Below are 144,179 nucleotides of genomic sequence, written 5' to 3'. Positions count from 1 at the left end.
GACTGATTTGCATGCTCAGCATTTATAACTAACTTGTTGAAGCCAAATGTTTTTTTTTCTTGGTTTTGTATATCTTCCCTGCTGGATTAAAGTTAATACTCTATGGTGGCCTGAACTTGAAAATGTCTGGCCTTGCCTAGCTCGTGCACCTGCATCCGCTGCTGACGTCTTCAAAATGGGCGGAGTTACTAAGCAAAACATAACTTTATTTTCTCCCAACATGACTGAAATTCATAGATTTGACATTCCTCAAAAATCAATCAGTTCTACATGATTTATATATATTCAGAGAGGTAACATAAAGAAATCATATCACGTATATTAATTTCATTTTTGTAAATTCCACAACCCCCATTTTCCTCTTTTTGCAGTGTAGATACATTACATTATTTACACATTACCATGATATCTAAGGTGTAATTAACAAAATTTACAACAATAAAAAAATAGAATTTAAGTTCATTATGTATAAATGATAATGCAAATATAACATACACACATCTATCTATCTATCTATCTATCTATCTATCTATCTATCTATCTATCTATCTATCTATCTAGTGTGTGTGTAAAAAACTATATTTACACACACACACACGTTTTATAAATAAATAAATAAATATATATATATATATATATATATATACACACACATGCATACACACACACATACATACATACATATATCTCATCTCATCATCTCTAGCCGCTTTATCCTGTTCTACAGGGTCGCAGGCAAGCTAGAGCCTATCTCAGCTGACTACGGGCGAAAGGTGGGGTACACCCTGGACAAGTCGCCAGGTCATCACAGGGCTGACACATAGACACAGACAACCATTCACACTCACATTCACACCTACGGTCAATTTAGAGTCACCAGTTAACCTAATCTGCATGTCTTTGGACTGTGGGGGAAACCGGAGCACCTGGAGGAAACCCACGCGGACACGGGGAGAACATGCAAACTCCACACAGAAAGGCCCTCACCGGCCCCGGGGCTCGAACCCAGGACCTTCTTGCTGTGAGGCGACAGCGCTAACCACTACACCACTGTACTGCCCATATATATATTTTTTTTTACACATACATAAAATACATGTTCTTTTAGGAAACAAATATTGAATTTTTTTTTTACATATATCTATAATTTCTAATATTAATCAATGAATCGGTAATTTTAATTAAAATAAAATGTAATTCAAATGCAATGCATCTCTAATGGTGAGACAGTCTTCAAAAAGAAGCCCCAGGCTTATACTTTTGTACTGTCTCAAATTAGACTCAAGACATAAGATTAGCTGCAACTCGAGAAAAATATAAGCAAAGATGCCGAAAATAAGTAATCCTCAGATAACAGTCACAAATGTTAATGAAACTAAACTGAATAGTTGTGATGATGAAGCCAGTGGTGGTTATATGAAGCATCAGCAGCGCACAGGCGCAGACTTTGGCCCCAGTGGTGTGTGTCAGGGTGCTGGGCGTGGGCTCCTGCGCCTCTCTCTCTCTCTCTCTATTCGGGCGGAGCGCATTGTGTTCAATGCTCACACACACTCCCCGTGGCAGCATTTTCGAGTAACGGAGTGGCTCTGATCTGTTGCTGAGCCGCGTTTGAAGCTCCACTACACTGGAGCAGAGCAGCAGGTTTGCCTTCTTCTTCTTCTTCATCATCATCCCTTCCAAACCCATCAGGCTGAATCTGCTGTCCAGGATCCGAGCCCTGCTTGTCGTGTGAGTAGGACAGACAAATTCATTTCCAAGCACAATTTGCACACTTGTATCACTCTGTTAGTGAAGTGCACACTGTGTTCATGTGGATGATCTAATGGGGGACTCGACCCTGCTCATGATCCGCTCAGAAGAGCGTAGAGGGAATTTCTGTCATTTATAGAGCGTTAATTGTTTTACTGTGTGTGCCACTTGTTTAATTAAAGCAACAGGCACTATACATACATACATACATATATATATATATATATATATATATATATATATATATATATATACAGAACACTATTATATACACACGAGCGCGCTATTCACTACTACTACTATTACGTCACTACTACAGCTCACGGTGCGAGTGTGCAGTATTTTTTGACTGATTTGTTTTGAAATCCCACTCTGTTCTCGACAACTTCCGACTCCGTGTGTATGTGTATATGTTCAATGCCCCCGCGGTTCTCACTCTCCATGAAAGCAACAATGTTTCGACTTTCATTTAAACGGTTCCACTCACAGACTAGCAATTAGTGACTAACACAAAAGCAGGTTGAAATGAAGTTTGTTGTCCATGTGACAGTGTTGAGTCGGCAGGGTTCAGGGTGACGCCCCAACACCGACAAAAAAAAAAAAACACACTGGGTGCGTCCCAAATCGATTACAACATCTCTAGAAGTAGTGCAGTAGCTGAGGCAGTCGGCTGTGTTTGCAGGTTATTCGGTATGGTAGTGACGTGGTGTTTGGGACACAGCCCATGAGTGCAGTGCGGAAGTCGCCTAGCAAGGGCTACACTACTGATACTACTGTTACCAGTTTCCTTCTTCTGTTGCCTAGTATAGGCTCCTCTAGTGTACACTCAGAAAATAACCTACATTACTCTACCTTTATGCAAGGATTGGAGGTGGAACATAGAATATCAACTTTATTGTCTAGAAGAATGACCCAAAAAGCAAATTCAATCTTCCTGGTGTCTAATTTGCACCCTAAACATTGAACAGTTAAAATATACTGGGGGTGTCATGGTTAGCGCTGTCGCCTCACAGCAAGGAGGTCCGGGTTCGAGCCCCATGGCCGGCAAGGTTAACTGGTGACTCTAAATTGAGCATAGGTGTGAATGTGAGTGTGAATGGTTGTCTGTGTCTATGTGTCAGCCCTGTGATGACCTGGTGACTTGTCCAGGGTGTACCCCGCCTTTCGCCCGTAGTCAGCTGGGATAGGCTCCAGCTTGCCTGCGACCCTGTAGAACAGGATAAAGTGGCTAGAGATAATGAGATGAGATGAGACATTGAATAAACCAGTTAAAATATACTGGGGCAGCACGGTGGTGTAGTGGTTAGCGCTGTCACCTCACAGCAAGAAGGTCCGGGTTCGAGCCCCGTGGCCGGCGAGGGCCTTTCTGTGTGGAGTTTGCATGTTCTCCCCGTGTCCGCGTGGGTTTCCTCCGGGTGCTCCGGTTTCCCCCACAGTCCAAAGACATGCAGGTTAGGTTAACTGGTGACTCTAAATTGACCGTAGGTGTGAATGTGAGTGTGAATGGTTGTCTGTGTCTATGTGTCAGCCCTGTGATGACTTGGCGACTTGTCCAGGGTGTACCCCGCCTTTCGCCCGTAGTCAGCTGGGATAGGCTCCAGCTTGCCTGTGACCCTGTAGGACAGGATAAAGCGGCTAGAGATAATGAGATGAGATGAAAATATACTGGTTTGTGCAAGTTCTGAAGGTTTGTTTCCATCTCACTTATGCACCCAGGGGACAGTCGTTGTGACGTCATTCAAGCCAAACAGGCTGGGAGCAGTTCTGTGTTTACTTGCGAACCGAGCACATGTGTACGGGCTTTGGTCATGAGAGGTTGTGTAAAATGTCTGAAAGCGATAGCGATTTTGAAATAGGAACTCTCCAAATTGAATATCGAGAGGTGAAACCATATATGTATGAACCTAGGGCTGTTGCGAAGCAATCGGTGAACGTCAAGTTTATTTGTATAGCGCTTTTAATAATAAACATTATCGCAAAGCAGCTTTACAGAATTTGAACGACTTAAAACATGAGCTAATTTTATCCCTAATCTATCCCCAATGAGCAAGCCTGCAGCAATGGTGGCAAGGAAAAACTCCCTCAGACGACATGAGGAAGAAACCTCGAGAGGAACCAGACTCTAAAGGGAACCCATCCTCATATGGGCAACAACAGACAGCCTGACTATAATATTAACAGTTTTAACATGAAGTCAGTTTCGTTGACGTTATAAACTCTCTTCATTGATGGAAACTTGAGTGCAAAACTGTTCATGACAACTGCAGTCCTAAAGTTAGCAAGTCAACTGTAGTCCTCAGCCATAAAAGCATGACTGTAAGTGTCCAGAGCGTCCTCCAAGTGTGACTTTCAACTGCCCATATGGGGCCGTCCTCTACAGGAGCAATGCGATGAGACTCCAACCAGACACAGGGCACCAGGATGGATCAGGCAGGTCCGAGGAGCAGAAGAACGTGGCTCACTGGTTTGAGCGTGCGGCCTTGGAATCGGACAGTGACTCGGCTGACTCTGATCGCGGTGACTCCGGGCCTCAACAAGACTCGCGCCCAAACAATTTATTCTGGTAGTTATGATAAATTCCTACTTTCATCGTAATACTAAATAAGAGTCCTTTTGAAGAATAATTAAACCGCCCTCCCTAGTGGATATAGGGAACGATTACTTGACAGTGCGCCGGTAGGCCACATTAGCCTGCCATCCGCGGCATTATACTATTTATAGCCGACTCTAAGCGAGGAAATATCCCTTTGTCTCATTTCCACAATGATTGTACAGGATCCCTCAGGATTCTTGACTTGTCAATTGCAAGCAAAGGTAAATATGTTTACCTCTAATCTTTTCCTTTTTGCTTGAGCGTTGCTGGTCCGTTTCCTCTTTGGCTGCTTGATTTTGTGTTCGAATTTTGTTGGAACAGCGTCAGGTTTGAGCCTTTTCTGTCCGACACAGACACCTAAACTCTCCAACAGATGGGGATTCTTCAAAAAGTGATTGGAGCACAGAGCGGCGTATTTACCCGGCTGCCAACCCTCTTGCTTCACGCGCACAATCCACTCTGTCCGCCCCTTCTCCTCTCTCGGAAAAAGGTAAAAAACTTCTTCCTGAACTGGTCCCGTTCTTACAGTTCACTGCACAACAATAAGGCATGGTTTTTTTTTTGGAAATTACTGAACGCACGTCTGCACTCAAGCCGAACGGCAATGCAAATAAACGGAAGTGGACTCAACTCAAGTGATTTGTTTGTCTTGAGTGATGTCACACGCCGAGTGGTCACGAAAATCGCCGAGCAGAAATTCGCCACGATCCACGTTAACTTATTCTAACTTATTTTAATTATTACTTATTAACAATACTTCTTGGAACCAGAAGAAAATTACAGAGGGCTTTTTAACATGTAAAGTTTCAAATGTGCATAAATTTAAAACCTTTGCCTATGACCTTTAAAGGTGCAATGGCTTGTCACTGGGGCAGTAGTCCTCTAAGGTACTTATTTGTACCCTTAGGAACATTTATATGTACCTTTTTGGCCCTAAAAAGGTACACATGGTTACCTTGAAGTCCAATAATGATCCCTAGGGGGTACATTAGTGTAGACTGTACCTTTGGGGACAGAAATGGACTCCTACTGTACTCCTGTTTCTGACAGTGTAGTGTCGGTTGGAGGTTATCATGTGCACATCAGGACAACCATTTTTTTTTTTTTTAAATTAGCTGTTCATTGCTTTTCATGACCACTGAGGAGAGTTGTAACTAACCCACGTTGCATTTTGCATTCATTGTCACACAAAAACTGCAGATGAAAAACGTACACTTTTTAAAAAAAAGTATTTTTTATTTTTATAGTTCATATTTTGGGGAAGCCATGACCTAATGGTTAGAGAAACAGCTTTAGGATCAAAAGGTTGCAGGTTTGATTCCCTAGACCAGCAGGAATGGTGTAAGTGCCCTTGAGCAAGGCACCTAACAAGGCCCCAACTGCTCCCCAGGCTGCTCTGGATGTGTTGTATGTCGCTCTGGATAAGAGCTTCTGCTAAATGCTTGTAATATAATGTACTATAATATTTTCAACTATAATTTTGTAAAGGGGTGGTGCAGTGGTTAGCACTGTTGCGTCACAGCAAGGAGGTTCTGGGTTTGAACCTGCTAGTTGAGTGGGGTCTTTCCTTGTGGAGTTTGCATGTGGTCTTTGTTCCTTCATGGGTTTCCTTCCACAGTCCAAAGATGTACAGATTAAGTGAACTAGCTACTCTAAACTGCCCATATGTGTATGTGTGAATGGTTGTTCATCTAAGTGATGTGATAGACTGGCAACTTGTGCAGGGTGTACCCCACCTTTCGCCTGTTGTCAGCTGGGATTGGCTCCAACTCATTCATAACCAACAATAGATAAGTGGTGGAGATGATGGATGGATGGATGGAATTGCATAAAGAGAAGTCATCTGAAATTGTCCCGTACTGACCCTACAAATGGCAAAAAGTCCATTATGGGAATTTAGCATTGCCCAAAGCTTCTACTGCAATACATTAATCTCACTAAATATTCTCCAGTATACTTCTGGACATTGTCCAAGATGTCAAAACCCCAAAATAGCACACTATATAATACAATAGTGAATATGCAGTTTCAGGAAAGTCTAGGAGAAGGTTCTGTACAATTGTCCTCATTGGTAAGGATCAGATGTAGAACTGATGTGTGTGATAATCAGACCATATGTGTAATGTGTGATGACATCATGGAAATGATGATATTTTGTTATGGATTCATTTTGAAAATCGATACCTAAGGTAACATTTTCAAGGAAATATAATTTTTTTTTTTCTCTCCCTATAATACTAAATGTGTAGCTGAGATCAATTTCTTTCCTATGTGTATTACATATAGTATATGTAAAGGAATGAATAAAAATAACATTTTTCCTGAAACATCTGTATTTATTCGAATGAACAATTCAATGACTGGAGACCGAAATAAAATAGTCTCCTGACATGTTATAAAATATGGTATGTCCATTTCAGAAGATCAATATTCATAATGCGCTTTTCATTTCAAGATCAAGTAGACAGCACATGGAGCTCATGAAAATGAAAGCAGGTTATGAAAGTGAAACCGTTAAACACGCTTTTGCAAAAGGGACGTGTGATTGTAGCAATTTTGAACGTTCTGAACATCTTAACATTCTGGCTTGAAAAGAAAAAAGAGAGGATACGGCAAAACATATGACACACACACAATATGTACAGTATATGCATCTCTGCATTTCATTTTGCTAAATTTTAAGGATGGTGCAGCAAAATTATTGAAAAAATTATATTTTTTGTATGTAATGAGGAAAAGGAGGGACAGTGAAACAATTTGTGTAAAACAAAAGGCCCAGATAGTAATCAGCTACAGTGAATAATATTACAATTATAAAAAGCATTGACGCCTGAGGATACTCGCAATACTAAGCAAAGTGCATTGCAATGTTTTTATATCATATTGGGTAGCTCTAAGAGATGGATAACTAACTCGGAGCATGTCTGCTGATGCTGAATAGCATCTCATAACTAGGCATTTACACAGCCGGTATCACATCAATGGCTGTTTTTATACAAGAGATTTATATGGGTTAGATTCCTTACTGCATTATTAATTAGTCTTTCTCTATAGTGCATTCTAATGATCCGACTAATTCCCTGTCAAGTGGCCTAGTGCGGTGTAAGACAGCATCTGACAGTAATGCACTTCAGTGTTATTTTGAGGAAACAGAAGCCCAACCCTGCCTCTCTGATGCGTCCAGCCTTTTCCCTCGAGTGATTCCTTGTCATCTTCTCTGAAATGAAAATCAATTAGCACTGAAGGAGGCTAGCAATGGCTCTATTAACCCATTCCAATTTTTATAATGTAATTTCAGAAAAGGAAAGAAAATTTGACTAATCACAAAAAAGTTCACTGTTTTTCATTTGTTAGTGCTAAACAGATCGATCAGTATTGATCGCTAATGCAAGTTGGATCACAAGTCGAGTAACTGAGATCGTCTTGTCATATTTTCATATAGAAATATGAAACTAATACCTACATATTGTTACTTGCCCAGCCATGGTTATAGACATTCTACCTCTTGTGTCTCTCTCTCTCACACACACACACACACACACACACACACACACACACACACACACACACACACACACACACACACGTTTGTAAAGTGCAGCTCTTGTGTTTATACAGTATGTGTGTTTTTCCTTTTTACAGTCCAGTTGTACTGTCATGTAAGATTACCCTCAGGGTCCCCGGGGGGGTTATAGAGTTTCAGAATGAGCTGCTCAACTACCCAGATCACTACACCAGGCTATATGCAACCCCTGGCTACAGTACAGTGTTGTAGCAGAGCTAGAGGATGAGCTAATTGTTAGGTTGTTGTTGTTATAGTCATTTATTTTCCAGTAGTCCTTTTAGCTTTCGAAGGGGGAATCATTTTATATTATTTGCTGAAGCTCTCAAACTCAAAACACAAAAATGGCAGTAGCTTGAGCACTTGCTGTCATTAGATCTGTTATGAAACAAGGTGCGGTCCCAATATATTTGCATAGAAATATTTTCCGAGTTTCTATCACACTTCCAGATATAGTACCATAGGAGTTCAAGTGAACACATTTTGTGTCAAATCTGTTATCCATTGCAGTGGAGTCCGTGAAGTACAATAGTTGATTGACTAGTGTGTATGTTTTTTTTTTCTTCTTCTCACTGCTTAGTTACAGTGATGTGAATCATAACTTACTTTAATTAAAGTTATTATATTTGTTATAGAGTTCTTAGTTATTACTTAAGTATGCCGATCTGTCCGTTTGTCTGTTGGTGCTCTAGTGTCGTCATTTCTCGACCAATCTTCGCCAAAATGCACAGGACAAGTCACTAGGATCACACAAAGACCTCGTTAGTTTTTGGTGGGTCAAGGCCACCAAGGTTAAATCTTGTAAAAACACCTAATCGGCCATAACTTCCGTTTCTTTGTGCTTTTTGCAAGTATCGTACTCTGCACAACTTTTCATTTGTTTGTTTGACTGTTCCATTGAAATGATCGGGCTTAATCTCGAGCTCAACAAGTCGGACTATAAATAACGCAAGCTTGAACCGAATGCGTTCTGTCTGTGGAAAGTTCAGGAACTAAAATGGGTGATTTTTTTTTTTTTAATAAATAATTTGCTTCTATAACTGTGTCCTATATAGTCACAAAGTACAACTGTGTAACCAGGAAATTCATTATAGTTTTAACATGAGGTCTGTTTTGTTGAAGTTATAAACTGTTCATTGATGGAAACTTGAATGCAAAACCGTTCATGACAACCAACTGCAGTCCTAAAGTTAGCAAGTCAACTGTAGTCCTCAGCCAGAGATGGCTGAGGACACTGTAAGTGTCCAGAGCGTCTTCCAAGTGCGGATTTCGACTGTCCATATGGGGCCGTCCTGCACAGGAACGATGTGATGAGACTCCAGCCAGAAGTAGGGCATCAGGATGGATCAGGCAGGTCTGGAAAGGAGGAGAAGAAGTCAGCACTACTGGTGTCTCGGGATCGACGTGTAACTCGACAGAGGGAAGAGACCGGTGGGGAGATGGAGACACAGGTTGTTGGGTATGTCCAATGTCACCTGAAGAGTATGGGGATAAATTAGGGATAAAATCAGCTCATGTATAAAGTCTTTTAATTTTCTGTAAAGCTGCTTTGCGACAATCTGTTGTTAAAAGCGCTATACAAATGAACTTGATTAAAAAGTCTGTGAATCCAAACAAAATGTAAATATCCAGACAAAACATTATCATCCACTATAAATACATTTGTACTCAAGACATCAGTGGATTATTTTACACTTTTTGGGGTCACTGGCTTGGAGAACCTTAAGCACTAGAAAAAAAAAAGTCTGGATTTCAGTTGAATATTCTGTGTTGTGATTACCAGAGTACAAAGCAACCAATCCCAGGCTGAGATCCGAGGCGCTTTGAGGGCTCATTATCTTTTTGAAGGCATACCGTCTTCAGTAACTAATTATAAGCGAGAGAGACAAACACTAGGGAGTATCCGTGTGGCTCTCTTGTCCTCATTTAGCACCGTTATCAACAGACAGAACACCCCAACAAACTGTAGTGCTGGTGATTGAGTTCAACAAATTCACTTCCATCTGTTGCCTTTTATTATTAATCCACACTGCATGCTCTGTGACCTACTTCACTTGATAGGCATGGCGTATTCGGGTGCTTTGTTTTATAGTTGCCTGCCCGCAGCAACATTCAAATCAGGAACAAACTGAAAGGTAGCAGTTCTCTGTTGACTCTTGAGAGAAAGATTTGGTTATAGATTTAGTCTGTAGGTGAAAATCGACTACAGGATTGAAAGTATTAATATAAGTATTAATTACCACTTTGAGCATCTTTGAACATGGGGAAAGATGTTGTTTGTGTCTTATGAGAGTCTATTTGAAGGTAAATAATTTGAAAATATGTAGCATAAAAATAAGAGGAAATATCCTTGAATATACGCAGGCTGATGAATTTGTCATTGTTCTGATTATGAAATTATGCAAAAACATATCTTTGAGCCCATTTCTGTTTTTTTTTTTATTTCAATCTTCAGTGACCTTGTTTGACTTTTTAATTTCTTTTTATCTCTGAAAAGAACATTGTATCTGTCCACAGAACAATTCGATTTTAAACTTGAAATTTTGTAAAATATTTAGAAATGGGCTTAATCATCTATTTTAATGTTTTTTGTCCTAATCTCAGGCTGACTATATTTAGGGGTTATATTGCTGCTTGATTTTTTTTGTTTTGCAATATCTTAATTCTTGGTATTTTTCTTTATTAACTGATGGCAAATAATGGATAGTGAAACTGACCCAATGAGGAAGTGCAGTTATTTTTAAAGGAAAGGCCATTACATGGAACACTGGGGGATTTCAGATGTTTTTCAGATGCCATGTATCTGTTATATGCTCTCTAATCTATTGGATAGGTTCTTCCTTGTTCCTGTAAAATACATCACCTGTCCAGGATGTGTGCTTAGTTCATCTTTTTCACTGTCAGTATTACTCATTGAAACCTGATGAGAGGAATGGCATAGACCTGGATGAAGAGAGTGAGAGAGACAGAAGGACGTTTGTTGAAACAAAATCCAAACCTAAAATCATACTCCATACAAGCTATGAACAAATCCACAGGGTGTGTCATCAGTTCTTTTCTCACACAGCGTTGGGTATCTCTGCCAGCTGCTGGCAGGTCTTTTATAGATCTGTTCTAGAGGATCAAGTTTAGTGAAGCCCAGCTGTACCTTGTTTAGTAGGCTGAGGTTATGTACAGGCCGACATGTTAGTGCTACAGCTAGCTCATCAGCTGTGATCGTGAGTGGCTTTGATTCTGCCAGCACAGCTAATTACACATGGTTTTCAGTTGGACTCTGAAGATTTCACGTTTTATTTTCCATCACCCTGCCTTTCTGGCTCTAGGTTGTGCATAAATCAAAGGTCTTGGAAAATTGTTGTAATGTAATCGGCTTTATTATATTCACATTCACTGAATATGAGCAATCGCGCGCTCTGATTGGCTACTCTACTGCTAGGATATCAGCTCATATACCGTGAGCAGAAAAAAAAATAGTGGAGCACATCAAGCCAGTTATATCACTTTATCAAGTATTTAAAAGAAACAGAAATGGGTGTGTTTTTATATATATATATATATATATATATATATATATATATATATATATATATATATATATATATATACAGTGGAAACCATATATTTACATACACTTTAAGAAAAGACACAATCTTTTTTTTTTTTCTCATAGTCAGACATGAAATCAGACATTCACTTTAACTTTTTCATGTCTGTCTGAATATTTAAAATTATTTCAATGTACTTAATGCCAAATTAATCAGAGAAGGAGTTTTTTATTCAATATTTTAATTGCTTTTATCAAATCAGAAGTTTACATACACTTTATCAGTACTTGGTACAATTGCCCTTAAACTGTCTGACTTGAGTCAAACATTTTGGATAACCTTCAACAAGCTTTGCACAATACTTGACAGGAATTTTGGCCCATTCCTCTTGACAGAACTGGTATAACTGGGCCATATTTTTTGGCTGCTTTGCATGCACATGTCGTTTCAGCTCTGCCCACAAATGCTCAATAGGGTTGAGGTCGGGGCTTTGTGATGGCCACTCCAAAACATTGACTTTGTTGTCAAGCCATTTTTTGACCAGTTTGGCGGTGTGCTTCGGGTCATTGTCCATTTGGAAGACCCATTTGCAGCCAAGCTTTACTGTAACTTCCTGGCAGATGCTTTCAGGTGTTGGTTCAGTATCTCCACATACTGTTCCTTCTTCATTACTCCATTGATTTTGTGAAGTGCACCAGTACCTCCTGCAGCAAAACAACCCCACAACATGATGCTGCCTCCGCCATGTTTCACTGTTGGTATGGTGTTGTTAGGATTGTAAGCGTCTCCTTTTTTTCTCCAAACATATCGTTGTTGATTATGGCCAAACAGCTCAATTTTAGTTTCATCCGACCACAAGACATGTCTCCAAAAATTGAGATCCTTTCCCCTGTGTTCATTTGCAAACTGTAATCTGGCCTGTTTATGTTTGTGTTGGAGTAATGGCTTTCTCCTGGCAGAGTGGCCTTTCAGCCCATGTTGGTGCAGAACTCGTTTCACCGTGGACAGTGACACACTCTTACCAGCTTCAGCCATCATCTTCATGAGGTCCTTTGCATTCATTCTTGGGTTCTTACGCACAGCACTGACCAGAACCCGCTCATCTCTGGGACTCAGAATCCGTCTCCTTCCTGTGCGGTATGATGGCTCGACATTCCCACATTGTTTATACTTTCGTATAATGGTTTGAACTGAAGACCGTGGCACCTTCAGGCTTCTTGAAATTTCCCCCAAAGATGAGCCAGACTTGTGCAAGTTAACCATTCTTAGTCTGAGATCTTGATCAATTTCTTTAGATTTACCCATGTTGTGTACAAGGAAGCACTGTGTTTGAGGTGTTCCTTAAAATACAATCACAGGTGTGTGTCTCAGGTGTGTCTCCAATTAATTCAAATGTTGCCAATTAACCTATCAGAAGCTTCCAAAGACATGACATCATTGTCTGGGCGTTCCTACATTGTTTAAAGGCACACAAACTGCAGTGTATGTAAACTTCTGATTTGATAAAAGCAATTAAAATATTGAATAAAAAACTCCTTCTCTGATCAATTTGGCATTAAGTACATTGAAATAATTTTAAATATTCAGACAGACATGAAAAAGTTAAAGTGAATGTCTGATTTCATGTCTGACTATGAGAAAAAAAAAGATTGTGTCTTTTCCTAAAGTGTATGTAAATATACGGTTTCAACTGTATATATATAAAACACCCATTTCTGTTTCTTTTAAATACTTGATAAAGTGATATATCTGATAAAGTTTTTTTTTATATATATATATATATATATATATATATATATATATATATATATATCTAGCCGCTTTATCCTTCTACAGGGTCGCAGGCAAGCTGGAGCCTATCCCAGCTGACTACGGGCGAAAGGCGGGGTACACCCTGGACAAGTCGCCAGGTCATCACAGGGATATATATATATATATATATATATATATATATATATATATATATATATATATATATATATATAAAATATACACACACACACTAGTGCATCTCAAAAAATTAGAATAAAGTGAAAATCTTATAGACTCATTACACAAACTAAAATGTTTCAAGCATTTTTCTATTTTAATTTTAATCAGTATGCCATACAGTACAAAAACATTAAAAAAAAACCATCTCAAAATATTAGAATATTTCATTTCAAGTTTGAGTAAAACAGTATGAACACAGTGTATCTCTCGGTCTAGTTCAGTACACACAACCACAATCATGGGGAAGACTGCTGACTTGACTGTTGTCCAGAAGATGATCACTGATACCCTCCACAAGGAGGGTAAGCCACAAAAGGTCATTGCTGAAAAGGGTGGCTGGAAAAGGTGCACAAGCAACAGGGATGGCCGCAGTCTTGAGAGGATTGTCAAGAAAAGTTGATTCAAGAACTTGGGAGAGCTTCACAAGGAGTGGACTGAAGCTGGTGTCAGTGTATCAAGACCCATCACGAACAGACATCTTCAAGAAAGGGGATACAACTTTCGCGTTCCTAATATCAAGCTACTCCTGAGCCAGAGACAATGTCAGAAGTGTCTTATCTGGGTTAAGGAGAGAAAGAAATGGACTGTTGCTCAGTGGTCCAAAGTCCTCTTTTCAGATGAAAGTACATTTTGCATTTAATTTGGAAATCACGGTTCTAGAGTCTGGAGGAAGAGTGGAGAGGCACAGAATCCAAGGTGTTTGAAGCCCAGTGTGAAATTTCCACAGTCTGTGATGATTTGGGGTGCCATGTCATCTGCTGGTGTTGGTCCACTGTATTTTATCAAGTCCAAAGTCAACACAGCCATCTACCAGGAGATTTTAGAGCACTTCATGCTTCCATCTGCTGACGAGCTTTTTGGAGATGCTGATTTCCTTTTCCAGCAGGATTTAGCATCTACCCACAGTGCCAAAATTACTACCAACTGGTTTGCTGACCATGATATTACTGTGATATTACAGCCAACTTGCCTGACCTGAACCCCATAGAGAATCTATGGGGTATTGTCAAGAGGAAGACGAGAAACACCCGACCCAAAAATACAGATATGCTGAAGGCCACTATCAAAGCAACCTGGGCTTCAATAACACCTCAGCAGTGCCACAGACTGATCACCTCCATGCCACACCGCATTGATACAGTAATTCATGGTAAAGGAGCCCCAACCAAGTATTGAGTGTATAAATGAATATAGTTTTCAGAAGTTGGACATTTCTGTACTGTAAATCCTTTTTTTGATTGATCTTGGGGAATATTCTAATAATTTGAGATACTGCATTTCTGATTTTCATGAGCTATAAGCCATAATCATCCAAATTAAAACAAAAAAAGGCTTTAAATATTTCACTTTACATGTAATGAATATAGAATATATTAAAGTTTACCTTTTTGAATTAAATTATGAAAAAAAGGAAATTTTTCATGGTATTCTAATTTTTTGAGATGCACGTGTGTGTGTGTGTGATATATAATATATCTCCTGCTCCACACTCCAGCTCAGTCAGTGGCAGTAATGCACCTTTAAGTTGGTTTGCCAACCACCAAAAAACCGTAAAGAAGAAAATGGTGGAGCGTGTTGCTGAGCCAGTCGAGGATGAAATAAAAACTCTACTTGAAAACAACTCCCCCCCCCCCCCCCCCACACACACACACACACACAAAATAAATAAATAATCAGCACAATATGGAATGAATGTATTTGATGGTAAGAACTTTTTTTTTAAATACATTTCCCAAGAATTATTATTCTAGCTTTTTTGTTTTGTTTTGTTTTTAACAAATTACTAATGTCATTTTGCCAGTTTGTTTACATTGTAAGCGGAAATGTTTTTGTCCCACGTTTTTATCAAATTTGCAAAAAATAAAAATACTGTTTCTCAAAATCCATTGAATATGGATAGAATAAAACAGTTATTCCACTCAATCTGGTCATACATGGCTTGTAGCCAACTATGCACCTCACTGGCTATCAGCTCATATATGACTCAATTTCGTGGAATAATTGTAAAATAGATTCTCTGTATGATTAACTGCAGTTAGCAGGTTTACATTTTGGAATGTATATTGTCAAGAAAACGACATGAAAAAGAGACATGAAGCCAGCTACAGCACCTTTTAAAACTGAAGAAAGTGCTGTCTGCCCTCTTCTGCATACATGTGCTCATAGATGCCTGCGATTGTTGCTCTGATTGACAGGGGAGACAGAATATATCATCCATCCCCCTGAGAAAGCACAGCTAGTTATGCTCTCTTGGCTCCCAGCCACAGATAACTGTGGTATTGTCGAGACTTGACCTTGCGATCTTCAGACAGTTGGGCGAAAGTTTTCCTATTGCACCACTCAGGATTCAAAGTGTTTTTAATTATTGCAGTATCGTATTTTTGTCTTGTACCACAGTGCTGTTGAATTGTTGATTCTAACTAAATTCCAATAACGGCATCTCTGGCTGTAAATCAGATTTCAAGTTTATATGTTTAATGTGCTTGTTAATGCATTATGGCAGACTTTTATGGCACCATGGACTAAAACCATGTTAACAACCTGTTACTATTTCACACCATCCTGTCATTTAATAATTTTTTTTCATAACAACATGCCCTGTCAGGTTTTGTTCCCTCATTATCACCCACCGCTGTCGCTCTGTCTTGCATAATCTTGTTTGTTTATGTTATCATAGTTTTGATCATATTGTGGTACTGCTGTTTTGCTTGTGTTAAAATTTCAACCTTAGCAAATCAGAATATTTTGATACGTATAAAAACCTCAGGAATTGTCGTATGACCGTTTTACTATATTGTTTACCACTAAATGTGTTCCAGTTCTATGTTAAGAGTTGACTTTTCCTAATCTTTGATTCCTATATCTTGTACCCAATGCTGCATGTGCTTGGGACAGCTGTTCATTTAATTATAACCAATTATGACGCCACACTTTGAGACCATGCTCAAGGATCAGTGATTTTACCACACGAGGTTAGATTTTTTTTTTTTCCCCTTTACAAACTACATTTAATTGAGGCTTGGATACGTCTCCTGTAGAGTGTGAAGTCATGAATAAGAAACACTAAACACTGGTGTAATTGCCATTTCAACAACTCTCCCAGTTACCATTGAACTGATTAACGACCTATTTTGATGATTTGGGTCCGGTTCCTGTATGCTCAGGAAAACTTTCATCATGATTGTGTTCCTTTTGTGCTGTTATCAGCATTACCAGTAGATTAAGTCCATTACTTTATTGCTAAACACCAGTATATAATCAGGATAGCATACGCCTATTGCTGTTTGCCTTAACAATGTCATCAAATTTCCTGTCGAGATGCTGCCTTGCTGAATTCAGTTGCTGAAGTAAAGCTTTAGACGGGCAGATATAATGTCATCGTTCAAAGTGTGACCGTTTGTAAAATGTGTGACCAAACACTATAAATGAGTCACAGCTTTTCTGCCCTGGTCAGTTTCTTCTTCTTTTTTTTTTTTTTTTCCTGTGGAACTTTACCGCATGATGTTGTAGATGAAATTAAACCGACTCCACAAACCACACCTCAGTCTGTCACAATGTTTAGAAGGTTTTTTTTTGTGTGTGGGGGGGATTATGAAATATGTTTAAAAAAAAAATTATGCTGCCTAATGGTTACTTGTATTAAAACCCTATACACACACACACACACACACACACACACACACACACACACACAGTGCTCAGTGTAAATGAGTCCACCCCCTTTGAAAAGTAACATTTTAAACAATATCTCAATGAACACAAACAATTTCCAAAATGTTAACGGGTCAAAGTTTAATATAACATCTGTTTAACTTATAACGTGAAAGTAAGGTTAATAATGTAACTTAGGTTACACATTTTTCAGTTTTACTCAAATTAGGGTGGTGCAAAAATGAGTACACCCCACAACAAAAACTACTACGTCTAGTACTTTGTATGGCCTCCATGATTTTTAATAACGGCACCAAGTCTTCTAGGCATGGAATGAACAAGTTGGCGACATTTTGCAACATCAATCTTTTTCCATTCTTCAACAATGACCTCTTTTAGTGACTGGATGCTGGATGGAGAGTGATGCTCAACTTGTCTCTTCAGAATTCCCCATAGGTGTTCGATTGGGTTCAGATCAGGAGACCTACTGTACTTGGCCACTGAATTACTTTCACCCTGTTCTTCTTCAGAAATCCAACAGTGGCCTTAGATGTGTGTTTAGGATCATTGTCATGTTGGAAAAGTGCACGACGACCAAGGGCACGGAGTGATGGTAGCATTGTCTCTTTCAGTATAGAGCAATACATCCGTGAATTCATGATGCCATCAATGAAATGCAGCTCCCCGACACCAGCAGCACTCATGCAGTTCCACATACAGTGCCTTGAAAAAGTATTCATACCCCTTGAACTTTTTCACATTTTTCCACCTTACAACAACAAACTTAAAAGTTTTTTTATTGAGATTTTATGTGATAGATCAACACAGAGTAGCACATAATTGTGAAGTGAAACGAAAATGATAAATGGTCTTCAAAATTTTAAACAAATAAAAATCTGAAAAGTGTGGTGTGCATTAGTATTCAGCCCCCTGTACTCTGATACCTCTAAATACAATCCAGTGCAATCAATTGCCTTCAGAAGTCATCTAATTAGTTAATAGAGTCCTACTGTGTGTAATTTACTCTCAGCATAAATACACTTGTTCTGTGAAGGCCTCAGTGGTTTGTTAGAGAACACTGAAGAACAAACAGCATCATGAAGACCAAAGAACTCACCAGACAGGTCAGGGATAAAGTTCTGGAGAAGTTTAAAGCAGGGTTAGGTTATAAAAAAATATCCCAAGCTCTGAACATCTCAAGAAGCACTGTTCAATCCATCATTCAAAAATGGAAAAAGTATGGCACAACTGCAAACCTACCAAGACATGGCCGTCCACCTAAACTGACAGAGCGAGCAAGGAGAGCACTGGTCAGAGAAGCAGCCAAGAGGCCCATGATCACTCTGGAGGAGCTGCAGAAATCCACAGCTCAGGTGGGAGAATCTGTGCACAGGACAACTATAAGTCGTACACTCCACAAATCTGGCCTTTTTGGAAGAGTGGCAAGAAGAAAGCCATTGTTGAAAGACAGGCATAAGAAGTCCCGTTTGCAGTTTGCCACAAGCCATGTAGGGGACACAGCAAACATGTGGAAGAAGGTGCTTTGGTCAGATGAGACCAAAGTTGAACTTTTTGGCTTGAATGCAAAGCGCTATGTGTGGCGGAAAACTAACACTGCTCATCACCCTGCACACACCATCCCCACTGTGAAACATGGTGGTGGCAGCATCATGCTATGGGGATGCTTTTCTTCAGCAGGGAAAGGGAAGCTGGTCAGAATTGATGGGAAGATGGATGGAGCTAAATACAGGGCAATCCTGGAAGAAAATCTGTTGGAGGTTGCAAGAGACTTGAGACTGGGAAGGAGATTCACCTTCCAGCAAGACAATGACCCTAAACATACAGCCAGAGCTGCAATGGAATGGTTTAGATCAAAGAATATTCATGTGCTAGAATGGCCCAGTCAAAGTCCAGACCTAAATCCCATTGAGCATCTGTGGCAAGACTTGAAAATTGCTGTTCACAGACGCTCTCCATCCAATCTGGCTGAGCTTGAGCTATTTTGCAAAGAAGAATGGGCAAAAATTTCAGTGTCTAGATGTGCAAAGCTGGTAGAGACAAACCACAAAAGATTTGCAGCTGTAATTGCAGCAAAAGGTGGCTCTACAAAGTATTGACGCAGGGGGGCTGAATACTAATGCACATCACATTTTTCAGATTTTTATTTGTTTAAAATTTTGAAGACCATTTATCATTTTCATTTCACTTCACAATTATGTGCTACTCTGTGTTGGTCTATCACATAAAATCTCAATAAACAACTTTTAAGTTCGTGGTTGTAAGGTGGAAAAATGTGAAAAAGTTCGAGGGGTATGAATACCTTTTTTTTTTTTTTTTTTCAAGGCACTGTAAGGACACTGCCACCACCATGTTTCACTGTAGGCACCATGCATTTTTCTTTGTATTCCTCACCTTTGCGACGCCATACAGTTTTGAAGCCATCAGTTCCAAAAACATGCATCTTGGTCTCATCACTCCAGAGTATAGAGTCCCAGTAGTCTTCATCTTTGTCAGCATGGGCCCTGGCAAACTCTAGGCAGGCTTTTTTTGTGCCTGGGCTTTAGGAGAGGCTTCTTTCGTGGACGGCATCCATGCATGCCATTCCTCTGCAGTGTACCCCGTATTGTGTCACGGGAAAGTCACCCCAGTTTGGCTTTCTACTTCTTTAGATAACTGCAGTGAACTTGCATGCCGATTTTCTTCAACCCTTCTCATCAGAAGACGGTCCTGTCGAGGTGTTAACTTCCGTGGACGACCTGGACGTCTCTGTGAGATGGTTGCAGTTCCATCTTTCTTAAACTTTTGTACCACTTTTGCTACAGTATTCTGACTGATAAGTAAAGCTTTGCTGATCTTCTTGTAGCCTTCACTTTTGTGGTGTAAATAAATTATTTCCTTTGGGGAATTCTGAAGAGACAAGTTGAGCATCACTCTCCATCCAGCATCCAGTCACTAAAAGAGGTCATTGTTGAAGAATGGAAAAAGATTGTTGCAAAATGTCACCAACTTGTTTATTCCATGCCTAGAAGACTTGGTGCTGTCATTAAAAATCATGGAGGCCATACAAAGTACTAGATGGTAGTAGGTTTTGTTGTGGGGTGTACTCATTTTTACATACATACATATATTATACAACCCCGATTCCAAAAAAGTTGGGGCAAAGTACAAATTGTAAATAAAAACGGAATGCAATAATTTACAAATCTCAAAAACTGATTGTATTTACAATAGAACATAGACAACATATCAAATGTCGAAAGTGAGACATTTTGAAATTTCATGACAGCAACACATCTCAAAAAAGTTGGGACAGGGGCAATAAGAGGCTGGAAAAGTTAAAGGCACAAAAAAGGAACAGCTGGAGGACCAAATTGCAACTCATTAGGTCAATTGGCAATAGGTCATTAACATGACTGGGTATAAAAAGAGCATCTTGGAGTGGCAGCGGCTCTCAGAAGTAAAGATGGGAAGAGGATCACCAATCCCCCTAATTCTGCACCGACAAATAGTGGAGCAATATCAGAAAGGAGTTCAACAGTGTAAAATTGCAAAGAGTTTGAACATATCATCATCTACAGTGCATAATATCATCAAAAGATTCAGAGAATCTGGAAGAATCTCTGTGCGTAAGGGTCAAGGCCGGAAAACCATACTGGGTGCCCGTGATCTTCGGGCCCTTAGACGGCACTGTATCACATACAGGCATGCTTCTGTATTGGAAATCACAAAATGGGCTCAGGAATATTTCCAGAGAACATTATCTGTGAACACAATTCACCGTGCCATCCGCCGTTGCCAGCTAAAACTCTATAGTTCAAAGAAGAATCCGTATCTAAACACGATCCAGAAGCGCAGACGTCTTCTCTGGGCCAAGGCTCATTTAAAATGGACTGTGGCAAAGTGGAAAACTGTTCTGTGGTCAGACGAATCAAAAATTGAAGTTCTTTATGGAAATCAGGGACGCCGTGTCATTTGGACTAAAGAGGAGAAGGATGACCCAAGTTGTTACTAGCGCTCAGTTCAGAAGCCTGCATCTCTGATGGTATGGGGTTGCATTAGTGCGTGTGGCATGGGCAGCTTACACATCTGGAAAGACACCATCAATGCTGAAAGGTATATCCAGGTTCTAGAGCAGGGGTGTCAAACCTGATCCATAAAGGGCCGTGTGACTGCAGGTTTTCATTCCAGCCATGCAGCAGCACCCTGATTTGGCTTATTCAATCAACTGACACACCCACCCTTTAATCAAGGGTGGGTGTGGCTGCAAGTATTTGACTGTGTGAAGACAGTTCAGTTGATTGAATGAGCCAAGTCAGGTGTGCTGCTGCATGGCTGGAATGAAAACCTGCAGCCACAAGGCCCTTTATGGATCAGGTTTGACACCCCTGTTCTAGAGCAACATATGCTCCCATCCAGACAACGTCTCTTTCAGGGAAGACCTTGCATTTTCCAACATGACAATGCCAAACCACATACTGCATCAATTACAGCATCATGGCTGCGTAGAAGAAGGGTCCGGGTACTGAACTGGCCAGCCTGCAGTCCAGATCTTTCACCCATAGAAAACATTTGGCGCATCATAAAACGGAAGATACGACAAAAAAGACCTAAGACAGTTGAGCAACTAGAATCCTACATTAGACAAGAATGGGTTAACATTCCTATCCCTAAACTTGAGCAACTTGTCTCCTCAGTCCCCAGACGATTACAGACTGTTGTAAAGAGAAAAGGGGATGTCTCATAGTGGGAAACATGGCCTTGTCTCAACTTTTTTGAGATGTGTTGTTGTCATGAAATTTAAAAATCACCTAATTTTTCTCTTTAAATGATACATTTTCTCAGTTTAAACATTTGATATGTCATCTATGTTCTATTCTGAATAAAATATGGAATTTTGAAACTTCATCATTGCATTCCGTTTTTATTTACAATTTGTACTTTGTCCCTACTTTTTTGGAATTGTGTGTGTGTGTGTGTGTGTGTGTGTGTGTGTGTGTATGTATTAGGGTGCATCAGTTGCCCCCTAAAAATGAAAAGTTCCTCCGATCATGATGCATTTTTGTTTTTATGTTCCTTTTGGTAAGAAAACACACTGGATGAAATATTTTGACAAAATTCAAAAGTTTAATGGTGGCACCAGGAGCTCAAAGTTATGGAAAAAGCTGCTATTTTATGACAAAATTTCGATCACTTTTCATGAAACATTATGGCACCTTATAGAGCAGGGGTCACCAAACTTTTTTCTCTGGGGGCCACATTGTCGTTCCTGACTGTGATGGGGGCCGGGGTCGGGTCAGCTATATCACATAGAATTGTATAACCCAGACAAATATGACCACCAGCAGGCCTCATTGTGTAGTAGAGATTACTAGCCTGGCACAGCCATCCACACTACTATATCCACACTACTATATCAACACTTGATTCCTGGTACATATTTGTTTATCTTTACTAGTGGTTTGCAAAAGTAGTAATCGAGTCTTCACACTTTGTTTTAATTTGAAATACCACTGATATTCCATTTATTTATTTTCTAATAAAAATAATATCAAAGCTGTCAAGGTAAGAAACATCTGCCTAGTTGAGGTGATTGACACTGGCAAAGGTGAGTGGAAAATTATAAATTGTGGGTAAGCCTGTTGATATCATTAATAATATTAATAATAATTGTATGCAGCACTTAATAAAGGTCAAATAAATAGGCCTATAAAATAAATACATTTTAAAAAACAATGAAATTATAATAATATGAGCAATAGATCAATAGATCACAGCAGTTGTGCTGTGTCCTGCACGTCATTGCTCTCATCCATGGCCAAAGCAAAAAACTCGAATTCTGACGCTTTCTCATTCAGCTGGTCATACACGTTGTCCCCCAAATCTTCGGTTCGCCTGGTCACAGTAGGTGCGGAGAGACTCACCACGTTGAGCGCATCCTTCTTGTCGGGACACGCCTCCTCGGCCACAGCAAGCATGCATACTTTAACAAAGTCCCCATCAGTAAACGGCTTTCCATGGGTAGCTAGTAGGTGAGCTGCCTTATAGCTAGCTCGGACAGCAGCCTGGTTGATCTGGGTTTGGCGAAGGAATACATTCTGTTGTGCAGCCAGTCCGCATTTCATCCTCCGAATCCTGTCTTCTCTTGTTTGCCCTCGCAAACTAGCATACTCTTTGTGGCATAGTTCGAATTACGTGGGAGCCAATGGGAGCTGAGCTCCCATTCCCTCAGGCTCCCATGAAAGAAGCAAACTTAATTTTCTGTGGAAGTCTCTCAAATACGTCATATATCACCATAATAAGCTTGAATAGCCTATATCACCATATAAATATAAATAAAACTCATTTCATTTCCGATCACCATGCAGCCATAACTTTGTACTGAACGTGTTATTAAACCGCAACATGTACGGCTGTACTTCACCACCACTATGCGCGCAAACCGAAATTTGCAGCCTGCGAAATCGAATGTGAAGTTAAGTCTGAAGAAGACTTGTCCTCTATCTCACAACGATCTTCCTTTGTTTAACAATATATATAATTTGTTTAAATATATATATATATATATATATATATATATATATATATATATATATATATATATATATATATATATATATATATATGCAACACCGTGTGTGTGTGTGCGTGCATGCGCGCGCCTGTGTGTGAAAGCTGTGCACTGCAGTGCGCAAAAGTGCGCTGGTCCAGGAGAGCGAGTATGCATTGCTTTTTTTTTTTTAAATAGAGACCCCCATAGGGTCAAATTTATAATTCGAACCCTGCTTTGTGGCGGGTTTCATAGTGACGACGCAGATTATATTCTTTGAAAACCGGCACACTTTCTTTACATACAAGACAAACTGCACGGTCCTTACACTGAACGAAAAAATAATCGGTGGGCCACTGTTCTTTAAAAACTCTGCACTCTCTGTCAGCTTTTCGCTGACCGCTAGCCATTTTGCTGTCCTGAACACGGACAGTTCTCTGCGCGTGCGCTGCCTGTCACCGCTTGATCGCGAGCATATGACGAAAATTCGGAAAATATGAATAGTTCATTTTATAACTAAATATCAATTTTAATTGATAAAATCAACAAAATACAAGATGCAGACATATTATTTGCCAAAAAGCAATTAAAAAAAATAGGCCATGACCACTTTTGGGGATTGCCTCATATAGGGCCGGTTCAAGTGATGGGGGGCAGAGGGGCTGGGGGGCCGGTCAAAGGGGGGTGGCGGGCCGGATCTGGCCCGCGGGCCGTAGTTTGGTGACCCCTGTTATAGAGTATACCAAATATCTTAGATCCACATTTTTAGTACATATTCTAAATATATTATCAAGCACAGTTTGAGTTTTAGCTGTTCATTGTTCAACTACTTTTAAACAATACAAATGTATTATGAATCACATTAATGCTTCTCAATCCCTTGCAAAGGTTCTTAACATGATCTCTGGGTCACAAGAAATCAATAAATGGAGTCCAACATTGTGATTCAAACCTTACGCGAAAACATAAAATAAGCGTTTTTTGGCAAAAAATGAACCTCATGATGCCACCATTAGGCTTTTGAATATGGTCAAAAAATTTTACAGGATGTCTTTATTGATGAAAAGGAACACCCAAACAAAAATGCTTCAGATTTTATGAAAGTGAGGGCAACTGATGCACCCTAGTGTGTGTGTGTGTGTGTGTGTGTTCTAAGCCACATGCTGCAGCCAAAAATGTCCTGCTGCCCTGTTTTATTTGACCAGTGTGAATTTGCAAACAATATTAACTGTTCAACACTTTCACACTAGACCACTAATATCTAGAATTCTTAGCAGACCCATAGCATAGCGACTGCCCACGTTCTACACACACAACTGTACAGCGTGGGAGGGCTCACAGGGCTGAAATGTTGGTTCAAATCAATGCCTTTTCAGTCAGCATATAGTATCATGCATGTTATGTATATGTTACAAATAAATCGCCTTTGGTTATGACATTTGAAAGGCTCAAAAATACTGGAGTGGGCTCAGGAGAATTTGAGTTTGACTTTCCTGTTGTAAACAATGACTGCATGGCTTAGAACAAAATTGGTCAGAAAGTGTTGATTATTTTTCTATAACCGCAGCACTGATCATAATGGTTGCAAGGCAAGTCACAAGTTTTATATAAAATCGCTTGTTCTAATCTGATATTGTTTCTATAGTAATAGGTAAAACATAGACTATCGATAATGCCGATAATGGACAGGAGCCAGTTCACATTTTTAGTGAACTATATTTTCAATATACATACAGTAACAGGAATTTTCTAGCAGCTATAGGTTATATTTGGTTGTGTAATAAATCCCCCCCGTGCTTAGGACTGGTACATCTAGATTTATTCTATCCACATTTACTGGATATGAACAATCATGCGCTCTGATTGGCTATGCTACTACTAGGCTATCAGCTTGTATATCGTGAGGAGAGAAAAACAAAATGGTGGCGCATGTTGCTGAACCAACTGAGGACAAAATAACACTACTTGAAAACAAAACCACGAAAAAGCAACAAAATATGGAATAAAAGTATTTGATGGGAAGAATTTATTATTATTATTATTATTATTATTATTATTATTATTATTATTAAAGTATTATTATTAAAGTATTATTATTCAAGTATTATTATTATTATTATTATGGGCGGCATGGTGGTGTAGTGGTTAGCGCTGTCGCCTCACAGCAAGAAGGTCCGGGTTCGAGCCCCGTGGCCAGCGAGGGCCTTTCTGTGCGGAGTTTGCATGTTGTCCGCGTGTCCGCATGGGTTTTCTCCGGGTGCTCCGGTTTCCCCCACAGTCCAAAGACATGCAGGTTAGGTTAACTGGTGACTCTAAATTGAGCGTAGGTGTGAATGTGAGTGTGAATGGTTGTCTGTGTCTATGAGATTATTATTATTATTATTATTATTATTATTATTATTATAGCATTTTTCACAAATTGCTACTGTCATTTCGCTGGTTCATTTACATTCCAAGTGGAAATAATTTTGTTGGACATTTTGGACGTATTCCATGTACGAGCTCATCGTACATGGCTTATATCAGCTCATGTATGACTCGATTTCGTGGAATAACTGTTAAATGGATGCATTAATAGATTTCTGGCACAAAGAGAGATCAGGGTGCAGTCTGGGGCTATTGGCCACCAATGAATCTCTTACTGAAAAGCTCCTGATTTGTGCTCATGACTGACTGCTTTAATGGCTTACACCTTAACACAGAAGCATAAAGTGGGTGGGAGAGGACCCGTAAAGGTGTGTCTGGTTGTCATAAAATGCCACTCACTGGACTTTTGACCCACACAGACAGCTGAACATTCCATTATATAAGAGCAATTGATTCGTGTGCCAAAAGTATAAAGCCCAAACTGCCGACCATATAAAAGCTCATACAACAGGGGCAGGTGAATACAGTGGTATTATCATGAGAGATTATGGCATGATACGTTTCTCTGACGGTAGATGTACACCACTGATTGATTGATTTCTTTTTTTATGAAAACTAATTAAACCTTTACACCAGGTACAGTAGGTGTTTTAGTCATAAATTAATTTCACACAATTTCCATGAACTGCAAACGTCAAACAGCCAAAACATGGTGACAAAGAAGATTAGATCTTCCAGTTTAGCAATGTGCAAATTATCACGCGTCTAATCTTGGTCTCATAGAAGTCACTTGCATTTGTATTTTCTGACCACTGTATGACACATTGAGCAAAGTGGACAAAAAAAGGCAGAGGTTTAAAAAAAAAAAAAGCTACCTTGAAGTAGTACCATTATTTTGAACAGCTTTATTGGCCTTCAAACAACAAAACTACAAACTTGCAAGACATGCAAATGAAACAAAACCACGAGGAACAAAAAAAAGCAAAAAAGGAAGGTCCAAAAGGATGGGCGTGAACGGGACCTAGAGTCCGATGCAAGGCACCTCCCTGCTAAAATGTGAAAAACCTCAAAGGACTTGAGCATATCTGATTCAGTGTCAGATTCAGGTAGGAGGCTTGGCCCAACATTTGAAGGCACAGTTCTACTTTCTAAGTGATTCAAATGATAATATATATTTCCAATTAAGCTGTTTCGGTAAACCTGGTATTACTTGAGCCAGATGGTGTCTTTTTTTTTTTTTAACGTGCGTGATGATTTGGGTTGTGCCAATTTGACTTTGTTCACCATGAGTATTGGCTGATTTGGCGTAAAAGTGTACTGTATATTTAACAACCAGCGACGTCTTTATTGTAATCATTGTTCTAAATGATGTATTGTTTGTATTTAGGTTACTCCAGGAAGAAAAAAAAATCAAGAAATGTTATGTGTAATGACTATCTTCCACTGGCCTGATTTTCTTTTCTTTCCAGCAGGCATAGGGGCTGCTTTAGTCATTACGTAATTTACATGATTCGGTAATACATCATTTCATCACTATCTTGTTTCATGTGCTGTTACTTTAAAACTGTATAATTCCACAGGGCTGAGCAGGTGAAGAGGAGTCGAGAGGATGACTGAGTATAAGCTGGTGGTGGTGGGAGCTGGAGGCGTGGGCAAGAGCGCTCTCACCATCCAACTCATCCAGAACCATTTTGTGGACGAATATGACCCTACTATAGAGGTAGTGTGTGTGTTTCTCATCTGTGGTTGTGAACTTTCTAATGCAGATTGAACATTGCTGTATTGTGTGCTACATTTAAATTTCAAAGCCTCTCTTTATGCTTAAAATGCAGCAATAACAAAGACCTAATTGAGATGGTAATATTGGCATGAATTCAACTGAATATCTTTCAGATACATTTGAACATAGGTTTTGATGTAAGCTGTGATAAGAATAACAAAAACAACGATGCATTACTGTTCCATATTTTGTGTTCGTGTTGCATAATTGTGGTCGTTTGTTCTGACACATTGCCGTACGCTGTCCACATCTTTAGGCTTAAGAAATTTCCAGATTTCTTAATACCTGTGACATTTCAAACAGTGGTGTTTTCAGTGGTTTTTCGAAATTCTCACTTGTAAGAATGCACTTCTACTTACAAGATGATTGCCCTAAAATGTAACCAGTAAAACCATGTTAATGTGATCTCCAAGAGCTACCACAGTTCCCATAAGACTCGATACTAAGGTCATAATAGTATTAGGTTTTAACATGTCATAACCTTCGTTACCATGACTGACTGCAGTAAAACCATGGAAGTGTCCTGGGTAAATAAGTAATGCTGTTATAAAGCAACATAATAAAATCATTGTAGTGTCATCTGTCATAGTGTTTCAATGTAAAGAAATGGTAAACTATAGTTTATAGTTTAAAGCCATAGTAAAATGTATTATATCTTAGTAAAACCATAGTAAATTTATCGTCTATCATATCATAGTAAAGGCATAGCAATTGATGCACTGTGACTTTACTGTGATTGATACACCATCAGTCAAGCCATACTAAATATTGGAGCTTTATAGTAACATGAGAGTAACTATAGCCATATAGTTGGGAGCAGCCATGGCCTGAAGGTTAGAGAAGCAGCTTTGGGCCCAAATGGTCACCGGTTCAATTCCTGGGACTGGCAGGAAAAATGCGAGGGGGCTCCCTGGGCACTGTAGCATAGCTGCCCACTGCTCTGCGTGCGTGCGTGCGTACGTATGTATGTATGTCATGCGTTCACTGCTTCAGATGGGTTAAATGCAGAGGAGGAATTACACTGTGCTTGAGTGTCCATGTGATAGATAAAGGCTTCTTCACTAGAATGTAAATTATAGTGTATCAGAACAAAGCCATATTAAACTACAGTCTATCATAGTAAAACCATAGTAGTGAGAGTGTCCCTGTGTCCGAAATCGCTCCCTTCCCACTGTGGAAACACATCTACTGATGCAACTGGACACATCGTCAGTGATGTTCCTGGAATCATTGGGTGTTTCGGGTCTTTCAACATCATACACCCTCATCCAGGTGACCCAGCCGGGGCTGATCAGACCCCAGCTTGTGTCCAGATGGCATGCTAGCTACCACGACTCCATGGTTCTCCTCTCTTGAGCCACAGCCATCTTGAGGCCCTCTCTGCCGCTTCGGTGGTATTGCGGATGGCTCTCCTCTTCTGCTGTCCGACGATGCCTAAACACTCCAGTGCGTTGGCCAAGGACCGGGCCACAAAGCCTCTGCAGCCTACCTCAATTGGAAGGCACTTTGCCCTCCATCCTGACTGCTGGCAGTCATTGACCAGCCCCGTGTACTTGGAGAGCTTCCTTTCAAAAGCTTCTTCCAGGTGGTCTTCCCACGGGACTGTCAGCTCCAGCATTACGACCTGCTTGGTGGCCTCGGATACAAGGACGATATCAGGACGGAGGGTGGTGACTGCAATGTGGCTGGGGAACTTCAGTTGTTTTTCAAGGTCCACTAGCAGCTGCCAGTCTCTTGCAGAGGTCAGGATGCCTGCTGGTGCTTTCTATATAGGGCACTATATAGTAAGGACGCCATTTTGTAGTGCTGTCCGAAATGATAGTGAGGATGATTACACCCTATATAGTGCACTCAAAGTATCCCACAATGCATCACAAAAAGTAGTGTACAACTGATGGTCACTAACCAAAGCAATATATCCCATCATACATTGCGGTCGTGCTGAAAGAAATCAAATTAAAAGTCTCAAATTTGATTGAATAAAAGGCAGCGGCAAAGAAGAAAGCATTCAGCCTTGAATTAAAAGAACTGAAAGATGCAGCTACTTTGTATTGATTAATGTGGGAAATACACTCAGTATAATCTGTATTTATCACAAAAATACATACATGTATTTATTATTTTGAAAACCCACCAGCTGACTGATCTGGCACGTTTTAATTGTGCGACAGTAGTGATGTAAATACCAGTGTGATGGACTAGTGTCCATTTTTCATTTTACCAATGAGCTCACTATATAGTAATTTCCTATGTATGGAGTAGTGAACGAGTGAGTGATTTCGGACACAGGGTATAGCTCAGTAAAGCCATAATGGAGTGTATCACAGTAAAGGCTAAAGCCATAGTAAACTATAGCGTGTAAATAAAGTAGTGTATAAATAAAGATATGGTAAATTATAGTGTATGACAGTAAAGCCATAGAAAACTAAAGTCCATTAGAAATTATTCTATCCATATTCACTGGATATGAGCAATTGCACGCTCTGATAGCCTAGTAGTAGAGTGGCTAATCAGCTCATATGCCATGAGTAGAGAGAAACAAAATGGCGGAACGTTTTGCTGAACCAACCAAAGACGAAATAAAAACTCTACTCAAAAACAAAGCCCCAAAAATACAAAAAAAAAGCAACAAAATATGGAATGAAAATATTTGAAGGTAAGAACACTTTTTTTTTTCTCTTTCCCCAAGAATTATTGCATTTTTAACAAATTGCTCCGGTCATTTCGCCGGTTTGTTTAAATCTTTAAGCATTAAAGATTTAATCTTTCTAGGTGAATGTGGATATAATAGAACAATTATTCCACTCAATCTCGTCGTGCATGGCTTATCGCCAACTTGGTGCTCCGCGCCTCGTTGGTTATCGGCTCGTGTACGACTCGGTTTCCTGGAATAACTGTTAATTGTAGTGTATCATAGTAAAGCCTAAATCTATAGTACAGAATAGTTTATCATAGTAAAGCCATAATAGATTAAAGTGTATCATAATAAACTGCAGTGTATCTTAGCAACGCCATGGTGAATTTTTAAGGGGTACAGCCCATAATTTTCTCCACACACACACACACACACACACACACACACACACACACACACACACACACACACAGAGAGAGAGAGAGTGCGCATTCATGCATCCATGGCATTCTGCATTCTGTTTTCTCCTTTCCCACCACGCCTGTCTCTGGACAAACAATGTCCTTTTCATAGCTGGTCTCGCTGCATAAACACTCGGGACCACTGACCACTGTCCAAACCCACACCACTACAGCAATTACACTTCATTTATCCTTAGTTTTTCTGTCCTTCCATATATCTGTATATTTTCCTTTTACAAATTCTATTGACTTGAACTGTTCAATCTTAAATAACCACTGCTAGCCACAAGAATACACGCTTCTGTGAAACGTTCATGTAGTTAGTCCTGATGTTTTGTCGAATTTGCCTGGTTACTATCGAGGTTTCTAGTGCAAAAGTTGTAGTTTCAGTAGTGAGCATGTAACAATGTGATGGGTTTGGGTTTCAAACACTCCTCCATCCTTTTCAGGACTCGTACAGGAAGCAGGTGGTGATTGACGGGGAGACATGCCTGTTGGACATCCTGGATACAGCAGGCCAAGAGGAGTACAGTGCCATGAGGGACCAGTACATGAGGACAGGAGAGGGCTTCCTTTGTGTCTTTGCCATCAATAACACCAAGTCGTTTGAAGACATTCATCAGTACAGGTTCGGGAATAGTGCTTTTAACTGATGCATTAGTTATTAGTTACATAAGCTGCTGTACCGTAGGTCCATGTTGTGTTTCAGTGCCCGCAATTCAGACTGCTAAGCAAAGAATACAGATGATGATTATAAAATCTGCCTTCTATTATTCTTGTCAAACCAGAGTTTTCCCCAGCATCTGTGGGGTTCACTGTACCTAACTAAAGAATAGAGAGAAGGGGGATTACAGTTCACTACCAGTGACATCAATCTGAACTCCAGAGCAAGTGGGAGCTTGGAGAGGAGATAGAAAACACTCGAGGACATGCAAGGCGAAACTGGGAAGGAGCAGAAATGAATTATACACTGTTATTTATGGCCAGTGCACACTATATGGTGCTTTTTTTCATTTTGATTGTGTATAGTAATTTGTTACTGAAAAGACGAGGCTTCAGAGTGACCTTATAAAAGCATATCTAGTAATGTGATTTAAACCTTAATAATAAATTAGAACCATTCAGTTCCACCCTCTAAAATTGGAAAATACACAGGCAGATTTTTTTCCCAGTTCAGACGGTAATCATTTTCGATGAGTGTCTCACACTTGGTGTAGTCAAGCCACTTACCTTCAAGCTGAGTCAAAGTGATCTGTCGCCTTGAACCTTAGTCAAGTTCAAAGTCCTTAAAGCTGCTATGAGTCACGTCCAAGTCAACTTTCATTTAAGGAAAATATTACTGAAAGTAGTTTTATTTACTTGTCAGAACAAGTAAAATTCAAATACAGGTCAAAGCCTGCATCAAAATATGTTGTATAAGAGGAAATATATATTTATATTTAGGCACTGCTTAAAAACAGAGCTCCCAATGAGTGTATGAGTACAATATTTGCAAGGGCATAAACTCAACCTAATAATAACAATAATAATATTATTGCATATGAGCCATTGAACTGTGTAGATCAGGGGTTTTCAAAGTCAGCCCCCCCTCGGAGAGCAAATAAACAACAGCGCCCCCCCTTACAATTTTTGTTGTTGCTATACTTAATGTTCCATTCGTATTTTTAAAAAATGGTTGTTGTACACATTTTTATTGTTTTCTTTTTCACATTTTAAACATCTGTGTTTTTTAAAACATCTTGTTTTACACATTTTAAACATCTCATAGCATCGTTAGCTAGCACCTCTTGGCAGACAACACACTGTGGAAGTGGAGCATCTTCAGATCCAGTCCATGAAAATCCAAACTTTAAATAATCGTGGTCATACTTCCTTCTTTTTTCAGTCCCCCCAGGATTCTGCGGGCCTTTTTTGTGATTGTTGCGGGCTAAAATGTCTGATGTTGCAGGGGTTTTTCCAAAAAATTGCGATGAAAGTTGCGGTGTTTTTTAGGTTTTTGTTGCGATTACATTGCGGGAGGAAGTGAAAGTTGCGAGAAATTGTTGCGATTTTCTCTTTTTGTGATTAAAATTGAGTGATATGTTAAATATTAAGTTATTACTGAAAAACTATTGATTAAAAAAACAAAGACACTGAGAAATGGTCCTATAAACAAATTTACCAATATAAAAGATGACCAGGACTACAAAAATGCAGAAAAATAGGCTTTACTTATCCAAATGCACCTGTTGGTTCAAAAGTTAAAGTGCATAGAACCTCACAGCACAACATGAAGTTACCTTAAAATATAATATAAATGCCTCAGCTTTCATGTAAGGAAAAAAAAACTATTAATACTAGTACTGTGTGCAGGCAGTCTCTCCTGAAGACTAAATTAAACAATAATTATAAACTAATAAAATAAATGGCTCAGGCTTCATAGAAGAAAAAAAAACAATTTGAACAGAATCTCACAGTATGATGCTGAAGCTGCCTAACCAATGGAAAATAAAATACCATTTTGGCAAAAATGTTGGCATCCATTAATTTCTTGTATTAAGTAAAAAAAATAATGTAAAGTGCGCACAGTCCTTCACTGTAAACATAACACACTTTTTCATTAACAGGATTTAAGCCTATATAAACACTGACTCGCACATCATGCAATGTTGCCAGATACTGCTGACGTTTTCCAGTCCAAAATATGTTCAAACCCCGCCAAAATGCACTTAAAACCACCCAATCTGGCAACACTGCGCGCATGCTGCTTCTCTTGAACGTATACATGGAAGTAAGGCGGAAGGTAGTTTGTCGACGTCACCTCAAGACGACGCCAACGATTGGTCAAATTTGCAGGAAGGTTGCAGTGATTGGATATAATTGCAGCACCGCCCTGAATTCGCGGGGATTGGTTGAATTTGCGTTGAAGTTGCAAATCGCGAAATCCTGGAGGCTCTGTTTTTTTGCTTGGCCCAGATTCTGTCTCCTCACTCACTGTAAAAATCGATCCATTTTGTCTCTGGTAAAGGCTAGCTGAAGTTCGCTAAATGTCCGCAATAGTAACTTATTCTGGTTTATTTTTCCTCACGTTGCGCCCCCCCTGAAGAACTCTGGCGCCCCCCGGGGGGGGCGCGCCCCACACTTTGAAAAGCCCTGGTGTAGTGTATTTCACGTCAATAAATTGCTGAATTGTCTTGTGACTGTGATACCAATAATGAGATGCGCATTGCAGTTATGAATATATATATTTATTCCTTTCTATGACTCCACGTGCCATGTACCAGAAACACCACCACGACATTTTATTACGGTGTGACTCTGCTGGGTGCCTGATGGACAGCAGTGAACCAACGCTTTCACTTTACATCATCACTATATAGTTACCATCAAATATTATCGGACATAAAAACTAATCGATATCGAGCCGTAGTAGTTTTAGATTATCTAAAACGAAGGAAAGATGCTCATTATTGCCATTGAACTATACAATAATTATATTTACATGAGTACAGAGTAAGAAATTGCAGAGGTGGACAGTAACAAAGTACATTTACTTGAGTACACTTTGAGTATCTGTACTTTTACTTGAGTATTTTTTTTTATAAACTTATGACTTTAACTTCACTACATTTGAAAGGCAAATATCGTACTTTTCACTCCACTACATTTCTGTCAAGGTCCTCGTTACTCATTACTATGAAACAGCTTTGAAAGTAGATTTTTTTTTTTTCTAAAACGTGATTGTTTTTTTCCCAGGTGACACTGAGACAGTCTATCAGTAATCACTCGGGTCACGTGACGTCCACAGACTGTATAAAATCAAGTTCAGTGATTTCTCAGCAGCATTATTTAACACGATCAGTTGATGGCAGAATGGAAGGAGGCGGTTCTTCTGGGGAACGCACGCACCCATGGCCCATGAACCCATGTTTCAGTTTTCTGAAAGGATTAAAGATTCGTTTCGTTTTAAATGTTTGCTGAAAACGAACCACATCACAGCCTACAAAAACTCGCCGTCCAACCTGCGGAAGCGCATATAATATTTATTTTATTTTAGAGCTAGCAATAACGTTGCAATAGCTATGCAGTCTGGTTAGTCACATGACTTTCTATGGATTTTCCTACCAAGTTGCTGTAGCCTTGTCCACGGCTAACGTTGACACATAGCTAGTTAATGTGGACACTGTTAGTTAGCATGTAAACACGGAGTTATTCATGTTAGCGTAACGTTAATTTATCTGAAGTCCTTTCAGAAATGTGTTTCAGCATAATCTTGCCAAATAAACAATGTAGAAATCTTTATTTTCTAGTAGCGTTAGCTACCCAATATGATTTGGAGTTTGAGAAGCGTTTGCTAGCATGTCAGGTGGAGCTTCACTGACTAGCTAGCTTAACGTTAAACCACCATGATGGCACAGCATGTGTTCATTTTGTGAATTCACATTTCTGTCTTTGGTAACGGCGTTAGGTTTTGTAAGCGTTGTGGTAATAATACAACAATGTGTTGACAGGAAATGTATTTTTAAAAGCAAGTACTTCAGTACTTTTAACTTGAGTAAAAATTTGACTGGACAACTTTCACTTGTATCGGAGTAACATTTGACCAGCGGGATCTGTACTTTGACTTAAGTAATGAAGTTGGGTACTTTGTCCACCTCTCTGAGAAATTGTCAGGTAAAAAAGCATACAATGCAGAGATACGTTACTCGTTATGAAAAAAAAAAATTCATCATATTTTCCATAAAATGTGTTAGTAAATAATCCCATGTTTTTTTTTTTTTTAAGCAAATTAAAAATAAGCGCTGGATTAAAAAAAGTGGTCGTGTTTGAGATACATTGCCTTGCATTTACGATCCCTGTGGTGGTACACGTACATCATTCATATGTATGGATGTCATACAGTCGCAAAAGCCATCAAAAATCGTGTCGATGCATTACCATATTCTCTTAAGTATGGAGCTCCGCTATAAGCTCAATTCGACATTACATTTCAAGTCGAATATATGCGTGTCTAAGTCAAATCATCACTTAAGTCAGACTTAAGCCCAAAGCCAGGACAGTGTACACAAGGTAGACTTGAAATAAACAGTCAGTGGATTATAGGTGTTTATATGTGCACGTTACATTCATAAGAATTTAACCCTAGAGGCGTGACTGTACTAGCAGGTGCTATTCTATAATAAGGAAATCTCAAGTAATTAATGAATAAATGGGCAAATAGTTGATAAATAAACAAACAAATGGTAATAACTTACTTTCAGTAAAAGTCTACTTAAAATATTCTAGAACTTTCTAATAAAATACCTAAACATTTTAAATTAAGTATTAAATACCTAATTTAATCTCATCTGATTTAAATTGGGTGTGTTTTTGGAGGTCATGCTACATGTCTCCTGAATTGGTGACGTGTGGAATTAATGGTAACGAAAGCCTTACTGATTTTAAGTGGCCACAAACATAACATCCATGGTCATGTTTGAGTGGTAACTTTCCCTCACTTGTTTTCCTGACTGCACAGGGAACAGATCAAACGGGTAAAGGACTCCGATGACGTGCCAATGGTGCTTGTGGGTAATAAGTGTGACCTCCCAGCTCGCACAGTGGACACACGGCAAGCGCACGAGCTCGCTCGCAGCTACGGCATCCCCTACATTGAGACCTCAGCCAAGACTAGACAAGTGAGCAGCAAGTCCTCACTACATGCTTTTTATACTCACACCTACAATGAAACACAGACTCGTACATTTACACGCTAACACACAGGGGCTGTTATGTGATGTGAATATCTCATCTCATTATCTCTAGCCGCTTTATCCTTCTACAGGGTCGCAGGCAAACTAGAGCCTATCCCAGCTGACTACGGGCGAAAGGCGGGGTACACCCTGGACAAGTCGCCAGGTCATCACAGGGCTGACACATAGACACAGACAACCATTCACACTCACATTCACACCTACGGTCAATTTAGAGTCACCAGTTAACCTAACCTGCATGTCTTTGGACTGTGGGGGAAACCGGAGCACCCGGAGGAAACCCACGCGGACACGGGGAGAACATGTAAACTCCGCACAGAAAGGCTCTCGCCGGCCATGGGGCTCGAACCCGGACCTTCTTGCTGTGAGGCGACAGTGCTAACCACTACACCACTGTGCTGCCCTGAACAGTATCATCAATCAGTCTAATCACACAGTTTTTCCAAGATGCCTGATCTGAACTTACTTAATGTCTGCAGATCTACAACAATAAAAAGGTTTCCTTGTTTTCATGCATTGCTGAATCTCAGCAGCTCCATAAATCAGAGCAGATGTTCAGACAGCTATATCATTCTAAGACAAACACCAGATAAAGCTAAATGGTTTAATATGTTCTTAATTTGTTCAATATACACTCACTGGCCACTTGAAGAGGAACTTGTTCTTGATTCTAAGATTCCTGTTCTTGGCTGGTAGGAGTGGAACCCCATGTGGTCTTCTGATGTTTCATGCTGAGATGCTTTTCTGCTCATCATGGTTGTAAAGAGTGATTATATGAGTTGCTTTATCCTTCCTGGCAGCTCAAACCAATCTGGCCATTTTCCTCTGACCTCTCTTATAGCAAGACGTTTCCACCCACAGAACTGTCGCTCACTCAATGGTTTTAATTTATTTTTTAATTTATATCCCCGCTCCGAAGGAGGGGCAGTATACTGGTTTACAACCCCGATTCCAAAAAAGTTGGGACAAAGTACAAATTGTAAATAAAAACAGAATGCAATGATGTGGAAGTTTCAAAATTCCATATTTTATTCAGAATAGAACATAGATGACACATCAAATGTTTAAACTGAGAAAATGTATCATTTAAAGAGAAAAATGAGGTGATTTTAAATCAACAAGACAACAACACATCTCAAAAAAGTTGGGACAAGGCCATGTTTACCACTGTGAGACATCCCCTTTTCTCTTTACAACAGTCTGTAAACGTCTGGTGACTGAGGAGACAAGTTGCTCAAGTTTAGGGATAGGAATGTTAACCCATTCTTGCCTAATGTAGGATTCTAGTTGCTCAACTGTCTTAGGTCTTTTTTGTCATATCTTCCGTTTTATGATGCGCCAAATGTTTTCTATGGGTGAAAGCTCTGGACTGCAGGCTGGCCAGTTCAGTACCCGGACCCTTCTTCTACGCAGCCATGATGCTGTAATTGATGCAGTATGTGGTTTGGCATTGTCATGTTGGAAAATGCAAGGTCTTCCCTGAAAGAGACGTCGTCTGTATGGGAGCATATGTTGCTCTAGAACCTGGATATACCTTTCAGCATTGATGGTGTCTTTCCAGATGTGTAAGCTGCCCATGCCACACGCACTAATGCAACCCCATACCATCAGAGATGCAGGCTTCTGAACTGAGCGCTGATAACAACTTGGGTTATCCTTCTCCTCTTTAGTCCGAATGACACGGCGTCCCTGATTTCCATAAAGAACTCCAAATTTTGATTCGTCTGACCACAGAACAGTTTTCCACTTTGCCACAGTCCATTTTAAATGAGCCTTGGCCCAGAGAAGACGTCTGCGCTTCTGGATCATGTTTAGATACGGCTTCTTTGAACTATAAAGTTTTAGCTGGCAACGGCGGATGGCACGGTGACTTGTGTTCACAGATAATGTTCTCTGGAAATATTCCTGAGCCCATTTTGTGATTTCCAATACAGAAGCATGCCTGTATGTGATGCAGTGCCGTCTAAGGGCCCGAAGATCACGGGCACCCAGTATGGTTTTCCGGCCTTGACCCTTACGCACAGAGATTCTTCCAGATTCTCTGAATCTTTTGATGATATTATGCACTGTAGATGATGATATGTTTAAACTCTTTGCAATTTTACACTGTTGAACTCCTTTCTGATATTGCTCCACTATTTGTCGGCGCAGAATTAGGGGGATTGGTGATCCTCTTCCCATCTTTACTTCTGAGAGCTGCTGCCACTTCAAGATGCTCTTTTTATACCCAGTCATGTTAATGACCTATTGCCAATTGACCTAATGAGTTGCAGTTTGGTCCTCCAGCTGTTCCTTTTTTGTACCTTTAACTTTTCCAGCCTCTTATTGCCCCTGTCCCAACTTTTTTGAGATGTGTTGCTGTCATGAAATTTCAAATGAGCCAATATTTGGCATGAAATTTCAAAATGTCTCACTTTCGACATTTGATATGTTGTCTATGTTCTATTGTGAATAAAATATCAGTTTTTGAGATTTGTAAATTATTGCATTCTGTTTTTATTTACAATTTGTACTTTGTCCCAACTTTTTTGGAATCAGGGTTGTACCTCTGTCCATCCGTCCGTCCGAAACATCCTTTTTCTCAGCAACTACAAATCATAGCCACTTGGTACCAAACTTCAGCCTGGGGTTCTATACTGTGTATACCATTTTCAGGCCTGTCGCACATCAACTTCCTGTTTACTGACTGAACATATTTATGAAACACACAGCATGGATTTACAAAATGTTTGTAACATTTTTCTCAGCAACTACAAATCACAACTGCTTGATATTTGGTACTGAGCTTCAGCTTGGGGTTCTATACCATGTATACCGTTTTCAGGTCTGTTGCACATCAACTTCCTGTTTACCGACTGAATGTATTTACAAAACATGTAGGGTGGATTTTGATGCTATTTCAAGAAGCAAAATGCTATTTCAAAATGACAGTTTACCAGGATGTTATTTGAAATCCCTGGGGAGAGACACTGCTCTTTACTTACTTGTTTCGGGGTTAATTATTTGTTGACATCACCATTTCATAATAAGTGTCCTATTCCTTCGGTTGCTTGCATTCTGATATAAGCGAGAGCGGGAGTATACATAAGTGGGCAGTAGCTCACAGTTGATCGTGTGTGTGGGTTTTTTTTTTTCTTTTTTCACACCATTCTGTGTAAACTCTAGAGACTGCTGTGTGTGAAAACCCCAGGAGATCAGCAGTTTCTGAAACACTCAAACCAGCCCATCTGGCACCAACACCCATGCCACAGTGAAAGTCACATTTTGAGATCACAAATTTTCCCATTCTGATGTTTGAAGTGAACATTAAAGGACATGGGACATGGATTTTTTTCTGGGTATAATTATGTATAAAGGACATAAGAAATGCCATCTAAATCACTGCAGGGCGTCAAAAATGTGAAAATCATCACATTATTCAACTTTTTTATACATCAGCGTAAAACAATGATTCGTTAATTAGCTACAGTAGGTGGTCACGTGACCCGTGACGTCACAAAAACTTTCCAAGGAGCCAGCGCTTGGGTATTTAATGTAAACAGGTTACCGAAATGGACACCATCGACAGTGACATTCCCGATGTTTCACAGAGATGTGAAGTTAGACCCTATCAATTCGAACCGATAGCTGGAAATTCACATGAACATGGATCTTGTCTTTACTCTGACGGGTCAGATGATTCTGAGAGTGAGGGTTCATTCAGTCCCCATGAAACTGAAAGCGGTTGGCTCGATAACACTTCCTGGTAAGTTAAAAACAATTCTGCTCAAAGGCTAATGATCTGTTGAAAGAAGTATTATTTTTGTATCATACATTGAAAGTTCATCATAGATCTAGCTAAAGTCCGTTGCAAGCTAGTTTTTTTTTTTTTTTGCTGATATTTTTCGAGATTGATTGAGATACAATGCTTCCAGAGTCTGAGATGAAAACATTAAAAATGGCGAAACGAGTCAGAATTATGATAATAATTGATACACCCAAAATTATAATACTAATCCTTACCTCGGCTTTCAGTCGCTTAGCGAATGCACCTCGGCATTTTTCCGCATGAGGTCCATGGTAAAACCACACTTCCAGGAGGGGCTGCCGTCTGCCTCCCAAGCCGGCCGAGAGCGCTCCTCGTCGGGCACGGCCAGGCGGGCGAATGCCCTGGTCCGTCCGCCCTGTCTAAAAAATAATGGTACAACTCCGAGTGCAGGTATCAATGCGCTGTCGAAGCGCGCAGAAGGTGTTAGTACGCCTGTCATTATAGTGCGGACTTTCCATAGCATAGAAAATCGCCACGTTTCAATTTGTGTAACTGAACTTGTTTCATGTCACTGGTCATATAAACCTATGTAAACAGGAAAAACGCGGAAGAGTTTGGTCGCATCTAACTACAGCCCCAAAAAATACCACTGGCCATGCTGAGCCTAGCTACATTGCTAACAGGAGTGACAGCGCGTCTGACTGACTGGGAGGTCGCAATACACCATGATGTTCAATGTACGTTAAACACTCTAAAAACGAAACAATTTTCTTGTCATCCAAGACACAAAAACTATTTTGTCGCATTCGTCATCATCACGATTCACACTTCTCCATATTCATCTACCCGCTTGTGCTGTGCCCGAAAGTTTTTGTGACGTATGATCACGTGACAGCGGCTCTTCCGGTTGTAAAATATGCGTATCGGAGCTCGAGCAGAAATGCCATATAATCATCACGAATACAACGATTTTGCTGAATTTAATAGATAATTTTGTATTTGTTGATGCAATTATTTCATATTTTTAATGGAAAGAAACTGATATAGCGTGCATTTATGTTTCATGTCCCATGTCCTTTAACTGACGCTCTTGATTTGTATCTGCATGATTTTGATGCATTGTGCTGCTGTCAAGGGATCGGCTGATTAGAGAGCTGCATCAAACAGCGGGTGTATGGGTGTACCTAATAAAGTGGCCGGTGAGTGTATGACTGAGGTGACAATATATACAGATTAGCCTGTTGACAAGTTTTGAAAAACTAAGGGTTTTTTCAGCTAAATCGGCAGTTAGATCAAATGCAAATAAAATTCACTCGGTGGAAAAACCGATTCACTGAAGGGGGAAAGACATAGGATGTGAAAGAGGATTTGCTTTTGGTAGCAATTACTTTTGCTCCACACCAACTTTATCAAGGTGACCTTAAAACCTTAGATTGACACTAAATGTTCTCTTTTGTTGAGTCTTCAGAGCCTGATAATGCCAGTGTTTCTGCAATATCACATGCTTGTGTTTTTTTTTTTTCTTTTCAAACTTTCCTCCAAAATTCTGATATTTGGAATCATTTGAGGTTTAATTCTAGCCTGTAAGTGAGCGCAGTGAAGTCTGTCATCTCTCAGGCTTTCCTTACTGGATCTGCTGGTGTGTGTCTGTAGATGACTCTTGCCAATATGTAAGTTAATGGGTGACTGTGTTCCCCAGGGAGTGGAGGATGCCTTCTACACACTAGTACGGGAGATCCGACAGCACAAGATGAGGAAGCTCAATCCTCCAGACGAAAGCGGGCAGGACTGTATGAGCTGCCGCTGCGTGGTGTCATGATTTAAGGTGCTTATCACATGCACAAACACTGCTTAATTTCCATATATGGATTGAGGAGGAAATAGTACATTTAAAAAAAAAAAAAGGCTATCACAATCTTTACAAACATTTATTTATGCAAACAAGGTTTCATCTAATTAAATATGCATATATTTGCATACTCCATAAAACCAAAAATGTAGTCTTTTGATGACGTTTGAATTAAAATATTTATTTCACGATGAAGACACTCTTCAGAGCAAGACGTTTACAGAGCAGTTTGTTGGATGTCGAGGGATTTCTTTATTTTCTAAATCAAGAAAATCAAGTAAACGGTTTTAGAAATTCTCTATTATATTTTAATTAAGGATAAAAATTAACATGTAAAAAAGATTTTAAACATGTAATGTGTTTCCACTTTAGTTAAAGCTATACTGCCTTTCAGATTTTTCAAGTGTACACTACCGTTCAAAAGTTTGGGGTCACTTTGAAATGTCCTTATTTTTGAAAGAAAAGCACTGTTCTTTTCAATGAAGATCACTTTAAACTAATCAGAAATGCACTCTATACATTGCTAATGTGGTAAATGACTATTCTAGCTGCAAATGTCTGGTTTTTGGTGCAATATCTCCATAGGTGTATAGAGGCCCATTTCCAGCAACTCTCACTCCAGTGTTCTAATGGTACAATGTGTTTGGTCATTGCCTCAGAAGGCTAATGGATGATTAGAAAACCCTTGTACAATCATGTTAGCACAGCTGAAAACAGTTTAGCTCTTTAGAGAAGCTATAAAACTGACCTTCCTTTGAGCAGATTGAGTTTCTGGAGCATCACATTTGTGGGGTCGATTAAATGCTCAAAATGGCCAGAAAAATGTCTTGACTATATTTTCTATTCATTTTACAACTTATGGTGGGAAATAAAAGTGTGGCTTTTCATGGAAAACACAAAATTGTCTGGGTGACCCCAAACTTTTGAACGGTAGTGTAGGTCATAAAAAGAATTTTCCCCGACACCCAGTTATTTTTTGTTTAGTGGACCAAAAGCTACTGAATTCAAATCACAGACTTCCAGTTTTATTAGGTTTTTTAATAGAACAATTGAGAGTCACATGGCCCTAAATTCTCCGCTATTTTTTTTCTGCTTCCCCATGACCCAATTCAAGACACTACATCATGCATCACGTGGTGGGCTTTCCTCATTTGCACTAGGCATTATGGGATACAAATTTGAAACAGAAGAGAAAATGGAGGACGTGAGTGCGTGAATGAAACGTGAAAGACCAGCGGCATGGGAAGACATTGTTGGCAGGGGGTGCTGTGACGTGACCTGGGACATTTTTTTGAAGGGGGGTCTGGGGGTCCTCCCCCAGAAAATTTTGTATTTCTTAGATGCAATTTCCTGCATTTTAACCAATCAGGCGTCCGAAATCCTTTTAAGCTTGCAATTGCAATATTTTGTTAAACTGCCTACTACTTATAGGCCTAATCCGTAAAAACGACGTTTTTTTTTTTTTTTGAGTGATGACGGAAGAATCTGAAGCCTGTCTGTCAATGACAATTCTCAGTTAACACAATTACGAAGGACAGGTTATTTTAGAAGCAGAAGTGCACAGCTGTGGTTTAACAGTCGCAGGTTTTACATCGGCTCTAGATAAACTGAAGGAGACGCGGATTCCACCCGATTACAGCCTTACATACCCAGATCCAGTCAAGCGAGTGTGCATTTCAAATACAGTAGTTAGTCGCACACACACACACACACACGAAACAGAACAACACTCTCGCTGGAACAACACAAACGCCATGGTTCAATCAACAGACCGAAATCCATGAACCCACTCATCCTACTACTATGGGTTAGTGACACTAACTTAGTGTTCTATTGCAAAAATCACTCATAAAAGTGATGCAGCGGTATTTCACACTCTCCATTAAGAAAAGTAAAAGTAAAACATGATGAGCATGGACACACCGTTTTAAACGAACATTTTTTAAAACTGTAGTTACATCTGAGTCAACTTCAAAGCACGATGCTAGCAACACCTGCACTTGTTCAAGGCATACCAAATAGGCTCAAGTGAACACGACACAGCGGGCAAAATTAATAACCAAATGGCCTTACCTTAAAACGCTGTCTTGATCATATGACTTCTCACAATTATTCCACTTAAATCCACACGGTTCTCTTCTGAGACATAGTAACTATTAAGTATCAACTAACTAACTAACTAACTAACTAACTAACTCTTACTCTTCTCTACAGACGGTCGACTCGTACTCGCTTCCTGTTGTAATTTCGCGCGCTGAAAAGCTGAACGTCAACGTCACGACAAAAAAAAATTCTGATGGTCCACTAGGCTACATATTAAGTTATAAGTTTTAATTAAATCCTTTTTTAAATAACTAAAATGTAGCCCTCATCATCCTACATCTAAAACATGACATATAAAATCAGCAGAGCCAAATGAAAACAAATAAATAAACAAATATATTTTCACGCAAGTTTTGTTTTATGTTCATGTCAGTTTTGAGGGTCCACCACCAGGGGGTGCTGCCGCACCCCCCGCACCCCCGGTTCCCGCGCCGGTGTGAAAGACCGACTACAATAATGGAAAGTGAGAAGAAAAGACATTAAGGAAAGGAAACGCAGGACCAAACTAATAAATATCGGCGGTCAGCGAGCACCTCGGTGTGATCAGCTGTTCGTTTAGCGACAGAATGATGGAACTGTCAGTGCACGGTCAAGGTAAACCTGCGCATGCGCACACGGACTTCCTCTGTCTGCTTGACTGTGCGAAGCGAGCGATTTCATGGACATTATTTGCTCAGGAATCCCCTCAAATTAAATAACTTCCCAACCACAGAATGGCCTGATATTTTGTGAGATGTTACAGAAATAAACTTGTATCACAATGACCAAATTTTAGAGGGAACTAAATTTCACTGATTTTATGAAATCGAAAGGCCGTCTAGCTTTAATGAGGTTTTTAAGGTTTATAAAAGAAATTGACATGCATATTATAATAACATACATGGAGGATATTACACAGTTGCATGAAGATATGAAGTTTATCTTCGAGTGGTGAACATATTCATGAGTGAGCAAAGCAAACGAATGAAAATATTTTCAACACGAGAAGATAAACTTCATATCTTCAGGCAGCTGTGTAATGTTTTTTATATTATATGACCATATCCACACAAAATAAATATGCAAGTTAATCAAAAGAATTTTAATTTTGACCCTGTTCGCCATTTTGACAACGCACGTCTAGTCGGCGGGAAAACACTGGGAGTGACGTCATCGGAGTGAAATATGTCACTCAGATCTGCGATGTATTTTGGATGCAAAATGCGGGTTTTTCAACATGAGAAGATAAACTTCATATCTCAAGCCAATGTGTGATTTTTCTTTTTATTATATCGACACATTCACAAACAAAAAGTACCCAAATTTATCAAAACAATTCATCAATTTCCTCACAAGTGACAGATTTATGTCATGGTTTTGGATCTCCATGTCCCAGATGTAGCTCGTATGAAAAATACAAGTGGTGTATTTCCCAGTAAAACACTCATGTCCGTATAATATATAGAAATAAATATCAGGAAACAAGCTTTTCTGGGATATATGACATGACATAACTGTGCCACTGGGCAAAGCTAAAACAGACAAACTGGTTTTTTTTCTTTTTTTTTTTTTCCTGCACAACAGTTTGAGAAGATATTTTATAGATGACAATGATCATCTCAGGACTTTTCAAAGTGTGGGGCACCAGAGTTCTTCAGGGGGGGCGCAACGTGAGGAAAAATAAACCAGAATAAATTACTATTGCGGACATTTAGCGAACTTCAGCTAGCCTTTACTAGAGACAAAATGGATCGATTTTTACAGTGAGTGAGGAGACGGAGTCTGGGCCAAGCAAAAAAACAGAGCCTCCAGGATTTCGCGATTTGCAAATTCAACCAATCCCCGCGAATTCAGGGCGGTGCTGCAATTATATCCAATCACCGCAACCTTCCCGCAAATTTGACTAATCGTTGGCGTCGTCTTGAGGTGACGTCGACAAACTACCTTCCACCTTACTTCCGTGTATACGTTCAAGAGAAGCAGCATGCGTGCAGTGTTGCCAGATTGGGCGGTTTTAAGTGCATTTTGGCGGGTTTTGAACATATTTTGGGCTGGAAAACGTCAGCAGTATCTGGCAACATTGCATGATGTGCGAGTCAGTGTTTATGTAGGCTTAAATTCTGTTACTGAAAGTGTGTTATGTTTACAGTGAAGGACTGTGTGCACTTTACATTATTTTTTTACTTAATACAAGAAATTAATGGATGCCAACATTTTTGCCAAAATGGTATTTTATTTTCCATTGTTTAGGCAGCTTCAGCATCATACTGTGAGATTCTGTTCAAATGTTTTTTCTTCTATGAAGCCTGAGCCATTTATTTTATTAGTTTATAATTATTGTTTAATTTGGTCTTCAGGAGAGACTGCCTGCACACAGTACTAGTATTAATAGTTTTTTTTCTTGCATGAAAACTGAGGCATTTATATTATATTTTAAGGTAACTTCATGTTGTGCTGTGAGGTTCTCTGCACTTTAACTTTTGAACCAATAGGTGCATTTGGAAAAGTAAAGCCTATTTTTCTGCATTTTTGTAGTCCTGGTAATCTTTTATATTGGTAAAGTTGTTTATAGGACCATTTCTCAGTGTCTGTTTTTTTAATCAATAGTTTTTCAGTAATAACTTAATATTTAACATATCACTCAATTTTAATCACAAAAAGAGAAAATTGCAACAATTTCTCGCAACTTTTACTTCCTCCCGCAATGTAATCGCAACAAAAACCTAAACACCGCAACTTTCATCGCAATTTTTTGGAAAAACCCCTGCAACATCAGACATTTTAGCCCGCAGCAATCACAAAAAAGGCCCGCAGAATCCTGGGGAGACTGAAAAACGAAGGAAGTATGACCACGATTATTTAAAGTTTGGATTTTCATGGACTGGATCTGAAGATGCTCCACTGCCACAGTGTGTTGTCTGCCAAGAGGTGCTCACTAACGATGCTATGAGAGGTTTAAAATGTGTAAAACAAGATGTTTTAAAAAGCACAGATGTTTAAAATGTGAAAAATAAAAATGTGTACAACAACCATTTTTTAAAAATAGGAATGGAACATTAAGTATAGCAACAACAAAAACTGTAAGGGGGCGCTGTTGTTTATTTGCTCTCCGAGGGGGGGCTGACTCTCCCACACTTTGAAAACCCCTGATCTATATAATAAGTGGCAAAGTTTGTTTGTTTGTCTTGAGCTAACATCACCATTTCTTGACGGATTTTCACCAAATTTGGCAAGTAGGTCGGGGGATGACCCGGAATTTTGCAGATATAAACAATTCATGTGCAGGCCCCAGGGAGGTCCCCGGGGGGGCACAATATCCATCCACCCCCTCCCTCAACGCCGTTCACATTACATTTATCAACACAAACTCTTGACAGAGCTTCACTAAACTTGGCACGTAGGTACAGGGGAGAGCCACAATTTGGCAGAACTCAGAAATTCCATATTTGGGCTCCAGGGGGTCCCTGGTGGGCCCCTGGGTGGTGGATGTTTAGATTTTTGTTTGTCTTGGGTTAACATCACCATTTTTTGACGGCTCTTCAACAAATTTGACATGAAAGTCTGGGGGCAACCCAGAATTTTGCAAAACCTGGGCAACGCCGGGTAACCTGCTAGTAAAATATAAAAGGGGGAAAAAAACCTGACATGACCAAAATAGTTGTTTCAGCTAGGAGTGGTAGGAACTACTCGTAAACACAAGGTTAATTCAGATGTCCTTTATGACTCCTCTAATGAGATCTTGGTGCAAAAGTATGTAGAAACAAGACTGAACTCAAAAAGCTTTGTATATAAACATACAGAGTATATTCTATGTTCATTTTTGTGTCTGCATTAAAGATCTGTTTTACTTGTTTCAATCTTCAGGTCTTGACCTCTCCAAGTTAATAGGTTAATAAGTGGACTAATGGCTCCATGAGGCAGAGTGGACTATAGACTGTAATTACACCTGGAGATCAGAATAAAAGCCAAGTAAAGCAACGATTGCAAAATGGACATTTGAGGAAAGACGTTGCCTTGCTGTGACTATGGTGACCCCCTCTGGCTGTCTACATCTGTCGGAAAAAAAAACCCAATTAATGACTTGTATTGGTTTTCCTATTCATTAACTTCCAAGTGCTAATACTGGGCAGCTCCTTGGATTTCATCTAATTTATTATACTCATGTCTCAACACTGGCTTTTATTTGGAAGTCAGGCCTTTTGTGACTAAGCACGAACAAATGCTCTTCTCATATGGACTGGACACTAATCGCCTCATCACAGACGTCATGTTCTGCTCTGTTGCTGTCTGAGGGAAGCATGCAAATATATAAATGAGGAATCTGCCAAATGCCGAGAGAACAATCCAACATCCCAGACAGGATTTACTCCCTCTCTTGACATTTAGACATATTTGTTCTGCTTAACATGCTGTTGTTTTAACATGTAACTGTTGTGAAAAAGGATAGTTGTGGTGATAACCATGGGGACTGTAATCTGCTGCAGCACTAGATACTGTATGTGTGATGGTTTTTGTGTATGTGTTTGAAAAGGAGAACCATTGATGGAAATGCTGAACAGACTGACCAGTTACTAGATTCCAATAAAAACATTTCAAGGACCGACATGCTTGGTTAAAGCTCTCACAGATTCCCGGAGTGTGATCTAAAAAGAATAGTCAGCTTTAATTGGCTGAGACTCCAAAATCATGCCATATATAATGGCTGTAAATCTTCACATGTGGCTTCAAGCACCATATACGATGTCAGTGTATGAGGAAAACCAAAGCGATGGTGCATAGGATTTTTTTTTTTTTTAATTAAAACGAGAAAAAAAAAATGTGGTCATTGAGTCAGTGGAGAAAAAAAGTAATATGATGTATCTGAGACTTGGCAAGAAATTTGTACGCATATATCATCTGCCAGCTCAGATGCATCAAATGTCTTCACGCACCCAATTGTGGGAATGAAAGAATTCTGTGAAAAATCTGATGGTGCCCCAAACTGCATACCACTGTACCAAATAGTTAGTCTGCATACAATTGGTATCATTACGGTTTAGGCATGTTATACTTGGTGGATATTGTGTAGTTTCGTAACACAGCCCATATGTTATGCAAGTTTTTTTTTTGTTGTTTTGTTTTTTTTTTGTTCCAGAGAGGGTGAAATTACACAATCTTACATGCTCTAGCTTTAATACCACTCCCATTTCTGGCTTTAGTGAGTCTTTGATGATAAAGTCTCATTTAACGCAATTGCAGAGCTTCTACTTTTTTGTGTATTTTTGAACTGGCAGGAAACACTGTAGTGAATCCATAGTTGTCCTAATAGGTATATATGATAAACCAGTTTACTCTAAATACCAAGCTGTAGGAGTTTCAGTGGTAGGCTATATCCGATTTGCAGCTTGGTCAACAAATGAGCGATCATAATTTGCCTTGAAGAAAACAATGGCTGCTTGCTGTCTTTGTTTTAACAATCACTTAATTTAAAATGATAACTTATCCATCCATCCATTATTTGTAATTGCTTATCCTGTGCAGGGTCACAGGCAAGCTGGAGCCTATCCCAGATGACTATGGGCGAAAGGCAGGATACACCCTGGACAAGTCGCCAGGTCATCGCAGGGCTAAAATGATAACTAGCTATTTTTCATTCATTTTCAATTATAACCAAACATCTGTTGGCACATGTATAAATAGGGAAATATGTACTTTTTATGGGCGGCACGGTGGTGTAGTGGTTAGCGCTGTCGCCTCACAGCAAGAAGGTTCTGGGTTTGAGCACAGCAGCTGACGAGGGCCTTTCTGTGTGGAGTTTGCATGTTCTCCCCGTGTCCGCGTGGGTTTCCTCCGGGTGCTCCGGTTTCCCCCACAGTCCAAAGACATGCAGGTTAGGTTAACTGGTGGCTCTAAATTGACCGTAGGTGTGAATGTGAGTGTGAATGGTTGTCTGTGTCTATGTGTCAGCCCTGTGATGACCTGGCGACTTGTCCAGGGTGTACCCCGCCTTTCGCCCGTAGTCAGCTGGGATAGGCTCCAGCTTGCCTGCGACCCTGTAGAACAGGATAAGAAGCTACAGATAATGAGATGGATGGACTTTTTACAGAAATATGGGTACTATAAAAAAAATAATACAGAATGTTCTAGAGTTAATTCTTTACTGCTTTTTGTATGGTATAAAAAAAAAACCCACACAAACCAGTGTGTCTGGGAAAAGACACAAAAAGCCTTTCAGGCCCAATGAGAAAATCTTTGTGTGTCAGTGTTTTATTTATGGGTGGTATTTTATGCCAAAATTAAAACATGAAAATGCAAATCTTCATTTGCATTTTAATGTAATTTCTTTAGCCATATACATGTTCAAATGTGGTGCTAAAACAAAATGAATAATTGTCATTCCATTTTTATCATATTGGTATTTATTATTATTATTATTAGGCGGCACGGTGGTGTAGTGGTTAGTGCTGTTTCCTCACAGCAAGAAGGTCCGGGTTCGAGCCCTGTGGCCAGCGAGGGCCTTTCTGTGTGGAGTTTGCATGTTCTCCCCGTGTCCGCGTGGGTTTCCTCCGGGTGCTCCGGTTTCCCCCACAGTCCAAAGACATGCAGGTTAGGTTAACTGGTGGCTCTAAATTGAGCGTAGGTGTGAATGTGAGTGTGAATGGTTGTCTGTGTCTATGTGTCAGCCCTGTGATGACCTGGTGACTTGTCCAGGGTGTACCCTGCCTTTCGCCCGTAGTCAGCTGGGATAGGCTCCAGCTTGCCTGCGACCCTGTAGAAGGATAAAGCGGCTACAGATAATGAGATGAGATGAGATGAAAAGTTACCTAAACTTATCCGAGACTTTAGCCAGACACTTGCTGCACCATTGACTTTGCTTTTGCTTACCTGGAAGTGTGAAAAGGCTTCTTTGGCTTAGCAAAACTAGCAATGTTGGCTAAATTCAGGATTCATACAGGTTGTGTAACTTTTTAGATATGTTTTATCCAGCAATAGGAATCTATCTGCATCATAACAGTAAATGGTACATTTGTAAACTACATTTACTGTAAGTTTTTCTAGGTTTCTACTAATTACTGTTTAAGTTCATATTTGTCTCATGGTAGGGCTGTTTCTGAGTCATAATTTTTGGGATTATCATTATATTTACAGTGTACTTTTATACCAGTATACCTCTTAGCTAAGAACCATGGCAGAGAACAAAGCAGAAGCCTGCTGAAACAGAGATTCTACAGAGAAGATGGAGAGGGAAAGGCCACACCCTTTGCAAGCCTGCTTCCAGTGTCACAAGACAAGTCCTCACTCACAACCCTCGAGGAAAGAGGAAGAGAGGTAGGCCAAGAAATACTGTACCTGGCACCATGACCTGGAGGCAGAGCTGAAGAGGACAGGACAAATCTGGCGACAAATGGAAAGACTGGTGCAGGACTGGGATGGCTGGAAAACGTGGGTTGGGGGCCTATGTCCCAGATGGGACCACATGGGGAGGAGGGGGTTATACCTCTCTACCCTGTTCTAAACCTTGAAAGATTTGCCTTCCCAGCATCATCATTATCAAAATGTACATTCTCCATCATAGTTTATTAGCATGGTTACTATCAGTGCAATTACTAATGTTCCCACTATTGATTGACTGATTGATTGATTTTTTTTTTATTTAGTAAATTCAGTGTAAATACATAAACAATTGTAAATACATTAAAAATACATGGATGACACAAGAAAGTGAAAACACTTATTTCCACTGTAGTCCATAAAATCAAGTGCCAAAATGAAGGGAAAATATAGAATGTAAAATTAAAATAAAGAAAAATATGGTGTGTATGTATGTGTGCATATATATATATATATATAAAATCTCATTATCTCTAGCCACTTTATCCTGTTCTACAGGGTCACAGGCAAGCTGGAGCCTATCCCAGCTGACTACGGGTGAAAGGCGGGGTACACCCTGGACAAGTCGCCAGGTCATCGCAGGGCTGACACATAGACACAGACAACCATTCACACTCACATTCACACCTACGGTCAAGTTAGAGTCACCAGTTAACCTAACCTGTGGGGGAAACCAGAGCACCCGGAGGAAACCCACACGGACACGGGGAGAATATGCAAACTCCACACAGAAAGGCCCTCGCCGGCCACGGGGTTCAAACCCGGACCTTCTTGCTGTGAGGCGACAGCGCTAACCGCTACACCACCGTGCCGCCCATAACAAATAACATGAGTAATAATATAAATATAATATAAATACAAAAAGATAATACTGTACAAAAGTAGTTAGTGCAAAATACAAGTAAACAAATACCTGTATCAAAATTAACAAGACAAAGACAATATAATAACAGAGGACGAGTTACAGTGGTGCTTGAAAGTTTGTGAACCCGTTAGAATTTTCTACATTTCTGCATAAATATAACCTAAAACATCATCAGATTTTCACACAAGTCCTAAAAGTAGATAAAGAGAACCCAGTTAAACAAATGAGACAAAATTATTATACTTGGTCATTTATTTATTGAGGAAAATGATCCAATATTACATATCTGTGAGTGGCAAAAGTATGTGAACCTCTAGGATTAGCAGTTAATTTGGACTTGAAATTAGAGTCAGGTGTTTTCAATCAATGGGATGACAATCAGGTGTGAGTGGGCACCCTGTTTTATTTAAAGAACAGGGATCTATCAAAGTCTGATCTTCACAACACGTTTGTGGAAGTGTATCATGGCACGAACAAAGGAGATTTCTGAGGACCTCAGAAAAAGCGTTGTTGATGCTCATCAGGCTGGAAAAGGTTACAAAACCATCTCTAAAGAGTTTGGACTCCACCAATCCACAGTCAGACAGATTGTGTACAAATGGAGGAAATTCAAGACCATTGTTACCCTCCCCAGGAGTGGTCGACCAACAAAGATCACTCCAAGAGCAAGACGTGTAATAGCCAGCAAGGTCACAAAGGACCTCAGGGTAACTTCTAAGCAACTGAAGGTCTCTCTCTCATTGGCAAATGTTAATGAGTCCACCATCAGGAGAACACTAAACAACAACAATGGTGTGCATGGCAGGGTTGCAAGGAGAAAGCCACTGCTCTCCAAAAAGAACATTGCTGCTTGTCTGCAGTTTGCTAAACATCATGTGGACAAGCCAGAAGGCTATTGGAAAAATGTTTTGTGGGTGGATGAGACCAAAATAGAACTTTTTGGTTTAAATGAGAAGCGTTATGTTTGGAGAACATAACGTATCCCATCTGTGAAACATGGTGGTGGTAGTATCATGGTTTGGGCCTGTTTTGCTGCATCTGGGCCAGGACAGCTTGCCATCATTAATGGAACAATGACTTCTGAATTATACCAGCGAATTCTAAAGGAAAATGTCAGGACATCTGTCCATGAACTGAATCTCAAGAGAAGGTGGGTCATGCAGCAAGACAACGACCCTAAGCACACAAGTCGTTCTACCAAAGAATGGTTAAAGAAGAATAAAGTTCATGTTTTGGAATGGCCAAGTCAAAGTCCTGACCTTAATCAGATCAAAATGTTGTGGAAGGATCTGAAGCGAGCAGTTCATGTGAGAAAACCCACCAACATCCCAGAGTTGAAGCTGTTCTGTACGGAGGAATGGGCTAAAATTCCTCCAAGCCGGTGTGCAGGACTGATCAACAGTTCCCGGAAATGTTTAGTTGCAGTTATTGCTGCACAAGGGGGTCACACCAGATACTGAAAGCAAAGGTTCACATACTTTTGCCACTCACAGACATGTAATATTGGATCATTTTCCTCAATAAATAAATGACCAAGTATAATATTTTTGTCTCATTTATTTAACTGGGTTCTCCTTATCTACTTTTAGGACTTGTGTGAAAATCTGATGATGTTTTCGGTCATATTTATGCAGAAATATAGAAAATTCTAAAGGGTTCACAAACTTTCAAGCACCACTGTAGATTATGACATAATAAAAGGGTTGAGTTCTTCCTCTCAAAGCTGTTGAGATAAAAAGGTTCGGACTAGATGTTTGAAAGCACTTTTGGAAGACTGAGACTGTATATGACTAGGTAAACCATTCCAAAGGCAAGCACCAGTATATGTGAAACAGGACTGTCCAAAAGATCTAACAGAAGGGATAAGCAGAGAGAGGGGGCCTGAACGGGTATTATGGTGGGAAGAGTTTGGAATAAAGGCAGATGTTAGATATTGTGGAGCATTACCATGAATAATGTTGTGCATGTGATTTAATTTAAGCTGTTTGACTCATAGGCTCCCTGGCAACATCTTGACCTGCTCAAACTTCACATGACCTATTGAGGTATTTCACCTGACGTCACAGGGTCACGTGACGCCCCGGTGTCCACCATTTTGGACGGCAAGCTAGCTAATGTCAACAACAGTAGCTAGTATGTTACTGTAGCAATATTTACGTTCAGTCATTTGGATGACTGTTAAAACCTTTCAGTCTCAAGTTTTTCCTTTACTGGATTTACTAGTTTACTGAGCTAGCGCGCGATGGCTCCCGGCTCGGCCGGCGAGCGCGCGATGGCTCCCGGCTCGGCCGGCGAGCGCGCGATGGCTCCCGGCTCGGCCGGCGAGCGCGCGATGGCTCCCGGCTCGGCCGGCGAGCGCGCGATGGCTCCCGGCTCGGCCGGCGAGCGCGCGATGGCTCCCGGCTCGGCCGGCGAGCGCGCGATGGCTCCCGGCTCGGCCGGAGAGCGCGCGATGGCTCCCGGCTCGGCCGAGCGTGCTAGCTCAGTAAACTAGTAAATCCAGTAAAGGAAAAACTTGAGACTGAAAGGTTTTAACAGTCATCCAAATGACTGAACATAAATATTGCTACAGTAACATACCAGCTACGATGTTGTTGACATTAGCTAGTGCTAACAGCTAGTTGCTAATACACTGCTACAACTACACCGACCCTAATAATACAGTTCTTGGTCATTGCCTGGTAACAGCAAATTTATAACGGGCCATGTCTCAACAGACTAAGAAGTTATTTCAATGACATTTAATAACATTTTGTTTATCCTGAGGACCGAAAGTAAATGAAAATGTGAACAAACCTTAGCTGTAATCAGATGGCGACCACCGGCTCCAGGGACGACCCACTGATGTAGGCATGTTACCCAGCCTGACACAAAATATTTGTAGGCATCCAAACTCGTATACGCTTTCAGATCAATACCTGTGTATGGCGATGGGTTTTTAACGACATAGGTATACAGATCATGTGGGCCGAAGTCAGGTAAAGACGAGGGCTTCGTGTACTTCCGTACGTCAGTGAACAATCCTGGTGGAAGCAGGTAAACGTCGTTCTCCAAGCCTGCTAACCTCAATTTTTGCAAATGCCTCTCCCTCTGCTCGCCCTGTAAATGCCCTACGTCGCTGGATAGTGAAGGTGTTTTCTGCATCTCGCTCCTTTTTCTTTTATGTTTTTCGTTTGTCGCCTTCCTCGCATTCAAACTGATTCGAGCCGTGCCGTCCAAAATGGCAGCGTCACATGACTTGGTCACGTGAGTGAAATACCTCAATATGGGTCCTAGGAGAGGCACGGAGTAGATATCGAACTATTTTGTTCTGAGTTGTCTGCAGACGATCTTGCTTTTTCTTGGTCAGACCAGGGTACCAAGAAGCACTGGCATAATCAAAATGACACTGCAGTAGAGCTGACACTAAAAGCTTTTTGTTAGCCATGTCAAATTGTCTGGTCTACCTATACAGGAATTTAAGTTTAGCGTTGGATTTGCTAATGACAGTGTCAGCAATTCAGCTCCCTGATAGTGACTGGTCAAGAACATCTCATCTCATTATCTCTAGCCGCTTTATCCTGTCCTACAGGGTCGCAGGCAAGCTGGAGCCTATCCCAGCTGACTACGGGCGAAAGGCGGGGTACACCCTGGACAACTCGCCAGGTCATCACAGGGCTGACACATAGACACAGACAACCATTCACACTCACATTCACACCTACGCTCAATTTAGAGTCACCAGTTAACCTAACCTGCATGTCTTTGGACTGTGGGGGAAACCCACACAGACATGGGGAGAACATGCAAACTCCACACAGAAAACCCCTCGCCGGCCACGGGGCTCGAACCTGGACCTTCTTGCTGTGAGGTGACAGCGCTAACCACTACACCACCGTGCCGCCCTGGTCAAGGACAACTCCTAAATATTTAACACAGGTTTTACTGGCAAGGGTTTGACCATCACATGTGACATCTATAGACTCAGAACTATGGAGTCTCCGTTTGAAGCCAAAAAGTATGGATTCTGTCTTCCCAAGCTGGAAGGATAGCTTGTTATCAATAAGCCATTCACAGACAGATTGAAGTTCGGAAGACAGCTGCTGTTGTATGTCAACAGTATTCTTTCCAGCTACCAAGAGGGCAGAATCGTCTGCGTACATGTGCCATATTACCTCCTCAGAGAGTTTACCATCATGCTCATTGTCAAATTCCACTAACACAATGGAAGTGCTAAATAAACTCTACAGGACTGTCACTAAGGGGCAGCATGGTGGTGTAGTGGTTAGCACTGTCGCCTCACACCAAGAAAATCCTGGGTTTGAGCCCAGGACGAGGGCCTTTCTGTGTGGAGTTTTCATGCTGCCCATGTGGGTTTCCTCTGGGTGCTCTGGTTTCCCCTACAGTCCAAAGACATGCAAGTTAGGCTAATTGGTGGCTCTAAATTGACTGTAGGTGTGAATGGTTGTTTGTTTCTATGTGTCAGCCCTGCAATGATTTTTCATTGTACTCCGCCTCTCGCGGATAGGCTCCAGCTTGCTGTAGGACAAGATAAATGGCTACAGATAATGGATGGATGGAAGGACTGTCAGTAACCTAAAGACAGCACGTCCAAATGGATTTTTCATTGTTGCCAGGGACTTTAACCACATAAACCTGAAGTGCTGCCAAAATTTTACTCGCATGTTGATTTCGTGATCCACAAAACAAATACTGGCAGCACGGTGGTGTAGTGGTTAGCACTGTCGCCTCACAGCAAGAAGGTTCTGGGTTTGAACCCAGCACCTAACAAGGGCCTTTCTTTGTGGAGTTTGCATGTTCTCCCTGTGTCTGTGTGGGTTTCCTCCAAAGACATGCAGGTTAGGCTAATTGGTGGCTCTCGTGTGAATGGTTGTTTGTTTCTATGTGTCAGCCCTACGATGATTTTTCATTGTATCCCGCCTCTTGCGGACAGGCTCCGGCTTGCTGTAGGACAGGATCTCTCTCCCCCCCCCAAAAAAAATCTGTTCCTCTGAGTTGCATGTCGAGATTGAGATTCGGACCTTCCTGATCCATCCTGGTACCCTGTGTTTGGTTGGAGTCTCATCGCATCGCTCCTGTAGAGGACGGCCCCATATGGGCAGTTGAAAGTTACACCTGGAGGACGCTCTGGACACTTACAGTAATGCTTTTATGGCTGAGGACTACAATTGACTTGCTAACTTTAGGACTGCAGTTGTCATGAACAGTTTTGCATTCAAGTTTCCATCAATGAAGAGTTTATATAACATCAACGAAACTGAATTCATGTTAAAACTGTTAAAGTTATAGTCATGTTTTCTGTTGTTGCCCACATGAGGATGGGTTCCCTTTTGAGTCTGGTTCCTCTCGAGGTTTCTTCCTCATATCGTCTGAGGGAGTTTTTCCTTGCCACTGTCACGCTCATTGAGGATAGATTAGGGATAACATTAGTAGAAGAAACCTTTATTTGTCACATGCACACTTCAAGCACAGTGAAATTCATCCTCTGCATTTAACCCATCTGAAGCAGCAAACACACACCCAGAGCAGTGGGCAGCCACACTAGAGCACCCAGGGTTAAGTACCTTGCTCAAGGGCATTTCAGCCCAAGGCCACCCCATGTTAACCTAACTGCATGCCTTTGGGGGAAACCGGAGCAAACATGCAAACTCCACACAGAAAGGCCCTCGCCGACCGCTGGGTTCAAACCCAGAACTTTCTTGCTGCGAGACGACCTTGCTAACCACAACACCACCGTGCCACCCAAATTAGCTCATGTTTTAAGTCGTTCAAATTCTGTAAAGCTGCTTCGCAACAATGTTTATTGTTAAAAGCGCTATACAAATAAACTTGACTTGACTTGATAAGCGGCTACAGATAATGGATGGATAGACTGTCAGTAACCTAAAGACAGTGCGTCCAAATGGATTTTTCATTGTTGCTAGGGACTTTAACCACATAAACCTGAAGTGCTGCCAAAATTCTACTCGCATGTTGATTTCATGATCCACAAAACAAACACTCTAGACCTTCCTTACACCAACATTGGTTAGCGCTGTCACCTCACAGCAAAAAGGTTCCGGGTTTGAACCCAGCGGCCGGCGAGGGCCTTTCTGTGCGGAGTTTGCATGTTCTCCCCATGTCTGTGTGGGTTTCCAACGGGTGCTCCGGTTTCCCCCACAGTCCAAAGATATGTAGGTTAACGTGGGGCGGCCTTGGGCTGAAGTGCCCTTGAGCAAGGTACCTAACCCCTGACTGCTCCCTGGGTGCTCTGGTGTGGCTGCCCACTGCTCTGGGTGTGTGTGCGTGTGTTCACTGCTTCAGATGGGTTAAATTCAGAGGATGAATTTCACTGTGCTTGAAGTGTGCATGTGACAAATAAAGGTTTCTTCTTTTCTTCTTCTTACTGAGTTTACAAGGCTGCTCATATAATTATACACTGGGGAACAATTTGAAAAAAAAATTCTGTTGAGTTAGATTTTTATGCTGATTAAAACTAAAATTGGCATGCTGATTCCAAAATTGCAGTCAGTTTTTTTCTAGCACGTCAAGTTTTTTCTCCACAGCTTACCCTCCAGATAAGCAAAATTCTATTGATTAGCTGTAGTAAGACTATTTGAAGGTTATGGAAGAACGTTATCAGGGTAGATGGGATGTACATATGATGGCTGACTTGGAGCATCAAACGTGATAGTCCTCAAGTTGAACACTCCAGAAAGAGCTCATCTCATCTCATTATCTCTAGCCGCTTTATCCTTCTACAGGGTCGCAGGCAAGCTGGAGCCTATCCCAGCTGACTACGGGCGAAAGGCGGGGTACACCCTGGACAAGTCGCCAGGTCATCACAGGGCTGACACATAGACACAGACAACCATTCACACTCACATTCACACCTACGGTCAATTTAGAGTCACCAGTTAACCTAACCTGCATGTCTTTGGACTGTGGGGGAAACCGGAGCACCCGGAGGAAACCCACGCGGACACGGGGAGAACATGCAAACTCCACACAGAAAGGCCCTCGCCGGCCCCGGGGCTCGAACCCAGGACCTTCTTACTGTGAGGCGACAGTGCTAACCACTACACCACCGTGCCGCCCCCCAGAAAGAGCTATAAACGTAAATTTTTACCTTAGCTACTTGCACGGTGGTGTAGTGGTTAGCAGGGTCGCCTCACAGCAAGAAGGTTCCGGGTTCAAACCCAGTGGCCGGCGAGGACCTTTCTGTGTGGAGTTTGCATGTTCTCTCCTGGTGCTCCAGTTTCCCCCACAATCCAAAGACATGCAGTTAGGTTAACATGGGGTGGCCTTGGGCTGAAGTGCCCTTGAGCAAGGTACTTAACCCTTGACTGCTCTGTGTGTGTGTTCACTGCTTCAGATGGGTTAAATGCAGAGGATGAATTTCACTGTGCTTGAAGTGGGCATGTGATGAATAAAGGTTTCTTCTTCTTGCACACAATTATAATTACAGTAGCCATATCCTTTGTCAAAACATAATAGTGTTAAATAAACATTGCAGTCATGCCTGTTTCTTTCATATTTCATTGTATGTCAGTATTTGTGAATTTTTATAAAACAAGCACATATCTGTTAAGTACAGTATTTTTCATATTTTTTAAGAAAACGGGGATCCTCATCTCATCTCATTATCTCTAGCCGCTTTATCCTTCTACAGGGTCGCAGGCAAGCTGGAGCCTATCCCAGCTGACTACGGGCGAAAGGCGGGGTACACCCTGGACAAGTCGCCAGGTCATCACAGGGCTGACACATAGACACAGACAACCATTCACACTCACATTCACACCTACGGTCAATTTAGAGTCACCAGTTAACCTAACCTGCATGTCTTTGGACTGTGGGGGAAACCGGAGCACCCGGAGGAAACCCACGCGGACACGGGGAGAACATGCAAACTCCATACAGAAAGGCCCTCGCCGGCCACGGGGCTCGAACCCGGACCTTCTTGCTGTGAGGCGACAGCGCTAACCACTACACCACCGTGCCGCCCAAAAACTTGACGTGATAGAGAAAAACTGAGATGAGTTTTGGATTCCGCACCCAAAAATGAGTTAAAAACAGCTGTCAGACCTAACTCAACAAAAATTGTGTTCCCCAGTGTAATCAAAGGGGTTGAGTAAAAGACTTTTATTTTGAAATGTAGGCTACAGTAGGAGTTCGGCTGGCCATTTTGGCTAGCTCAGTTGTTTTATTTACATTGCAATACGTCCAGCTTTTTTGTGTCGGTGTCGAAGTTATCTTAATTCTGAGTGTATATTAGTGATCTCGTCGTCGTGTAGTGGTTTATTTTATTTAAATTTTTTTTTATTAAACACACTTTTGTCAGTTGAACGGTTTCCTGGCCCTGGCTTGAATTAGCCAGGTGTACAGAACTAGCCAGCTAATCACACAGCTGGTCAGCTCTGTTTAGGTTTCTATATTCAGTTTATTTTATTTATTTACTTATTTATTTTAAACACGAGTGCGTTTTGAGGTGTCAGTTATGGCTGTGGTAAACGAAGGAGCGTTTAAAAAGATGCTTAAGGTAAGAAACTTTAGCTCGCTAGTGTACACAGTGTCATCTGTGTGTGAAGGTTAAACTGAAGAAAACTATTCCTGACTAATAGGTTCACTTCAGTTATATTAGAGTAATAATTATATTAACCCTGTTTAAATGTAACTTTTATGGTCATTTTTGGTTGAATCTAATTCCGGAGCAGAGCCTGGGTTCAGTTCATTTTCTCTAAAGTAATTTGGATTTCTCCATAATTCTATGCAAATTATGTATTTGAATTCTCGATTCTGATTGGTCAGAAAGTGTTGCTTCATTTTCAAACTGTTGACCAATCACAGGCTTCTAGTAATGTCAAAGAGGCTCTATGGAGCACTTGCATGTGACGTCACAGCCGATCCAGATTGTGACGGACGCCATCTTGTCGGTCAAACGCCATATTTCCGCCTTCTACTTCTACCTTTTCTTCTGGAAAACCCTACTACAATTCTACTACAACGGCTGCGGCTACAAGTTCTCCCTACCTGTGCATGTTTTTTGTGTGTATTTTTGCGTGTTGTTCGTCTGTACCGGACTTCAATATCCACTACAACCGTATGGACTTACTGGACATTGGTTTCCAGCAGAAAATGACGGTTTGTAGCGATTTCCATCGCATGCACAACATTCCGGACAAGATAGCAAGACCAGCGGGGTCTCCGTGGATTGTTATCGGGTCTGGCAGGCGAAGGAGGCGGCGTCGGGAGAGGAAGCAAAAGCGAGGCTGCAGGCAGAGCCGGCCTGTTGACTAAGCTCAGAAAACAGCCACTCAAATCTCCACTGCCAAGCCTCTATCTCTCCAACGCCAGATCCATGGTAAACAAGACGGACGATTTGGAATTACCGCTGGAATTACCTTATTCTATTCTATAATCGGCTGGTCAGTGTTATAGATAATACTTAAGTGACTTACCCGTCCAATGAGGATTGTTATTTTCTTGTTTACAAGATGCCACATCTGAGGGGGGCTGACAAATCCTGAATTTCTGTAAAGATAACTGTCCAAAGATTTATAAGCACTTTCACTGAACAGCGAGGGAAAGTTAATGAGGTAATTATACACATCTGGGTATTCCGCTGGCAGTTCAAAATCCACTGACACGGTCGTGAAAACTCTGTCCGGTAAGCCATAAGGGTCACTATTCTGTAGATCGTTTATTTTAGACATGTATCTAGTTATCTGTTCATTAGAAAAATGAGCCGTGTAGTCCGTCGGTTGAAATTGATCCATTCTGTACACGAGTGCAGCAGTATTCAGCGGTGTTTTTGACCGACAAGATGGCGGCTGTGTACTTTCCGGTCACGTGACTGCAAGATCTCTATAGGGTATTCTTGGGTTTCACGTGACGTCACATCCGCCTCATTAGTTATTCAGAACTTTAGCTGGTGGTCAACCAAAGCTCAGTTGACAAAGTGTTTGTACGGAGAAGGTGCATTACTTGCATGAAAAATGCTTTGCGCTTGCATTGTGTTCGAATCGATCAAACCGTGAAACTGGTAAAAGTTTCTTCAGGGTTCCCCGTGAGCTAATAAAAAAGGGTGAACGAACACAGGATTTCACAAAAAGACGTCGAGAAAGGTGGCTTTTGAACCTCTCGATGAAATCGAAGGGAGCCGAGTCGAAGAGTTTGCAGTGATCACTTGGTGAAAGGTTTGTATCTCCCGCTCAGCTACGTCATTAGTGTTTTCCAAGTACTTTTCTTTGTTCCAAGTTCTGTTGTTTGTTTACACTTCAACTTGCAGCGCTTTGTTGTTAAGATGCGAACAAAAAGCTTAAAAAAAAAAACCACCCTTGCATGGGCAAAAACAATCCAGGATTCATTGGGCAGTGACTTGATAGCGAGGTCCTTTACCCAGCCACATACAAAAAAGTTGTAAGCCTCCATACTCTTCCACGCTTCCATCTGTTTTGCGGTGTAGAAGGGCGTCTGCAACACCAGATAGTTCGAGATGTTGGGGAACTCGACTGAAGGGTAGTTTTTCAGATTGTATAACAAATCCTTCTTTCCCAGACTGTAGGGGTCGATTCCATTGCACACAGCAATCTTTTGAATATATCTAAAGCCAGCAGTGGCTTCTAGATTGAGCATACTCTGATACGTTATCGCTAGTTGTTTGCACTATGGCAGCCATGTTGGTTTGCTAGACCACCAGCTGTTTTACCGGAAGTGAAATCGCTAAGAAAAGTCACATGACTGAAACCCAAGAATTGCAGCTCTGACAGTGGTACCGACTCCAGGACCAATCACAGGCTTCTAGTAATGTCAAAGAGGTCCTTCGGCTCTGTAGGGTATTCTTGGGTTTCACGTGACGTCACATCCGCCTCATTAGTTATTCAAAACTTTTTAGCTGGTGGTCAACCAAAGCTCAGTTGACAAAGCGTTTGTATGGAGACAGTGCATTACTTGCATGAAAAATGCCTTACGCTTGCGTTGTGTTCGAATCGATCAAACCGTGAAACTGGTAAAAGTTTCTTCAGGGTTCCCCATGAACTAATAAAAAAGGATGAACGAACACAGGATTTCACAAAAAGGCGTCGAGAAAGGTGGCTTTTGAACCTCTCGCTGAAATCGAAGGGAGCCGAGTCGAAGAGTTTGCAGTGATCACTTGGTGAAAGGTTTGTATCTCCCGCTCAGCTACGTCCTTAGTGTTTTCCAAGTACTTTTCTTGCTATGCGTCGTTATTTTACGGTACTTTTTTTTTTTTTTTAAGTCATGAAGCGCTAAAGTCCCCAGCTGTTTCTTTGTTTACTCCTCACAAAGTCCATATGCATGAAGGTCGCGACAAAATCCTTCCCCAGCCGTACAGTTACAATGCGCCGTGATCACTTCTCCGTCTTGTTTAACTAAGATCCAGGTCTTTAAAGGGGTTTCTGATGATCTTTGTGAATGATTTACCCGAGAGATAAGAGCCAACACAAGTGAGAATCAAGCCAACTGTTTGTTTACACTTCAACTTGCAGTGCTTCGTTGTAAAGACGCGAACAAAAAACTTTAAAAAAATACTTGCACGAGCAAAAACAATGCAGGATTCATTGGGCAGCGACTTGATAGCGAGGTCCTTTACCCAGCCACATACAAAAAAGTTGTAAGCCTCCATACGCTTCCATGCTTCCATCTGTTTTGCGGTGTAGAAGGACGTCTGCAACACCAGATAGTTCGAGTTTTCGAGATCGTATGACAAATCCTTCTTTCCCAGACTGTAGGGGTCGATTCCATTGCACATAGCAATCTTCTGAATATATCTAAAGCGAGCAGTGTCTTCTAGATCATGAGCATACTCTGATACGTTATCGCTAGTTGTTTGCGCTGCAGCAGCCATGTTGGTTTGCTAGACCACCAGCTGTTTTACCGGACGTGAAATCGCTAAGAAAAGTCACAGGGTTTCCCATACATAGACCATCGTGTGGCGCAGCGCCACACAATGGATTCCTATCGCCACACAATCAGACTCGCGATTTTGAAAAAAAAAAATTCCATTGCGTATCGTTCCATTCATTTATAGTGCTCTTTCTTCTCGTTCATGTGCGCGTGCACACAGAGACGGAGAGGCGTGTACACAGGCCTGCCAGTGCGCATACACCCAGACTGCAAGTAGGCCTGTTAGGCTAATTAAAAATAACGCAGCCTTCCCGATTCACCTCCGACCCCTTATTTTAAAAGGTGGCCTACGTCGTGCTCATGATGAGCTTTATAATAGCCTTCTTGGCTTACAGGAAACGGACATCCCTGAGTCAGGCTATAAACCAATTTTGATGCATACAGCAGCAGCTTGACGCGAGGAACCGGCCTTATTGCATTATCCCGTTTATCCCGCTTCAGCAATGACTTCCCTTACGATAGGGCACTGGAGGTTTTTTCAGGAAGCCACGCAGAATTAAATGTTCTGATAGGGCATGCAGGCTTTGCACCAATTAGGGTAATGGTTTTTCATTATTGTTAGTTGCCTTGGTGTTACCTTAAGTGGTTTCTTACATCTAATTATGATATTATTGTTTTGTTACATTATACTATTTATTTCATTTTAGTATTGGTTAAGGTACCGTAAGTATTGAGTTCAATATTTAAAATAAAAACCTCCAGCTTGTTTTTTGTAATTTTATTCCTTGAATGTCAACTAAAGAATGATTGAAAGATTGCCTCCAAAAAGGCAAAAAACTAAGGTAAAAACCAGAGATGCACCGATTGACCGGCTGCCGATTGGAATCGGCCGATTTTCACGTGATCGGCCATGACCGGCGACCGGCCGGTCAAAATATGCCGATTTTCTGCCGATCAAAACTTGTGTATCACATAGAGATGAAAGTGGAAATACTCGTAATTCGCAACTAAAAAGACCGCAGCTACACTGGCAGCCTGAACATGCTTTCTAGTGCGATTGTGTTGCACTTGCGCAGAACAGTGTCAGTCCTGCGCGCCTAACTGGCTCCGGCGCGTGCGCTGTTAACAAAAAAAAAACCCTATATTTGGATATCCAAATATAGTGAATTTTTTTTTTTTTTTGTGCCAGATATTGGATGTGAAAAGAAGAAAATGTCTGTGGTTGTGTGAATTTCCCATTACAGGAATTAATACGTTAGCCTATTACCAAACATCTAGTTAGATTTGTACAAAGAGAGAAAGAAAAAAATGTCTGTTTGTTTTACAACCTTGGTTGCACTTGATTCCATTGGAAATTACTCTACAAATACACGTTTGACAAAGATGATAGAATGGCTATGGTATAAGTATGACTGGAAATAATTTTTGTATTTTGATACTGAATGAAGAAATGGGTTGTTCTATAAGGCATAAGTTTTCAGATCTAAATAGGCTTATGAAAGTGTGTTCCATAGCAGTAGGCAAATATATATGAGGGGGAAGTTGTTTTTGTGCCAGATATTGGATGGGAAAAGAAAAAATGTTTGTGTGAATTTCCTATTTGAGCAATTCCAGCGTTATGGACGTGACACTTGATCTCAAAATGGCAACAAATGACCCAGTGCATGTTTTATTGTCTCCCAGTATTTAAACAGGTGTTGCATATTTTAAGGCTGTACCATACTGGAGAAGTGATAGAACAAGAACAATTCCCATAGTACATCTAGGGCATGCCAGAAAACACCAATAAAAGATGCGTTATGGATGTGACAGAAAAAGTATCACTTTTCTTGGGTGACTGTACATTTTTATCAAACTCTGTGAAATTGTAAACCTAATGTCGAAATGGAGATATCCATTTGATAGAGGGGTCCAAGGTGAATATTAAAAAATCTTTGTTTAAAATATTTTGTATTTCATGCAGAGTTTCGGAAGGAAAAGTCAGCGTTATGGATGTGACGAAATTCCGTTATGGATGTGACGCGTCTGAAATAGACATGGCATATGTTTAGAAAATCAGCAATTTAACCACCATAACCCTTTGAAAAACTCTCTAAATATCAGCTAAAACTATCAAAGTTCTTAAATAATATTTAGGATGGCTATTGTTTTGCTGTTTTGTGGATTTTAGCATACATTTCTGTGGCTTGTGGCAATAATATAGAATTGTACATGATCAAAGCTGATTTTAGCTTGGGTTTTACATTATAAGAAAGAAAGACTGACAGTGACATATTAGGTTGGTTACAAATTGGTTCAACTTATTCACATCTGTAAAATACAGGCCTAGGTGATATCTCTGGGAGTGGTTTTGATGTATTACATGTTGCTTTATTTTTGCATGGTGAGGTTGACATTTACATGGAATTGCCTGTATATTGTTTGTTTTTCTGCTGTGTTGTATGTTCCCATCTAAATGTTTGCACTGGGGTGTGTGCTTTCCATCTCATGATATAATTTTCCCGCACCTTCTCCCGTCGTTCTAGCTTTCTTCACTACACTTTCTTCCTCGTCCGTTCTTTTATTCTTGTTTCCACCATCATTGCTTTTAAAAAAATGCCGTTATTCTCTGCATAGCGAATATATTTCTCAGCTCGGTCCGAACCAACTCTGTTATCTCTCCGTTGAATGATCTGATGAATCCCTAAAAAGCACTTTTCCCACCTAATGCCACACCCACAACATACAACCGTGGGAAAGAGGGGCAATCACAGAAAGATGTGGCAGAACGGCAAAAAAATGTAACTCCCCCCGGCTGCCATGGGAACCACCGCAGGTGCAAGACAGGGGCAATACACACAACTACAGACAGGGAGCAAGGCGCAGGCAGAACACACACACACACACACACACACAACACTGAACACACACACTTGCAACAATACAGGCCGTTACTCGTTACACTATATTAGGTAGGCTATCCAGCGCTGGATTTACATAGTTTGCAGTTTAACGTTTGATACATTTTAGAACAGGGGTCATCAAACTACGGCCCGCGGGCCGACTCCGGCCCGCCACCCCCCTTTGACCAGCCCCCCAGCCCCTCTGCCCCCCATCACTTGAACCGACCCTATGAGGCAATCCCCAAAAGTGGTCATGGCCTATTTGTTTTAAATTGCTTTTTGGCAAATAATAACATGTCTGCATCTTCTATTTTGTTGATTTTATCAATTAAAATTGATATTTAGTTATAAAATGAACTATTCATATTTTCCGAATTTTCGTCATATGCTCGCGATCAAGCAGTGACAGGCAGCGCACGCGCAGAGAACTGTCAGTGTTCAGGACGGCAAAATGGCTAGCGGTCAGCGAAAAGCTGACAGAGAGTGCAGAGTTTTTAAAGAACAGTGGACCACCGATTATTTTTTCGTTCAGTGTAAGGACCGTGCAGTTTGTCTTGTATGTAAAGAAAGCGCGTCGGTCTTCAAAGAATATAATCTGCGTCGTCACTACGAAACCCGCCACAAAGAGTATGCTAGTTTGCGAGGGCAAACAAGAGAAGACAGGATTCGGAGGATGAAATGCGGACTGGCTGCACAACAGAATGTATTCCTTCACCAAACCCAGATCAACCAGGCTGCTGTCCGAGCTCGCTATAAGGTAGCTCACCTACTGGCTACCCATGGGAAGCCGTTTACTGATGGGGACTTTGTTAAAGTATGCATGCTTGCTGTGGCCGAGGAGGCGTGTCCCGACAAGAAGGATGCGCTCAACGCGGTGAGTCTCTCCGCACCTGCTATGACCAGGCGAACCGAAGATTTGGGGGACAACGTGTATGAGCAGCTGAATGAGAAAGCGTCAGAATTCGAGTTTTTTGCTTTGGCCATGGATGAGAGCAATGACGTGCAGGACACAGCACAACTGCTACGATCTATTGATCTATTGCTCATATTATAATTTCACTTTTTTAATGTATTTATTTTATAGGTCTATTTATTTGACCTTTATTAAGTGCTGCACACAATTATTATTAATAATATCAACAGGCCTATCTGCAATTTATAATTTTCCACTCACCTTTGCCAGTGTCAATCACCTCAACTCGGCAGATGTTTCTTACCTTGACAGCTTTGATATTATTTTTATTAGAAAATAAATAAATGGAATATGTGTGGTATTTCAGATTAAAACAAAGCGTGAAGACTTGATTACTACTTTTGCAAACCACTAGTAAAGATAAACAAATATGTGCCAGGAATCAAGTGGGGATACAGTAGCGGGGATACAGTAGCGGGGATGGCTGTGCCAGGCTAGTAATCTCTACTACACAATGAGGCCTGCTGGTGGTCATATTTGTCTGGGTCATACAATTCTATGTTATATAGCTGACCCGACCCCGGCCCCCCATCACAGTCAGGAACGACAATGTGGCCCCCAGAGAAAAAAGTTTGGTGACCCCGTTTTAGAATGTTAAACTCGTTGCGTCTGTGCTCAGTGCTTTTCCTAAATTGTCAGCTGCAAGAAGCCCTCGCACGAATGCGCGTTTTTTTTTTTTGTCGTTCGCATGCCGAAAAATTCGCTCGCAAATGCGAGTGAAACATGTGCACTGTAGAGCCCTGCTCATAGTTGAAGTGTACCTATGATGATAAATTACAGGCCTCTCTCATCTTTTTAAGTGGGAGAACTTGCACAATTGGTGGCTGACTAACAGTGGCGTGCACAAATAGACATGAGGTGGTGCTCAAGCACCTGCCCCTCTGCCCTCTGTCCAAAAAAGTGCCCTTTTGAATTTTTTTTTTTTTACAGTTTACTGAGGCCAATGTCGACATGATCTTTTAGAAAAGCCGCGGCATTAAAAGCGTGTGTGAAAATAATGTCCCGATGTGTGCCCCCTCCGCACACACACCGGACCTCTGTCTCTCTTGCTCTGTCACGTGAACAAGCGTGCAGTGCATTCAATGTGAGGTTGCAGCAGCATAGCGTCCTGGAAGCCACGGCCTTGTCGTAGCGCAGACAACACATCGGGCAGTCAGTCAGCTCTTCCCCTGCCCCACCAGCCAGGTAACACATGAATCGAGTGAAAATGTATTGTTTGCCCTCTAAGCCCAAGCTGTAATTATTTTGTCGTGAAGTAGCCCGTCGCATACAGAAACAACTGCACATAAGTATTATATTTTTTGCTAGACCATTTTCAGATTTAGGAAAACAAAAAATTTCTTTTTCTATTTTGTTCAACTAGAGATTCCTGGCAAAGTCAAAAAGGCTTGATGTAATAAATTAACATTAAGTGGTTGTTTTACACCTTTAAAAACTAAAACGGGTCAGTGGCGACCCGAACACAAGAGGAGGGTTAAATCTCAGACTTTTATAATAAGGTGTTCCACATGCGCAAAAAAGTGCCCTTTTTTCCCCCCAGAGCACTTGCCCCCCAAAATGTCTGTGCACGCCACTCAGGCGTGCAAACGGCGCGCTTTTCGGCGCATTCCGCTTTTTCCCCGGCATTTTGGGCGACTTGTGTAATTCGTGCAGATCCGACGAGTGTTTTTTTGGGGGGGGGGGGTTGCTCTCCGGTAATCCACTCTGGTAGTAATGATAGACCCGAGTACTGTGCAGACCATACAACATTTGGTTCCCCTTGGTGGATATATGGAACCATTGACAGCAGAGATAGTAAGATTAACAGTGTAGCTGCTGGCTGCTATTATAATATTCAACAGCGTTCCGTTACAAACTGCTAGCTGCTACACTGTCAGTGGATGGAACCGATGGCTGGGCAATCTGGTTGCTAAGGAATGTGACTCCCGGGCTTTTCCTCAGATTGGTGTGTTCATTTATCAGCTTGCTGAACTTCATCTACTAGTGTGTATTTCTTTGGAGCCTCGGTGACTGGGAGTACACGATCAGTGTTGAAGTGGAAGTCATTTACTCGTCTACAATCAAAGCGTAAGTGTTAAAATAATTGTGCATATATATACCCGAGCTTGAGGATGACATGGATACCACCCCCCCGCCGGGGGTGAGGAGATTTTTATATTTTTATATATATATATATATATATATATATATATATATATATTTATTAACTTTCTCTCGTAACCTAGCCTCCTTCATCTAACCATATTAGCCATGACCTATCCTTGGGGTGAAAAATGCCTGAAAAACGTAATGTTATTTGAGGAGTTGCATGATGACTGTATATGTTCTCAACGTAGTGTCTACATGGGTTAATGACTATTGTTTTTTGTTCCTAGATGATATTTAAGTGCCGTAATACCGTTCTATACGTGCAAGAATTGGTCTTAAAGCTTGTGGCTGTCTGGCTTAGTTAAAATGCTAACCGTTAGCACCCGACTAGCTGCTATTTTAGAACATCGAGTGATCAAATGGTAATGTGTAACCCATGTGTGTTTATATGAGTTCGTGGTGCATACATCCAAGGCACTACACAAACTTCAGGAAGTGGCAAAGAAAAGGAAGAAAAAGGAGTAAAGATGGACTGACTTTGGGGTGGGGAACTGAAGATGGATTGGGAACTGAATTAATAAATAATAGTAATTAAGAAATGTTCTGTTTTGTTGAAACTGTTGTCTGACTGATATTGTGTGTGTGGTGGGGGGGGTCCGCGTCGCTGCGCTACCTCACTCTTTTTTTTTTTTTTTTGACCATGGTTGTGTTTGCATCCCTGGCCACTGCTGACTAAATACTTTTTTGCCCCACTGTACACTGAAAAGAAAAGGAAGGCAGCGGCATATCATAAAGTTTAAATTTTGGCACTTTATTAAATGGACTAGATTAAGATTAAAACACATTTAAAGGAAAAGAAAACTTAATTCATACATTTAAGTTTGCAGAAAGATTATGCACTTATAAACACCATTCATGAAGAGAATTTGTTAATAAGTGTCAACTGTAGGATAATTTCAAATAATAATGATAAGCATATTTGGCAGTTGTCAGCCCTGTGATGACCTGGCGACTTGTCCAGGGTGTACCCCGCCTTTCGCCCGTAGTCAGCTGGGATAGGCTCCAGCTTGCCTGCGACCCTGTAGGACAGGATAAAGCGGCTACAGATAATGAGATGAGATATTTGGGAGTGTGATGTCACTGTGAGCCTTTAACAAAAGAATAATCCGGAGCCTTCTTTTGTTAAATGGATCCCAGTGACATCACAGTGCCAAAAATGCTTATGATTATTATTTGAAATTATGCTATATTTGGACAACTTCACTTCGTGAGAGTGTTTATAAGTACATAATCTTTCTGGAAACCCAAACTAATGAATTAAGTTTTCTACTCCTTTAAAGCAGATTAATTCTCCTTGGCTGTTGCTCGGCCCAATGTTGGGCAGCCCTCTCATAGTCCATCTCGCTGTCATCCGTGCTGATGTGGATCAAATTGTCCAGCGAGTGCTTTTTTTGAGCCAGTCGCCGTGATCAAAATTGACGACGTTTTCGTTGTCCTGACAGTTGTCTGGTTTTGCGCGCTATCACTCACGTGGGTTTGTTGACGTTTAGTCAACCAATCTTTGATCGAATCCATAATGATAATAGACTAGGTCAAACTTTTGTGATTAAAATCAGTCGGCTTTGCCCGTCTGGTGGGGGACAACATCGGCAGCCAATGAGATCGCTTATAACGAATCGTAAAATTCCGGGATGTCTGACATTTTCTTCCGATGTTTTTACTGGACAGTTTGAACACGTGATCTTGACTTAGCCAACAGATTACAGTTTGTTTACATCATACCATGCTGACATATTACTTTGACAGAATCAACACAAACATTGGAAAAAAGACCTCTTGTTTAACACACACATCAATCAATATGTAAAATAATCTGTTATTTGCTCTCCTATGTATCTAGTTACTTGTGGGTAGGAAATTTAACGTATCGGTATAAATCTAAGTGTATCGGATTTTAACTAAAGCGACTAAGCGTATTGGCAGGCAGAGTAAGCGTATTGGGCCCGATACGCTAAAATGCTTTGGGGAAAACGATGCTTATAATACCTCATCACAGGGACTTGTATGGAGGACACTCAACATAAACAGAGTTTTAAAACTGTGTGTAATTGTTGATATGGCAAAGGAGACTTAAGAATGAAGGGGTTTGGGGTGTTGATATAAAATGACAATTTGCGAGCCATTCCACCGAATCGGTGCCATTTCTGTCCCTAGAAAATTACATGTATAAATGCACATAAAAATGTACTTTAAAATACATTTCCTTATTACGCAGAATGTCCTGCACATTGATCGATTTCAAATTTAAGATATATAATTGTAAGGTTAATAAAAACTACCTAAAACATTGAAAAATAGCATGTGTTACCTGTCCCCGCACTCTAACTTTATACTTAACTATGAAATATTATGATTAAAATCCTTCAGAAACAGTATTTCTTTTGCACTGTTGTGACTCCATATCCTATCCATGGTTTAAATATTTTTTTCATAAGAAATCCACAATATCTTAGTTAAAATACACATTTTAGTCGTGTCCCTGGGTTTTCACTCAGTCCTGTTACCCAAACATATTACCCCATCTGACAAATTTGGAACATTCCATAAATCACATGCTCAACAGGAAGTTACATCAGTTGTGTCTTCTGAAGGCCATGGGAAGACCAAAAGTTAGTTCTGTCATTTACTTTTCTGTATATTTGATGATTTTTTTTTAACTTTGACTGATAAGGTCAATGTCAACATACTGTCCTGTTACTTAAATTATTTCTTAGATGATATTTGTTTATTTTAAAAATACAGATTTTTGGTAAATCACTAGAATGTGCTAAGTGTGGTCATGCTATTAGCGATGACGCCATGTGGCTTAATTCCATGTATTAGCTAATCCTAGGCTAAAAACTCAGTCCTGTTACTTTCAGTCCTGTTACTCATATAAAGAGTATGCAGCCATCTTTGACTTCCAAACCTTGTAAAAAATAAATAACATAGCCTGAGGTTGACAATACACATTTTGAATAGTTAAATAAGTGTGTTATTATAATCAGTGTTGAAAATATATAACAAATTAAGTTTAATTTGGGAGTGGTACAACAAGCAAATGGCACCCATTCGGTGGAATGTCCCTTGCCTGTTTTGCCTGATTTACTTCAAGAGGGCTAAAAAGGCTGGCATGGAAACAGGAATGACTGTTTATAGCTGCTATAACAAGTGAAAACAGAAACTATCTTATCACTTATAAATACACACCGATACTCACAATAAGAGAAAAGTCTGTCATGGTGTTAATATATATTGATATATTGCAGATTGGGACCACATCAGGCTTCTCAGTCTAATTATTATGTCTTATCTTTAACCAGATTTTATTCTGTTCTGTTTTTCATCCAGCAATACAAATATCGTGACCTGACAGTTCGTGAGATCACATATGTTATCTCTCAATACAAAGACCTGAAACCTCTGATGGATTCTTATGGTAAGCATTGATCCGTCTGTGTAATGTTTTAAACCTGTGATTTATAGTAATGGTATTCCAAAATTTTAGCACAGTGTTTGCTGTACCCTAAATGTATTTGATCAGTGAAGATACAGTGGTGCTTGAAAGTTTGTGAACCCTTGAGAATTTTCTATATTTCTGCATAAATATGACCTAAAACATCATCAGATTTTCACACAAGTCCTAAAAGTAGATAAAGAGAACCCAGTTAAACAAATGAGACAAAAATATTATACTTGGGCATTTATTTATTGTGGAAAATGAGCCAATATTACATATCTATGAGTGGCAAAAGTATGTGAACCTCTAGGATTAGCAGTTAATTTGAAGGTGAAATTAGTCAGGTGTTTTCAATCAGTGGGATGACAATCAGGTGTGAGTGGGCACCCTGTTTTATTTAAAGAACAGGGATCTATCAAAGTCTGATCTTCACAACACATGTTTGTGGAAGTGTATCATGGCACGAACAAAGGAGATTTCTGAGGACCTCAGAAAAAGTGTTGTTGATGCTCATCAGGCTGGAAAAGGTTACAAAACCATCTCTAAAGAGTTTGGACTCCACCAATCCACAGTCAGACAGATTGTGTACAAATGGAGGAAATTCAAGACCATTGTTACCCTCCCCCAGGAGTGGTCGACCAACAAAGATCAATGCAAGAGCAAGGCATGTAATAGTCGGCAAGGTCACAAAGGACCCCAGGGTAAATTTTAAGCAACTGAAGGCCTCTCTCACATTGGCTAATGTTAAAGTTCATGAGTCCACCATCAGGAGAACACTGCATGGCAGGGTTGCAAGGAGAAAGCCACTGGTCTCCAAAAAGAACATTGCTGCTCATCTGCAGTTTGCTAAACATCACGTGGACAAGCCAGAAGGCTATTGGAAAAATGTTTTGTGGAAGGATGAGACCAAAATAGAACTTTTTGGTTTAAATGAGAAGCGTTATGTTTGGAGAAAGGAAAACGCTGCATTCCAGCATAAGAACCTTATCCCATCTGTGAAACATGGTGGCGGTAGTATCATGGTTTGGGCCTGTTTTGCTGCATCTGGGCCAGGATTGCTTGCCATCATTAATGGAACAATGAATTTTGAATTTTACCAGCAAATTCTAAAGGAAAATGTCAGGACATCTGTCCATGAACTGAATCTCAAGAGAAGGTGGGTCATGCAGCAAGACAACGAACCTAAGCACACAAGTCGTTCTACCAAAGAATGGTTAAAGAAGAATAAAGTTAATGTTTTGGAATGGCCAAGTCAAAGTCCTGACCTTAATCCAATCGAAATGTTGTGGAAGGACCTGAAGCGAGCAGTTCATGTGAGGAAACCCACCAACAGCCCAGAGTTGAAGCTGTTCTGTACGGAGGAATGGGCTAAAATTCCTCCAAGCCGGTGTGCAGGACTGATCAACAGTTACCGCAAACGTTTAGTTGCAGTTATTGCTGCACAAGGGGGTCACACCAGATACTGAAAGCAAAGGTTCACATACTTTTGCCACTCACAAATATGTAATATTGGATCATTTTCCTCAATAAATAAATGACCAAGTATAATATTTTTGTCTCATTTGTTTAACTGGGTTCTCTTTATCTACTTTTATGACTTGCGTGAAAATCTGATGATGTTTTAGGTCATATTTATGCAGAAATATAGACAATTCTACAGGGTTCACAAATTTTCAAGCACCACTGTATGTTTGGTGTGTAACATCTGCTTCTTTAGTGTTGCATTGCAAGGATAATGTAGATAGTGACTAACGGAAAGCTCATATCATGCCTGATCCAAAATAATCATGAAGCAAGATGTATGATAAATACGTGATTTTTGTAAAATAGGAAGGAAAGTCTATATTTAGACATTTAAGTCCATAGTGGAGCAGTATTAAATTCATTTTGTACTATCTTGGGTTATGGACATTTCACGAGATTAAAGGAAGACTGTTGTTCAGTTTAATAAAATGGATAAAATTTAGTTCTTTCTGGAACTTGGTCATAATGATGTATGTTTATTTCTCTAATATCTCTCAAAATATCAGGCAATTCTGTGACTGGCGGCACGGTGGTGTAGTGGTTAGCGCTGTCGCCTCACAGCAAGAAGGTCCTGGGTTCGAGCCCCGGGGCCGGCGGGGGCCTTTCTGTGTGGAGTTTGCATGTTCTCCCCGTGTCCGCGTGGGTTTCCTCCGGGTGCTCCGGTTTCCCCCACAGTCCAAAGACATGCAGGTTAGGTTAACTGGTGACTCTAAATTGACCGTAGGTGTGAGTGTGAATGGTTGTCTGTGTCTATGTGTCAGCCCTGTGATGACCTGGCGACTTGTCCAGGGTGTACCCCGCCTTTCGCCCGTAGTCAGCTGGGATAGGCTCCAGCTTGCCTGCGACCCTGTAGAAGGATAAAGCGGCTAGAGATAATGAGATGAGATGAGATGAATTCTGTGACTGGGAACATATCTAATTTGAGGGGATTCCATAGCAAATAATGTGCATGAGATCACCCGGTTTATGCAGTCTAGCAAACCGAAGAAGTGCACGTGCATAGGTTTACCTTTGATCATCCCACCGTCTCTGCTGATTGCCGATATTTATTAGTTTGGTCCTGCGTTTCTTTTCCTTTGCAATACAGCAGCTTTTCTTTTCGCTTTCCGTTACTGTAGTCGGTCTTCCATGTTTCATTCGCACACTCGCGTCCTCCATTTTTCTCTCCTGTTTCAAATTTGTATCCCACAATGCCTTGCACGAACGGGGAAAGCCCACCATATGATGCATGACGTGGTATCTTGAATTGGGTCATGGTGAAGCAGGAAACAATGGCGGAGAATTTAGGGCCACATGGCCCTAAATTCATTAATTGTTCTATTAGGGGAAAAAATACTAATACAATTGGAAGTCTGTGATTCGAATTCAGTAGCTTTCGGTCCACTGAACAAAAATAATTGGGTGTCGGGAAAATTCTTTTTATGGCCTACACTTGAAAAATCTGAAAGGCAGTACAGCTTTAAATGTAACTACCTTCAAACTGATCAAAAGTATGATATGATGCAAGAGGAATAAAATATTTTGGGGCATGATGTAGGAAAATAATCAACTTTGGAGTGGTAAATTTAACTCTGGGCCTGCCTCACCACACCATTGCTGATTGTTTTCCTGTAACAGCATGCCTCATGGTGTTTTATTCCTTACTTAGCTTCCATAACTCCAGCGCAAAATTGAAGGAAGTAAAATTCACGTCCAAACTTGTGTTCTATTGTTCTTGTACGTAGGAAATTGTGTACATTTTAATTTTTTGTTAAATGTTATATGACTTGTTTTCATCTATTTTTTTTTTCCCCCCCTGAAGTTTTCAATGATGGATCAACAAGGGAGCTCATGAGTTTAACTGGGACAGTCCCAGTGAGCTACAGGGGTATAACCTTATTCTGATGAGCCAGCTTTCCTGAACATAAGTATTTTTACTTCATTCACATTTAAATCAAAAACTCGTCTTCCGAAACTTTTTTGCTTCGCCTCTCTCTATAGGAAACATATACAACATTCCTGTGTGTCTATGGCTGTTGGATACATACCCCTACAACCCACCCATTTGTTTTGTAAAACCAACGAGCGCAATGATGATTAAGACTGGGAAGCATATTGATGCTAATGGGAAGATCTACCTGCCCTACCTGCACGAATGGAAGCATGTGAGACACCATCACCTCTGCACACTCTCTCTAATATCTGATTTGTGGTGACACTTTATTTTAGATCGTACCTACATAAAGCCTTTATATCGCATTCATATGCTTTACGTAAATGTTGTATACTGGAGAAGTTTAAAGGGCTTGTAGATGCAATTTAGTAGATATCGTAAATACACCTCTCCACATGGTAAGATGTGAGGTGGATACTGTATGAAATATTGAGAAATCGTCCATAAATGTATCATTAGCACAAAAACTACAAGCACAACAGACTCACATACCCCTTTTCCACCAAATCAGTTCCAGGGCTGGTTCGGGGCTGGTGCTGGTTCACAACTCGTTCAACTTGCGAGCCAGCTGAGAAGCAGTTTGCTTTTCCATAGCTTGCGGTGCTAAGGGAAGCCACGTCATTACGTTGCTGTATATGTCAGTTACGTCGCTACATTTGCATAAACCTTGGCACGAATATCGAAGCAAAAACAACACGGAAGAAGCAGCAGCAACAACAATAATAATAATGGATGACTTCGCGTTTGTACAGCTGCTGCTTCTCGTCACTTAAAAATGGTGATCTTTCGCGGTCTTGTTATTGGTCTTAACAACTCCGCCCCCCCTGCTGACGTAAGCGGTTCTTTCCTCTGGCCCAGCAGAGTGTTGGTGCTAGCCTGGAACCGGTTTTTCTGGCCCCAGAGCCAGTTCTTTGTCAGTGGAAACAGAAAACCCGGTTCCAAACTAAGCACTGGCCCCGAACCAGCCCTGGAACTGCTTTGGTGGAAAAGGGGCATCAGTCGACTCATAATGGTGATCGAATGTTCTTCTGTCTCGACTCTCTTTCATGTACTGCCAAAGCGACCGACTTAATAAAGCTATTTGGCATCTCACTGATTTTGACATGAGCATTATGTAAATACTCCAGTATTGCTTTATAAATTAAGTATTCAGTGCATATGGAACTTTCCATTTCCGGTTGAGAGTACACCGTGCGCGTTCTGGTTGCTGCTTCTCACCGGAGCGTTTTATTTTAATTTAATTTTATTTTCTCTTTTGTTTTTCTTTTTTGTGTTTGTGTAGTTTGATGTTTGTTTTTGTCCGCCGGTTGTGGTGTAACTCCGGACCCAGTTTTGGGTGTCGGTTCCCTCCAGGCCTTGGTTCGCCGTGGGTGATGCCTGTGCTCATAGCTATGGACTGCAGTGAGCTCGTTGCCCATTTTAACATCGTGGTTGTCCAGCGCTCTGTGCAGCAGTGCTTTAGTGCTTGGCGTGATGTTCGAACGATGTTGCTCGGTGGCGTCGCAGCAGCTGTGCAGGCGGTGTGGGACTTGTTTTCGTGCGCCTTTTGGTGGGACTGTGGCTGCTACACCATTGGAATGACATCCTGACCTTTATTTGGTGGACTTCCGCTCCCTCCCCATAATTGTAAAGCGATCTTGGGTTTTGAGAGAGGCACTATATATAAATTGAACTTTATTATTAGTCTGAAGGCTCAATGTAGGTACTTTTTTTTTTTTTTTTTTTAAAGTGTTAAAATGGTTAGAAGATAATAAAATTTAGATAAACAGATGGATGAAAGTTGAGACAGTAGAATAACTTTCTCATGGAATTAAGTCACACATTATTGGTTAAATATTTTGCAGATGGGAACTGTTAGTTTTCTACAGATGTAGTAAGATTAACAATTTATGATTATTTTTTTTTAATTAACCACTATTTCGGACTGTCTAATAATTAGGCATCTCAAGGGTTTATAAGGTTCATATTCTCTGTCGAGCTCATATTGTAATTCTGTAATTGATCTAAGGTTTTTGCAGTAAGCATTCTGAGATATTTGATAAATATGACCTTGAGTCCATATTCTAATGTTATGAATAAAATTAGTTGAGGTGTGTGTGTGTGTGTGTGTGTGTGTGTGTGTGTATATTCCAGCCTCAGTCTGACCTATATGGCCTGATCCAAGTGATGATTGTTGTTTTTGGAGAAGAGCCTCCAGTGTTCTCCCGGCCTACGACCCAGCCCGCCTACCAGGCGTTCCAGGCCACAGGACCCCCAAATCGTAAGACATGACAAAAAGAATGCACATGTACACACTCCGATACTTGTCTGATCAGCTTTTATGAAACCTCTATCAAGGAGAAAATAGTGATTGACTTAGAGAGCTGTCCCATGTGGAAACATGCTGTGTATGAAAGAAGTGCTGTTAATTCTCCATTTTAAAAATGTGATGAAATATTTTGGATGATACAGTTAATCTGCATAAAGGCCATGGCTTTATTATTAATATAACATGGGGAATTGGGTTTTAAACCTACCCCTGACAATTGTTCCAGAACTTGGATAAAAAAAAGTGTCTCTCAGACAGACCCTTGCGTAGCGTGTATGAGAATACGTTGTGTGTAATACCTGCCTGAGACTGCAGATGTCTCTCATCACCATCAGTGATGTGCTGCTGTGTTTAATATATTCTCTCCGCCTCTCCTTTCCAGAGGCGTATATGCCCGGCATGCCTGCTGTATCAGCCTATGGGCCGAACCCAAATCCATGGTAATGCACTTAGAAAACTATAAAACCACCATATAAATGCAGATGATAATAAAAAAATCTGATTATTTCTGTTGGCAATGCAAATCATTATTTAAAAAAAAAAAATCAGTGTGTATCTGTTTGGTTGTGCAATATGTGTATATTCCTCTTCTGTAGTGGCTACCCAGGATATTCTTACCCTGGAGGAGGTGCGTATCCTGCCACAGGGGGTCCTCACTACCAGTCTCAGCCCCCAGTCACCACCGTGGGTGAGTTATGGTGTCCTGTGGGAGTTTGAGATTTGTAGTACATTAAATACAGTTAATAATGACTTTTGAACCTATTAGGTATGAGCCAAATATGGCGCAAGAGAAATAATAATAATAATAATAATAATAATAATTATTATTATTATTATTATAGCGTTTTCTTTTTGTCCTAAAAAGCCATCTGGGTAAACCATAAATATGAATACAGACCTAGACAGCTGGTGACCTCATCCTGTAAAGTGACGTGGGGCTACTCGGCAACCATACTTTCTAAATTTGTTTTTTTCATCCCCGGCTGGCTGAAAGGCCTGAGGGGGGATCGTGTCGTAGCAATGTCTGTCCGTCCCAGGAAGGGTGCTCACCTTCTGAAATCAGCTCCTCTCACAATTTTTGGAGAAATTTCATGAAACTTGGCAGGATTCTTTGTTATATGTCGGGAATACGTATATTGTAATTTTGTTAAATTGGGTCACATTTTGCCAGAGTTCCAGCCCTTGATTAACAAAATTATAATTTGACAATTTCACAAATTTCACCAAACTTGGTAAAAGGCATTGTTGTATGTTGGTAGTACACGTTATTTTGTTCAATTCGGTTGCATTTTACCAGAGTTGCGGCCCTTGATTAACAACCTTGTACTTTCACAATTTCATGAAGGTGTGCTTGCCTTCTGACATCAACTCCTCTCACAATTTATGGATGAATTTCTCGAAGCTTAGCAAAAGGCCTTGTTATATGACGGTAATGCGCGTATTGCGATTTAATTTCATTTGTGAAAATTTTAGCAGAGTTTTGACCCTTGATTAAATAACTTGTCCTTTGACAATTTCATGAGGGTGTACGTTCTTCTGAAATCAGCTCCTCTCAATTTGTGGAGGAATTTCACCAAACTTGGCAAAAGGCTTTGTTATATGACCGTTATACACATATTGAAATTTCGTTTAATTTGGGCAAAGTTTACCAGAGTTATGCCCTTGATTATTAACAAACTTGTACTTTGGCAATTTCATCAAGGTGTGCTTGCTTTCTGAAATCAACTTCCCTCACAATTTTTATCCCGTGCTGGCTGAAAGGCCCAAAGGGGGATTATGTCGTAGCGATGTCCATCCCGGGAAGGGTACTCACCTTCTGAAATCAACTCCTCTCACAATTTTTGGAGGAATTTCATTAAACTTGACAGGATTCTTTGTTATATGTCGGTAATACGCATAATTTAATTTCATTCAATTCAGTTGCATTTTACCAGAGTTATGGCAGAGTTGCCAGTGGGGGATATTGTGTTCTCAGAGCACTCTTGTTTATAGAAGGAATGAAAATTTTAAGGTGATGAGACATTTAATGTGAAAGTGTCTGTTAAAAAAATGTTTCATTCCTTTAAACAGATATGAAAGTAAGTGACGCTAGTTTGAACATGTGTGGTATAGCATTTACTCATTCGTTTTTCAGGTTAGCTGGTATGGATTACCTTTTCCCCTTAGAGGGAAGGGTCACTGCGAATTTAACGCAAAGTTCTTCAAACAGATCACCTTTATCATATGATGAAACATTTCTGTCCTGATTGGAGTGGTCTCTTCTCGGATGACCCCGCCCCCATTTACAGGGCCCAAGGACTTAAGTGATTTAATAAGCTTAAAAAAGATGCAGAAATCTTGTGCTATGGCCTTCACATTTACCAGATCTCAATTCAACTGAAGTTCACTGTGCGATTTTGGAGTGACATGTTAGATAGCACTCTCTACCGCAATAATCAGAATGCTGACTGAAGGAATATTTTTTTGGTGTTCATCCATCCATCCATCCAGTTCTAAAGATTTGTAGAATTTATGTCAAGATGTTCGGTTTCTTGCAGTGGTCCAACATGAGTCTGGGTGATAAAACAATAGCGATGTGTATCACGATAGACACTTCATCAATAGCAGTAAGAAAATTGTTCGATAGTTTCTCTTGAATGCGTTAAATGCACACTATAGGAAAACGCATAACAAATGCGCAAATTTCGGTTGCATGGACAAATCCCAAGCGTGCTCTCTTTCTGACTCATAAACAGCCTATCGTATCCCTTGATAATGGATCGGGACACGCAAACGGCCAGTCATTGAGAAGGTGTGTTGTTCGGTTGCACCATCGACATGTGACAACAACTGTGTTAGTAAGGGGCTGGATGTGAATGTGGATTAAATATATATTTTTAAAATGTATATTAAGAAAGGCAGGCAGACAAATCCAAAAAGTGGTTCCAAAAATGTACTCAAGAAACAGATATAAAGTCAGGTGATCCGGAAACAATAATTATTAAAAAAAAAAAAAACTGCATCAGCAATACATAATGGCTTGGTAAGGTTAGACGTGTGCACTTAAACATATGGAGCGCTTGCATGTGACGTCACAGCTGATCCAGATTGTGACAGATGCCATCTTGTCGGTCAAACGCCATATTCCGCCTTCTACTTCTACTTCTGGGTCTACTTCTGCTTTTACTTCTACCTTTTCTTCTGGAAAACCCTACTATATACAATTCTACTACAACGGCTGCGGCTACAAGCTCTCCCTACCTGTGCACGTTTTTTAGGTTTTTTGTGTGTATTTTTGCATGTTGTTCGTCTGTACCGGACTTCAATATCCACTACAACCGTATGGACTTACTGGACATTGGTTTCCAGCAGAAAATGACGGTTTGTAGCGATTTCCATCGCATGCACAACATTCTGGACGAGAAAAAAAAAAACATTCCGGACAAGATAGTGAGACCAGCGGGGTCTCCGTGGATTGTTATCGGAAGCAAAGCGAAGGAGGCGGCGTCGGGAGTGGAAGCAAAAGCGAGGCTGCAGGCAGAGCCGGCCTGTTGACTAAGCTCAGAAAACAGCCACTCAAATCTCCACTGCCGCCTCTACCTCTCCAACACCAGATCCATGTAAACAACACGGATGATTTGGAATTACCTTATTCTATTCTATAATCGGCTGGTCAGTGCTATACTCAATACTTAAGTGACTTACCCATCCAATGAGGATTCTTGTTTACAAGATGCCACATCTGAGTCGCTGACAAATTCTGAATTTCTGTAAAGATAACTGTCCAGAGATTTATAGGCACGCAGTGCTTCACCACTGAACAGCGAGGGAAAGTTGATGATGTAATTATACACGTCCGGGTATTCCGCTGGCAGTTCAAAATCCGGTCGTGAAAACTCCGTCCGGTAAGCCATAAGGGTCACAAATCTGTAGATCGTTTATTTTAGACATGTATCTAGTTATCTGTTCATTAGAAAAATGAGCCGTGTAGTCCGTCGGTTGAAATTGATCCATTCTGTACACGAGTGCAGCAGTATTCAGCGGTGTTTTTGACCGACAAGATGGCGGTTGTGTACTTTCCGGTCACGTGACTGCAAGATCTCTATACCTTGCACTTAAGTGGAAAGGAGAGTGTGACTGTGATTTATGTGCAGTGTAGCACAGGTGTGTAGGATCAGAAGTCCGGTGAAAATGAACACTAGACAATTCTGTGGTGCTTGGGTGTTGTAGTCCAGGGTGGCTATGTTTGTAGGCCGTGGTGCGTTCTGGGAAGCCTAGTCCAGCACCGATATGACAAACACACACTGTGGAGTGAGAAAATGAGTGCAGATGGTGAGGAAATTGTTGATTTAAAAGTAGTGTTTAAATTCAATCTTTCTTCTCCTGATAATAATTAAAAATTATCAGTAATTATCGATATCAGTGAGGTGTGCAGTTGGAACGACTGAATGGTTCAAGGTGAAGGTGGGACTTCATCAAGGATCTGCTTTGAGCCCTTTCTTGTTTGCCATAGTGACGGATAGCTTGATGGACAAAGCGAGGCAAGAGTCACCATGGAACGTGATGTTTGCGGATGATGATGTGATATGTGGTGAAAGTAGAAAGGAGGTTGAGCTGGGTTTGGAGAGATGGAGGTATGCATTGGAACGAAGAGGAATGAAGGTGAGCAGGAGCAAAACAGAATACATGTGCATCAATGAGAATGGGGATGAGAGTGTAGTGAAGATGCAAGGAGTAGACGTAAAGAAAGTTGGTGAATTCAAGTACCTGGGGTCAACTGTGCAGGAAAATGGGGGCTGTGATAGTGAGGTGAGAAAGAGAGTGCAGGCAGGGTGGAGCAGTTGGAGAAGGATTTCGGGAGTCATTTGTGATAGGAAAGTCCCAGCAAAAGTGAAAGGTAAGATGTATAAGACAGTAGTGAGACCAGCTGTGATGTATGGATTGGAGACCGTACCCTTAATGAAGAGACAGGACGCAAAGTTGGAGGTGGTGGAGTTGAGGATGTTAAGGTTTGCGATGGGAGGTTGGACAGGATAAGGAACGAGCACATCAGAGGGACAGCACATGTGGAGAGCTTGGGAATAAAGCTAAGAGAGATGAGACTGAGATGGTATGGGCACATCCTGAGAAGAGATGCAGAGCATGTTGGAAGGATGGAGCTGCCAGGCACACGAAAACGAGGAAGGCCAAAGAGGAGATACATGGATGTGGTGAGAGAGGACATGAAAGTGGCAGGTGTGGTAGAGAAGGATGCGGAAAACAGGGAGCAATGTAGGCAGAAGATCCACTGTGGCGACCCCTAATCAGGAGCAGCCAAAAGATGAAGATGATCATGATGATCAGTAATTATCGATGTCGACTGAAATGGAAATATTTTATTGTGATAGTTTTTTCAGCTATTTTACCCAGCCCTGTTCTAACACTGCTATTACATTTAGTCCCCCCCCCTTTTAATTTCTCCCTTATCCATATATTTACAACCCCGATTCCAAAAAAGGTTGGGACAAAGTACAAATTGTAAATAAAAACGGAATGCAATGATGTGGAAGTTTCAAAATTCCATATTTTATTCAGAATAGAACATAAATGACATATCAAATGTTTAAACTGAGAAAATGTTTCATTTAAAGAGAAAAATTAGGTGATTTTAAATTTCATGACAACACATCTCAAAAAAGTTGGGACAAGGCCATGTTTCCCACTGTGAGACATCCCCTTTTCTCTTTACAACAGTCTGTAAACGTCTGGGGACTGAGGAGACAAGTTGCTCAAGTTTAGGGATAGGAATGTTAACCCATTCTTGTCTAATGTAGGATTCTAGTTGCTCAACTGTCTTGGGTCTTTTTTGTCGTATCTTCCGTTTTATGATGCACCAAATGTTTTCTATGGGTGAAAGATCTGGACTGCAGGCTGGCCAGTTCAGTACCCGGACCCTTCTTCTACGCAGCCATGATGCTGTAATTGATGCAGTATGTGGTTTGGCATTGTCATGTTAGAAAATGCAGGGTCTTCCCTGAAAGAGACGTCGTCTGGATGGGAGCATATGTTGCTCTAGAACCTGGATATACCTTTCAGCATTGATGGTGTCTTTCCAGATGTGTAAGCTGCCCATGCCACACGCACTAATGCAACCCCATACCATCAGAGATGCAGGCTTCTGAACTGAGCGCTGATAACAACTCGGGTCGTCCTTCTCCTCTTTAGTCCGAATGACACGGCGTCCCTGGTTTCCATAAAGAACTTCAAATTTTGATTCGTCTGACCACAGAACAGTTTTCCACTTTGCCACAGTCCATTTTAAATGAGCCTTGGCCCAGAGAAGACGTCTGCGCTTCTGGATCATGTTTAGATACGGCTTCTTTGAACTATAGAGTTTTAGCTGGCAACAGTGGATGGCACGGTGACTTGTGTTCACAAATAATGTTCTCTGGAAATATTCCTGAGCCCATTTTGTGATTTCCAATACGGAAGCATGCCTGTATGTGATGCAGTGCCGTCTAAGGGCCCGAAGATCACGGGCACCCAGTATGGTTTTCCGGCCTTGACCCTTACGCACAGAGATTCTTCCAGATTCTCTGAATCTTTTGATGATATTATGCACTGTAGATGATGATATGTTCAAACTCTTTGCAACTTTACACTGTCGAACTCCTTTCTGATATTGCTCCACTATTTGTCGGCGCAGAATTAGGGGGATTGGTGATCCTCTTCCCATCTTTACTTCTGAGAGCCGCTGCCACTTCAAGATGCTCTTTTTATACCCAGTCATGTTAATGACCTATTGCCAATTGACCTAATGAGTTGCAATTTGGTCCTCCAGCTGTTCCTTTTTTGTACCTTTAACTTTTCCAGCCTCTTATTGCCCCTGTCCCAACTTTTTTGAGATGTGTTGCTGTCATGAAATTTCAAATGAGCCAATATTTGGCATGAAATTTCAAAATGTCTCACTTTCGACATTTGATATGTTGTCTATGTTCTACTGTGAATACAATATCAGTTTTTGAGATTTGTAAATTATTGCATTCCATTTTTATTTACAATTTGTACTTTGTCCCAACTTTTTTGGAATCGGGGTTGTAATATCGGCAGACAGTATAATGATGCAACATAATGTGTATTTATTTACAAAGATTTTCTGCATTGCCTCTCTGGGAAACTGTTTATTTAACTACACCAAAGTCATAAAAAACGCTCAGTGACATTTGGTGGAAGGCTGTAATTCCCTGTTCTTCTTTTTGTCCTCATTTTGTGAACCTTTCATTTCCTCTCTTTATGGTCAGCTAATTTTACAAAGCTGTATATGCGTTGTACAGTGAGACGAGGCCATGATATTATTTAGTTATGGCAAAAAATTCATACCATTTGAACTTTACGTGATCTCTGACCTTTTATTTGGGTTTATACCTCCTTATTGTGACCTCGCTGGAGCGCTCAGAAAGGTCGAGTCTGTAACTAGATTCAGGAGAAGGAAAGGTCAAAGTTCTGGGAGGATGTAGTTTGAAAGGGCCAGCGTGTAACCTCCTGGTCTCTGAGGGTCTATATTTAGAGAGCATGGAGAGGCCTGAGAGCAGGATAAAGTTTCATGAAGACTTTCCCGATGAAGCACTGATCTTACCAGTGACCTTCAGACCATGCTGACCAAAGGCATAGGTCTTTTACTTGAGTGCACCTGCGGTCTGGTGCCTTTATTGAGTAGTGTGCATGAGCGGAGTTCTAATCATCATTATTCTGTAAAAGATTTACAGTGGTGGCAGAAGTCATGCACTTATAAACCGTAAGTCAGGTGATTGAATGCATATTGTCTATTAAACAGCCATTAACCTGAACTTAACCCTCAACCCGATAGAGGCTACTCCATCTCCAACTTCCAGTGTGATTTTAGTGACTTAATTGCATATGTAGAGGCATAAAACATTTCAGGACATGCTGATATCGGAAAATAACTGAGAGTAAGATCTGTTATTTGTTTTCCTTTTCCATTTGTCTAATTTGGCTGAGGCTTTTGTCCAGAGCGATTTACAAAGACGGGGAAAAAAATGAACAGGGGTTAGGGGCTTTGCTCATGGGACCCAGCAGTGGCAGGTTGGAGGTGCTGGGATTTGAACTCAGAACCTTCCAGTCATTACCCCAAAGCCTTAACCATTGTGTTCTAGAAAACTAAACACCTTCTAACCAATCAGCTCTGCGAATTCACTAGTGCCATGGTATAATTTTGAAAGATCTCAACACACACAGTGGCATCAGATCAGAATTTTTCTCGCCTTTTTTTTTTCTCCAGGTCCGAGCCGTGATGCCACCATTGGGGAGGATACTATCCGTGCTTCTCTCATCTCAGCAGTGAGCGATAAACTGCGCTGGAGGATGAAGGAAGAGATGGATCGGGCTCAGGCAGAGCTGGACGCATTGAAGCGCACTGAAGAAGATCTGAAGAAAGGCCATCAGAAGTTGGAGGAGATGGTGTCCAGGCTCGACCAGGAAGTGGTGAGAGCTTAGCAGCCACTCTCTCATGAGTCCTTATTTCATAAAAAGTGTCCATCTTTTTGTTGGGTGGATTAAATATTTTATAATGGTCATTTTTGAGAACTATGTGTATTTGTTCCAGTGGCACTTATAGCGAGTGAATAGCTACTACAGTCTTGTCATTTTATAACTCCTTTTGTATTAGTAAACATAAAGAGATGTACGTGCAACCTGGTTGCCTAGCAACCTGACAATATTTGGTTATAATATGACTAAAAAGATTCCTAAAATTTTTCAAACTTGGGAATAGGATTGACAATAGCTAAAATGTTATCCAGTATTATTAAGGATCAATACTAAAAGTCAGGTAGTGCTATTTGGCTAAACTTAAACCTTCTTATGACTGCGTCCTCTCAATGGCTAAATGATTCTCAATAGTGGTCTCGCCTGCAATGTCCGGACATGTACATATCTCATTGAGAAACGGAGCTTTTATTTACAGTGGTGCTTGAAAGTTTGTGAACGCTTTAGAATTTTCTATATTTCTGCATAAATATGACCTAAAACAACAACAGATTTTCACACAAGTCCTAAAAGTAGATAAAGAGAACCCAGTTAAACAAATGAGACAAAAATATTATACTTGGTCATTTATTTATTGAGGAAAATGATCCAATATTACATATCTGTGAGTGGCAAAAGTATGTAAACCCTTGCTTTCAGTATCTGGTGTGACCCCCTTGTGCAGCAATAACTGCAACTAAACGTTTGCGGTAACTGTTGATCAGTCCTGCACACCGGCTTGGAGGAATTTTAGCCCATTCCTCTGTACAGAACAGCTTCAACTCTGGGATGTTGGTGGGTTTCCTCACATGAACTGCTCGCTTCAGGTCCTTCCACAACATTTCCATTGGATTAAGGTCAGGACTTTGACTTGGCCATTCCAAAACATTAACTTTATTCTTCTTTAACCATTCTTTGGTTGAACGACTTGTGTGCTTAGGGTCGTTGTCTTGCTGCATGACCCACCTTCTCTTGAGATTCAGTTCATGGACAGATGTCCTGACATTTTCCTTTAGAATTCGCTGGTATAATTCAGAATTCATTGTTCCATCAATGATGGCGAGCTGTCCTGGCCCAGATGCAGCAAAACAGGCCCAAACCATGATACTACCACCACCATGTTTCACAGATGGGATAAGGTTCTTATGCTGGAATGCAGTGTTTTCCTTTCTCCAAACATAACGCTTCTCATTTAAACCAAAAAGTTCTATTTTGTTCTCATCCACCCACAAAACATTTTTCCAATAGCCTTCTGGCTTGTGCTGATGATGTTTAGCAAACTGCAGACGAGCAGCAATGTTCTTTTTGGAGAGCAGTGGCTTTCTCCTTGCAACCCTGCCATGCACACCATTGTTGTTCAGTGTTCTCCTGATGATGCACTCATGAACATTAGCCAATGTGAGAGAGACCTTCAGTTTTTTAAGCACGTCAGACTTTATATTGATGTGGGGGTTTTTTTTTTTAGCACTTTTAATGATAAAGGCGTTAAACGTTACCCGATTCAGTCTGCCTGTCTGTGACGTCATCGTCACGCGCCAGCAGCAGCACAAATCAAAACATTAGCATGATGGCGGATAGCAGAGGAGAAGCCGGCGAGTGGGAAATTTTCAAACCAGCATTACAGTCCAGTGTGTGGGAACACTTCGGATTTTGCAAGGACGGAGATGTCCTAAATAAGTCGCTCGCTGTATGTAGACTATGTAAAGCTCAAGTTAAGTACCATGGCAACACCATGAATCTTTCCAACCACCTACTGAGGCGCCATGGGATTTCACTGACTAACACCGACAGTCCAGGCACCTCTCGCAGCGTTCCCGCTGCAGCAGCAGCGCATGGTGCAAGCTCTGCATAAGCCTCAGGCCTCGCCAGCTTGTTTAGTCAGAAACTAGGCCAAAACTCAGCTTGGGCGAAAAACATCACGGCAACAATTGCCAAGTTTATCTGCAAAGACATGCGAGTTTATTATTATGTTTTGTTTTTTTTTTTTTCAACCTAAAGTGTTGGTTGCACTTAATTCAAATAAAATGCCAATGCATTTGCCACTAATTGTTGTTTACTTGTTTGTTTATATCCATAATTATACCTGATTCCCTTACAAGAAACAACAGGAATCTAGAAAACTTCACCTGCACTGTCCAGTATCCAGGTACTTATTTCAGTCACACTGGTTTAATTTTTGGCTAAAAAGTTACTGAATCGATTTCAAGTCACTGAATCGTTTCGGATCGTATCGTTCTAAAGGAACCAAAATCGTCCTTGAATCGTATCGGCAACCACGAATCGTGATTCGAATCGTTGTAAAACGAATCGTTACACCTCTAGTAATCTCATCTCATTATCTCTAGCCGCTTTATCCTGTTCTACAGGGTCGCAGGCAAGCTGGAGCCTATCCCAGCTGACTACGGGCGAAAGGCGGGGTACACCCTGGACAAGTCGCCAGGTCATCACAGGGCTGACGCATAGACACAGACAACCATTCACACTCACATTCACACCTACGGTCAATTTAGAGTCACCAGTTAACCTAACCTGCATGTCTTTGGACTGTGGGGGAAACCGGAGCACCCGGAGGAAACCCACGCGGACACGGGGAGAACATGCAAACTCCACACAGAAAGGCCCTCGCCGGCCACGGGGCTCGAACCCAGGACCTTCTTGCTGTGAGGTGACAGTGCTAACCACTATACCACCGTGCCGCCCACCCCTAGTAATATTGGATCATTTTCCTCAATAAATAAATGATCAAGTATAATATTTTTGTCTCATTTGTTTAACTGGGTTCTCTTTATCTACTTTTAGGACTTGTGTGAAAATCTGATGATGTTTTGGGTCATATTTATGCAGAAATATAGACAATTCTAAAGGGTTCACAGACTTTCAAGCACCACTCTATATTAAAGAGATGTTTAAAGCATATAGAGGTTCTTCATGTGATGTCTCAGATCATGTGATGATTGTTTACACAGCCATGTTGGTAGGCAAGGGTGTTTCTGAATTGCCTACCATCTGATGCAGTTTTGTCAGTGGTGTTATTGATTGATTACTCGCTGGATAAAATGTAATCAAACTATTGTTAAAAAATACAGGGCCAAAAATACTCATCTCATCTCATTATCTGTAGCCGCTTCATCCTTCTACAGGGTCGCAGGCAAGCTGGAGCCTATCCCAGCTGACTACGGGCGAAAGGCGGGGTACACCCTGGACAAGTCGCCAGGTCATCACAGGGCTGACACATAGACACAGACAACCATTCACATTCACACCTACGGTCAATTTAGAGTCACCAGTTAACCTAACCTGCATGTCTTTGGACTGTGGGGGAAACCGGAGCACCCAGAGGAAACCCACGCGGACACGGGGAGAACATGCAAACTCCGCACAGAAAGGCCCTCGCCGGCCCTGGGGCTCGAACCCGGACCTTCTTGCTGTGAGGCGACAGCGCTAACCACTACACCATCATGCCGCCCCGCCAAAAATACTCATCTGAGTCAAACTATTGCCAAGTAAACAAAAGTATAAAATAATGTTAAATCTATGTGAGTTACATAGTATGATCAGTACATTTTATATTGACTCATGATTTGAAATACAAATATTGTCAAGGTGTGTTCCTACAATAATCATTAATCTTTGCTTGTACTTTTACAGAAAGTTGACGGTAAGTGAAGTATTTTGATATAATTAGCTTACATTTCCGTAGCAGCAATAATAACCCCATTTTGCTTTCAGTAAATTGGAACTAGGGTGTGATGCAAAATTTAGTTGTATCGCATAACAGTGGTGATGGTTCAGTAAAACAATAATGTGGTGAAGGTTATTATAATTAAAAGTATACTAATCCTTGTCACATAAGACCCCCAGCTCACTTTCAGCCGAAATAAGAATTTGCTGTTGTCATGCCTGTGAAGGAAATATGATTTATGTTTCACTTTTTCTGGCAAACTGTAAGCATTCATCTTTGCATGATTGTAGCACAGTTTGGTTTGTGGGGGAAATGAGGAAACAGGATGCATGCATGTGTGTGTTTACAATCAAACGACTTCAGCTGGTTCAAAATGCAGCGGCTAGGGTTCTCACACGAACAAAAAGAACAGAGCACATTACTCCAATTCTAAGGTCCCTTCACTGGCTTCCAGTAAGCTACAGAATTGACTTTAAAGCATTGCTGCTGGTGTACAAATTTCTAAATGGTACAGGGCCCAATTACCTCTCTGATATGTTGCAGCGGCCTAACCCAATCAGATCTAGCAGATCGCAGCAGCAAAATTTACTGGTAAAACCTGTTGTTAAAACAAAGTATGGTGAAGCAGCTTTTAGCTACTATGCAGTGCAGCGATGGAACCAACTCCCAGAGGACATCAAAAATGCTCCTGCTGTTGGCAGCTTCAAATCTAGGTTAAAGACCAAGCTGTTTTCAGATGCTTTCTGTTAAATAATTAATAGTGTCTTCTTTACATGTTTTATAATCTGTACTTTTACAGTTTCTGCATGTTTCAAATTTTACTTAACTTTTATTCTATTTTATTCTGCTGTTTTTTTTTCTCCCCCTATTTGAACTTCTACTTCATTTTATTATTTTATTTTTACTATTTAATTCTTATTATATTTTTTCCCATTTATTTTATGTAATTTTATTCTCTATTGTTTACTGTTTTGCTTTTACCTCTGTAAAGCACATTGAACTGCCACTGTGTATGAAATGTGCTATATAAATAAACTTGCCTTGCCTTACAATATATGTGTTACCCAGCTTTCTCTTCACAGGTCTCTCTCCTGAAAGCACACAACAGGCATAAATAAATAAACTGCCGATTAGATACGGGGTAAAAATATGTAGTAGGACTTTCCATCTCCGTTTCTTTTATGATTGTGACGACCATCAGCCACACAAGTTGTTGGCATGATTTAAAAAAAAAAAAAAGTAAGAAAGATGTCACTTGAACAAAACAGCAGCTCCTTTGTACTGTATATGTGACCGAGGGCAACTACCAGAAACCATTTGCTTACTAATGTGGTGTAATAAATAGTCGTGGGTTTGTTTTTTTTTGTGTGTGTGTTTGTTTTTGTTGGAGTGTTTTGTCCGCCGGTTGTGGTGTAGCTCTGGATCCAGTTTTGGGCGTCGGTTCCCTCCAGGCATTGGTGCGCCGTGGGTGATGCCTGTGCTCCTAGCTATGCACTGCAGGGAGCTTGTTGCTCATTTTAACATTGTGGCTGTCCAGCGCTCTGTACAGCAGTGCTTTATGGCCCTTTTCCACTACCCTTTTTCAGCTCACTTCAGCCCGACACGGCTCGCGTTTCGACTACCTCAGAACAGCACGACTCAGCTCGCCTCAGCCCTACTCAGCACCCAAAACTCGCATGGTTTTGGAGTGGGGCTGAAGCGAGCCAAACCGAGCCAAGTGGGGCTAGGGGCGTGAGGAGACACTCCCCTGTGCACTGATTGGTGAGGAGGAGTGTCCTCACATGCCCACACACGCCCCGCGAGCACGCTGGGATCTGTAAACACCGCAAACCCGGAAGAAGAAGAATTACGAAGCCTTATGTGCCTCGCCTCATCTATACGCTCTTGCCAGTATCTGTTGGCGTTGTCGGTGACAACAAGCCACAGCACCAAGACCAGCAACACTAACGACTCCATGTTTATTGTTTACTCTCCGGGTCGTGAGACTACCGCTTAAAAGATCACTGATGTCACTGTTTGTGCCGCTTAACGACATCACGTGACGTCCACCCACTTTCGCTAACTCCACCCAATGTGTCCACCCACTTCCAGCCAGCACGGTTCAGCACGGTTGTAGTCGAAATGCAACTCCAACAGCCCCACTCAGCCCGACTCAGCACGGCACAGCTCAGCCCGACTCAGCCGCGTTTGTAGTGGAAAAGCGGCATTAGTGTTTGGCGTGGTGTTCTGAGTGATGTTGCTCGGTGGCGGCTGTGCTGGCGGGGTGGGACTTGTTTTCGTACACCTTTTGGTGGGACTGTGGCAGCTACACCATTGGAATGACATCCTGACCTCTATTTGTTGGAACCCCCCCTTTTTTTTCCCCCCCTCTCCCCTTCTCTCCCTATAATTGTAAAGCAACCTTGGGTTTTGAGAAAGGCGCTATATAAATGGAACTTACAGTGGTGCTTGAAAGTTTGTGAACCCTTTAGAATTTTCTATATTTCTGCATAAATATGACCTAAAACATCAGATTTTCACACAAGTCCTAAAAGTAGATAAAGAGAACCCAGTTAAACAAATGAGACAAAAATATTATACTTGGTCATTTATTTATTGAGGAAAATGATCCAATATTACATATGTGAGTGTCAAAAGTATGTGAACCTCTAGGATTAGCAGTTAATTTGAAGGTGAAATTAGAGTCAGGTGTTTTCAATCAATGGGACGACAATCAGGTGTGAGTGGGCACCCTGTTTTATTTAAAGAACAGGGATCTATCAAAGTCTGATCTTCACAACACATGGTTGTGGAAGTGTATCATGGCACGAACAAAGGGGATTTCTGAGGACCTCAGAAAAAGCGTTGTTGATGCTCATCAGGCTGGAAAAGGTTACAAAACCATCTCTAAAGAGTTTGGACTCCACCAATCTACAGTCAGATTGTGTACAAATGGAGGAAATTCAAGACCATTGTTACCCTCCCCAGGAGTGGTCGACCAACAAAGATCATTCCAAGAGCAAGGCGTGTAATAGTCGGCGAGGTCACAAAGGACCCCAGGGTAACTTCTAAGCAACTGAAGGCCTCTCTGACATTGGCTAATGTTCATGAGTCCACCATCAGAAGAACACTGAACAACAATGGTGTGCATGGCAGGGTTGCAAGGAGAAAGCCACTGCTCTCCAAAAAGAACATTGCTGCTCATCTGCAGTTTGCTAAACATCACGTGGACAAGCCAGAAGGCTATTGGAACAATGCTTTGTGGACGGATGAGACCAAAATAGAACTTTTTGGTTTAAATGAGAAGCGTTATGTTTGGAGAAAGGAAAACACTGCATTCCAGCATAAGAACCTTATCCCACCTGTGAAACATGGTGGTGGTAGTATCATGGTTTGGGCCTGTTTTGCTGCATCTGGGCCAGGACGGCTTGCCATCATTAATGGAACAATGAATTCTGAATTATACCAGTAAATTCTAAAGGAAAATGTCAGGACATCTGTCCATGAACTGAATCTCAAGAGAAGGTGGGTCATGCAGCAAGACAACGACCCTAAGCACACAAGTCGTTCTACCAAAGAATGGTTAAAGAAGAATAAAGTTAATGTTTTGGAATGGCCAAGTCAAAGTCCTGACCTTAATCCAATCGAAATGTTGTGGAAGGACCTGAAGCGAGCAGTTCATGTGAGGAAACCCACCAACATCCCAGAGTTGAAGCTGTTCTGTACGGAGGAATGGGCTAAAATTCCTCCAAGTCGGTGTGCAGGACTGATCAACAGTTACCGGAAACGTTTAGTTGCAGTTATTGCTGCACAAGGGGGTCACACCAGATACTGAAAGCAAAGGTTCACATACTTTTGCCACTCACAAATATGTAATATTGGATCATTTTCCTCAATAAATAAATGACCAAGTATAATATTTTTGTCTCATTTGTTTAACTGGGTTCTCTTTCTCTACCTTTAGGACTTGCGTGAAAATCTGATGATGTTTTCGGTCATATTTATGCAGAAATATAGACAATTCTAAAGGGTTCACAAACTTTCAAGCACCACTGTATTTTGTGATGTTGGTGAAAAACTTCCTATATTGTAAATTTCCTGATGCTTTTATTGGTGCCGTTTGTGGACGCGTTCAAGTTGTAATGTGTACAAACTATGTGAGAGTATTTTTCCCACTTTAAATGTCTACCTTCATTCAGAAAATATCCATGACCTTATTGTTAAGGAATCTTGTTTTGGTTTGTTTTTATATGTAGAGAGATTTTCTTTTTTTATCCTATCCACATTCACTGGATATGAGCAATTGCATGCTCTGATTGGCTACTCTATTACTAGGCTATCAGCTCATATGCTGTAAGTCAGGCTTGTCGCACTTGAGACTCGGACTCGAGTCTGACTTGTGCCCTAATTTTAAGGACTCGTGACTCGACTTGGACTTGACCACTGATGACTCGGACTCGTGCATTAACTGCATTTGGATTCATAAATTGAAGATGAGGACTCGGATTTTTTCTTTATTTTTTTGTAACATGCCATAATAATTTGGCACAAGGTATTTATATGTACATTAATTTTTTACTAATTTCGTGCAAGTGTGTCACACCTGCGCGCCTTGGCTCGTGCATCAGATAGACTCTCGAGTGCGCTCTGGACAGTACGCGCACCAAGCAGACTCTTGCGCACGCTGTAAATGACTCGCACCTGCACAGGATTAAGGCGTAATCAGTGCACTGATATAAAACCTGTGAAAAAACACATACTTTGCGAAGTATTGAGCTGCGTTGCTGACACGTTACTGAGCCTTATTTCCTTGTTTGGTTTCCTGAGCCCCGATTTCCTGTTTCTTGTCTTTGATTCTGTCGAGTCTATGATTAGCCTGTTTGTGCCTCGCTCGACCTATCACCCGTTTTACGATTTTGCCTGCTGTTCTGGATTGTTTACCGTCTTCACTTGTATTAATAAACACAGCTTCTGCACTTGCATCCGTCTCCCAACCATCTCTGACGGAATACTTCACACTCCCTGATAAAGAGAAGCACATTCACCTGTTCATACGTCATGTTCAGGAACAAACTAATGTTAATGGCGCCGAAACAGACACTGTCAAATGGTGCGATTGGAGTCTTGTTCTCGGACTCGACTTGAAAATTTTTTGAATGACTTGACTCGGACTTGAACACTGGGGACTCGAGGCTTAGTGACTTGACTACAACACTGCCATGAGTAGAGAAAAGCAAAATGGAGGAGTGTGTTGCTGAACCAACCGAGGACGAAATAAAAACTACTTGAAAACAAAACCCCCAGAAAATACGAAAAAAAGGCAACAAAATATGGAATGAAAGTATTTGATGGTAAGAATGTGTATATTTTTATTTTTCAAGAATTATTATGGCATTTTTCACAAATTGCTACTGTCATTCCTCCAGTTTGTTTACATTCTAAACAGAAACAGGGATGAGAATTTTCCGCCAATCGGCGGATTTCCGACTTTTTCAGACCACAATGATCGTTTTTGAGCGTGCGCGCGCAACATTAAGGTCTGCATCACGCATCTTAGAATGTGCGCGCACAAGGGAGACTATGTGCAGTGTTGCCAGATACTGCTAACGTTTTCCATCCCAAAATATGTTCCAAACCCGCCAAAATGCACTTAAAACCGCCCAATGTGGCAACACTGCCTGTGTGCTTGTTCATGTAGCGCATGCCAGACAAAGAGCATCCTGATTGGGTTACTCAGCAAAATAAGCCAATCAGCTTTCAGTGTGGGCGGGCTTTTATCTCTTTTCTCGAGGACCGGAGTTTTCAGCTGAGTCAGTGCAGCCTGCAGGATCGGCATAGCAGAGCGCGCGCGCCCCAAAAAACCAAAGCACAAAACCCACTTCAGCTCAGATTACACAAAAGAATCTCCCGTTCTAATAATGAAGAAAATAAATAAATAAGCCAAAAATCATTCGCCCATGGGCCCCGCCCCCCTGGGCCATGGGCCCCGCCCCCCTGGGCCATGGGCCCCGCTCCCCTGGGCCATGGGCCCCGCCCTGGTTTTTTTTCAGACTTTTTAAATATTTTTCATTCTCATCCCTGCAGAAATGATTTTGTCGTACGTTTTGTACCAAGCTTTTTATTTATCGAATTTGCAAAAAATAAAAAAGCTCAGTTTCTCAAAATCCAGTGAATGTGGAAACAGTTATTCCACTCAGTCTCCTCATACATGGCTTACAGCCAACTCAGTGCGACACGCCTCGTCGGCTGTCAGCTCATGTACGACTCGATTTCATGAAATAATTGTTAAATATCTTGTATGTCTTTTTTTTTTCCCTTATTCACTGCTTCTCCGTGTGTCTGTTTTCAGGCTGAGGTGGACAGGAATATCGAGCTCTTAAAAAAGAAAGATGAAGAACTGACTGAGGCTCTGGAGAAAATGGAGAATCAGTCCGAGAACAACGATATCGATGACGTCATTGTTCCCACCGCGCCGCTCTACAAGCAGATCCTGAACCTGTATGCAGAGGAGAACGCCATCGAAGACACCATCTTCTACCTCGGAGAGGCTCTGCGCCGAGGTGTCATTGATCTGGAAGTCTTTCTCAAGGTTGGCTTCTCATTGTGTTCATTCATCTCTTACTATTTATTTATTTATTTTTAAAGGGCTGATGACACGAACATGACTCTATGCAATTTCTTAAATAAACTATACAACATGGCAAACGTTAGATTTCTGTTATAATTACGTGAAAAGAAGCTGTTGTTGCGCGAATATCCAACTTTTAATTGCACAGCGCAAGAAAACTGGGTCCATGGCTCGCGGCCATGTTGTGACGTCAGCAGGAGAACACGCTGCGGTTCACTGGCTGTTCTACTCTGGTTCTACTCAATGGAAATGGCGCATGAAAACGCCGGTGAACTCTCTAGTGCTAGCTCTTCCTCTTCTGGGAGTCTAGAATTGTGTTGATCTCTTCCGAATAGAATCTATGATAGCCTACCCTCTTTACCCTTTGCCTCTCGTTGCTAGGCGGCAGTTACATGAAAGCCGCAAGCTTTCACAAGCAAATACATGACTGATATCACGCCGACTTTATGATTACATTTATGATTATCATGTAGAATCTATAGCTCTACGCACCTTTATCTTATGTCGTTTCACAACGCATGTTCTGACAGGAGGACTGTCTTTGGATCCGGCATAGCTACTAGTAGACCCCCTCCGGAATACTGGCAGTGTTGCCAGATTGGGAGGTTTCCCGCCCAGTTGGGCGGTTTCAAGTGCATTTTGGTGGGTTTTGAACATATTTTGGGCTGGAAAACGTCAGCAGTATCTGGCAACAGATACTGCTGACGTTTTCCAGCCCAAAATATGTTCAAAATGCACTTGAAACCGCCCAACTGGGCAGGAAACCTCCCAATCTGGCAACACTGTGTAGGCACTGCTGATGGTAGTAACACACATTTGTGCTGAACTGAACACCCAAGAGATTCTTTTAAGCTGGGAAGGGTGTCAAAACAATCCAAATCGAAGTGTTCAGAGCACAGGACGGATGTTGGTGAGGGCTCCCACTTGTCACGAGTGCGCCTGACTTGCTTCACCCACTTCGCATGCAGCTCGGGATCTCTGGGAAACTTGAATAAACTTACCCCATCCTTGTGGGTTTTGGAGCAAAAGCCGGCAACACAACGCGAAGGCATAATAACTATATATAATGTATAATAAAAAAACTAATAATGACAAACTGAACACCTGTCACATCAACAACAAACTGGTAAGTTAGGAGGAAGGTTCTTTCGCTGACGTCATATAACCCCTCCTCCTCTTTTGTCTCCTGGGTGCTGCAGCCCCGTCAAATTTGCCCAAATAGCCGCGTTTTTTATCATAACTTGTAAAATAGGCGCCTTCGTGAATTAATATATGGATCATCGGGAATTACTTTTTATGTTATAAAACATCGCCAAAGATGTCAAAAACGTGTCATCAGCACTTTAAACATTGTGAGCTTTCTGGGTGTAACATTTTGAATTCGTCGCTGTGTGTTTGCTCCAGCATGTCCGCCTGCTCTCCAGAAAACAGTTCCAGCTGCGAGCGCTGATGCAAAAAGCTCGGAAGACTGCTGGACTCAGTGACCTCTACTGACCCCACAACCATCTGAACTCCACTTCTTTTTGTCTGTATTATGTTTGTTTGTGTATCATTCCCCCCCCCCCCCCCCCCCCCCAATACCAATTTACAAGACACTGGATCGTCTCTTGTACTACCACGCTGTTGAATTCTCAAATCTGATTGGTCAGTAGGTGTTGATCAGTTTTCTGTAACAGCAGCGGCAAGTCCTAGGTTTATATTAATGCACTAGTTCTTTCTAATGTTATCATTTCAAGAGTAACATCACACTCACAGGGACATGTAGGGCAGACGCACCCTAGAATTCATCCATTGGACTCTTTGGACAAGAGACAGGTCGTTAATTTATTGCAGGGCTAACACAGAGACAACCAACCATTCACACAACACGTATGGGAAATTTTCGAGTTCACTTAATCTGCATGTCTTTGGTGTGTAGGAGGAAACCAGAGCACGCAGGCACAAGGAGAACATGCAACTTCCACACAAAGGCCCCAGTCGTGTGTGAGGTTCAAACCCAGAACCTTCTTGTTGTGAAGCAACAGTGCTATCCACTGTACCACTTTGTTACCCACGATATAATCTAATAATAAATGGATTAAAAGTATGTTAATGAAACATAACTATTGATACGATGCAGTTTTCTGTTAAGACTGTATTTAATATTTATGGAAGGAGTCACATTTCAGCGTGTTGTTACAGTCAACATGTTTTCCTTCAGGGGAGAATCTTTAGGACGGAGGACTTTTCAGGACTCTGGATAAAGTCAAGAGACAGTAAGGTACTGATTGCTTATAGCTGCTCTAGCGTAAGGAGCAACAGGAACATTAACATTGTTGTTACATTACATTCACATTAAATGTGACTCATATATACAAACAATTGTTGGCAAACTGCTGTGGAATAAAACACTTTCTTGTAATGTGCCGTTATAGGAAAATATTCAGCTTTGTGTCAGGCCACATCACACCAACCTGTTGTTGATTTATTTTCCTGTAACAATGCAACCCATTGTGTTTTTTATTTCTTATTTAATCAGGGTAAATTCCATAATTAGGACGCATACACAACTGGAGACAATTCTATAGGTGAGGATTTCTCTTTCATGCATATGAGGAGGGGGGGGAAAAAAAAGGAAGTTATGCACGTCCTTTGGTATCTTGTAACTTCCCTTGACCCCTGCTTTGCCTTCATGTCACTGATGGTTTTTCAGCTTTACGTAGCTTACGATAGTATCAATTTTAATAGCAAAATCTGAGTCAGATTATGGGTGGAGTTTTTCACCCTGTAGCCCAGTCAGTCACTGCTGATGTTCTCCACACTCCTTTTAGTTTTATTCTGAGCCAAACAATTTTCAGGAAGGACAGGAAGAACTTTCTAATGTTTTAATTTCACGCCTGTACTTCTGGCGAAAGCCTGCTGCATCCTGGTTCAGTCTTGGTGGTACAACGATCATTTGTAGCCGTTTACAATTACTATAGACATTTCAAATGGTAAGTGATTATGTGAATTTATGTACTGTGTAGGAGAGAGCCTGTATCTACAGTGGTGTTTGAAAGTTTGTGAACCTTTTAGAATTTTTTATATTTCTGCATAAATATGACCTAAAACATCATCAGATTTTCACACAAGTCCTAAAAGTAGATAAAGAGAACCCAGTTAAACAAATGAGACAAAAATATTATACTCGGTCATTTATTTATTGAGGAAAATGATCCAATATTACATATCTGTGAGTGGCAAAAGTATGTGAACCTTTGCTTTCAGTATCTGGTGTGACCCCCTTGTGCAGCAATAACTGCAACTAAACATTTTCAGTAACTGTTGATCAGTCCTGCACACCGGCTTGGAGGAATTTTAGCCCATTCCTCCGTACAGAGCAGCTTCAACTCTGGGTTGTTGGTGGGTTTCCTCACATGAACTGCTCGCTTCAGGTCCTTCCACAACATTTCCATTGGGTTAAGGTCAGGACTTTGACTTGGCCATTCCAAAACATTAACTTTATTCTTCTTTAACCATTCTTTGGTAGAACGACTTGTGTGGTGTTGTCCTGCTGCATGACCCACCTTCTCTTGAGATTCAGTTCATGGACAGATGTCCTGACATTTTCCTTTAGAATTGGCTGGTATAATTTAGAATTCATTGTTCCATCAATGATGGCAAGCCGTCCTGGCCCAGATGCAGCAAAACAGGCCCAAACCATGATACTACCACCACCATGTTTCACAGATGGGATAAGGTTCTTATGCTGGAATGCAGTGTTTTCCTTTCTCCAAACATAACGCTTCTCATTTAAACCAAAAAGTTCTATTTTGGTCTCATCCTTCCACAAAACATTTTTCCAATAGCCTTCTGGCTTGTCCACATGATCTTTGCTGCTTGTCTGCAGTTTGCTAATGTTCTTTTTGGAGAGCAGTGGCTTTCTCCTTGCAACCCTGCTATGCACACCATTGTTCAGTGTTCTCCTGATGGTGCGCTCATGAACATTAGCCAATGTGAGAGAGACCTTCAGTTGCTTAGAAGTTACCCTGGGGTCCTTTGTGACCTCACCAACTATTACACGCCTTGCTCTTGGAGTGATCTTTGTTGGTCGACCACTCCTGGGGAGGGGAACAATGGTCTTGAATTTTCTCCATTTGTACACAATCTGTCTGACTGTGGATTGGTGGAGTCCAAACTCTTTAGAGATGGTTTTGTAACCTTTTCCAGCCTGATGAGCATCAACAACGCTTTTTCTGAGGTCCTCAGAAATCTTGTTTGTGCCATGATACACTTCCACAAACATGTGTTGTGAAGATCAGACTTTGATAGATCCCTGTTCTTTAAATAAAACAGGGTGCCCACTCACACCTGATTGTCATCCCATTGATTGAAAACACCTGACTCTAATTTCACCTTCAAATTAACTGCTAATCCTAGAGGTTCACATACTTTTGCCACTCACAGATATGTAATATTGGATCATTTTTCTCATTTGATTAACTGGGTTCTTTATCTACTTTTAGGACTTGCATGAAAATCTGATGTTTTAGGTCATTTATGCAGAAATATAGAAAATTCTAAAAGGTTCACAAACTTAAGCACCACTGTCATGTGAGAATTAGCTTTGGGATCATGGCTAATTTTGTATTCCTTCAAATAGGTTCCAAAGGAATTAATATTAAAATGCTAACAATGTAGTTAAAGTGTATTTATATGCATTTTGTTTGTTAGATTTTAGTCAACTATGAAGCAATCTTTTTTTTTTATTATTATAGAGATCACCCATGTGTCTTGGTTTCCTTTGTTTTCAGATCTGTCATATTAACAGCTTAATAAAAGTAGGATTATTTGGAGTAGAGTTGTAGCAGTTGTATTTTTGGGGTAGTAGCATCTTTCACTATCTGGGGCTCGTTTTGGGTCTTAAATTTAAAATGGCTAGTCTTTGACTCATGATTCATGTCAAAAGCAGGAAGGTCAACCCTCGGTGCTAAAAATGAGATGCTTCTCCAAGTCTTAACAGTAGATGTCTCAGTTTGACAGACAAAAAGCATATGGGTTTTTGTACAGTTAATCCTTTATTTGGAAGTGAAAGGAGTTCGCAGTGAAATGCTGGACAGCTGCAACATCAGGTTCCACTTAGAGCTCTGAGTAAAATGCCACTAGGAATGCCCTTTCACAGGAGCACATTACAGTTCAGAGGAATAAATATACAAAAGCTTGTCAGATGAGAATGTGCACACATCACAAAATAGATGAAGGTTTGAATGTAGCAAGAACAGCCCATTTCAAACATACTTGAACTTTCATGGATATGCTGCCAGAGGTTCGAATAAGCCGCAACAATGCCATTTGGGTCTCTGGGATTGGTTTACCACTTGTTTAGTTTACCACCACTGACAATAGTCTCATTCTCACCTTTGTATGTGGAGTTCAACAGAAGGGAGTTGGTGCACACCTTCCTTAATACAGGTGCTGGCATTTCACTAAACATACAATACAGCTTTGGTTTCACAGACGGTGCCTTTTGTTGACTTTTTAAATTGGGAAGAAAGTGGGATGGAATGCCTGCACGCTTGTACCGTACAGAAACCCAAACTGGCTGACCATCCGTGCGGTTCTTTTGAAAATCAGGAGTACAAAGGACAACATGAATGACACTAACACCTATGCGCACATTCAACTTCACAAAAGACTAGAATACATTACTCAATACAGTCAAGACAACAAATACCTATCCTCCTCTAAAGTTACAGCAAGGAGTGTTAAGGTCTGCTTGGAGACCTCAGATGAGGACTGGGACAGGGAAAGTATGAGATCTCTTGGGGCATCACTGAAGCAGGGCTGCGTTTAGGGAGAGGCTACAGTTCATAAGGTCAGCTCTTTCTGCACACCCCACAAGGTTTCAGCACTCTTTACCAGCTGCTTCTCCTCATCTGGTTTCAGGGTCATCTTCACCACGTCGGTCAGGCCGCTGCTACCCAGGATGCAGGGCACGCTCAGGAAAACTTCCTCAGTCACACCATGCATTCCCTAGAAATACAGCAAAGGGTTCATCTTACTGATAACCATCATAGCAACAGATAGATAATTTGATCAAGTGTGTAACCAGAACATGCATAAGCAGTCATCAGTTCTCACCTTGACCAGGGTGGACACTGGGTGGCATTTGTGTAGGTTCTTCAAGATGCTCTCACACAGGTCAGCTACAGACATACCGATAGCCCAGGATGTGTAGCCCTTCAGCTTGATGACTTCATAAGCACTGAATGCAGAAATAAATAAATAAAAGCTTGGAATCTGTTTAAAACATGCTTCGAGTGGTTTCAATGTCAGCATGAACTTGTCCCAACTTGTCTCTTGTACTAGAATGAGGACGTGTTATTCACAAAAACTGTAAACCACTTCTCCAAGTCCCCCTCGATAAGGTCTGCTGTCAAATTCAGTCAGATCATCACAGGGCCATGAGATGCTTTTTTTTTTTTTAAAAACAAAAAAAACCAATCGCATTACTCAATCACACGTGAAATGCAAGTGATTTTTTTTTTGCCTCCTGGAAGGCCAGTTTAGTGATTCTGTGACTCATCCACATACTTTAGTGATGCACATCAGTGAACAGTACACATGGGTGCATGTGAAATGTTGATTGTGGGCGTAATGAACTTGAATGAGGTAGATTAATTATACATAAATAAATGACGCAAGCATGGTACAATCAATCCAAAATACACAAAAGGACAAGAACGTGTTCTTTGGTTTGGAAAAAAAAAAAAAACAGTGTTTAACATTTCATATTTGGCAGTAGAGCACGACACTTCTTTAACCCCCTATTTCAGTCTTTCATGCTCTCTAATCACCCAACTTCATATTTACAAGTCATTACATAATTTCATGACTTCACATGCGACATGCTCACTAGTGACCAATTTAGTGATTCCACAACAAGAGACAGCTAACAAACCAGTTCTGGTTGTGCCAGTTTTTGACCAAGATCTCAGAAAGTAATCGCTGCAGTAATATTTCAAAAGATTGGGTGGCACGGTGGTGCAGCAATTGCTTGAATTAATAAAACATCCTCTTGCAGCATTGTAGCACTACTGAAGGAGGATCATGAGTATATTATCTGACTTGCAGCACAAACATGGCTGATATTACACACCCTGGCACAGAATACCATCTTGTACAGTGTAAAGGCCAATTTATGCTGACAACCCAGTCCTCACAGATAGCGTCGCAGACAGTGTGTCTGCGTAGCCCCCCCCCCCCCCACCTTCACAGACACTCTGCATGCACCTCCCAAAAATTGTGACCACCGCAGAAGCCTCGCAGACAAGAGGGCTCTGATTGGTCCACTCTACATCTGCTGTACATGCACTTCCGCTTCCCTACTTTCCCGGTTTGGTTTGTTTTCACGACCGGCATTTTTAAAAACACGAGCGAAGATGGAGCAGCACGAAGAGCGGTTGATCGAGGAAGTACGTACATCTATACGACTCCAGTTCTAGTCATTATAAAAAAATAAAATAAAAAATAAGTTCTAGTCATTATAAGTAACCGGAGGATAAACACGCCACTAACCACACCCACCAACTACTCCTAGTGACTTTGCGCCCCCTTGCGTTGTGCCAGTGAATAACATCGCGCACGCCTATTACTCCCCGCTCAACAATAAATTACAACTGTCTGCGAAAAGCTATCTGCGAAAGCCTTGTCGCAAGAGCATGCAGAGGCCTTAACACAAACAGCCATCACACTGTGTAAAAGCAGTTTTATTATAAAAAAAAAAAAAATTTAAAAACGTGAATTTAATCAAAGAGCTGGTATAAAACTCGACACTTCATCCTGCAGCACGTGATCACCTGACCTCTCGGCTACTATTGCCGCTTTTCCACTACCAATGCGGCTGAGTTGGGCTGAGCCGTGCCGTGCTGAGTTGGGCTGAGTCGAGCTGAGCGGGGCTGTTGGAGTTGCATTTCGACTACAACCGCGCTGAACCGTGCTGGCTGGACACATTGGGTGGAGTTATCGAAAGTGGGTGGACATCACGTGATGTCGTTAGGTGGCGCAAACAGTGACCTTTTAAGCGGTAGTCTCACGACCCGGATAGTAAACAATAAACATGGAGTCGTTAGTGTTGCTGGTCTTGGTGCTGTGGTTTGTTGTCACCGACAACGCCAACAGATACTGGCAAGAGCGTATAGATGAGGCGAGGCGCATAAGGCTTCAGAAATTCTCGTAATTCGTAATTATTCTTCTTCCGGGTTTACAGATCCCAGCGTGCTCACGGGGCGTTGTGTGGGCATGTGAGGACACTCCTCCTCACCAATCAGTGCACAGGGGAGTGTCTGCTCACGCCCCTAGCCTCACTCAGCTCGGTTTGGCTCGCTTCAGCCCCACTCCAAAACCGTGCAAGTTTTGGGAGCTGAGTCGAGCTGAAGCGAGCTGAGTCGCGCCACTGAGGTAGTCGAAACACGAGCCGTGTCGGGCTGAAGTGAGCTGTAAAAGGATAGTGGAAAAGGGCCATAAATGACTCGGGATCCTTTTTACTATCTGGTCTCAAAGTTCAGACATGCACTTGAGTGCTGGTCACACCTTGACATCAGTGATCAGAGTGGGAAAGGATTCAACTATTGTGATTTTACATTTGCCTTTAAAACAAAAGAAAAAAATAGTGGAGTGAAATTAAAATCAGGAGGAACAAGGAGGCGCATGGAAGTTGGGTTAGACCTTGTTACAGAGACCAGTACGGGTTAAGAGCTTTATAAGCTAAGAGAGCGAAGTTTCAGGTATACATGTTCTCCCAAACTTGTTATAACTCTGCTTCAATGCTTTCACCATATTACACCTAGTTCTTTAACTGTTCATGTAGCGCAAGTAGAGAACCCTCAGTTTTACACACTAAGGCCCAATCCCAATTCTAATTTCTACCCCTCCCCCTCGGCCCTTCCCCTTGAAACTGAGCTACAAGGGATAGGGCTTGAAATTCAACCCCTACGTATTGGGATAGCCCTTCAACGATCGCATACGTCATCACGTACCTCCGTCAGCGTTTACGTTAGCAAAACGCGACCAAATGCGTCACTGGCTGCGACCAGCCGCTACAGTCAGAGCCAGAAATCTCTGCTGGCAGGGTGTGATTTGTTAACTAACACCACTGAATGGGATATCTTTGGCGCTTCGTGCACCACATCCGACAGAATGAGGTGTCAGAACACTCATGTAACAAAACGTACGCAGTAAAGCAACCGAAAACAATACTCACTCCCAAAGCTTTTTAGCAGCAGCTTGGATTTCAGAAATCGCTGCTCATTCTCAGCTCGAAAGCGAATCAAGCGGCGTTTCCCCTCTGGATAACAACTTAAAACACGTAAATAATGGAGAAAATACATTTATGACAATCTTTCGCCGCGGGAACCGCCATCTTTCTGAAATCCGCATGAAATCTCGCTGAAATCCGCATGGCATTGTGGGAAATCACTCAAACCCCTTCGTTCGGAGTCAGCTCCAGGAAAATCTCCGTTTGGAGGGATACAGAAGCCCTACCCCTTCCCCTACCCCTCCGCGTTAACTGGGATTGGGATACCCCTACCCCTTCACGTGAATGCGCAAAATGGAGGGGAAGGGCCAAGGGGTTGGTCCAAGGGGTGAAATGGGATTCGGCCTAATTCTCCAAATACTCCCATATTTATCGCATTTCAGTCAATCGAATGGCATTTAATTGAGGATGCACTTCTCACCTGTCGACCACCATTTTGTGGACACTCTTCCAATCCTCCTTGTCCTTGTCTGTACCCATGTCTGGGTTGAGGCTCTGCAAGGAAACACCAGCTACGTTCACACCACTCCATACAGGCACTGTAAGAAATACAAACAAAAAAAAAAGGCATTATAACGCCGATATATCCACAGGTATAAATGGGCTAGCAGGGCTAATCTCAAGAAGTGTGTGTGGGGGGCAAAAGTTGCTCAGGGAGTCTCGAGGAGTATACATTTGAAAAGGAGTGCAGTTTCACAGACTCCACCTCAAGGGCAGGAGGAGGTTACATTTTATTTAACCCTCCCCCCAAAACCGTTATGATGTAGAGATGTACCAAGCGGTCGATTGATTCTACATCAGCATCGGCCTTGTATTGTTCAGGACAATTTTAAAACCATCGATGTCATTTTGAGCAATTTTCAACCCATAAAATGACAATTTTTTAAATGATAATGGACAATATTAACACAAGCATTGATGCGTTTCATCACAACCGTCATTAGTTTACAGCTTTTTAAATAAATAAAAATAATTCAAGTGTACATGTAGAGTGAGAGGTTTTAAGCCTCACCGCTGGAGTCTCCATGCTCTCCAATCACCCAGCTGTGGCAGCTGGACGGGTGCAAACCCAGTTTCTCACCCATCAGGAAGCGAAACCGAGCAGAGTCCAGGTTGGTACCGCTACCAATCACACGGTTCCTGGGAAGGCCACTCAGCTTCCATGCCACATAGGTCAGGATATCAACTAAAAAGAAAAGTTTGGTGGGGTTAAACAGTCACAGGCTGTACTCCTGGCTCAAGATACAATTTTATCTGTTCATGTATGGTAATAAACCTGCTCAGTTACAGATGGAGGTGAACAGGAGCTGTGCTAGAAAACGAGTGCTAACCTGGGTTGGAAACCACCAGGATGATACAGTTGGGGCTGTACTTTACAATGTTGGGAATGATGAACTTAAAGATGTTGACATTCCTCTGCACCAGGTTCAGCCTGCTCTCTCCCTCCTGTTGGCGAGCCCCAGCGGTCACCACCACGACCTTTGAGTTGGCAGTCACACTGTAGTCTGGGACACCCAGAATATCCTCTTTACTTTATTTAGCCAAGCATATTTTGTAGCATTTATGTAATTAAACTTGGCATGCACTGAACCTTTGAATCCAAGTCCTTCCTTACCTTTGTCAGCCACAATTTTATGAGTCTTGAGGAAGAGACTGCCATGCTGTAGGTCCATAGCCTCTCCCTTCAACTTATCCTCCATCACATCAACCAGGGCCAACTCATCAGCAAGATCCTGCACAAAATCAAAGCACATATTCAGGCCTTCAGTAAAACTGTCTTGGTTCAGTATTATTTCATAACCAGCTGAGAGAACTCCCCTTATCAAAAAGAAGTATACTTAAGTTCATTTTATTAATGATACTTGCATTAAAGTACATTTCCTTAAGTATACTTGTGTACCAAGTATTTGGATAATGTACTTACAAATATACCTTGTAAGTAAACTAACCTAATACTTCTTGGGACTAAATTGGCCCACTTTTAGTTTATAAAAAGTATACTTTAAGTCTAAAGGGGTGTTCACACGGCACATATTTGCATCGATGCTGCACCGATGTATTTTCTTGCGATATATCTTACACCGGTGTCAATTTTGTGGAGCGTTCACACGTCACAAACCTGCTTACTAGAGAGAAGCGTGTTAGCACCAGTGCAGCCCCACTTGCGTTCACACGGCAGTTTTTGCGACCGTGCTATACGATAGTAATAATGCGGAAATGAAATATGCGCATGCGTGAAAATGTACTTCCTTTTCCCGGTCATCATGGCATCACCAAGCACCGGGAAAACAACGTGGATGAAGACACCAGTGTTGCCAGATACTGCTGATGTTTTCCAGCCCAAAATATGTTCAAATCCGCCAAAATGCACTTAAAACCTCCCAGTCTGGCAACACTGGAAGACACGCAGTTCTGTTGTTGATATTCGCCATTTTGGAAGCGCAAAATACCAGGATGCAAATTATGCAATGCCCGTATGTAATCAACTCTCCTCACACGTAGCGAGTCTACCCCTGTAGCGTTCAGACGTCCCATTTTATATCGGTTCTGCCCCACAAACTAACATTTACTCCGGAGTAAATTTCTTAAACCACCTCCCGAGCAGGGTTAGATTTGCACCAGTTTAAGCAGCTTTCAGGGGCGACACCAGTATAACTGTACCGTGTGAACGCTCTACCGGGGCAGCCCCGGTGCTACACCGGAGTAAAAGTTGCCATGTGAACACCCCTTAAGAGAAGTAAACTAAGGATACAATTAGTATTTATTTTGTACTGCAAGTATACTACAAGTAAACTTGTATACTAATAGTTTACTAGTTCTATACTTGTAGTCCACTCTAGTTTACAAAAACATACTTCATAGCATACTGGAACTATACTATTGGTTTACTCGTTACACACTTCTAGTCAACTTTTTAAAGTATACTTTATAGTATATTGGAAATATACTATTAGTTACTGGTTATATACATCTAGTCCACTTTTTAGTTTTCAAGTAAACTGCAATTACCCTTCTAGGTATACTATTAGTTTTCTAGCCCTAACCCTTACCTCATGCACACTACCAGTAGACAACTTGCATGTTTTGTACCTTAAGTTACAATGAAGTTTTAAAAGGTAAGAATTCACAAAACAGACACTCAGGATTAAGAACATTCATTTTCTTTAAAAATCAAAGTTTAAAGCAACATTGTATTCAATGCCAAAGTATAAAAACATGGCAATGATAACTGATATTGACATCCAAGCTCTAAAGAAAGGAAAAAGAAAAGAAAAAAAAAAAACCTTATGGAACCACAGACGTACCCAAGAGTCAACAATGCTGAAGCACAGCTACAGGGTAAGTACACTTAAACATAAGGCACAAATATTAACATTACACCAAGTACATCTTGATCAAAAGTTTAAATATAAGCTTAATATACTTAGACGTTTCTATATACTTTTCAGCATACCGTAAATGCTCTAATATAGGCCGGGGCCTTTATTTCACTCAAGTGCATCTTGGTCCAGGCCATTATTGGAAGGAGGCCAGAATTAGAGGCAGGCCTCTATTTCTATTTGAGCAAAACAGACTACCAGTGGAATGAATAAAAACGAGATTTTGTGTCTATTTGAACCTATAAAATAGGTTGATGCTTGGTTGCCTGGTTACCACCAGACCTACCGGTAATCACAATCAGGGGCGCCTGCAGGGTTGAACTGTAAGGTACGCACTAGCGGTGTAATCCCCCCCCCCAAAAAAAAAAAAAAAAACGCTTGCGTGCTGCAGTTTCTATGAAGAGTCGATCTATAGGCTTATACACAAAACAACGATAGAACTTTAACTTGAAATTGAACAATAGCCTTCCATGAACACAGGCTGATATTTGAACAACATATGTGAACTACACACGACAATAAACAATAAACTCTTTATAGCCTCGATTAGAATCTAGTGAACTTGCTCAGCACTACCGCACGCACGACTCTGACACACACTGTAGCGCAACGTGGGGTACAGAGACTCGCTGAAAAACTCCTCGGGTATTTTTCTGAGTTTACCGAAAATCAGAGTAGAAGGAGCCACCCACCCTCTGTCTGGTTTGAAGCGGTTCTGTAGGACATTGAGCTTTACAGAGTCCGGTGCACATTTTAAGGCATCTGGTTGAAGTTTCCCTATGTCTGATAAATGTGATGTCAGTGATAGCGGGCTGACTCGTGGCTCATTAGTAAAGCTATCTGATGGCTCATTTGTCAGCAAGGTGGAGCAACCATCTACTTCTGATCGTAAGGGACATGGGGAGATGTAGGTGTTCTTATATGAAATTCACTGGATGTATGGCTAGTTTCAAACTCAGAGGTAGATGAAGGCAATTCCCTCAAAGGAACTGAGCTAGCATCCAGCTGCAGCGCACTGCTGCTCGGTTGCGGAGGAGTGGAAGCTGCCGGTGCCGTGTTACTAGCTGATACTGGAGACGACTGGCAAGCAGATGACACCCCTGGATCACTGCTTTTGGACTTTTTCGTAAAAGTCTGAAACAAGCTCGTTTGTTTCAGGGTTCGTTTACTCGTTTTTGACTCGCTTCTCAATAAATTCTCGCACAAGCTCTGACTACTGACGATTGTCTGTCTCCGTTTCTCAAAACTGGAGAGAATCTCAGTGGTGCAAGAAAAGTATATCTGCATTGACCAATGAGCTTTCTTGGTCACGCACACCCCGCCCACTCCTGAAGCGCACAAATGCGCCGGCACACACGCGTGTCTCTCTCTCTCTTTCTCAAATTATGTTGCATTGCCAAAGCATTCAGGTAACAATTATAATTAAAAAAAATAATAATAATCTCTCTCCCCGAGGTACGCCTAATGCGTACGGCCATACGCCTGGCGGCGCCACTGATCACAATTGTCTTTCAGATCGGAACGATTGTGTAAGGCCACTATGATCTCAGAAACATCGTTGGTTATAGCCCCGGCCTGTATTAGAGTCCGGCCATTATTTACCTCCTCCGACAGCGAGACCGGCCAATATTAGAGTCCCGGCCAGTAATGGAATACAGGCCAGTATTAGAGGATTTACGGTAAGCCAAGTATACTTATGTATAACTTTAAATACAACTCTGAAGTAAATAAAAAGTAAACTGAAAGCATCCTCTTATTTTTAGTTTAAAAGAAGTCTACTAGAAGCACACTTGAATAAACTTTTTTGTAAGGGTCCTTTCATTCATTTAGGCATTTCTTGCATGATACAAGCCATTTGTTAATTTATACCAGAGCATACTGGATTTACAAAGACTGGATAATGCCACTATTTGAGTTAATAGAAAACTTGGGAATGACATCCTGATGTGAGAATAATTGCATGTGCAAATGTGGGTGGGGAACCTGTGCAGCTGCTTTTATCTAAACTGTCTGGCGATGCTGTTATCTATATGGTCAAGGTTAATAAAAGACCATCAAGGCTTGGCTGCAAAGTCACTACCATGCTTTCATACGAACACCAGATGTACAAAATGACGAACAGGACAGTTTATTGCTTGACATCCAACGGCGACATAGGGTTAAAATGCAACACGAGTGTTTAGTGGAGTGTGGCTGAATGAGAGATTCTTTCTACTCCCAAATCTCTTCACAGAGTTGGAATGCCTTCGGACTATCTGTCAGATTCGTTTCACTGAACAGGAATCAAAGTGACCATGACCACGTACAGCATCACTACACTGCATTTTGGACCTCAAAATTACAAGATTCCTAAAACATCTTCATTAGAAAGTGCCTTAAACCCTTACTTAAACCCTAACTGTTGTGAAATTATAATTCATTGCAAAAAAGTTCTTCATTCCCCCGCTTTGTGATAAGGAACCAATATGTGATTAGTGTTTTATATACACACACCTTCAGTAACTACTTTAGCCTGGTCAGAGTCATCATGGATCCAGGAACACTAATGCCCCTTTTCCACCAAAGCAGTTCCAGGGCTGGTTCGGGGCCAGTGCTTAGTTTGGAACCGGGTTTTCTGTTTCCACTGACAAAGAACTGGCTCTGGGGCCAGAAAAACCAGTTCCAGGCTAGCACCAACTCTCTGCTGGGCCAGAGGAAAGAACCGCTTACGTCAGCAGGGGGGCGGAGTTGTTAACACCAACAATAACAAGACCGCGACAGATCGCCATTTTTAAGCGACGAGAAGCAGCAGCTGTACAACCGCGAAGTCATCCATTATTATTGTTGTTGTTGCTGCTTCTTCCGCGTTGTTTTTGCTTCGATATTCGCACCAAGGTTTTGCAAACATAGCGACGTAACTGACGTATACAGCGACATAACTGACGTGGCTTCTCTTAGCACCGCGAGCTATGGAAAAGCAAACTGGTTCTCAGCTGGCTCGCAAGTTGAACGAGTTGTGAACCAGCACCAGCACCGAACCAGCCCTGGAACTGATTTGGTGGAAAAGGGGTATAGGTGTGAGGTGGGAAAAAGACCCTGGATGGGACTAGAGTCCATCTCAAGGCACCCATGCACACCCACATTCACCTACTGGCATGGTTTTGGGAGGAAACCAGTAAACCCTGAGGAAATCCAAAGGGACACAGGGAGAACATGGGGAAACTCCAAACAGTAATGGCCAAGCAGTTCTTGCCCTTCAGATGCCAACTTAATAACCAATAACTGATTTTGAAAAAGGATTGTAATTGAAACCATTTTTGTTTTGTACATAAAAAGCAATTTTTCCTTACTAAGACCAGGGGGATGTACACTTGAACTGAATATTGTTCCATTTGTGTTTAACATCATTTATAGCTCTATTAGCATAGTAATGGTGTCTCTTACCTTGAGCAGGATGCTGATGGCAGAGGCCATGCCCACCATGCCAACACCAACCACAGTCACTTTGTTGGTGCAGCCCACTGGCTGCTCGGTGCTCACGTGGGCAATCAGCTTCTCCTTAGTGGACGACATTTTCTGTAGAACAGCAGCTCATATCAGAATACTGTGCAGTTTATCATTTAATCTGAACATACTGGTCATTGTATAAATTTTAGCCATTGCACAATACATTATTTAAATTAGGATCAGTTTAAATGTTCTATCCCTTCCAGTTTAGTATGGACACAAGTGCCCAAGATAATGCTCTCTCCAGCACAATGATAACAAGCAACTAAGCTCTGGCTGTGTCCGTGTTGGTATTACTGGAGGGCCTATTTTTACTTGCTTCTTATGAGGCGTCACTAGAGAAGGTTAAGCATGAGGGGGTTGGCATTTCAGCTGCCCTTACAGCACTGTATAGAAGGAGGCACATGGATTGTTTTCAAAAGGATAAATACTTGCATTTATGTAAATTATGTCTCACCTAAGCCAAGAATGTCTTCTGTGCATCACAAAGATTAATATAGCAGTGTGTGTGTTTTGGGGCAGAGCAGTCAGGGCTCCAGGCATTGAGTCATATATAGCATGGTGCTCGTGTTCCTGTCTAATTTAATAATCCATCCCTGGGCCATTCTAACATTTTCCTGCAGCCTAAAGCCAGGATCGGCCTACATGAATTCAGTGCAATTTTGTCACGGCTGATAAGCATCTAGGATCGGGTCAGAACATGAATATTAGGAATGATGAACGGGCCTTGGAGTGCGACGTTGTATTTTCTCTCCTAGTTTAACATCTACCACATGTTCCTTCCGTAGCCATGATTAACAAATTTCCTTGAACCCATATCCCTGACAACACACAAATGCATGATTGATTATCGGTCTGGATCAAACTTGTAGTGTTGAACAAGACAGCGCAAGAATTTACAGCACTAGTTGCCTCATCTAACATGGCGACCATAGTGAAAGACATAAACGTGGTGAACTGTATAAGAGCGTAGCTGCGATTCAGAGACAACTAGGGGCCCTAGTGTGAGAATAATGGATTCAAAGCACAGATTAAATCAAAAACAGGTGAATAGAAGCAGTACACTGAACAGCGTGTCTTTGTAGTTAAACAAATACTAGTGCTCACTTCCTGTCAGGAAATCAACCTTATCCGTTGCCATGGTAAAGGAGAGGTGGGGCTTGTGCAGATGTCATGAGTATTGCACAAATTATACCAGCAACCACGTTTTCCTTCTTAGGAATCTAAATAAAAGATTCTTAATGCATTACCAAAATCAGCATGGTGAGGAGATAGTGTGTTGAACAGGCCCCACACACACACACGTGTATGGAATAAACCTACAAAAGAGAGACTACACATGGCTTGAAGGAACTTATGCCTAGCTGCAGATGTCCATATGTGTAGCTGAGCTCAGCACGTACACTAATGAGTCACACACAGCAAAGAGAGGGTCACAGCCCCAACATGGACACTGGGAGACAAAATGGCCCTCATCAGGCGCCACACTGTGGACATGCAGACTAGAGAGAGAAATAATAATCTGTTGCTTGACATTTTTATTGAGAAACACAACAGGTGCATGAATTATTAAACAGTCTGACTGATCCAGTATCAAATTCTCATTTTGTATCGAATCCCAGGACAGATGAGGATGGAGACCAGATATGGGTGGCTACACAGAACAAGAAATGATAAGGCTCCAGTAAACTACAGTGCTGCTTTTATTAGACGGTTTTCTCTTTCCAAAAACATGGGAAAATTACCAGGAATATACACACTACTGGTTATCTCATCTCATCTCATTATCTCTAGCTGCTTTATCCTTCTACAGGGTCGCAGGCAAGCTGGAGCCTATCCCAGCTGACTACGGGCGAAAGGCGGGGTACACCCTGGACAAGTCGCCAGGTCATCACAGGGCTGACACATAGACACAGACAACCATTCACACTCACATTCACACCTACGGTCAATTTAGAGTCACCAGTTAACCTAACCTGCATGTCTTTGGACTGTGGGGGAAACCGGAGCACCCGGAGGAAACCCACGCGGACACGGGGAGAACATGCAAACTCCACACAGAAAGGCCCTCGCCGGACCCGGGGTTCGAACCCAGGACCTTCTTGCTGTGAGGCGACAGCGCTAACCACTACACCACCGTGCCGCCACTACTGGTTATTTAGATATAATATAATATAGTATATATTATAGCATAGTATATTATATAATATTATAGCACAGTATAATATATTATATAATATTATATAATATTATAGCATAGTATAATATATTATACTATGCTATAATAATATAATATATATTATAGCATAATATAATAATGCATATTTTATATTAGATAGATAGATAGATAGATAGATAGATAGATAGATAGATAGATAGATAGATAGGAGAAAACTCAACACAGTGAGTGCTGTAACCACACGAATCCCATCACAGTCCGACATCTTTGAATATCTCCGACTCGAAACAATACCCTGCTGTAATAATTCGCCAAACGCACTGCCTCTCACCTGTGTGTAAGCGGTGTTTGGGCTGAAGCTGAGCCGGTATGCTGTGATGTGCAGAGCTGATCCGCAGAGGCAGCGGGCGAAACGTGGCGACGCTTTATAAACTGCGGAACCAGCTCACGTCATACATATTAATGAGCGGGGCGTGGCTGCGCGGTCGTGGTGGAAGTCACGTCCCCTGAAGAAAACTTGACGAGCGGTGCGGACGTGCGTGTGCGGTTTGACTCACGCGCTGCTGTAGTAATAATCATAAAGTGTTAGTGAGCGGAAGTGTAAGCAGCAGCAGCAGCAGGCTGTGACTGTGGGGTGGAATGAAAGCCTACAGGTTTTACCCTACTGTGTAATGGAGGCTCTGCTCTGGTGAAGCAATGGCATAATGCAGTGGCGGCTGGCCCATAGGGGGCGCTCGGGCGCTGCCCTCTTAGATGTCTCATCTCATCTCATCTCATCTCATTATCTGTAGCCGCTTTATCCTGTTCTACAGGGTCGCAGGCAAGCTGGAGCCTATCCCAGCTGACTACGGGCGAAAGGCGGGGTACACCCTGGACAAGTCGCCAGGTCATCACAGGGCTGACACATAGACACAGACAACCATTCACACTCACATTCACACCTACGGTCAATTTAGAGTCACCAGTTAACCTAACCTGCATGTCTTTGGACTGTGGGGGAAACCGGAGCACCCGGAGGAAACCCACGCGGACACGGGGAGAACATGCAAACTCCACACAGAAAGGCCCTCGCCGGCCACGGGGCTCAAACCCGGACCTTCTTGCTGTGAGGCGACAGCGCTAACCACTACACCACCGTGCCGCCCACCCAATATATTTTGTATATATATATACAACCCCTGGCAAAAAGTATGGAATCACCAGTCTTGAATGAGACCACTCATTCACACGTTTTATTCTGTAGAACAAACTCAGATCACAAACATGATACAATAATAAAGTCATTCCAAAGTGCACTTTCTTGGCCTTCAGAAACACTAAAAGAAATGAAGAAAAAGCATTGTGGAAGTCAGTAAATGTTACTTTTATAGACCAAGCACAGGGAAAAAAATATGGAATCACTCAATTCTGAGGAAAAAAAATATGGAATCATGGAAAACAGACAAACAAAAGAACATTCAAAACACATCACTAGTACTTAGTTGCACCACCTCTGGCTATTATAACGGCTTGCAGTCTCTTAGGCATGGACTTGATGAGTGACAAACAGTATTTTATATATAAGTGCTCAGCGTAAATGAGTGCACCCTCTTTGAAAAGTAACATTTTAAAAAATATCTCAATGAACACAAACAATTTCCAAAATGTTGACAAAACAAAGTTTAATATAACATCTGTTTAACTTATAACACGAAAGTAAGGTTAATAATATAACTTAGATTACACATTTTTCAGTTTTACTTAAATTAGGGTGGTGCAAAAATGAGTACACCCCACAACAAAAACTACTACATCTAGTACTTTGTATGGCTTCCATGATTTTTAATGACAGCACCAAGTCTTCTAGGCATGGAATGAACAAGTTGGTGACATTTTGCAACATCAATCTTTTTCCATTCTTCAACAACGACCTCTTTTAGTGACTGGATGCTGGATGGAGTGCTGTTCCCCAGGCTGCTCTGTTGTATGTTGCTCTATGTTTCTCAGAACCTTTATTTTTAAATACATTTCTGAGTGGATAGTATCTCCAGCCTTGACTCTTGTATGCTGCATAAATGGAAATAAAAAATATATATATATATTTTTGAGAGTTAAAATCGACCGCAAAGTTGGCATTTGAGCTGCCCCGCTGAGCCAGCCAGCCCTGAGTGCGTGACATCATAGCAGTAGAGAAGAGAGAGAAAACACAGGTTGTTAGGTAACTCTGTCCCTCTGAGTTACATGTCAATCCTGGGATCGAGGTGCTGACCTCTTCTGCTCCTCGGACCTGCCTGATCCATCCTGATGCCCAGTGTCTGGTTGGAGTCTCATCGCATCGCATCGCTCCTGTGGAGGACGGCCCCATATGGACAGTTGAAAGTTACACTTGGAAGATGCCAGGGGCGGAGCTAAGGGGTGGCCAGGGGTGTGTGGCCACCCCAGGGCACGCCTTGGCCCCGCCCTGGCCACCCCAGGGCCGGACAATAAAATTTATAAAACCGATATGTCCCACGAAATGTTAGTTCCGCCCGCTGGATTTTTGTTCCGCCTATTTGGTTTCTGCGGGGATGCATATTACCGTAGCACATAAACATTTCGCGCGTTCAAGCAGCAGGTGGTATCAGATAGTTATGCTCTAGTCCGACAACACAACAACCTATGAACTACATGAACGTGCGATTAATTTGGGATGTAAGTTATTCATCTCTTATACTCTCTTCAAGTTTTCTCACTTTGTAGACATACAGTTACAATTTTGTCCTCAGACAATTCAAAGTTTCCAGAAATCTCCCGAGTTTCCAGAAATCTCCCGAGTTTCCAGAAATCTCCACTTTGCCCGGGGTTTTTGAAAGTATCCGTTTTCAGTGACTGAAACCTTCATTTACATGTAAATGCAACCTGATAGATAAATATGCGTCTTTATAGATATCTGGCTACAGTGGGATTTGTGCTGTGTGCACATGTAGATAGATACTAGATACAGTGGGGCAAAAAAGTATTTAGTCAGTCACCAATTGTGCAAGTTCTCCCACTTAAAAAGATGAGAGAGGCCTGTAATTTTCATCATAGGTACACTTCAACTATGAGAGACAGAATGAGAAAAAAATCCAGAAAAATCACACTGTCTGATTTTTAAAGAATTTATTTGCAAATTATGGTGGAAAATAAGTATTTGGTCAATAACAAAAGTTCATCTCAATACTTTGTTATATACCCTTTGTTGGCAATGACAGAGGTCAAACGCTTTCTGTAAGTCTTCACAAGGTTTTCACACACTGTTGCTGGTATTTTGGCCCATTCCTCCATGCAGATCTCCTCTAGAGCAGTGATGTTTTGGGGCTGTCGCTGGGCAACACGGACTTTCAACTCCCTCCAAAGATTTTCTTTGGGGTTGAGATCTGGAGACTGGCTAGGCCACTCCAGGACCTTGAAATGCTTCTTACGAAGCCACTCCTTCATTGCCCGGGCGGTGTGTTTGGGATCATTGTCATGCTGAAAACCCAGCCATGTTTCATCTTCAATGCCCTTGCTGATGGAAGGAGGTTTTCACTCAAAATCTCACGATACATGGCCCCATTCATTCTTTCCTTTACACGGATCAGTCGTCCTGGTCCCTTTGCAGAAAAACAGCCCCAAAGCATGATGTTTCCACCCCCATGCTTCACAGTAGGTATGGTGTTCTTTGGATGCAACTCAGCATTCTTTCTCCTCCAAACACGACAAGTTGAGTGTTTACCAAAAAGTTCTATTTTGGTTTCATCTGACCATATGACATTCTCCCAATCCTCTTCTGGATCATCCAAATGCTCTCTAGCAAACTTCAGACGGGCCTGGACATGTACTGGCTTAAGCAGGGGGACACGTCTGGCACTGCAGGATTTGAGTCCCTGGCGGCGTAGTGTGTTACTGATGGTAGCCTTTGTTACTTTGGTCCCAGCTCTCTGCAGGTCATTCACTAGGTCCCCCCGTGTGGTTCTGGGATTTTTGCTCACCGTTCTTGTGATCATTTTGACCCCACGGGGTGAGATCTTGCGTGGAGCCCCAGATCGAGGGAGATTATCACTGGTCTTGTATGTCTTCCATTTTCTAATAATTGCTCCCACAGTTGATTTCTTCACACCAAGCTGCTTACCTATTGCAGATTCAGTCTTCCCAGCCTGGTGCAGGTCTACGATTTTGTTTCTGGTGTCCTTTGACAGCTCTTTGGTCTTGGCCATAGTGGAGTTTGGAGTGTGACTGTTTGAGGTTGTGGACAGGTGTCTTTTATACTGATAACGAGTTCAAACAGGTGCCATTAATACAGGTAACGAGTGGAGGACAGAGGAGCCTCTTAAAGAAGTTGTTACAGGTCTGTGAGAGCCAGAAATCTTGCTTGTTTGTAGGTGACCAAATACTTATTTTACCGAGGAATTTACCAATTAATTCATTAAAAATCCTACAATGTGATTTCCTGGATTCTTTCCCCCCCATTCTGTCTCTCATAGTTGAAGTGTGCCTATGATTAAAATTACAGGCCTCTCTCATCTTTTTAAGTGGGAGAACTTGCACAATTGGTGGCTGACTAAATACTTTTTTGCCCCACTGTAGATAGAAAGCAAAACATCGGTGGTTTTCGATTGTACGACTCAAAAGAGAAAATTACGTTGGCAAGTTAGCTGTCTGTGAATCACTTTGCTCACTCCAACCGCAGAATACAACTTTTAAAGTTAATGTTTGTCTGTTACACGAAAATATAGAGATGTTGTGTGTTACTGGTGGGAGTACACATTGATTGATTAATAATTGTCACACTCATACATACACAACACTCCTGCATTCTCTCAACATACACTCTCCCCCTACCCCTCCCTCTCACACACACCCCTCTCATGCACCACATTTCTATATTTACATGTAACACACTCACTCATACACAACACTTATGCACTCTCTTAACACACTGTCTATCTCACTCTCACACTCACACAATTTGTGCACTACATTTCTATATTTACATGTAACATTCATACACTCTCAACACAGACACACAACTCGCACTAAATTTTCATATTTAAATGTAACACTCATGCACTGTCTTAACTCTCTCTCTCTCTCATATATGAACACATACTTCACTCTCTTAACACACACTATGTCTTTCTCTCACCCACTATAAGATACAACTCATGCACTCTCAACACACACCCTCTCTTACACACACACACACACACACACACACACACACACACACCACTCATGCATGATGCACTACATTTCTATATTTACAGTTAGGTCCATAAATATTTGGACAGAGGCAACATTTTTCTAATTTTGGTTCTGTACATTACCACAATGAATTGTGAACAAAACAATTCAGATGCAGTTGAAGTTCAGACTTTCCGCTTTAATTCAGTAGGTTGAACAAAATGATTACATAAAAATGTGAGGAACTAAAGCATTTTTTTAACACAATCCCTTCATTTCAGGGGCTCAAAAGTAATTGGACAAATTCAATAATTGTAAATAAAATGTTCATTTCTAATACTTGGTTGAAAACCCTTTGTTGGCAATGACTGCCTGAAGTCTTGAACTCATGGACATCACCAGACACTGTGTTTCCTCCTTTTTAATGCTCTGCCAGGCCTTTACTGCAGCGGTTTTCAGTTGCTGTTTGTTTGTGGGCCTTTCTGTCTGAAGTTTAGTCTTTAACAAGTGAAATGCATGCTCAATTGGGTTGAGATCAGGTGACTGACTTGGCCATTCAAGAATATTCCACTTCTTTGCTTTAATAAACCCCTGGGTTGCTTTGGCTTTATGTTTTGGGTCATTGTCCATCTGTATTATGAAACGCCGACCAATCAGTTTGGCTGCATTTGGCTGGATTTGAGCACACAGTACGTCTCTGAATACCTCAGAATTCATCTGGCTGCTTCTGTCCTGTGTCACATCATCAATAAACACTAGTGACCCAGTGCCACTGGCAGCCATACATGCCCAAGCCATCACACTGCCTCCGCCGTGTTTTACAGATGATGTGGTATGCTTTGGATCATGAGCTGTACCACGCCTTCGCCATACTTTTTTCTTTCCATCATTCTGGTCGAGGTTGATCTTGGTTTCATCTGTCCAAAGAATGTTCTTCCAGAACTGTGCTGGCTTTTTTAGATGTTTTTTAGCAAAGTCCAATCTAGCCTTTTTATTCTTGAGGCTTATGAGTGGCTCGCACCGTGCAGTGAACCCTCTGTATTTACTTTCATGCAGTCTTCTCTTTATGGTAGATTTGGATATTGATACGCCTACCTCCTGGAGAGTGTTGTTCACTTGGTTGGCTGTTGTGAAGGGGTTTCTCTTCACCATGGAAATTATTCTGCGATCATCCACCACTGTTGTCATCTGTGGGCGTCCAGGTCTTTTTGCATTGATGAGTTCACCAGTGCTTTCTTTCTTTCTCAGGATGTACCAAACTGTAGATTTTGCCACTCCTAATACTGTAGCAATTTCTCGGATGGGTTTTTTTCTGTTTTCACAGCTTAAGGATGGCTTGTTTCACCTGCATGGAGAGCTCCTTTGACCGCATGTTTTCTTCACAGCAAAATCTTCCAAATGCAAGCACCACACCTCAAATCAACTCCAGGTCTTTTATCTGCTTAATTGAGAATGACATAACGAAGGAATTGCCCACACCAGCCCATGAAATAGCCTTTGAGTCAATTGTCCAATTACTTTTGGTCCCTTTAAAAACAGGGTGGCACATGTTAAGGAGCTGAAACTCCTAAACCCTTCATCCAGTTTTCATGTGGATACCCTCAAATGAAAGCTGAAAGTCTGGACTTCATGTCCATGTCCATTATATAACTATAACCTGAATATGTTTCAGTAAACAGGTAAAAAAACAAAATTTGTGTCAGTGTCCAAATATATATGGACCTAACTGTACATGTAACACACTCACTGGTATACACAACACTCATGCACACTCACCCACACACCACCCATGCACTACATTTCTATATTCACATATAACACACACACCACTCATGCACTCTGAACATACACTCTCTCTCACACACACACACACACACACAACTTATGCACTTCATTTTTGTATTTACATGTAACATATCTTCACACACACACACACACACACACACAATTCGTATACTACAGCTCATCTATATCTACATGCAGTGCACATACTTTCCCCCCTCTCTCTCTCTCACACACCAATCATGCACTACACCTCATCTATGTCATGTGCTCCATCAGTGTAACACTTTTACTCACACACGCACATACACACACACATTTTGTAACTCAACACATTTAGTTTGTACAGTACTTACAATGGACAATATCACAACATGTTGTAAGTGTTTACATATGTTGTATGTATGAGTTAAGTATACAAGTATTTTCCTTTTCCTGAGCAAAGCACTCTTTATTCAAGCCTGACTAATAGCCTTACTACTTCCCAGGTGCCTGGGACAGGTGATCTTTTAGTTTTTACTTTTGCATTTTAGTAGTGATCGTTAAAATCCTGATGCTTAACTAGAGTAAACAAGTTGGATGGTTTCTTTGTTTTGCAGATGCTTTATGTTACATAAATAAATTAATACATTAATTTCTGACCTCTTGGCTCACATGGGTTTTGTTCATGATTTAGGCACCAGATATGCCATTAGATACATCAGAAATCAAATCTAGCTAATTCAGAATTTCCCGGGGGAGGATACCCCCCCCCCCCATTTAGTCACAGCATGGCCACCCCTTGTATATCCTTGGCCCCCCTTTGGCCACCCCATGTAAAAAATCCTGGCTACGGGGGCGTCGTGGCTCAGGTGGATGGGGCGCCGTGCCGTGGGTCCGGGGACCCGGGTTCGGTTCCGGCCCGGGGTCGTTTCCCGGTCCCTCCCCGTCTCTCTCTCCCGCTCGTTTCCTGTCTCTGCACTGTCCTATCCAGTAATAGAGGTGAAAAAAAGCCCCAAAAAAAAATCTTAAAAAAAAAAAAATCCTGGCTACACCACTGGAGGACGTTCTGGACACTCAGTAATACTTATATGGCTGAGGACTACAATTGGCTTGCTAACTTTAGGACTGCAGTTGTCATGAACAGTTTTGCGCTCAAGTTTCCATCAATGAAGCATTTATAACATCAATAAAACAGACTTCATGTTAAAACTGAGGCGGCACGGTGGTGTAGTGGTTAGCGCTGTCGCCTCACAGCAAGAAGGTCCTGGGTTCGAGCCCCGGGGCCGGCGAGGGCCTTTCTGTGTGGAGTTTGCATGTTCTCCCCGTGTCCGCGTGGGTTTCCTCCGGGTGCTCCGGTTTCCCCCACAGTCCAAAGACATGCAGGTTAGGTTAACTGGTGACTCTAAATTGACCGTAGGTGTGAATGTGAGTGTGAATGGTTGTCTGTGTCTATGTGTCAGCCCTGTGATGACCTGGCGACTTGTCCAGGGTGTACCCCGCCTTTCGCCCATAGTCAGCTGGGATAGGCTCCAGCTTGCCTGCGACCCTGTAGAAGGATAAAGCGGCTAGAGATAATGAGATGAGATGAGATGTTAAAACTGTTAATGTTATAGTCATGTTGTTGTCCAGGTGAGGATGGGTTCCCTTTTGGGTCTGGTTCCTCTCGAGGTTTCTTCCTCATGTCGTCTGGGGGAGTTTTTCCTTGCCATCGTTGCCACGGGCTTGCTCATTGGGGATAGATTAGGGATAAAATTGGTTCATGTCTTGGGTCATTCAGATTCTGTGAAGCTGCTTTGGGACAAAGTCTATTGTTAAAAGCGCTATACAAATAAACTTGACTTGACAGTGGTAGCCGGTTCTAAGGCCAAGGCCTTTTACAGCTATAGACCAAAGTCATATAAATAAAAATTTATGGTGAAAGTAAGAAATACCGTTACCGACTTGCTCAACTAAGACTGATTTGACTTCATTGATTGTGGGTTGACTCTCATTAAAACAGGATAGGTGTTGTAACTTATGTAACATACATGTATATGCATGCATTTTCACTGATAAAAGGCTAATTAAATAATCAGATGAACTGAGACAATCACATTCTGAAGCAAATTAAATAATCTTATACCGGTAACTTAAACACACAATACAAGTTACATGTATTAATCTAAATGCAGGTAAACAACGAGTGGTGTTGTTTTTGTTGTTTTGTATCCAAATGAGAGTCGCAGTTTACCCGTCTGTGTTCTCGCTTCTTGACGGCCGAGCTTGTGGCTGATTGTTTTGAAACAATCTGACTTTCAGTTGTTCGTTCAGTTCTCCGTTGACTCGCTTCTTCCACGTAAGGGCGAGATATTGCTGCTGAGGCAAGCATATCCAGTGGAGAAATCAGATGGCTGCTCCACTCATTCTCCATTTTCTCCATACTGAGTACTCCATCATTACTGCTCAGCTCAGGCAATTACTAAAACCTGGGACAGGAGCCACTTGCTATAGCTATCAGATCAGACACAAGCATACAGGGTGTAAGAGCGGAAGGAAGGGAGCATAAACTGTTTCTCTACGCTGATGATATTCTTTGGTTATCTGTGGATCCTGCTGCTTCAGCTCCTAGGTTCTTCAGAATTATGGAAGCTTTTTCTGAAATATCAGGTTACAAGATTAATTTAAATAAGTCTGAGGTAATGCCAGTGTCAAGGGCCTGTCGCCCAATATTAAGCAGTACACTCCAGTTTAAGTGGATAGAGTCTGGGATGCAGTATCTTGGGATTTATCTCACCCCAGACGTTAAAGATATGGTGCAAACAAATTTTTTCCCATTGCTTCAGCGTATAAAGACTAACTTGGAAAAGTGGAAACTGATTAATCTTAGTCTATGGGGAAAAGTTAATACTGTTAAAATGATGGTTGCGCCACAGGTAAATTACGTATCTATGATGGTGCCATTAACTGTTCCAGATTCTTTCTTTAAACAGTATGTGGCAGCGGGGGCGTGGTCAAGCGCCGGTCTGTGACAGGAGGGCGGAGTCAGGGAAGGTAAGTGGCAGAATCGCTACACCTGACTGCAATTAACCTGTTTGTGTGTGTCTTCCCAGTGACCGTGTCCTATTTAGGGAGGGAGAGCAGAGAGCAGAAGATCTCTCCCGAACCAGACACCTGATGTGTGTGCGCGTGTGTCTGGCTGTGTGTGTGTTTGAGATACCACTGAAAAGTGTAAAAATAAAATGATTGTTGAACCTGATCTCTGTCCTGCAGTCCTCTGTGCTCCACCCCTCCATAAGGACTGTTACAGTGGTACCGAAACCCGGGATCTGGAGCACAGCAGCCTAACAGCCCCATGGAGTCTTCCCCGTTCGCTGAACTGGTCCACGCCTTCGCCACGGCCCAGCAAAGCCAGCACCAGGCGCTACTCACCCTCCGAAAGGAGCAAGAACAGCGGTTCGAGGCCCTGGTGTTGGCCCAACAGGAAGATCGAGAGGCGTTCCGGCACCTCCTCGTGTCGGCGGGGTCCACCAGCGCTCCTACTGCGGGCCTGTCTCCCCTCACCGTCACCAAGATGGGCCCGCAGGACGACCCCGAGGCGTTCATCACGCTCTTCGAGCAGGTTGCCGAAGCCTCGGGGTGGCCGATGGAGCAGCGCGCGGTGCGCCTCCTCCCCCTGCTATCGGGAGAGGCACAGATGGCCGCGCTTCAGCTCCCCGCCGACTGCCGGCTGGCCTACGCGGACCTCCGCCGGGCTGTCCTCCAGTGCGTGGGGCGCACCCCAGAACAGCAGCGCCAGCGCTTCCACGCACTGCGCTTGGAGGAAGTCGGCTGGCCGTTCGCGTTTGGCCAGCAGCTCCGGGACGCCTGCTGGCGGTGGTTGAGGGCCGACAACTGCGACGCCGAGGGAATCATCGACCAGGTGGTGCTGGAACAGTTCATCGCATGCTTGCCAGCAGGAACTGCGGAGTGGGTCCAGTGCCACCGCCCGGCGTCGCTGGATCGGGCAGTCGAGCTGGCGGAGGACCATTTGGCGGCTGTCCCGGCAGCAGGACAGCAGACGGTATCTTCTCTTCTCTCCTCTTCTCTCTCTCTCTCTCTCTCTCCCCCTCCTCCTGTGTCCCGTCCTCGCCCCATTCCCCCACCGCAGAGGCGGGGGCCGGCACCACCCCAGCCGGCCCACCGCACCCGCGGTGCCCTCCCGTTTCTCCCTTCTGTGTCTGTCTCTCCCCCACCTCAGGTGAGTGAGCCCCAGATCACCAGTGCAGAGGGAAAGCCTGAGCCGGTTTGCTGGCGCGGCGGGGAGCCGGGCCACTTTCAACAGCAGTGCACGGCGATGGAGGTGGGCGCGGTGGTTCGGATCCCCGACGCGCCAGAGGCCGCCCTTGATCGGGCCGGAGCGTATCGCATACCGGTGAGTATCCAAGGGGATACATATCAGGCGTTGGTGGATTCTGGCTGTAATCAGACCTCAATTCACCAAAGCCTGGTCCAAAACGAGGCATTGGGGAGAGCACAGGGGGTGAAGGTGTTGTGTGTGCATGGGGATATTCACCGCTACCCTCTGGTGTCAGTCCACATTTTTTTCCGAGGGGAAAAATTTATAGTGAAGGCGGCGGTTAATCCTCGCCTTACCCACTCTTTAATTTTGGGGACTGATTGGCCGGGATTTCAGGGTTTGATGACGCGCTTAGTAAAGAGTGGGTCCTGCCATTTAGCAGGGGGAGGTCCCGGTGTCGCTTTGGCGGGAGCAGCTGTCACAGAGCCGTCTACATCATCTCCGCGTCAGAGTGAGGAGCCCCAGGCTCCTCCTCCCTCTCTCGGGGAATCCCTCGCGGATTTCCCATTAGAACAATCACGAGACGAGACTCTGCGACATGCGTTTGACCAAGTGAGAGTAATCGATGGTCAAACGCTTCCACCGAACGCCGCCCCGTCCTTCCCCTATTTCTCTATTATGAAGGATATATTATACCGAGTGACGCAGGACACTCAGACTAAAGAGCGAGTCACGCAGCTTTTGATTCCGAAGAGCCGCCGGGAACTGGTATTCCAGGCGGCTCACTTTAATCCCATGGCTGGACACTTAGGGCAGGATAAAACACTAGCCCGGATAATGGCCCGATTCTATTGGCCGGGGATTCGCGGCAATGTTCGTAGGTGGTGTATGGCATGCCGCGAATGCCAGTTAGTAAATCCAGCGGCCATTCCAAAAGCGCCTTTGCGCCCTCTACCGTTAATCGAGACCCCGTTTGAGAGAATTGGGATGGATCTCGTCGGGCCATTAGATCGGTCAGCATGAGGGTACCGCTTTATATTAGTTCTGGTGGACTATGCAACGCTATACCCGGAAGCAGTGCCTCTGCGCAATATCTCAGCACGCAGTATTGCAGAGGCCCTCTTCCGTGTCATCTCCCGAGTTGGAATCCCGAAAGAGATTCTGACTGATCAAGGCACTACATTTATGTCACGGACACTGCCTAATTGTATGGGCTATTGGGGATTAAGCCGATCCACACCAGCGTGTATCACCCACAAACGGACGGTTTAGTAGAACGGTTCAACCGCACCCTCAAAAATATTATTAAAAAATTCGTAAGTGAGGACGCACGTAGGCGGCACGGTGGTGTAGTGGTTAGCGCTGTCGCCTCACAGCAAGAAGGTCCTGGGTCCGAGCCCCGGGGCCGGCGAGGGCCTTTCTGTGTGGAGTTTGCATGTTCTCCCCGTGTCCGCGTGGGTTTCCTCCGGGTGCTCCGGTTTCCCCCACAGTCCAAAGACATGCAGGTTAGGTTAACTGGTGACTCTAAATTGACCGTAGGTGTGAATGTGAGTGTGAATGGTTGTCTGTGTCTATGTGTCAGCCCTGTGATGACCTGGCGACTTGTCCAGGGTGTACCCCGCCTTTCGCCCGTAGTCAGCTGGGATAGGCTCCAGCTTGCCTGCGACCCTGTAGAAGGATAAAGCGGCTAGAGATAATGAGATGAGATGAGGACGCACGTAATTGGGATAAGTGGCTCGAGCCCTTGTTGTTCTCAGTGCGAGAGGTCCCCCAAGCCTCCACGGGGTTCTCCCCGTTCGAATTATTATATGGGCGTAAGCCGCGCGGCATCCTAGACGTGCTGCGGGAAAATTGGGAGGAGGGACCTTCACAAAGCAAGAACGAAATTCAGTACGTTATGGACCTGCACGCAAAACTCCACATGCTCACCCACCTAACTCAGGAGAATTTGCGGCAGGCCCAGGAACAGCAAGCCCGCCTGTACAACAAGGGTACGTGCCTTAGAGAGTTCACACCGGGAGATAAGGTACTCGTACTGTTGCCCACGTCGAGCTCCAAATTGATCGCCAAGTGGCAAGGACCCTTTGAGGTCACACGGCGAGTCGGGGACGTCGACTATGAGGTGAGGCGAATGGACAGGGGTGGGGTGCTACAGATTTACCACCTCAATCTGCTTAAACTCTGGAACGAGGAGGTCCCCGTGGCGTTGGTGTCGGTGCTTCCAGAGAAGGAGGAGCTGGGGCCGGAGGTTCAAAAAGGGGCATTGGCATCACGTACCTCTCTGGTCCCCTGTGGAGACCACCTCTCCCCGACCCAACTCACGGAGGTCGCCCAGTTGCAGACCGAGTTTTCGGATGTGTTCTCGCCCCTGCCTGGTCGCACTAACCTCATAGAGCACCACATAGAGACGCCCCCGGGGGTGGTAGTGCGTAGCCGCCCTTACAGGCTACCCGAACACAAAAAAAAGGTGGTTCGGGAAGAACTTCAGACCATGCTCGAAATGGGCATCGTCGAGGAGTCCCACAGTGACTGGAGCAGCCCAGTGGTCTTGGTACCCAAGGCCAATGGGTCGGTCCGGTTCTGTGTGGACTATAGAAAAGTCAACGCGGTGTCTAAATTCGACGCTTACCCAATGCCTCGTATTGATGAGCTGCTCGATCAACTAGGCACGGCTCGCTTTTATTCGACACTGGATTTGACGAAGGGATATTGGCAGATCCCCTTGCCTCCACTATCCCGAGAAAAAACGGCCTTTTCCACACCGTTTGGTTTACACCAATTCGTCACACTTCCGTTTGGGCTGTTTGGGGCGCCTGCTACGTTTCAGCAGCTGATGGACCGGGTCCTCCGCCCCCACGCCACCTATGCAGCCACCTATCTCGATGACATCATCATATATAGTAATGACTGGCCGAGGCACCTTGAACACCTAAGGGCCGTCCTTAGGTCGCTGAGGCGAGCGGGTCTCACAGCCAACCCAAAGAAGTGTGCGATTGGGCGGGTGGAAGTACGGTATCTGGGCTTCCACTTGGGCAACGGGCAGGTGTGTCCCCAAATTAACAAGACCGCAGCAATTGTGGCCTGCCCGAGGCCCAAGACCAAAAAGGGGGTGAGACAGTTCCTGGGGCTGGCTGGCTATTATTGTAGGTTTATACCTAATTATTCGGATGTCACCAGCCCGCTGACTGATCTCACTAAAAAGGGGGCACCAGATCCGGTCCAGTGGATGGAGCAATGCCAGCGGGCTTTTTCTGAGGTAAAGGCTGCACTGTGTGGGGGGCCACTATTACACTCCCCTGACTTTTCTCTCCCTTTTGTGTTGCAGACCGATGCGTCGGACAGAGGGCTGGGGGCAGTTTTGTCCCAGGAGGTGGAGGGGGAGGACTGCCCCGTCCTCTACATCAGTAGAAAGCTGTCAGTGCGTGAGGGGCGCTACAGCACCATTGAGAAGGAGTGTCTGGCGATCAAGTGGGCGGTCCTCGCCCTCCGTTACTACCTGCTGGGGCGCCCTTTCACCCTCTGTTCGGACCACGTGCCCCTCCAGTGGCTCCACCGCATGAAAGATGCCAACACGCGGATCACCCGTTGGTATCTGGCACTCCGACCCTTCAATTTTAAGGTGGTCCACAGGCCGGGGGCGCAGATGGTCGTGGCGGACTTCCTCTCCCGTCAAGGGGGGGGGGGGGGAGTCGGCTGCAGGCCGGATGGCCGCCCGGCCTGAGTCGGGCGGTGGGGGTATGTGGCAGCGGGGGCGTGGTCAAGTGCCGGTCTGTGACAGGAGGGTGGAGTCAGGGAAGGTAAGTGGCAGAATCACTACACCTGACTGCAATTAACCTGTTTGTGTGTGTCTTCCCAGTGACCGTGCCCTATTTAGGGAGGGAGAGCAGAGAGCAGAGGATCTCTCCCGAACCAGACACCTGATGTGTGTGCGCGTGTGTCTGGCTGTGTGTGTGTTTGAGAGACCACTGAAAAGTGTAAAAATAAAACGATTGTTGAACCTGATCTCTGTCCTGCAGTCCTCTGTGCTCCACCCCTCCATAAGAACTGTTACACAGTATAATCAAATAATTAGAGATTTTCTTTGGAACGGAAAGAAACCCCATTCAAAACTTGATAAGTTATTTACTACTAGAAGCAAAGGGGGACTGGGTTTACCTAATGTGGAGTTATATAAAATATCTTTTGAAGTGTTCAAACTCTCTAAACACTGGTGTGATGGAAGTTCAAGTCTGGGATGGATAGATATAGAGAGGGAATTGATATTTCCATTTGGGCCAACTGAAGCTCTGTCACAAACCCTTCAGAAAAAGAATCAGTCAGACCCAATTCTGCAGTGCTCCAGAGAGATCTGGGCAAAAGTACACAAGTTATTGCATATATCCCAGTATAAGCAAATGTACTCCTCCATTTGGAATAACCCCTCTATTAGGGTTGGGAGGGAATCTTTTGTATGGACCACCTGGCTAAACAAAAACATTAATAGAATCAGTGACCTGTATGCGGATGGTTTGTTTCAGTCATTTGAAGAGTTAAAACAAAAATTTAATTTAGCGGATAAAGCAGACTTCTGGAAGTATTTACAACTGAGCAGCTGCATAACAAGCTTGAAGATTCCACCTGATAATACAAACAAACTGATCTGCTATTTTATGATGCCTGGGCTTGTGCATACTGCATCTGCCTTTTATAAAATCATGGCAGACAGCATGTATGGTAGCTGCCAAAACTTAAGGCTAATCTGGGAGCGGGATCTTAATTCAAACATAGATGAGAAATTATGGGAAGAAATGGTCTCCAATGCAGGTTGGCCTGTGAGGGATGCAGTTAGTAAATTTACACACTATAAGGTTATCCATAGATATTATTATACACCTGTTAAGCTCCATAAAATGGGATTGATGAAAGACAATCAGTGTTGGAAATGTATGAATGACACTGGTTCATATCTCCATCTTTTGTGGGAATGCCCCTTTGTCTTTTTTTTTTTTGGAAACAAATTCTCAATATTATTGGAAAATGGTTAGATACACCACTGCTAGAATCTCCCCAGTTATGCTTGCCTGGAGACAGGTCTCTCTTACCACCAAGGGTGTCAAAAGCAGAGTCTGCTCTGGCAACTGCTGGATTTATTACTGCAGTGAGAATAATTCTGAGACACTGGAAAAGCCAAGTGAGGCCTAGTTTTACAGACTGGTTGAAGTTAATGACAGATACAGCCTCCTTTGAGGAGCTCATTGCCAGACTGAATGATGGTAGGGGTAAATGTCATAAGGTTTGGTCTCATTTTCTACACTTTATACAGTCTCGACAGTCTAATGCAGAGGTGGGCAAACTACGGCCCGCGGGCCACATCCGGCCCGTTGGCGTTTTTAATCCGGCCCGCGGAAGACAATCATGTAAACACGATTGAGCAGATCTATAAACTATAAGCGTCAGTGTTATCACATAGACAGGTGTTCTAGAGATCCGTCTTTCCAGTCAGTCGTATTCACGCGAGATTACATTTGCAGAGTGGTGCAGCGCGTGCCATGGAAGTCATTCTGGCGCCCGTGCCACTGATGATCTCGAGAACACAGGATAAAACTTTACAATGAGTGGTCCTAAAAAAAGAAAAGTGGACAGTGAGTGCAGGGTGTTCAATAAAGAATGGACAACTAAATATTTTTTGCTGAAGTCCGATCAAAGGCTGTATGCCTTATTTGCAAAGAAACCGTTGCAGTTTTAAAGGAATATAACATCAAACGGCACTTTTCCTCCAAGCATGCTAATTATGCTAACAACCAGTCAGCGCAAGCATGGACGAATACAGCTCAGCGGTTGCTGAGTGAATGTGAGTATTAACACTTTCTCTTTTTAAAACTATGTTGGAGCTGTAATAAGATGGTAGTCACATGTTTACAGACAATAATAATATAAAAAGTATAACTCTTAGTAATTTTGGTTGTCGTGGGTGGCTGCTGTAGTGCTGGTGTTTGTTTTTAAGTACCATGTGCGTTTGGGTGTCGGCTCCGCCCCTCATTTATGTCCCTGTCTGCTATTATAGGTGTATTATGAGCAGATGACCTTGCTTCTGCTTATATCTGTTCCTGGACTTTTGCCTGTGGAGGTTATTCTGATCTATGAGTGGCCTTTTGGAATATGAAAACCTGTTTGGAACCTGTGTTTTGATTTTTTTGAGGACTGGAAATATTTCAGTGAGTGACTTTGAACCTGAAAACCAGTTTGGAGTTTTTTGCTTTCTTGAGCCGTTTTGTTTGATTTTGTGGGTTGGATGGATCCAGTGCCAAACCACTGAACTGCAAACATGTTGGCATGGGGTGGTACCCAAACTGTTGAACTGCAAACATTTTGGAATGGTGTGGTACCCAAACTGTTGATCTGCAAACATTTTGGAATGGTGTGGTACCTCTCCTACTAATGGTGGTTGGTTGTACTGGCAGGCTGGAAGTGGATGGTTAAAAAAAACCACTCAGGTGTAAATCTACGAGTTCAGTGAAATGTACAAAAATGATATGTACTGATATGTAATTTAGTTCAATTTAATGATATGCAATTTAGTTGTATGTATAAAATGATACAAATATACAAATACACTGGCATCCTACTCATCCTGGCAGCTCAAAGATGTAATTTAAGAATTAAGTGTGCTACTTTTCTTACTATCACGTGTGTGTGTGTGTGTGTGTGTGTGTGTGTGTGTGTGTGTGTGTGTGTGTGTGTGTGTGTGTGTTACTTTTCTGGATGGATCCAGTGCCAATCTATTGAACTGCAAACATTTTTCTGCTCTGCCTTTGTTGACTGAGAACTAAAATAAATGTCAATCTGATCTGCATTTGGGTCTCTGTCAGTGAAGGCCTTACAATAACACTAAAGCTTTTCTGGTTTATGTTCGATATGTATGAATTTGGTGTTGGCCCGGCCTGCCTGGCAAATTTCAAAAGTCAATGTGGCCCCTGAGCCAAAAAGTTTGCCCACCCCTGGTCTAATGGCTCATAGGTAGACTAAATAGTTTCTGATGATATAAAATGCCACCCAACATATTTCCTCTTTTCCTTTATTTATTATTTTTTTAAATCTTGTTTCCTTTTTATTGTTATTTTCTTTAAAAGTATTGTATGTATGTACTTTTGTAGTGTCTTTTTTTTTGTTGGCCCAGATTGCTTTAATGTTGGTTGTTATGTTGTCAAAGGGAAAAAATAATAAAGACTTTAATTATAAAACCCGGGACAGGACGTCACCAGTTTTAGCAACAACCGCAGGGAGGTCACTGCCCGAGCGATAATATGTCATGTCCCGTCCCATTCCATTACGGCCCAGGTTTTAGCAACAACCCTCGGCTTACACTCCGGGAGAACTGGTGCAGCTGAACTTACTTTCCTTTTCTTGTAGTTTTCTTTTCCTTTAATTGTTGGTACTGCACCCTCTTTCAATACGGGCTTATAGCCAACTCTCCACAACAGATCAGAGGTCTCGTACGAGTTTTCAGTAAAATGTGCAGAGCAGAGGAGAGACCACTTCGTAGGCGCCCAATGTGCCCGTGAACCTGTCCAAATCTTTGCAGTTTGAACATTCTTGGGCCATGAATGCAATGTAAATCCACCTTCTGTCATGTTGCTGCACTGGCCAGCAACACATCTACAGTGGTGCTTGAAAGTTTGTGAACCCTTAAGAATTTTCTATATTTCTGCATAAATATGATCTAAAACATCATCAGATTTTCACACAAGTCCTAAAAGTAGATAAAGAGAACCCAGTTAAACAAATGAGACAAAAATATGATACTTGCTCATTTATTTATTGAAGAAAATGATCCAATATTACATATCTGTGAGTGGCAAAAGTATGTGAACCTTTGCTTTCAGTATCTGGTGTGACCCCCTTGTGCAGCAATAACTGCAACTAAACTTTTGCGGTAACTGTTGATCAGTCCTGCACACCGGCTTGGAGGAATTTTAGCCCATTCCTCCGTACAGAACAGCTTCAACTCTGGGATGTTGGTGAGTTTCCTCACATGAATTGCATGCTTCAGGTCCTTCCACAACATTTCCATTGGATTAAGGTCAGGACTGTGACTTGGCCATTCCAAAACATTAACTTTATTCTTCTTTAACCATTCCTTGGTAGAATGACTTGTGTGCTTAGGGTCGTTGTCTTGCTGCATGACCCACCTTCTCTTGAGATTTAGTTCATGGACAGATGTCCTGACATTTTCCTTTAGAATTTGCTGGTATAATTCAGAATTCATTGTTCCATCAATGATGGCAAGCCGTCCTGGCCTAGGTGCAGCAAAACATGCCCAAACCATGATAGTACCACCACCATGTTTCACAAATGGGATAAGGTTCTTATGCTGGAATGCAGTGTTTTCCTTTCTCCAAACATAACGCTTCATTTAAACCAAAAAGTTCTATGTTGGTCTCATCCATCCATAAAACATTTTTTCCAATAGCCTTCTGGCTTGTCCACATGATGTTTAGCAAACTGCAGACGAGCAGCAACGTTCTTTTTGGAGAGCAGTGGCTTTCTCCTTGCAACCCTGCCATGCACACCATTGTTGTTTAGTGTTTTCCTGATGGTGGAGTCATGAACATTAACATTAGCCAATGTAAGAGAGGCCTTCAGTTGCTTAGAAGTTACCCTGGGTTCCTTTGTGACCTCACCGACTATTACACGCCTTGCTCTTGGAGTGATCTTTGTTGGTCGACCACTCCTGGGAAGGGTAACAATGATCTTGAATTTCCTCCATTTGTACACAATCTGTCTGTCTGTGGATTGGTGGAGTCCAAACTCTTTAGAGATGGTTTTGTAACCTTTTCCAGCCTGATGAGCATCAACAACACTTTTTCTGAGGTCCTCAGAAATCTCCTTTGTTTGTGCCATGATACACTTCCACAAACATGTGTTGTGAAGATCAGACTTTGATAGATCCCTGTTCTTTAAATAAAACAGGGTGCCCACTCACACCTGATTGTCATCCCATTGATTGAAAACACCTGACTCTAATTTCACCTTCAAATTAACTGCTAATCCTAGAGGTTCACATACTTTTGCCACTCACAGATATGTAATATTGGATCATTTTCCTCAATAAATAAATGACCAAGTATAATATTTTTGTCTCATTTGTTTAACTGGGTTCTCTTTCTCTACTTTTAGGACTTGTGTGAAAATCTGGTGACGTTTTAGGACATATTTATGCAGAAATATAGAACATTCTAAAGGGTTCACAAACTTTCAAGCACCACTGTACGTGGCATGGTGATAAATTAGCTCAAAATGGAAGCTCGAAGTTGCAGTTAGCCCTGTGTTTTAGTATTGTGGAAATGGCGATGAGACCGATAGCCTTTCGTCACAGATGTCAAGGTCATTCACTCAGACTGCTACCTATATGAATAATTTTAATCATAAAAATTACTATATTAGATTTATTGTTCATGCTTAAAACTATTCCTGTGCCATTCTTGAGGTCTCAAGGCATTTATAAACAAAAAGTGAGGCCATGGCTCTGTGTATCTCCTTTAATGAAAAAAGAGAGAAAAGCTCACAACTAACAGTAATTTTATTTCTTTATTGGAAAAAGAGACATTTATTGTATAAATACTAAGAATAACAAACATTACTGATATAATTTCAAAACTTTTATGTCCAAGTCAATTTTTCACACTTATCACACCTCTAGAATCAGACTTAAGTAAAAAGCTTTAGTCAGGTAATCTTCTAGAGGTTCATTTGTCCTCACCAATCACACCTCATTTCACACCTCTTGAATTACACATATGTACAAAGCTTTGGTATCACACACATTCTCAGAGTCATCTGAGCAGTTCTTAATTTACTAGGTGAAGAGTACTTTGAGGGCGGCACGGTGGTGTAGTGGTTAGCGCTGTCGCCTCACAGCAAGAAGGTCCTGGGTCCGAGCCCCGGGACCGGCGAGGGCCTTTCTGTGTGGAGTTTGCATGTTCTCCCCGTGTCCGCGTGGGTTTCCTCCGGGTGCTCCGGTTTCCCCCACAGTCCAAAGACATGCAGGTTAGGTTAACTGGTGACTCTAAATTGACCGTAGGTGTGAATGTAAGTGTGAATGGTTGTCTGTGTCTATGTGTCAGCCCTGTGATGACCTGGCGACTTGTCCAGGGTGTACCCCGCCTTTCGCCCGTAGTCAGCTGGGATAGGCTCCAGTAGAACAGGATAAAGCGGCTAGAGATAATGAGATGAAGAGTACTTTGAGCAGCTCTTGCAAGTGATGAGCTACAGTTCTGTCAGTATATAAGGATGTCAGGCTGAAAATCACTCATAAACTCAATCAGAATGGAGATTATCAAACCAACAAGGGAGGAGACAAGCTTTGTCTGGATGGCTACATGTACCTGAAGAAGAGGAGCTACAAGAACTGGATACGGTGGCAGTGTAATCGGCAGAGAACAACTGGGTGTAAGGAAGCACTCACAACCGATGACACATATGAGAACCCTCGGTCTTGTGAACCCCAACCATCCAGCAGACAGAACAGGAGTTGAGATCACCAAGTTGTGCACAACCATGAAGGCAGTGGCCAAGCAGTCAAGAAGTTGGCCGAACCAGATCCTCACACAGGCTCTCCTTGAAGCGAGTGATGAAGTCCGTGCCAACACTGATCCAGACATGTAAGCAGGATTGTATGTTACCGGAACCTTTCGACGTGTTCAACAAGGACAAGTGCAGCCTGGAGCTCCTCCTCCACCACCACTATGTGTCCGGAACATTCCACCACGGTTTGGTGTACCCATCTGGAATGTGCATCAGGTCACTCTAAATGGACAGGATAGGACAAACAATGCCTGTGAGGGCTGGAATACCTCCTTTTCGCAGCTCATTGGGCATCAACACCCATCCTTCTGGACTGCAGTAGACGGACTCCGTCAGGACTATGCTTTAGTTAGCACGCAGCTACTGCAGCACACCAGAGGGCAGGTTATCAAAAAGCGCAAACGACGAACCACCTTCAGATCCTCTGCCAGGACTTTGTAGCTGAGCGAAGATCACCGGCAGACTTCCTCAGTACAGTTGGGCACTGCATCTGCCTAGAGTGAATTTGTATACAATATCTGTGACATGTAATATATTTCAATTGTGATACATAGTATGTGATATATAACACCTGTGGTATGTATATCTCATCTCATCTCATTATCTCTAGCCGCTTTATCCTTCTACAGGGTCGCAGGCAAGCTGGAGCCTATCCCAGCTGACTACGGGCGAAAGGCGGGGTACACCCTGGACAAGTCGCCAGGTCATCACAGGGCTGACACATAGACACAGACAACCATTCACACTCACATTCACACCTACGGTCAATTTAGAGTCACCAGTTAACCTAACCTGCATGTCTTTGGACTGTGGGGGAAACCGGAGCACCCGGAGGAAACCCACGCGGACACAGGGAGAACATGCAAACTCCACACAGAAAGGCCCTCGCCGGCCCCGGGGCTCGAACCCAGGACCTTCTTGCTGTGAGGCGACAGCGCTAACCACTACACCACCGTGCCACCCTGGTATGTATATGTTTGTATATAATAAAAAAAATTAAAATGATTGTGAGCTTTTGTCCCTTTTTTCATTAAGGGTGTGAGCTTTTGTCTTGTGAGCTTTTGTCTGCGCACCATTCCAAGTTATTAGAAGTTGTCGTGGAAACTCTCAAAACTTAAACTCTCCAAGCAAAAATTATTCAAAGTCCAAGAGATTTCAGAAAAGTTTAGACTTTTATTAAATCAATTAATAAAAGCCAAGTTCGGTCTGCAGAGTGAACCAACTCAAAATCACAAAGTTCTCATTTTATACAGCTTAAAAAAAAAAAAAAACAGCGTATACAAATAATCTCATTGGTTAACATGTCACGTCATACCACTTCATCATTTTCTATTGGGCAGTACATCTCACGCTTCTCATATTTTGTATTGTAGGTACAGTCCGTCTAAGAACTACAACAGTCCCTTTAAGGACTACATTTCCCATCACCAGCTTCCGCGTTGACCTGCGTCACGCGGGGGCGGGATCACCAACGTCACATCCACCATGAAGGCATAAGTAACGGAACACGTTTCCGCTTCCTCCTCTTTCCGTCTGGACTCCAAGCCGTCTGGATACAAAGAGGATTTGCTCCACGAGCAAACCCAAAATAAGACGTCTTTTCTTCTTTTTCTTGCAAGATCCACGATTCAGCGCGATTTCTTTGTTTACCTTTGGCCACGGTAAAAATCCAAAAATCGCGCGATCTAACTCAAATGAGTTACAACCGGTTTTTATTTCTATTATCAAGTACGTACCAAACTGCCACCAAGCAGTTAATTTAAAAGTTAGGAGCGACCGAAATTCCTCCTAATTATAATTCTGTGCACAGAGACTTTCTTTTCATCACGAGCGACCACGCGTCGGACCAAGAAATCCTCTGCTTCACGGAAGGCTTCACAACGGTGAAACTCCAAAGTCTCGGAACATCTCTTCATAATTTTGCTAAAGGCAAGATACTGAGTAAGACTGGCATTTGGGCAGATAAACCTAGTCTTAGGAATTAGCTTTTATTGAAGTAGTGTGAATTTATCCTCAGAAATGGTTTGTTACACTGTAAACACGCAGCGTGTTGAATTGATTGTTTTTGTTTTAATCTCTCAGTTGTTTTAATAGATGGGCTGTGCATGCTTCTCTTTATTCCTGACTAACACTTTAATTTCCTTATCACACATTTTGACCTTATCAAGGTTTCAGTGGATTCAGTACTGTTATAAGCTAGTGAAATTAGCCTACGGCTAATTTCTTTTGTCCCATTAGCATCCAAAGCTAAGTGTATTGTCTTAGAAACACGTGGCGGTCCTCCCCCACTCACAAACACACCTTAGCTAGCTTTCCTTCGCCTTAGCTAAACACAAGGCTAATCTAGGCCTACACAAACATGTGGCCTCTCACAAACACACCTTAGCTAGCATTCCTTTGTCTTAGCTTAGCCACACGAGGTTAATCTAGGCCTACACGAACACGTGGTCACAGGCCTCACCTGGCCTCACAAACACACCTCAGTTAGCATCCCATGCTAGCTTCTTTCTTTTGCTAGGCCATAGGCCTTACCACGTGGTCAACTCCTCCCCCATAAACACCTGGAGTTAGCTACTAGAGCTAATTCTTTTGTGTAGACCACACACACACAAGGCCTCTCTCTCACACACACAAACACATCTTAATTAGTACACAAAGCTAATCTTTTGCCTTCACCACAACACACACACTTTCACACACACACTACATGTTTAATGTTTAAGTTATTTTCACACACACACACACACACACACACACACACACACACACACACACACACGTTTAATGTTTAATTTCTTTTAACCCACAAACACACACATACTCAAGTATATGACCATATCATCATATTTGTATATATCTGCTGACATTATCCATTTTTATCTTTATAATAAATTCCATTATTATTGAAACTGTGTGTCTTTATTTGTGTTCCAATATTTCTGAAGTTACCCAATCTCCAAAGAATTCTAAAGGTGCATATAAGTTATGTAATACGGTAAGTGATCATAATTTGGAATACCATAATTTAGCTGTTTGGTAATTTATTATTAAGCACCAAAATTAATGGTATTAATTAATGAGACTGATTCCATGAGTGATTTAATGATATGAGACTGATTCAATGAAACGATAATATGAGACTGATTCAATGAAAATGATTCACTGAAAATGATTCAAATGAGACTGATTCAATTTTAATTATTAACCTTCAGATTTAATGAGCTTGATCACTCAATTACCCAAATGCGCCTACAGTATCAACCGAGCCAAATTTTCCAGCATGAATGGTCAATTCAGGAAGAATCAAAACACATAAGAAGTGATACGTCGTGAACAACACAGCATTCAGAGCATATAGTACATGATTCAAAATAACTGGAGTCAAATCAGGTCAAAGATTGATACAGGCTGCAGGTGCAAATGAGCACAACACACAATAGGGTACAAACGTGGCCTTGGCCAGTCTACCACACCATCCATCCATCCATTATCTGTAGCCGCTTATTCTGTGCAGGGTCGCAGGCAAGCTGGAGCCTATCCCAGCTGACTACGGGCGAAAGGCGGGGTACACCCTGGACAAGTCGCCAGGTCATCACAGGGCCGACACATAGACGCAGACAACCATTCACACCTACGGTCAATTTAGAGTCAGCAGTTAACCTAACCTGCATGTCTTTGGACTGTGGGGGAAACCGGAGCACCCGGAGGAAACCCACGCGGACACGGGGAGAACATGCAAACTCCGCACAGAAAGGCCCTCGCCGGCCACGGGGCTCGAACCCAGACCTTCTTGCTGTGAGGCGACAGCGCTAACCACTACATCACCATGCCGCCCACCCAATTTTTATATATATATATATATATATATAAAAAAGTGCTCAGCATAAATAATGAGTACAACCCCTTTGAAAAGTAACATTTTAAACAATATCTCAATGAACACAATTTCCAAAATGTTGACAAGACAAAATTTAATATAACATCTGTTTAACTTATAACGTGAAAGTAAGGTTAATAATATAACTTGGATTACACATTTTTCAGTTTTACTTAAATTAGGGTGGTGCAAAAATGAGTACACCCCACAACAAAAACTACGACATCTAGTACTTTGTATGGCCTCCATGATTTTTAATGACAGCACCAAGTCTTCTAGGTATGGAATGGACAAGTTGGCGACATTTTGCAACATCGATTTTTTTTCCATTCTTCAACAATGACCTCTTTTAGTGACTGGATGCTGGATGGAGTGCTGTTCCCCAGGCTGCTCTGTTGTATGTTGCTCTGTTGTATGTTACTTAGAACCTTTATTTTTAAATACATTTCTGAGTGGATAGTATCTCCAGCCTTGACTCTTGTATGCTGCATAAATGGAAATTAAAAAAATATATATTTTTGAGAGTTAAAATTGACTGCAAAGTTGGCATTTGAGCTGCCCCGCCGAGCCAGCCAGCCCTGAGTGCATGACGTCATAGCGGTAGAGAAGAGAGAGAAAACACAGGTTGTTAGGTCCCGCTGAGTTACACAGAAAGGCCCTCGCCGGCCACTGGGCTCGAACCCAGAACCTTCTTGCTGCTACCACATCACAGGATTAAAAAAAAGAAAATGCACATTGCGTGCCTTCATTGGGGAGGCCCCTGGACCGCCACGTTTCTGTTTTTGTTTTGTTGATATGGTTGTATGGCGCATGTGTGTATAGTATGACAAAATTTGATCTGACGATGTATGTTTGCACTTTTTTTTTGCGTCATTTTGCACACTTTGCTGTTATTTGTTGAATAACATTTTTATTATATGAAAATCCAATAAAGCCATTGTTTTAAAAAAAATGCACATTGCAGTTTGTAACAATACCCAATTCAGAATAACTTGATAAAATGCATTACGTTAGCATGCAAAACACTCCAGAATTAACAATTGCTCAATTCAACATGGTCTTGGCTCACACATTACAACACATGATAACACTGCAGGTGCTGGAGTTGGAATAATACATTTTTTGAATAAGCCTGTGATTTGGCAAACAACAACCTTTCAGTATAAACAATGTCTTTACTGTATTTTACTTATTTACTGTAATTATGATCATTCATAAATCAATTTATTATTACTTTTAATCAAATCAACTTCACTTAATCTTTACTGAAAATCAACATACTTGGCTTTGAATTAATATATAATCATTATAAACCACATTACTGCTTATGCGATTACGTCAAGGTGTGTGTTGTTACATATGAATCAAAATACAATCATCATAAACCAAATAATTGTTTATATGATGACATCAAGGCATGTGTGCATGGTTACATATGTGTGTAGTTACATTAAGGGTATAAAATCACTCCAAAGTCACCAGATTATGTCATGAACTAATTTGCATCGTCATTGAATCATTGCCTGTATACACACCTGGCATTAACACATGTCCTGGGTGATCGGATCACAAGTGGATAGCTCAGTGGTGTGAATTGGGTCAAATGTGTCTCGAAGATGCATTGTGATCTGATCACTCAAACCACGTTCAGGGGTGGTCTACAGATGTGCGAGCGAAGATCAGTTTCAAGGATTTAACGAGAACTAGCCAAAACAATTAGCAAGCAAACCAGCCTGTACCAGTTGCAAGCATGCCAAACAGATATCTCTATCACTAGCTTATATATATATATATATATATATATATATATATATATATATATATATATATATATATATATATATATATATATATATATTTTTTTTTT

At 41.9% G+C, this 144,179-nt stretch overlaps 3 protein-coding genes across 5 annotated transcripts; 2 read left to right on the top strand and 1 right to left on the bottom strand.

The window, feature by feature from the left end:
• Positions 1 to 1,517: 1,517 nt before the first annotated feature.
• hrasa (HRas proto-oncogene, GTPase a) lies at positions 1,518 to 48,893 on the top strand. 2 transcript variants are annotated; one of them, XR_009654090.1, is made up of 7 exons: positions 1,518 to 1,728; positions 27,587 to 27,726; positions 31,332 to 31,510; positions 36,380 to 36,539; positions 42,062 to 42,187; positions 44,688 to 44,908; positions 48,158 to 48,893. XR_009654090.1 is itself a non-coding variant. In XM_060915094.1 (6 exons), the coding sequence occupies exons 2-5, from the start codon at positions 27,616 to 27,618 to the stop codon at positions 42,179 to 42,181; spliced, it is 570 nt and encodes a 189-aa protein (XP_060771077.1). In that variant the 5' UTR covers positions 1,519 to 1,728; positions 27,587 to 27,615; the 3' UTR covers positions 42,182 to 42,187; positions 48,158 to 48,893. The 2 variants fall into 2 exon arrangements, 1 of the variants encoding a protein (XP_060771077.1); XM_060915094.1 differs by lacking the exon at positions 44,688 to 44,908 and having other exon boundaries at positions 1,519 to 1,728.
• An 11,767-nt stretch (positions 48,894 to 60,660) lies between these two features.
• Positions 60,661 to 100,772, top strand: LOC132881969 (tumor susceptibility gene 101 protein-like). 2 transcript variants are annotated; one of them, XM_060915092.1, is made up of 10 exons: positions 60,661 to 61,047; positions 73,707 to 73,794; positions 77,141 to 77,206; positions 77,320 to 77,483; positions 79,406 to 79,532; positions 79,963 to 80,020; positions 80,177 to 80,268; positions 87,838 to 88,040; positions 98,093 to 98,332; positions 99,776 to 100,772. In XM_060915092.1, the coding sequence occupies exons 1-10, from the start codon at positions 61,006 to 61,008 to the stop codon at positions 99,863 to 99,865; spliced, it is 1,170 nt and encodes a 389-aa protein (XP_060771075.1). In that variant the 5' UTR covers positions 60,661 to 61,005; the 3' UTR covers positions 99,866 to 100,772. The 2 variants fall into 2 exon arrangements, with proteins under 2 accessions (XP_060771075.1, XP_060771076.1); XM_060915093.1 differs by lacking the exon at positions 60,661 to 61,047 and adding an exon at positions 63,581 to 63,670.
• A 2,612-nt stretch (positions 100,773 to 103,384) lies between these two features.
• Positions 103,385 to 117,130, bottom strand: ldha (lactate dehydrogenase A4). Its single transcript, XM_060915091.1, has 8 exons — positions 117,022 to 117,130; positions 114,449 to 114,580; positions 109,261 to 109,378; positions 108,977 to 109,150; positions 108,658 to 108,831; positions 108,067 to 108,184; positions 104,471 to 104,594; positions 103,385 to 104,362 (listed from the first exon to the last, which is right to left on the bottom strand). The coding sequence occupies exons 2-8, from the start codon at positions 114,575 to 114,577 to the stop codon at positions 104,198 to 104,200; spliced, it is 1,002 nt and encodes a 333-aa protein (XP_060771074.1). The 5' UTR covers positions 114,578 to 114,580; positions 117,022 to 117,130; the 3' UTR covers positions 103,385 to 104,197.
• Between the last annotated feature and the right edge of the window lie 27,049 nt (positions 117,131 to 144,179).

Source organism: Neoarius graeffei, chromosome 2 (genome assembly GCF_027579695.1).
Source record: "Neoarius graeffei isolate fNeoGra1 chromosome 2, fNeoGra1.pri, whole genome shotgun sequence".
In the NCBI taxonomy this organism is placed as follows: Eukaryota; Metazoa; Chordata; class Actinopteri; order Siluriformes; family Ariidae; genus Neoarius; species Neoarius graeffei.
Note: the sequence above shows the minus strand (reverse complement) of the source record. Positions and strands in the feature narration are given on the sequence as shown.

What these genes read in the sequence shown, in the direction of transcription:
- ldha (XM_060915091.1), bottom strand. Translation starts at nt 114,577, where the DNA reads ATGTCGTCCACTAAGGAGAAGCTGATTGCCCACGTGAGCACCGAGCAG. An exon ending in TAAAATTGTGGCTGACAAAG is followed by an intron (nt 109,151 to 109,260) that starts GTAAGGAAGGAC and finishes TGGGTGTCCCAG; the next exon opens with ACTACAGTGTGACTGCCAAC. An exon ending in CAGTGTCCACCCTGGTCAAG is followed by an intron (nt 104,363 to 104,470) that starts GTGAGAACTGAT and finishes CTGTATTTCTAG; the next exon opens with GGAATGCATGGTGTGACTGA.
- hrasa (XM_060915094.1), top strand. Translation starts at nt 27,616, where the DNA reads ATGACTGAGTATAAGCTGGTGGTGGTGGGAGCTGGAGGCGTGGGCAAG. An exon ending in AATATGACCCTACTATAGAG is followed by an intron (nt 27,727 to 31,331) that starts GTAGTGTGTGTG and finishes CATCCTTTTCAG; the next exon opens with GACTCGTACAGGAAGCAGGT. An exon ending in GAAGACATTCATCAGTACAG is followed by an intron (nt 31,511 to 36,379) that starts GTTCGGGAATAG and finishes CTGACTGCACAG; the next exon opens with GGAACAGATCAAACGGGTAA.
- LOC132881969 (XM_060915092.1), top strand. Translation starts at nt 61,006, where the DNA reads ATGGCTGTGGTAAACGAAGGAGCGTTTAAAAAGATGCTTAAG. An exon ending in GGGCCGAACCCAAATCCATG is followed by an intron (nt 80,021 to 80,176) that starts GTAATGCACTTA and finishes CCTCTTCTGTAG; the next exon opens with TGGCTACCCAGGATATTCTT. An exon ending in ATCTGGAAGTCTTTCTCAAG is followed by an intron (nt 98,333 to 99,775) that starts GTTGGCTTCTCA and finishes TGTTTGCTCCAG; the next exon opens with CATGTCCGCCTGCTCTCCAG.